The following is a 144,179-nucleotide window of genomic DNA, read 5'->3' on the forward strand; positions in this document are numbered from 1 at the left end:
ATAAATACAGCTAAGCACAAGTTTCACCTATCATACAAAGAAAAGTCCCCAAAAATAACAATATGAAATTTACTACAATAAACCAAAAAAATTACGTACGACTAGACCACGACGTGCCAAAAACAGTAACGGTATTGTAGCTGAAACGGCGCTATAGTTATTGCAGAGATCGTCACACTGGAATACCAGGAATACAATGAGTCGCTACCAAACTACATGTCTGACTCAGCGATCCGACCATATCACGGCGAAACTCCTCGAAAACCTAGAATCAGCGAACATGTATCGTCAAAGGAATGATGGAAGCATAAATAGGGACAGCTATTTAGGTATTCACAACCAAAATGATGACCTCACCGCGTCCTATTATCAGTCAGATCTATCTCTCATATGACAAGCACTTCCGTAGTACAGTTCCATTGGACGACTGATAGGAGTACTATTAACAAAGACAATCTAAAAGGATCGTTATATGCTAACCAATGAATGTGAAATGCATCGAAATAGGAATACGGTAGTTCTAACTGAACCCAAATGTGTTGGTCCATTGTATACAATAAAAACACAAAAATGATCCACTATTACTAAAGCCGATCCAGGAAAATATATAAACATCAAAATACTGTAACACTACTGTTAATACCGAAACCAAAACGGAAGATCAGTAAAACCTAACAATAACACTTCAACTGTCATCTTGTACCATGTGACGGCAGTTGTAGCAATATTGACACGTGTTACATGTAGATAGATTGATCCCTATGAAAAGAGAATGAACGATCCTGTGAGAAATCTAAGCTGTAAGGTAAGACATTAGTAAGATAAAAGCATTTCTTATTTCTTATGCTGATACGCCATTCTTCAGTGATACAATAAGAATATCGAATGTCGCTTGTGGACTACACCCTCTGCTACGATATTATTAATGTGAACTCCCGATCTATTAATTTTCTTCAGATATTGTTGTGCCCTTCGTTTGAGGGTTTACAGTCCGACAGTTAACAGCTTAAATAGTTCGTCACAGCACGACCGGCAGGGGTGTTGCAGTTTCCGCTCCGCGAATATACAGGACGTTGCAGCGGACAGCTCTGGTGACGGTTCTATGTATTACTTTGCTGATTGAAAGCCTGGCATATTACATCTTTAAGTGACAAGTGTATAAAGTGTTCTTTCATTGAAATGAGTCATTTCTCAAAATGAAACAGAGTATAGTGGATTATTTCAGGAAATCTGGTTCCAGGGCTCGTTTGATGTGAAAGAACGTGAAACTGATAACGGCTCATATCTCCCATAAACAAGTATTAGCACCGGAACAGGTATTGTTGAATATAAACTCAATCAGGTAAAGTAATTCGTTACTTTCAATGCTAAAACACATCGAATTATCCTGTTTTTTTTGTGACAAGACATGGAGAAAATTTCAGGCAAAATACAAGTAGCCGGTTGTTGAGAAGGCGAGTTGTGGTGCTCAGTGTGTAAAGATGTTCAGTATACAATAGTCACTAAATCACAAGGAGTAGTCTTTCGGTGGATCCAGTTTGTGAAAGCAGACTAGCTCAGTATACAGATGTGAGAAAAAAGGCTCATAAACAAAGGAATTCTGAAGTCCATTTAACTGCATGCAGACAAGAAAGAGAAGAGGAGACAATGTTCTTGAACACCTTGTAGCCGAACAACAGAAAGATGTTTTTGGAAGTACAAGGAAAGTGTTTTACGCAGCGTATTTTGTAGCAAAGAATAAAAATCCATATTTACATTTTGACAAACTTTTGGATTTGTAAATTAAAAATGATCCCCATATCGGCAAAACACTGCGTAGTGTTTGTTGTGACAACGTCATAGACTACATTGTGGATGCTATGAGTTTACATCTGTGGCTTCACAATAAGTTTTAATAGCGTATTTAAGCTCAGACAACAGTTGCGTAAATAGCTTCCTTCTATATATGAATGAACTTCGAAAGCAGATGCGGAAACAATACAAGGTGAATTTTAAAATATCTGTCGATGCAAGGTTCTTGTGCAAATGTGTGTGAATTCCTAAGGGACCAAACTGCTCAGGTCATCGGTCTCTAGACTTACACACTACTTAAACTAACTTATGCTAAGAACAACACACACACCCATGGCAGAGGGAGGACTCGAACCTCCGGCGGGAGGGGCCGCGCAGTCCGTGGCATGACGCCTCAAACAGCGCGGCCACACCGCGTGGTGCAAAGATTTTCTTCGAGTTATTTAGATGACGACTTGACTGGAGCGTGCAGTGATGGTGATAGTGTGAGGTTACGTGGTAATTCAGGTGATTTAGAATGAATTAATGAGAACGAGTACAAAGAACAATTCAAATATCATTGTTTATGTCACCGAATAGAGTTAGGGGTTGCTGAGGCTGTTGGAGAGTTTCCTTGTCTGTACAGATATCTTTTAAACTCAATACGTTGCACCAGCAATCTCCAGCTGATCAACGTGAACTGTCAGCCATTGCACAAGTGGTACATGCAGAAATTAAGAATATATCTAAAGTATTTTCAGTGCTTTACGAGGTCTGAAGCTTTGTAGCATTGCAAGCAGTATAGAAGTTCTAACAGGCTTCGAATGCTCGTTTCAATAGATGTTCGAAAGACGTGATTAGAAAATCAAATGAAAGGAACAAATTCTACGGACTGTAGAGACCACTGTCAAGCCCCGATTTAGTGTGTAACGTTGCACTGCTCTCTGATGTTTTCGAATAGATTATATGCTCTCAGACTACTTCAAAAATGACAGTGTTAATATTCCCTCATCATATAGGACAATTACGAGGTCAATAAGAGGCACTGAATAATTAAAGGAAAAGCGAGGTGCTTGCGTAAAGGAACCAGAGAAAGCTTTTTTTCAGACAGACGATTCAAAAACGTTGCACTGGTTGCCAGAAGAGAATCGAGCTGAGTGATTACCCAAATTAATAGGAAATAGTGAGAGCTTTACTGAATATTAGAAGCAAAAGGTAATTCCAAATGACAACGAAACATTCAAATCCTTAATGATTGAGACTGAAATTATGGCCTTGCGACGCTGCAAGCCCATGGCCGGAAAGGGGAAAAATGTGGCATAAACGTTTTTTCCAAATATAAGAAAAGGTTACAAAGATTATTGAGACAACAGTGGAGAGAACATTCGTGACACCATGAAACCAGTTTTTGTGTTGTTACATTACCTGTGAGCATATAGGAGAGTGAGAGGCTTCATCACAATGAACATGGTGGCATTAGCTATCTGTTTATAATCTCTTTATCTTTAATGTTTCTTTCAGTCGTGGGACCTCTGCTATTTGAATGGAATTCCGAGGATTAGGTAAAAGTGTGGATCAAAACACATACGTATGCCGAGGACAGCCAATGCAACAAGATTCATCTACTCGTACACGTGTAGCAATCTGAGCGGTCTTCTATATGTTAGCTTCTTTCTTATCTCCCCCACCCCCCCCCCCCCCCACCGCTCTACTCTATTTTTCTTTTAGGAATACAGCACTGCACCGACTTTTCTTTTCCGTTCCTTCAACTGCCTCATGTTGTTGGACCAGCACCGTTTGGCGCTATAGCCATACTGACCTCACGCAGTATGACGTCCAACTTTCTGATTCATTTCAGCTAAGTTATTAGTATGTTACTTTATCTATCTCTTCCTTAAGTTTTGCGGGGTAATGCACTTGTGGCTAGAATCCCATCAATAAGACACAGACCCATGATGTGATTCTGGAACAGTGCGCACCGTGCATTGATAGGTCGAGATCTATGTTTTTCAACTCCTGCCGGCCCAGTGAAGATGTTCAACTAGCCAGATATGCATTTTGTGGAAACTGATTTGGCATGAATTGTAACCCATTTTGAAAGTCATTGTCGTGAAGCTGTTGGCAGAGAGAAACGTGGAAATACAGCATTCGTATAATAGTCCTTTGGCTGATCATACTCGCACTGGCACGCCGCGTCGTCGAGACATGCTGAATGACCGAGTGCGGTGGCGCAGTGGCTAGCACACTGGACTCGGCTTCGGGAGGACGGAAGTTCAATCCCGCGTCAGGGCATCCTGATTCAGGTTTTCCGTGATTTCCCTAAATCGCTCTAGGCAAATGCCGGGATGCTTCCCCTGAAAGGGCACGGCCGACTTCCATGCCCGTCCTTCCCTAATCCGATGAGACCGATAACCACGCTGTATGGTTTTTATAGGATGGGGCCCCTCCACGCCCGCACCAACGTGGTGACCAACGCAAAAGTTCTACTGTCACCTCCGTATGCATGTTAGTTTTGAATCAGGCGTCACAGGATGCAGGCTGTGATGTTATCCATGCGTCTGGGTAAGGCTTCTCATTAACATGGTCCATCAGGAGATAGAAGTGGTCGAAAACGATCGAAGGGTAGCGGTTGTAAGAGCAGAGGAAAAAAAGAGCCAAGGCCAGCGCCAAGGGGAAAAAACCTCTGCGACAGTAGGACGGGTAGTAAGGGCAGTAGCGGCTTGCTAGCTGCGACAGAGCATGCAAGGTGAGGGGTGGTTAGCGTGAGGTATCGTGCAACGTTACCTATGTACTGCGTGGTCGTTAGCTGGGTCAGTCCGGTGCTGCGGCTGGGCTCGCTTGTAGTCTCCTGGGCCGGCCGCAGTGGTTTCCTCCCTGTAACATAAAAGTTCGGCGCGGCAACGCATGCGCTGCTGTTAGGCCCTCTGCTTCATCAGGTCTGGCGCAGAACGACGGCGATCGGCTACTGCACAGCGTCGTCCTCTACTGCACGACGCAGCCCTTCTGCATTGCAGCTGTGAGCTGCTCCGCACTTCCAGTGATCTGCGCCGCTTCAGCGTCGGAGAGATGCACGCCGTTCGCTCGCGCCTGCGCGATGACGGCTGCCTTTCTTTCTTCTCGGTCCCTTGAGGGGTCCACTCCCGCAGCGGGCGGCGTCGCCACCGGCTCCTCTGGGGCGGCGGTTGTCTTCTTTGCGCCTCTCACCTGCGGTGCTGCTGGAACAAAAGCTGGGATAGGCGCGCGAACGTCCTTCTGCGAGGTAGCAGGAGTGTTCACAGGTACGACTGCGCTGAGGCCTTGGGCGAAAACTGCGCGCAGTTGCCTCAAGGCCTCTTCATTCTCTGCAGCCACGGCGGCTGCGAAGGCAGCCCTCTCCGCTGCCATGACGGCTTTGAGGGCTGCTGTGGCCTCCTTCACGGCGGTGCCGAGTTCGAGGTCACATCTCTTCACGGGAGAGCGAGCTGCGTCCTGGCTGCCCGTTTCCGAGCGGCCGTCCCTGCCCCAGGCAGGTGGATCTGCTGCTGCGCCGCCCCTCAGCTGTGCCGGGCTGTTCTGCGCCCTACGCCGTTTCCGACGTCGTCTTCTCTTCTGCTGCTGCGTCGGTGCGGCCGCGGCCGCTTCGCCGCCCCCGGCGCGGCTGCGGCTTGAGAAAGCCGCACAACCGCGCCAACTGGCGACGTGCGGGCCGCCACACCGGACACAAGTCGGCAGAGCGTTGCTGCCGCGGTCGCAGGCGCGGCTGTCGTGCTCACCTGAGCACTTGATGCACCGCGCCGCGTTACGGCAATACTTCGCAACATGGCCCTCGCCCTGGCACCTGTAGCACTGGGGCTGAGGATCCATGGCGGTCGGGAGAGCCTCCGTCGTAACCGGGAAGCCCAGCAACTTCCGCAAGTCGAAGATGTCGCTCCCGCCGTCGACCGTTTGCACGGTCACGGCATAGAGCGGCGCCCTCTTCCTGTTGGTCCGGTTGTGCAACCTTGCGGCTGCGTTACCAAACCCGGCTCGCAGCAGCCCTTCCCGGACCGCTGCCTCATCACAGCACCAAGGCAACCCCCTGAGGAGTGCCTTAGTCGTCTTCATCCTTCCTACGGAAGGTGCCTTCTCACGCGCCGGCGGCGCGTCGACGATGTGGTCGGCCACTGCGACCTTGATCGCCCCGTGGTCGGCCACGTTTGCAGCTCGAACGCAGATCAGCGAGTCTGTATCGACAGACTCGTAGACCACCTCGTTCCGAGCGCAGTTCGTCATGGTGTCGAACAGCGCTGTCCACCCGCCTTTGCACTTGACGTACAAAGGGGGGACAGGCCGGGACTCGTCTTCTCTGGAGTTCCTTGCACGGTCGGCAGACTCAGTGAGTTGCACGACCGAAGGACCCTTCGTAGCGGCAGGTTTCCTCTGCGCACCCTTCTTCCCCATGCTGCGAGGCGCGGAACACGACAATTTGCACGCGCTGTCAAAACAACGCACGACAATTTGCTCTCCGCGGCACCCACAGCACAGAAAACCTCTTCACGAGCTCTCAACGGCCGAGTAAGCGAAGCGCGCAACGGCAGCGATGCGCACGCCTCGCCAGCTCAGGCCGCTGGTCTGCTCCCCCAAAACTACCCAGCGCCAAGCCAACCTGTTGAATGTGTTTTACCGCTGCACAAAAAGTTTGCTCCATTCCTCTCATCAGCTGCTGTTCTTTCTCGTTGGTGTACTTTATTAGTTTCACGTCCAGTTCCCAGAGATAATTTTTTAAATTAATAATACATGTCGTGAAGGTTTGCCACGAGAATTATATATGTCAGTATGCAATTGTACTTAAGGGGAGCCGGAGGTGCCTATGCTGCCCATGTTAAAATCACAAAGTTTGAGGAACATCTATGAATAAACTACCAAATAGAAAAATTTGAATTTTTTTTACATATAGAGTGGTTTAGTATTGCAGTTATGACAGAGGGATTTAGGATTATCTTTTCTAGTTTCCTTCCAATTATTTTTTTAATTAATGACCCAATTTTTTTTACAAATAATAGCTTTATAATTGAACTGAAATGAAACTACTGAACATATTGCCAAATGGCTCTGTTACAATGTAAGTTTGACCACTAGAAGTGCTGTATAAAAATTTCATCTCTCTAGCTTGAGTGGAGTTTGAGAAAATGTTCCTTATATTCGAAAAATTCTAATTTACGGGATATGGCTATCAAAGTTTCTCAATACATTCCTGCACTATAGGATGGATTATCAGGGTCTTCTTCTTCATCCTCCAAAAGCTTCCTCTTCTGTCTTCTTTTCAGGACTGTTATTCCATCATACTTCATATCCCTTTCTCTTCTTTCTGCTCCTCTTATCCTTTCTCTGTCAGTATTTCTTAGTGCTCGTACAGTGTTCACCCCAGCTGTAAAGCCTAATGCCTTCAGAACTTCACGCTTCACACTATTCCCTTAGTTGTAGGTTGCTATTGTATCATAAATGCCAAAGTGCAGTGTTTTTATGTTTACAAACACCCTTTTAGGAATCACTTTCCAAATCAAATTGTTTACGCTCTCATTATGATTCTGCGCCTTTCCGTGTAGACATTTGTGTAACAATTCTGGCTGTGCTAAGTCATGAAAAATTGGTTTTATTGCATTTATCACAGCTGCTGGCAAACCATGTTTGTGATTATAGTCCTTCTTTGCATTATATTTGCACCAGGAATCTTTTGGGCACAGGCTGTCTTGAGGGTATTCATTGGAAGAGGCAGTATGAAGGAACAATGCCCACACTGCTTTTCGCATGTCACTAACATTACCAGTATTTTGCCTTATAGCATACCCATAGTATCTCTGTAGACGTTCAATCGCCTCATCAGTAAGCCTGCCTCTCTCACCTATTGTCTTTCCATCACAGAGCTTACTTGAACCCAAAGTTTGTTTGAGCCTTCGAAGCCGTGCACCCATATGCTTTTGCACATGCCCAATGCATTCCAACTTTTCAACTGCAAATTCATTTCCATATGGTTTCAGTTCCTCTATAGTCTTGAAACCTTTTGAGTCACCATCCCCAAGGTAGTATTTGCTAGAAGATGTCACAGGGCTATGGCCGGCCATGTGTTGCTTAGCAGAAGAACACACTGTTTCAGTAATTGTATTATCGCAACTTGGTATTAGTGTTAATTTTCTTTTCCCTACGTTCTTCCTCTTCTTATATACACGCTTACTAAAACGTGGCATCGTAACCAGAACAATGCTTTACACAAGAAGTATAATACTACCAACAACAGGCGCAACACTGAACTAATTCGAAACAGTAAACAGCAAAGAGACGATGTTCCGCGCTCTTAGCGCTTCATTTGTCACAGAAAAGAATGTAGCCAACCCTTACACACTCGATGTATGCGTAACATAAGGCGCTGTATGCGTAACAGGCCGAGAAAATCCCAGGTAGTTCGCCAGGAAGTCACGAGAGGGTGTTAGATGCATTCGGCGGCCGCCCATTTTCTCTGCAGGCGTGGTGGAAAATGGTAATAACTCCACTTCTAGGACGAGTAGAACAATAATTCGAAGTTTAAATTAAAGAGGAATGTTCCAATTAATTTTCGGTAGCAAAAAAAAAAAATTGTAATTTTTTGGATTTGACCACCTCCGGCTCCCTTTAAGGTTAGGTTAGTGTTTAACATCCCGTCGACAACGAGGTCAATAGAGACGGAGCGCACGCTCGGGTTAGAGAAGGTTGGGGAAGGAAATCGGCCGTGCCCTTTCAAAGGAACCATCCCGGCATTTGCCTGAAGCAATTTAGGGAAATCATGGAAAACCTAAATCAGGATGGCCGGAGACGGGATTGAACCGTCGTCCTCCCGAATGCGAGTCCAGTGTGCTACCACTGCGCCACCTAGCTCGGTCTCCCTTTAAGCTCTGACGGTTTGGCGATATTCGCTATTATTCGTGTCTATTATTACGGTTGTCGTATACATTATGAAAGTCTACATACCTGCACGAAAAAGTTGTTTGACAGCTACAGTACTTACGCATGCATGCTAGCATGTCCGAAGGAACGTTGCATCTTCGTCTTAACAACACAGACACTACAATATCGTATTACACTTCGTCGACTATAGCACGGTGGGCGCTATTTCGACAAGTTTTTTTCCGTTTCTGTTTATTGTAACAGGCGAGACAGTACAATGTGTTATATACGCCCCTGTCAGGCGCCTGGAGTACACTTCTCCGTGCTCGTCGTAGAGCCTGTGCGATCCTTATCTTTATGCCTCTATGACCCCAACATTTGACATGTAGCCCACAACAGATTTTTAATGTGGCTCCAAAGCTCGGTGCAACTCGGCATTTTTCAAATTAATAAGGATTGCCAGAGGTGAAAGGAGTGATAGAGTAAGTTCGGGAGAGCCGGGCCATTGGTCGAGACGGACCACTGGCATGTTTCACAAATGCACCGCTGGAGGGCAACTCCCGCTACTTGCAAGGAAGCTCTTTTGTTGACAAACGTGGTGCAGAACTATTGCTGTAATTTACTTGTTAGTTCTGGATGACAATCATACTCTCTTATCTGTTAAGCCGACAAGTTTTATCGATTAGTTACATAATTTTAGAATCAAGGCTTACTTTCCTCAATACTGATGAACTTTTATTTTACTGCGAGCTTGACAAATGTATAAGCATGAAATTAACTTAAAATAGCCACCGAGATCGCTGCCTCAACACAGAAGTCGTGGTCTTCTCCTTCTCCCAGACAATCGAGAGAGATGGACCGGAGTTATCTGGGGGAGATGGAGCACAATTAAATTTAGCTTCCAGGCATATGCAATAATCTCAATGAAGACGGCCACAGTGTCAGATTATACTTATTTGTCGGAAGATACGTCTATGCCAACAAATGGAAGACAGACTCTTGTCGATGGGCCAACCAACCACTTCAGAGCTCATCAAAAGACCTACTGATACCAAGAACACCAAAACGGCAGAGTTATCTGCCCACGTCAAACTCGTTCACTGACACAACTTTGGCCTTCACTCCGACTCAACATAGACCTTACAAGATAACCGCCTAAAAACTAACTGATCATAAGCCAACACAGACAAAACTTTTGGAAGAAATGTCACCTGTTCTTTCTATTGATGAAACCCCGAGTTCTAAGAGGAAGGCAACAACTGTATCCAAAGAGCTAAACTCTGCCTAGAATATTTAAACAATAAAGGAAAAGATCGATTAGAAAAGAAAGGAAACAGAAAAACTGACTTAAGGAAGTCAATAAGAAAAATACTGCAAGTATCTCACTTTTTTCATGAGGTGCAGAAATTGTAGAAGACTACTAAAATAACTTTGATGTTTGAGATGAGGATTAATGTGTTGATTGCGGTAAAATCTATTACGAAACTTATAAAAATTTACGACTGGATTCAGTGAGTTGCATGTTAACAATGGTCAACATTTGGTTACAGGTGTAATTGCTGAGGTGAGACAAAGACAGGCTTACGCCTTAATAAAACCAACAGCTCATTGAAAATCCAGTGTTCAATCAAGAACTATAGTAAATTGGTAAAATTGTTTTGGGATAAAGTATGTAATATTTCTCTGTGTTTGTTACTACATATTCGAAAGAATAATACGTTATTTTAATTGTCTATTTTCTTCATGTATAGCCATTTTTATATGATCCATCTCACCCCGTACACTGGTACATCTTACCCATAAAGCTAAGGGTGAGAAGGACCACTCAAGTATGTTTTTGTTTTATCGTATCTGTTTTATTTTAAGTAGCAGTGCCTGAGTAATTTATTGCATCTAAGCTTACACGACACACTGTACGAATATGCTGCTAGAAATCACAAAAAGTTGAACAACATACAAATTTTATGCTGAAGACAAAAATGGTCGAACTCTCCCGGACTTACATTAAGTCTATGTGATAATACAACCACTATAGATGTGAGAAATGAATTGTGTACGTGTCAGAAGATTTACCACGTTACCGACCAAAGGTTGCGAGTGCCGCACATGGATGTATTCACTCGTTCTGGATGCATCTCTTTCCGCTGCCTCGTCCTGTATTACTTCAGTTATAGGGTTTATGTTGACTGTATTGTTTTTACGAGGCAAGGATTTAAAGCCTGTCAATGTCGGTCTCATTAGCGTCTGTCGATTTTCTTGAGGCACATTAGGCTCAAAGTTTCATAGCTTAGGTCTACTTATTACAGGTAGCAACCGTCTTTATAAACTTATGTCTCTATCATTAAGTTTAAGAGCAGACGAAGTTTATGCATGGACTTGTGCATTGTCTAAACTGTAGGTACAGTTCTAGATTTATAGAACTGTACCAATTACCTTGGAAATATAATTCATCCTGATGGGTCTGTATAAATACTAGGGTAAGTGTTTTTTGTTTAAATAAACCGACACGCACGTGACGGAAGCAGAAAAACGATTACGTCGAGTGTGTAATTACCGTCTTAGAGGCTACAGTGATGGATGAAGGACCTAACCTCAGATGCTGCCTACGATACTTTGACAGAAATTTGGTATGCTTCTCGGTGCTAAACCGTCGTCGCTTTCAGCGTCTGTGGTGTTTTGACAGGGATGAAGGGAGATGGAAGGATGTGATTGGCTCCCTGGAAGCCGGCCGTCATTAATCACGTCAGTGACGCTGACGTATCGCTGCTGTCATGTCCTGACCGCACGGCACGAAAAATGGACGGTCCGCCGTCGGAGATGCGCATGCGCCCAGGAGATTTTGTGGCATCAGCTGACGCCTTGTCGACCCCCGCCACCTGACGGCTCTCAAGCTGCATGCAGAGTGGAGCAAGTGATATATTAGGTGTGGTTTCTCACTGTGCGTCTATACAACCGCACCTGCAAGCGAAACTTTTACGACAGAACTGCGCTCCTTACTAATGATAATGTGTATCCTACAAATCACCACCATACTAACCCAATCTACAATGACCAAAAAACGTCGAACACAGGGGTGAGGAAAACCGTGTAGACGCCAATATTTGAACAGTAGTAGGAGGGAGTGTCATGAATAACAAAATAAAAATCCCCATTGGTCTGGTGTAAGCGTGGTAGTTACGACAGGGCCAGTGGACAGTGTGTGAGAGGAGAGGGGGGGGGGGACATCTAAAGGTCACATAAGGGTCACATTTTTCTGTTTATCTTGAATAACTCTAAAACTGGCGCCTCGAGCGAATTTGTTTCCCTGGAGAAAATTAAACTACAGCAAAATAGTTCAAATCGCTCTAAGGACTATGGGACTTAACATCTGATGTCATCAGTTCTCTAGACTTAGAACTACTTAAACCTAACTAACCTAAGGACATCATACACATCCACGCCTGAGGCAGCTTTCGAACCTGCGACCGTAGCAGCAGCGTGGTTCCAGACTGAAGCGCCTAGAACCGCTTTACCACAACAGCCGGCTAAACTACAGTAAATTTCCTACATAAAGTCCTGCTCATGTTATCTCTAGAACTAATAGTTACTGCACTGAAGGAGGTGGCATATTCGCGGAATATTATAAATATTGTCTTGACGATATAAAATTAACGTTTTCTGTTGAATGAAACAGGTTAAGAATAAATATTGAATGTGTGTACGACGTCTAAGCGCATTCGAACTGTATTAACATCTTCATTCCTGCGATTACAAAAATTCACCAGAAGTTTTTCATTGCACATCTTCCAACAAATCATTTCACAAGCTTGACACGAATACAGAAGAAATGTGTTGTTGGTGATTCACTATGGTATGAATAGAAGTCGAAGTGAGTGGACACTTAGTCCCTCTTATCATGAGGGCATACTAGACTTTGCTATGTATTTTCTCTTCCCGTTACAGTAAAATATTTATTTTATTTGTGAATATGCTAATTTACGCATAAAATCTATTTCTTAATGATAACATTTTTGAAATCTATATATTCCAATACAGGTGTTTGTTGATGCTCTGAAATAGCTTCATAAATGCAAGGAAACAAGACTCATACAATAATATCAGGCGAATCCTAATTTGCTTCTGTCAGTAAAAAATTTCACTTTTTTGTATAAGTTTAAAAGGAGTTATTTACCACAATACATAAATAAATGTCACATTTTACGCACAAGGCTCTTGCCTTGGAACTGCAGTAGGTTTCCTGCATTCCAAAACATTCTTTGCATCAAGAAATTTTGGTAGGTGCTGAACATTGTCAAACCTAATTACTGCAAAAGAGCTCCTCTTGGACATATATTCATATTTTCCACATCATTTACGTCTTCACTGTCTTGGAAATTCACTTTACATGAATGTCCTTTTCCTAGCAATTAGCATGACATATTCGTAATTAACTATAACATTGAAAACATGTATTTTGTAGTCAGTCACTAGCAGTCTTCTTTGTTTAGCTATGTGACTGATTCAACACTATCTGTGGCACAGCACTCAACCATTGGCAATGGAATGGCCTTTAAAACGATTAAAAATCCACATCGGGGATTTGATTGTGCGAATGTAACATCCGTAATATAATAAAACTCTATCACAAAGATTATCTCCCATGTTTTCATCGTAGAGTTCCACTACCATTGGTCATGTAACATCTGACTTCTTTTCCCCATATCTGCGTTACGATCTAAGATGCACATATGAGGACACCCAGCAGATAATGAACTAAATTTACGCCAATGTGAACTAATTTTCTTCATCTAGAATAGTTAAGTAACTTTACATAAAACACACATATTCTCAATCTAATATTTGGAAAATTAGTTATTCATAAATAATTTCTTGTTTGTAGAAGCAGCCATTTTGAGCATATGGCCAACTCTAAACCAACACACGAATGGTTCTGTCCAATGTGATGAGTTCAGGTGCCAAAACGAAGAAACAGGAGGTACACACTTGTGGATTGTCGTTGCATAAGCCGAAAAATCCTCATTTTTATTGGGAAAAATTGTAAGTAAAGGTCTATATGTCTGGACAGAGAGAACGAATACGTTATGAGGAAAATTGAGTTCTTTGGCTGTAACAGGGTGGAGGGGGCGGGGCGGAGTGTAGAAGAGCAAGGGAAAATAGGTAGCCGGACTGTGGTTTTGCAGTTCCGTCTTTCATAGGTCTGCGAATTAAATAACGAGGAAATGGTTCCGCACTGCCTACCCCACCACGTTTCCAGAAACAGCTGCAGGGTGTTTTGCAAAGCTATACCAAATAAAAAATTGGAATAGGTATTAAAATCCATGGAGAAGGAAGAAAAACTTTAAGGTTCGCCGATGACATTGTAATTCTGTCGGAGACAGCAAAGGACTTGGAAGAGCAGTTGAACGGAATGGATAGCGTCTTGAGAGGAGGATATAAGATGAACATCAACAAAAGCAAAACAAAGATAATGGAATGTAGTCAAATTAAGTCGGGTGATGCTGAGGGAATTAGATTAGGAATTGAGCAACATAAAGTAGTAAAGGAGTTTTGCTATTTGGGGAGCAAAATAACTGATGATGGTCGAAGTAGAGAGGATATAAAATGTAGACTGGCAATAGCAAGGAAAGCGTTTCTGAATAATTGGAATTTGTTAAGATCGAGTATAGTGTCAGGAAGTCATTTCTGAAAGTATTTGTATGGAGTGTACCCATGTATGGAAGTGAAACATGGACGATAAATAGTCTGGACAAGAAGAGAATAGAAGCTTTTGAAATGTGGTTCTACAGAAGAATGCTGAAGATTAGATGGGTAGATCACATAACTAATGAGGAGGTAATGAATAGGATTGGGGAGAAGAGAATTTGTGGCACAGCTTGACTAGGAGAAGGGGTCGGTTGGTAGGACATGTTCTGAGGCATGAAGGGATCACCAACTTACTATTGGAGGGCAGCGTAAGGGAGACCAAGAGATGAATACACTAAGCAGATTCAGAAGGATGTAGGTTGCAGTAGTTACTGCACAGGATAGAGTAGCAAGGAGAGCTGCATCAAACCAGTCTCAGGACTGAAGACCACAACAACAATAATAAACTCTCCACGGCACTCCTTGTAAAACGCTGGTGATGTAGTACGCAGACATGCACAGCTGGCGTTTATTTTCCACTAAGAGCATTAACACTACATGGACTGGAGATATGATTTATCAACAATACTAACGTAAGAAACGCGTGAGGACAGAATCTACGTAATTCTTTGGGCTCTAATCAACAGAGCTAGAAAGAAAATTGATTTTTAATCACCCTGTACGGCAGCTGTAACTTTCTTACGGGATGTCAACCTCCCGCACCACGATCGCTGCTCGGTATTCAGTTCACAGATAGACCAGTCATCCCCGGCATTTCAGTCCAGTTCTCTGATGCGAATAGACAAAATAATTTCAGTGCGCTCTTGCTGATATAGTGGAGTTATTTTCAGTCTATTAAGCGAGCACTTATTTGTAGTTGTTAAGTGAGTTATTACGTATTAAAGGTCAACAACTGGAGCTGTCGACTGTCTACCATGCTCAAGAACCCGTCGCAAGTGTGACATACGACTGGAATACTTTCCACTGCCTGAGCGAATCAGATGCATCACCACAGCCTCACCTTTCCCAACACCTGAAGCGGCTCAGCGGCGTAAACCGCCTCATTCTGCAACAGAACTTGGTCACATAATGGTTATGGAACTCCAGATATTCCACTGTAAGTCAAACAGTGCATTAAACCAGATTACTATTCTGGGTGTGAAGAGCATGATTAATCCCTTTCCGTCAAACGTACCGGGATGCTAGAGTGTTCATGTGTTCCAATGGTTCATATGGCTCTGAGCACTATGGGACTTAACAGCTGTGGGCATCAGTCCCCTAGAACTTAGAACTACTTAAACCTAACTTACCTAAGGACATAACACACATTCATACCCGAGGCAGGATTCGAATCTGCGACCGTAGTGGTCGCCCGGTCCAGACTGTTCATGTGTGGTCCATAGCGGCACTCAGTGCTGACCGCTCTACAAGTGCCGGCCACATCTGAACAGAAGAGATCTGTGCTTTTTACCGGTGACGCAATTAATGATGAGAGAATTGAAGTAACTTTCTGATCATTCAGTACTTCACCACCAAGTGACTACAGCATGGTTACACAGCTTTACAACATGCTGTCAACGATAGACAGCAGCAAGAAGCCATATTTACCAATGCAGTCCGTTTGCCACCAACGCAGAGAGCATGAGACCAACACACCTATCAGTCATGATTTATAGATACGCACTTTATATAAAAGCTCACTTAACAACTACAAGATGAGACTCATTTAATAAACTGAATATAACTTCATGCCATAAACACGAGTTTCTTGAGGTTATTCCGCCTACTATCAACAGAGAACTGAAGTGGAAATACTGGGGAGATTTAATCCGTCTGTAAAAAGAAAAACTAGCAGTGCACTTGGTCGATGCCGTTTCTGGAAGAATTCTACAGATGCCATACAGGACGACTTACAGTCAATTTCACCTGTAGCACTGTAGAACGGCGTGCCTAGATTTAAGTAGATTTCTTGAATAAGTAATTACTTGCAACGGCAATTTGTATTCCCTCGAGTAATAATGCACTTTGTTACAAATAAACGTTCCTAGGCGTGGCTGTACACTGTTTCGCCAGTGATTCGTAAGGGGCATAACAGAAGGATCGGTGTCACTTCCTGAAACACCCTGTAATACTTCTTGTGGTGTGGTGGGGCACAGAGTATACGGACGCAGTTGATCGCTCTTCATCGTGTAGACCTACGAACGGGGGAATTGTATAACCAGAATTTGGTGACCTACCTTCCCAATTGCCTCTACCCCTTCCCGATTCCCCCCTTCTCATACCTTATTACATTACGAAATAAGATCTATGCCAGTAATTTTGTACTGTGAATACCTCCGCCATAAGCTATTGGTCTCGATTTATTCAAGAATATATAAAAAGTGACCTTTAAATGGTCCCAACCATCTCATCCCCATACTCAGTATGTTGTTCATGACGTTTCCCTTTTCATTTCAGCCGGCTGGAGTGTCCCTGCGGTTCTAGGCGCTACAGTCTGGAGCCGAGCGACCGCTACGGTCGCAGGTTCGAATCCTGCCTCGGGCAGAGATGTGTGTGATGTCTTTAGGTTAGCTAGGTTTAAGTATTTCTAAGTTCTAGGGGACTGATGACCTGAGAAGTCAAGTCCTATAGTGCTCAGAGCCATTTGAACCATTTTTTTTTTTATTTCAGGTTTTCATTGTTAAAAAATGGTTCAAATGGCTCTGAGCACTATGGGACTTAACTGCTGAGGTCATCAGTCCCCTAGAACTTAGAACTACTTAAACCTAACTAACCTAAGGACATCACACATATCCATGCCCGAGGCAGGATTCGAACCTGCGACCGTTGCAGTCGCGCGGTTCCAGACTGAAGCGCCTAGAACCGCTCGGCCACCCCGGCCGGCTTTTCATTGTTAGACGGAATGATAGGATAAATTTGATGTATACTATAAGTGATTATTGTAATTTCTATTAACTGAGTATATCGTTGCGTGAGAAAGTGTACGTGAAGCAGTTATGAGAGTTATACGGGGCGGTGAGCAAAAATCTGAAAAGCTTGTGAATTTGTTGTAGGGTAGGTTATTCTGAGAAATGACTGTTCAGGAAAAAAATTCGATACTCTGAGCCGTTTCCTCCATTGGCGTTGAAATTAGCCAATCAGGCCACTGCGCGTGCAGCTTCGGGAGGCCCACCAGAGACTGTGCCGCTAAACGTGCTCTTCGTTTGGTTTCCAAAAGCCGAACAAGAAAGCGATAAAACATCCGGGCTTGGGACAGTAGCCAGGATCTAACCCGAACCGAAGGCTGAGGAGTCTCGTTCGGTCATGTGCTCTATGAGAACAACTGAGACTGATTGTATCTGGCGGGCCGCTTGAATTTGTGTGCGCAACGCTCGGATTGGCTAATTTCAATGCTGAATAACTCAGAACCAGTCAAAGCATGCATGTTTTTCTTAACAATTATTTCTCGGCATGACCTACCATGCAGCATTCTCATAAACTTTTCATACTGTTTCTCACCACCTTGTATACACTGTGGAAAATTTTGATAACTAATACGCTTGTTTATGGTAATGGAGATGTGAGAAAAGTACTTCGATAGTTCAGTTGCATAACGTAGATATTACAATAATATTATTATGTTTCAGTAAATTGTTTATTTAACAAAATGTGGCCGCATGGTAAAAGACGTGGAATAATGAAGTTAAGGTACGGAAGCCCATTAGCTTTGTTGGATCTTAGCCAATCAGAAGACAATATTCGCGCGCGGAGGTGCTTCCTGGAGCATAAAGAGTATTCAGGGGCTCAGACATCATGACGATCCAATGTATTAACCCTGAGCTCTAAAAAGATGTTTTAAATTTGAGCACTTGAGGTCCTAAAAAAATGGCACAGTATTGTAACGTTTTAACAGACTATTTCAGAGACTAATTTGCAAATTCCGGGTTCTCTGTGGGTGCTGTGACTTTCTGAAAAACTTGCATCCGCCTGACGTGTTGTTCGAACCATGGTCTGGAACGGATTGTCAAAGTGACCAACTTATGGAATACTAATCGAGCTTTATCAGACAATCCATGTGTAATTTTTCCAGCAATAGCTTAGGCTGTATACCATATGTTGATTATTGAGTGTGATTGGGGGTTACGTCTGAATGTCATAATGTAACTACAGATTACGTTGTACTGGGTAGCAAACATAGTTTTCAAGGAGTGACAATACCGGAATTTACGTCTGATGACGTTCTCCCATGTACACTACTGGCCATTGAAATTGCTACACCACGATGAAATGCAGATGATAAACGGGTATTCATTGGACAAATATATTATACTAGAACTGACATGTGATTACATTTTCATACAGTTTGGGTGCAGAGATCCTGAGAAATAAGTACCCAGAACAACCACCTCTGGCAGTAATAACGGCCTTGATACGCCTGGGCATTGAGTCAAACAGAGCTTGGATGGCATGTACAGGTACAGCTGCCCATGCAGTTTCAGCAGGATACCACTGTTCATCAAGAGTAGTGACTGACGCATTATAACGAGCCAGTTGCTCGGCCACCATTGACCAGACGTTTTCATTTGGTGAGAGATCTGGAGAAAGTGCTGGCCAGGGCAGCAATCGATCAGTTTATGTATCCAGAAAGACCCATACAGGACCTGCAACATGCAGTCGTGCATTATCCTGCTGAAATGTAGGATTTCGCAGGTATCGAATGAAGGGTAGAGCCACGGGTCGTAACACATCTGAAATGTAACGTCCACTGTTCAGTGCGAACAAGAGGTGACCGAGACGTGTAACCAATGGCACCCCATACCATCACGCAGGGTGATACACCGGTACGGCGATGACGAATACACGGCTCTAATGTGCGTTCACCGCGATGTCGCCAAACATGGATGCGGCCATCATGATGCTGTAAACAGAACCTAGAAGAAGTGGCTGAAGATTGTTATAGCTTATTCCAGACAACACAGAACTATAGATAACAACATCATCTGCGAAAAGTCTGAGGTTACTATTAATATGGCCTTGTTGGGGTCAAATTACGGGTTTTGTTATAATGGTTGCCACGAATAACATTTTTTTTTCGTGATAGATTGCCTTTGAGTTCCTGAAATGTTCCAACATTTTACGAAAGATGGACCTCAATGATATTGGATGGTAGTTTGTGAAACTATCTACGCTTTACCACGGTCGAAATTGGTGCTAATCTCGCTGGAAATTCTGTATAGAATCTGACGTTTACTGTCGGGACCTGGAGCCTTGTTGTATTCTAGTGACTTCAGCTCTTTCTCCACTCTGTTAACACTATTCACATTAGTTATCTTTGCAGTGGTGTGTTAGTTGCATTAAGACAACATACCCGTATCTTCTTCCTTAGAGAAATATGTGGAAACCGAATTCAGCCCTTCAGCTTCGACACGCTTGTGGTGTAAGAATGGCTCGACACGAATTCTGGTACCACTGACAGGCCTTATATGAGATCAGAATAGTACTTTGGGTTTTGTGGGAGGAATACAAAAAACGTGACGAAAAAATTGTTAATATTGAGGAGAGAGATGAGGGACTAACAATACATTACTTTTACATTGGAGCGGCAAAGAAACTACTACAGTCATGCGTGTTCAAATACAGAGGTATGTAAACAGGCAGAATACGACGCTGGGATCGGCAACTCCTACACTCCTGGAAATTGAAATAAGAACACCGTGAATTCATTGTCCCAGGAAGGGGAAACTTTATTGACACATTCCTGGGGTCAGATACATCACATGATCACACTGACAGAACCACAGGCACATAGACACAGGCAACAGAGCATGCACAATGTCGGCACTAGTACAGTGTATATCCACCTTTCGCAGCAATGCAGGCTGCTATTCTCCCATGGAGACGATCGTAGAGATGCTGGATGTAGTCCTGTGGAACGGCTTGCCATGCCATTTCCACCTGGCGCCTCAGTTGGACCAGCGTTCGTGCTGGACGTGCAGTCCCAAACATGCTCAATGGGGGACAGATCCGGAGATCTTGCTGGCCAGGGTAGTTGACTTACACCTTCTAGAGCACGTTGGGTGGCACGGGATACATGCGGACGTGCATTGTCCTGTTGGAACAGCAAGTTCCCTTGTCGGTCTAGGAATGGTAGAACGATGGGTTCGATGACGGTTTGGATGTACCGTGCACTATTCAGTGTCCCCTCGACGATCACCAGTGGTGTACGGCCAGTGTAGGAGATCGCTCCCCACACCATGATGCCGGGTGTTGGCCCTGTGTGCCTCGGTCGTATGCAGTCCTGATTGTGGCGCTCACCTGCACGGCGCCAAATACGCATACGACCATCATTAGCACCAAGGCAGAAGCGACTCTCATCGCTCAAGACGACACGTCTCCATTCGTCCCTCCATTCACGCCTGTCGCGACACCACTGGAGGCGGGCTGCACGATGTTGGGGCGTGAGCGGAAGACGGCCTAACGGTGTGCGGGACCGTAGCCCAGCTTCATGGAGACGGTTGCGAATGGTCCTCGCCGATACCCCAGGAGCAACAGTGTCCCTAATTTGCTGGGAAGTGGCGGTGCGGTCCCCTACGGCACTGCGTAGGATCCTACGGTCTTGGCGTGCATCCGTGCGTCGCTGCGGTCCGGTCCCAGGTCGACGGGCACGTGCACCTTCCGCCGACCACTGGCGACAACATCGATGTACTGTGGAGACCTCACGCCCCACGTGTTGAGCAATTCGGCGGTACATCCACCCGGCCTCCCGCATGCCCACTATACGCCCTCGCTCAAAGTCCGTCAACTGCACATACGGTTCACGTCCACGCTGACGCGGCATGCTACCAGTGTTAAAGACTGCGATGGATCTCCGTATGCCACGGCAAACTGGCTGACACTGACGGCGGCGGTGCACAAATGCTGCGCAGCTAGCGCCATTCGACGGCCAACACCGCGGTTCCTGGTGTGTCTGCTGTGCCGTGTGTGTGATCATTGCTTGCACAGCCCTCTCGCAGTGTCCGGAGCAAGTATGGTGGGTCTGACACACCGGTGTCAATGTGTTCTTTTTTCCATTCCAGGAGTGTATATGACAACAAGTGGCTGGAGCAGTTGTTAGATCGGTTACTGCTGCTTCAGTGACAGGTTATCAAGATGTAAGTGAGTTTGAAGGTGGTGTTATAGACGGCGAACTAGTCATGGGACACAGCATTTCCGGGGCAGCGTTGGAGTAGTGATTTTCACAAACGACCGTGTAACGAGAGTACCGTGAATATCAGGAAGCCGGTAAGAAATCAAATATCCGACATCGCTGCGGCCTGAAAAAGATCCTGGAAGGACGGCACCAACGACGACTGAAGAGAATCGTTCAGCGTGACAGAAGTGCAACCCTTCCGCAAATTTCTGCAGATTTCGTTCATGGGCCATCAACAAGAGTCAGCGTGCGTACCATTCAACGAAACATCACCGATATGGGCTTTCGGAGGCGAAGGCCCATTCCTGTACCCTTGATGACTGCACGACACCAATCTTTATGCTTCGCATGGGCTCGTCAACACCGACATTTGCTGGAAACATATTGCCTGGTCGGACGAGTCTCGTTTCAAATTGTATCAAGCGGATGTATGTGTACGGGTATGAAGACAACCTCATGAATCCACGGACCCCGCATGTCAGCAGAGGACTGTCCAAGCTGGTGGAGGCTCTGTAATGGTGTGGGTTGTGTGCAGTTGGGGTGACGTGGGACCCCTGATACCTCTAGATACGACTCTGACACGTGACACATACGTAAGCGTCCTGTCTGATCACCTGCATCCATTCATGTACATTGTGCATTAAGACCGACTTGGGAAATTCCACCAGGGCAGTGCTACAGAGTGGCTCCAGAACCACTCTTCTGCGTTTAAACACTTCCGCTGGCCACCAGACTCCTTAGACATGGCCACCATTGAGCATATCTGGGATGCTTTACAACGTGCTGTTCAGAAGTGATCTCCAGCCCTTCGTACTCTGCGGGTTTATGGACAGTCCTGCAGGATTTATGGCGCCAGTTCCCTCCAGCACTACTTCACACATTAATCGAGTTCATACCACATCGTGTTGAAGCACCTCTGCTAGCTCGCGGGAAACCTACACGATATTAGGTGTACCAAATTCTTGGGGTCGTCAGTGTAGAAGTCAGTGCAATATTCGAGCTGGAAATTCTTAACAAGTATCTATTAAACACGTTTAAATTTGGCGAGTGCAGAAGTCATCTCTAGGGGAACAGCGACGGTTAGAAATAAAATTGTAGAGTAGTCACAGGTCTCGTAAAACTTCCTTTATTATGTGTTTCACCCATGAGACGCGAGGATTGCAAGTTGGATATAGTTTAGATCTGTTACGTGTTTGACTCACGGGATGCGAGCATTTTCAGAAACTTAGTAAGCTACAGACACACGTATATATCTGGCAGCGTACAGCGTTGACACCATTGGCTACAGAATTTCTCAAGACGTTCGCGTCTGTCTAGTGGAATTTGCAATAAAGGACAATCTTATCCCACTAGTGGCTGCTCCACAGTTTTATTTATACATAGAATTTGTTAAGCTGGAAAGGGAGTTAAGAATGTATCTTCGAACTTTCTGGAAAAAGTCGTATTCACCGAACCGAAAAAAGCATTAATAAATAACATTCATAATCACTGATACCGTTTAAGTTTTAGATAAGGAACAGAAGTTACATCGGATGAGCCACGTGATGCTACAGGATCACCTTCAGAAAGAGAGATATTTCACCGGAATCATCCTCGATTCCCATTACGTCCAGTTAGGGGTGTGACGTGTAAATAACAATTTGAGCTAGTGGATGAGTAATGAGGCGACTATATTTTGAATTGCCGTGGACTCCATGGATGTACTATTGTGGAGCAGAATGAACGCTTTTTAAGCGGAAGATGTGGACAGCTTTGCCTTAGAGTAGAACAAAGAGGTGAAGTTCCCCCTGTTGGCCCTCCGCCTCCCTCACCGCCCCCCCCCCCTCCACCTGCGGCCATGCTTCACCTCATGCCAACATAAAGTATGTGAGTAATAACAATGTTGGCCTCTGTAGCAGGTCTGTTGCTGCTTAGACAAACGGAAACAGGCAAGGACGACAATGAAGAAGAAGAAGAAGAAGAAATCTGAATAATATATTTGTATTTCACAGAATCGATAATGTTGAACTTCTTGCATTTTTTACCTGAGTAACGTATGCCTTGATTCTCAGTTAATTATTGTATAGTATTTCCATGTGTCCTCGCGTTACTTGATTGTCTTCAATTTTTTCACTTTTTTGATGGAGAAATAAACTTGCGAAATATATACATTTCGGCAGTTCATTATCGCTTAAAATCTGTAATAGTGCCGTAATTTTTATTGAAATGTTACTGTCAATAACATATATGAAGAGGTTTTCTGTCGAGTAGTTCATATTATAACGAGAGCAGACTGCCACATTGCGACACGTTTATAAGCGACTAGCTGGAGGGTGTCGGATCATGTTCAGTTTGACGTAATTCATAAAAATTACAGCTCATCTACAGTCCGACAGAATTAATGCGAGGGTACTTTACGAACACTGTTTTGTTGTAAGCGTGTCGTGATATGTTATCGTACGCAAAATAGGTGTAGAACAAAAATCTGAAATTCAGTAATAGTTACTGCAAATATTAAAACAAGCACCAAAATGTTCTCGTCTTCCATTGGTGCTTACAGCTTAGTTGATCTCATGATGGTTTTCCAGAAAGATTGAGAGTGCTGTGACTTTAAAGTGGTGGTAAATGTACTCACCTGCTACATATTTCTTTAAGGTTCTGCGAATTGAAACTGAAGGAAATGCTAAGAATAACCTTTTACTCGATACTGTTGTGCAAGTTCTTCCAACATATTATTCACACATGTGTGTGTGTGTGTGTTTATTACTTTGTGTGAATTATACCAATAATGCTTTCAATGTATGATAATGAACTAATGATACGTAACCACTTTTTCTTTCTTAAGAACTGATCATAATTTTGTTACTAAAATTCTTACTCTCTACAGTATTTGCTAGATGTTATTGACTCAAAAATATCTCCTACTTTCGAGTGAGATGACACAGCGACAAACATTCTGAAGTCATGTTTGGTCGAATCCCCAGGACACCCTGATTTTACTGTCTCCCTAGATCGAGTGAGGATATTACCTGGATGGTATCTCTGGAAACTAAGCGGTCATTTCTCTTTTTCCCAGTTTGTTCCTCATTACATTACCTACTTTTTTGCTATAGTTTTAATGAAAATAAAATTAGTTACTGGAATCAACTGTACCTCGCCACTCACTGTGATTATTACATTTATATACAGACAGCCAAGTCTGTGTACCCAATACTGCACTTCTGGTGGGTGGAAGGTTACGTGTATGTCTTTTATTCAGTAAGGCCCACCAATGAACTCGCAGTTTTGCCAGGGTGAGCCGCGGATTTACCTCTTGTACAGATTCCACTGTACGCAGTCCTTTGGAAATTGCATCTAAATTTACATGTTGGACAGCAGTGCTACAGATTTACATATTTTCGTCCTGACAAGACATTCTAATTGCTGTGTGATTCGTCTTGATCAGTGATTCTCAACGGAGGTTAATTACCAGTGAAGGGCAAAATGAAATACTTTGAGGTGTAAAAACCAAAGGGTTCGACTGTGTTTCGGTTACAATAATTATTACTATCACCATTTCGTATGGCTATAATACTGATTACATAAGTTACTAATAACTAATTCTTTTATTGTTTGAAATAACGCGTGACACAATCTAGTGTATGTTATAGCAGGTGAAACGTAAGTATGAACGTCTTCCATACACTATGTACCGCGCACCTGTGATAGTAAAATCGAGACATGTAAGTCTCATATGCTTAAATATCCCATGAAAATGCTTTCTGCGATTTGTAGGCAGTTCCTACAGTGCGCCAGAAGTTGCAGTATTAAACGAATAAATTGATTAGCATAACTTTCCCTCCTAAGAGACGTTCGCAGATGATATTGTAATATACCGTCTAATAAGGTCATCCAAAGACCAGTATCAGTTGCCAAGCGATTTAGAAAAGATTGCTGTATGGTGTGGCAGGTGGCAGTTGACGCTAAATAACGAAAAGAAATCCGTTGGAATTCGATTACTCGATAAATAGTACAATTCTCAAGGCTGTCAATTCAACTAAGTACCTGTGTGTTAAAATTACGAACAACTTCAGTTGGAAAGACCACAAAGATAATATTGTGGGGAAGGCGAGCTAAAGGTTGCGTTTCATTAGCAGGACACTTAGAAGATACAACAAGTCCACTAAAGAGACAACTTACACTACTCTCGTTCGTCCTCTGTTAGAATATTGCTGCGCGGTGTGGCATCCTTACCAGGTGGGATTGACGGAGGACATCGAAAGAGTGCAAAAAAGGGCAGCTCGTTTTGTATTATCACGTAATAGGGGAGAGAGTGTGGCAGATATGATACGCGAGTTGGGATGGAAGTCATTAAAGTAAAGACGTTTTTCGTCGCGGCGAGATCTATTTACGAAATTTCAGTCACCAACTTTCTCTTCCGAATGCGAAAATATTTTGTTGAGCCCAACCTACATAGGTAGGAATGATCATTAAAATAAAATGAGAGAAATCAGAGCTCGAAAAGAAAGGTTTAGGTGTTCGTTTTTCCCGTGCGCTGTTCGGGAGTGGAATGGTAGAGAGATAGTATGGTTGTGGTTCGATGAACCCTCTGACAAGCACTTAAATGTGAATTGCAGAGTAGTCATGTAGATGTAGATGTAGACGTCAGGCGCCATTTCTCTGGTGTTTTGGCAAACATTTGAAATTTAGTTTCTGCAGTGAGTAGATGAATGCAGCCTAAACAAGTATTGCTCAACACGTCTTTCATGTGACGCCCATTGTCGGTTTGTTTACCGTTACAAGTAAAATGGTTTTTAAAATGGAATTTTAGTTACCCATTCGCTCAAGCGGTCCCGAATCAGTCTAGTGCAGTATTAATTTTATCGTAATGTACTAACAGGGGCAGTAAGTCACATAGAATAACCATTACTCCGGCAGGGTCAGCACCTCCGTGTACCACACTGATTGCTACCACAATGCAGCAGCGCTCCCCACTCGCTGTTAGAGAACTGTCATTCTTGGTGTCCTTGTTGGTACATATCGATCGACAGAACGAATATCGCACTAGACTAATTTGTGAGAGCTGTATCGAACGGACACGCTAAATTCCTCTTTAAAAATCATTTTGTTTGTAATCGGAAACAGACCGGTGCTTTCTGTCTACACTAGGCGTCACATGAAGATGACTGTTATTTGTTTGGGCTGCTTACAGGTACACACGTCAAAAATGAAATAACAAATATCTACCGGAGCACAACAGAAAATGCTCCTGACGACTCTGTATAATGGCTTCTACATTGCTGTAGGACCTGCGCTGTATTATTGTGTTTATGGTTTTTATTATTACTGGTGGAAGTGCTCAGATACAAGCATTGGCAGCCTTAAGTCTTTCAATTTCTGCCAGCTCAAGTGATTTATAAGCAGTAAGTACAGTGTATATATTTTAACTTAGCTGATTTTAAATGAAGGTGCAGGGCGTGGGTGAAGCAAGCGTCGCTAGGTAGAAGAGCGCTGCCAAGGAAGCATGTTTTGTAAGAAGCGTCTACCTTCAATGTCGGTAGTTACGTTTGTTTTCTGAAAAGCTGTAAGAAATGAGAACTTTGAATAAGTGTTTCGAGAAATAGAAAATATCAGTGGTTCCGTTGACTCATTAGTTCAGGGATTAATATCATACCTAGAGAAACTAAATATTATTTAACCTCCTTTATTTTAAAAATAAAAGTATTTGAAGAAATTTTTATTCTTGAATATATTTAGGTTCTTAAGAGAAAGACGGTGGGGGTGAGGGTGCGGGCACTAGCTAATATCTGATTGTTCTCAGCGGTATTGTCTTAGAAAAGCTGGAACCACTGGCTAGAGTTTTGTAAAATATTTCTCCAGTTGGAAATCATAGCTAAACACGACGGCTCGTCCTACTGCAATCTTCTCTACGAGGCATAAAAGCGGAGAAACTCCTCGCTAGGTATTCAGCAGCTACGGAGGAGCGATCGGCTATTGGCCATCACCCAAGATAATGGCATAGAACTAGATTCCACCAAAGATTCGCAGTTCTCTATTTTCGCTGCCGTGGTGACTATGTTGCTCCTGTTCTTATTCCGTGTTCGGCGTGTCTCCTAACAGGTGTGCCTCTATTCCTGCAGTTCAGGCGTTAAATATGTTCTGCTTTTCAGTTCTTTAACTCAAAATACATTAGCAACTGCGAGACTCGACTTTTGTTCGTCTGTATTCGTTTATTTACCACCATTCTTTTTTTATAATCCCGTATGTGGTTCGTTTGTTATGTGAAATACATTTTCACAGGGTGTTTTCAAATGGTATAGAATTTTGCTCTTACTCATAATACTTCAACACCTAAACAATTCATGGCCTGAGTTGTGGAATGCATGTAACAGTACTTGCAGTCAATTTTTACATATCCTGATGATTTCAATCTTTTCTTTTCAGGCGGCCGCCGGCTGCAAGTCGCACTTGTTCCTCTATTATGAAAAATTTTGTCACATATGCGTCGAAATTATTCATTGCCTTGTTTTATTTGTGACTTGTGTACAGAGTTGGGCACAAATATTTCATTGCTGGTATGCCATAGAACACGTTTAATGTGAGAATCGTTGTAGTTTACAATGTGGAAAATGATTATTATAACTTGCATTATTATGAGACATACTTTTGCATTCTAGAGCAGCATCCGAAAATGCTGCAGAGGCAGAGTGGTGCGTGGTGGATTAGAAAGTGGTGAAGAAACTCACCGAGGGATGCTCACATGGATAAACTTGTGGACTTGTCTTCTTTTTTGACTTTACTGGTGTGGCGGCGCATACCAGTGGCAGCGTCATTCATGAATACGATCTATTGGTTGTCATCACAGCAAACACAGGGATCAGGGCAGAACAAAACGTCCGTGGGGAGTTCGACCACATTTAAGTGGTAATATGTGACAAAAATACGCTCACTGCTACTGCAAAAGACACCACACTTACAGTGCTAAAACGGAAATTTGTCTTTATTGAAACAAATGAAACGAAGTGGAAATAGCAGTCTGGCAAACAGTGAGGATGCACTGATGCGTACTTGTAGACGAAGCCGCACAGAGCATACACCAGTGCTGGCAGACACAAAGCAGAAAAAAATTTAGCTCTTGCAGGTTTCACTGCATTCGAGCTGCTGTCTTGCACAATAAGGACATACCACGTCACAACCTTCTACTTCATGCGTCTGTGCAGAATGTTGACACATCATCTCTATCTTTAGTGGAACAGGGTTAGTAAAGAGTGCCTCTCAGACTCTCTGGGTTGTCTCGTACCGTATCACTGGAATAACTGTTTTGATATTCTGAATACATCTGACAGATCCCAAAAGGACTTTTGCACATTGTCCGAAGTCCAGAGTGTCGCCGAACCATACATAAAAAAATGACTCCAGCTTAAAAAATCGCTATTAGATTCACGACAAAAGGAGTTAAATCTCTGCAGGCTGAAGAGTATATCCATCATTCCCCAATATCAAGGAGTTGTTAGAAATAATTTCTGTCAAATTCAGTCCTGAGAAGGAATCCTTTTTAATGGCACACGACCCGTATCCTATATACGGGAACATACGGAATTCAATTAGGAAGGATGTGCCCTTGAGATGGAGGGAAACTCCAGAACAGAAACTGTAAGTTAGACAACAAGTAACAACTGTAAATGGGTCGTTCTTAAAACTATGTGGTTACTTCAATCTGAGCAAAACTCGGTAACTCTGTAAACAAGATCTCCAACGGCTTACTTAGGAAATCGCTCAAAGAATTCGTGTGAATCTACATCTACATTTACATTCATAATCAGCAAGCCACCTAACAGTGTGTAGCGGAGGGCACTTTACGTGCCACTGTCATTACCTCCCTTTCCTGTTCCAGGCGCGTATGGTTAGCGGGAAGAACGACTGCCGGAAAGCCTCCGTGCGGGCTCGAATCTCTCTAATTTTAAATTCCTGATCTCCTCGGGAGGTATAAGTAGGGGGAAGAAATATATTCGGTACCTCATCCTGAAACGCACCCCTCAAAACTTGGACAGCAAGCTACACGGCGATGCAGAGCGCCTCGCTTGCAGAGTCTGCTACTTGGGTTTGCTAAACATCTCCGTAACGCTATCACGCTTACCAAATAACCATGTGACGAAACGCGCCGCTCTTCTTTGGATCTTCTCTATCTCCTCCGTGAACCCGACCTAGTACGGATTCCACACTGATGAGCAATACTCACGTATAGGTCGAACGAGTGTTTTGTAAGCCACCCCCTCTGTTGATGGACTACATATTCTATGGACTCTCCCAATGAATCTCAACCTGGTACCCGCCTTACCAACAATTAATTTTATATGATCATTCCACTTCAAATCGTTCCGCACGCATACTCCCAGATATTTTACAGAAGTAACTGCTACCAGTGTTTGTTTCGCTATCATATAATCATACAATAAAGGATCCTTCTTTCTATGTATTCGCAATACGTTACATTTGTCTATGTTAAGGGTCAGTTGCCACTCCCTGCAACAAGTGCCTATCCGCTGCAGATCGTCGTGCATTTCGCTGCAGTTTTCTAATTCTGCAACTTTTCTGTATACTACAACATCACCCGCGAAAATCAGCATGGAACTTCCGACACTATCTACTGGGTCATTTATATGTATTGTGAAAAGCAATGGTCCCATAGCACTCCCCTGTGGCACGCCAGAGGTTACTTTAACGTCTGTAGACGTCTCTCCATTGAGAACAACATGCTGTGTTCTGTTTGCTAAAAACTCTTCACTCCAGTCACACAGCTGGTCTGATATTCCGTAGGTTCTTACTTAGTTATCAGGCGACAGTGCGGAACTGTATCGAACGCCTTCCGGAAGTCAAGGAAAATCGCATCTACTTGGAAGCCTGTATCTAATATTTTCTGGGTCTCATGAACAAATAAAGGGAGTAGGATCTCACACAATCGCTGTTTCCGGAATCCATATTGATCCCTACAGAGTAGATTCTGGGTTTCCAGAAATGACATGATACGCAAACAAAAAACATGTTCCAAAATTCTACAACAGATCTATGTCAGAGATATAGGCCTATAGTTTTGCGCATCTGCTCGACGTCCCTTCTTGAAAACTGGAAATATCTGTGTCCTTTTCCAATCATTTGGAACCTACGGTTCCTCTAGAGACTTGCGGTACACGGCTGTTAGAAGGGGGCAAGTTCTTTCGCCTACTCTGTGTAGAATCGAATTGTTATCCCGCTAGGTCCAGTGGACTTTCCTCTGTTGAGTGATTTCAGTTGCTTTTCTATTTATTGGACACTTATTTCGATTTCAGCCATTTTGTCGTTTGTGCGAAGATTTAGAGTAGGAACTGCGGTGTGGTCTTCCCCTGTGAAACAGCTTTGGAAAAAGGTGTTTAGTATTTCAGCTTTACGCGTGTCATCCTCTGTTTCAATGCCATCATCATCCCAGAGTGTCTGGATATGCTGTTTCGATCCACTTACTGATTTAACGTAAGACCAGAACTTCCTAGGATTTTCTGTCAAGTCGGTACGCAGAATTTTACTTTCGAATTCAGTGAAGGCTTCATGCATAGCCCTCCTGACGCCAACTTTGACATCGTTAGCTTCTGTTTGTCTGAGAGGTTTTGGCTGCGTTTAAACTTGCAGTGAAGCTCTCTTTGCTTTCGCAGTAGTTTCCTAACTTAGTTGTGGAACTACGCTGGGTTTTTCCCGTCCCTCAGAGTTTTACTCGGCACGTACCTGTCTAAAACGCATTTTACGATTGCCTTGAACTTTTTCCATAAACACTCAACATTGTCAGCGCCGGAACAGAAATTTTCATTTGATCTATTAGGTAGTCTGAAATCTGCCTCCTATTACTGTTGCTAAACTGATAAACCTTCCTCCCTTTCTTGTATATTCCTATTTACTTCCATATTCAGGGACGCTGCAACGGCCTTATGATCACTGATTCCCTGTTCAGTGCTTACACAGTCGAAAAGTTCGGGTCTGTTTATTATCAGTAGGTCCAAGATGTTATCTCCACGATTCGGTTCTCTGTATAATTGCTCGAGGTAATTTTCGGATAATATCACTCGATGCTCTGTCCCTCAATATCTGAGTGTCCCAGTCTATATCTGGTAAATTGAAATCTCCACCTAAGACTATAACATGCTGAGGAAGGTTATGTGAAATGTATTCCAGATTTTCTCTCAATTGTTCTGCCACTAATGCTGATGAGTCGCGAGTTCGGTAAAAGTAGCCAATTATTAACCTAGCTCGGTTGTTGAGTATAACATCCACTCATAATAATTCACAGGAACTATCCACTTCTATTTCACTACAGGATTAACTACTACCAACAGCGACAAACACGACACCACCGGTTGCTTGCAATCTACCCTTTCTAAACACCGTCTGTGCCTTTGTAAAAATTTCGGCATTTATCTCTTGCTTTAGACAGCTTTCCGTGGTGATAGTGAAATAAGATAAAAGAGATGTTCATAAAAACAGTAACACTTATGCTCTGTGAAGAACTGACATGCGCCAAATGATGGCAAATAATGCAGAAACAGAGCACCCACAAATAATCTAATACCGTTAATGATGGTTCTTTCATTTGTGATCTGTGTGATCAGTATGCGTATTTATTACACTTCTTGCACAGAGACAAACAGCTAATATTAGAACTCGCCATGATCAGGAGCGGGAGTACAGAAGTAATACGAACAGTAATACTCAAATAGAGTGATTCGTCCTACAGGTACAAGCAGGGCTTATTATGTTATGGAAGGTCACCAAAGGATACATGCCTGTGTGTCTATTACATAACTGACACCCGTCGGCGAGTGGTTAGGGGACTGTTTCCTCCACTTCCATCTGTATTTTCACTTTATTCTCTCAACTGCAGCCAGCAAGATTCGTCCTTCAACTAGAGAGTTGCAAATAATGTTTCTTTCCTTAAACATCCTTCAGTTTTCTTGTACAACTGGTTATGGAGTTTTCTACATTTACTAGAAAATAGGCTTATTTTTTAATGTGATTGAAATCATCATCGCAGTTGAACTCATTTTGAGCTTCATGTTACACGGGTTGACTCAGCTGCCCCTTCCCCTGTGTTTTATGCAACCTGAAACACTTTCAGACTTTACATGCAGGATTTTCATATTCTCTCACTCGCTACACACAAACTCTTAGACCTACAGAAAACCCGGCCGGGGTGGCCGAGCGGTTCTAGACGCTACAGTCTGAAACCGCGCGACCGCTACGGTCGCAGGTTCGAATCCTGCCTCGTGCATGGACGTGTGTGATGTCCTAAGGTTAGTTAAGTTTAAGTAGTTCTAAGTTCTAGGGAACTGATGACCTCAGAAGTAAAGTCCTATAGTGCTCAGAGCGATTTGAATCAGTTTGAACCTACACAAAAACTGAACAGGATCTTTGTGTAGGAAATTTAATGCATTTAAATTTTGTACTGGAATAAATTTTCGGTAGAGGCCACGGTTTTCGAGTTATTTAGGAAAAAAGTGTTTGAAAGTCACTTTTGTACGTATCTGTTGTTTAAACCTTTCAGACCTTCTAGCGTTGTATACGTTAAGCTTTAATGTGTCTTAGCTGCAGCATTGAAAGTTATCTAAATAGGCCGGCCGAAGTGGCCGTGCGGTTAAAGGCGCTGCAGTCTGGAACCGCAAGACCGCTACGGTCGCAGGTTCGAATCCTGCCTCGGGCATGGATGTTTGTGATGTCCTTAGGTTAGTTAGGTTTAACTAGTTCTAAGTTCTAGGGGACTAATGACCTCAGCAGTTGAGTCCCATAGTGCTCAGAGCCATTTGAACAACTTTTTTATCTAAATAAATAAAAATTATAGCTGAAGTGTACTGTGTCTGGTTGTAAGCCTGAGCTGTGATAATAATACAACTGTTGTAAAGTGACTTGACTGTCGTAAAGTGAAGGCAGACATGCACAGTAATAGTAATTAAATGTCATAATGAAAAGGGAAGTATTTCATATTGTAGAAGTTAGCACTCTGACTACAAGAATTTTGAACAGTATAAACTGCCTGACTAACTTGGACATGAAACCAAGGGTAACTGTTTTTGCAAAATTTGATCACGCCGTCATTGAATAAATACCACAATCAAAATACTTTCCCCTTACCTCTAATCTGCGCAGATCTGGATAACGCGTTGCAGTACTGCTCTGTCTTGTGCGCCGCTATGCTAAAGTTGTAAATTACTGTATTTCCAGAGACACTCAAGAGGTTTAATGAGTTCTCTGTTAATTACAAATCGAACATACTTGGTTGGATCCACCATCAAAAAAGAATTATAAGAGAAAGGTTGGTAAGAAAATGAAATATGCGCATAAATGACAACACTCTTCTTTCTTCGTATATTGAGAAAAAGTGCTCAAGGCAGATATTAAATTTAATGAACTTCTCATCATCCAAACAACACACTTATCTATCTCTCAAATGTAACAACTTTCAGTACAATCACCAAGTTAGTTCGATGGCGCAGCAACAGTGAAAAATAATAACATAAATATTGCGTTTACCTGACATTCCATTAGATTTCTTGCTTCACAAATCAATCTCGTAATCATTTTGGTTGCACAAAAAGATAAGTTTTAATTTGAATCATAATATTGCCATAGCTTCCTCACCAACACTTTCTGTCCCCTGCGCCCTCGCGCAGCTCAAACATGTTAGCTGAACTTCTTTGATACAGCTTGCAACATGGCTGCTCGCTCACAATCGATTCAGATATAAGAAATTCACATACCAAAATTATACATGACACCTATCAGCATACATATATTTCCACAATGAAAATCCTAGGTATGTATTTGTGCATGTTCAACCTTTTCACCATATTCAGGTGCTGTCAACTGTTGGGCATCACTATGAAAACATCGGCAAGTGAATGCAGCAGTGCGCAGCAGCTCGTGACCACCAGAATACACACATGTGGTTGGTTCGTTGTGTTCCACGGTTCAATTAAACAATGTTATCGTTATTTTGCATGGTGGTTATGGAATGATCACATTATGTAATACAATAGAGAATATTTCATAATTAGTTATTTTAGTTCATAAATTGAAGCCAATTATAGAAAATATATTTTAGAATGGGTACATATTTTTGTATAAATATTGTATCTAAAATTATAAAAAAAAGCACGTAAGAGCATGACCACACAAACAAAAATTTTCCGGCGTCCAGAAAAAAATTTAGGTTGAAAGGGTTAATTCGGAAACAATAGTCTCAAGCAAACACATATCCCAGTAAATAAATATATCTGCATTAAATTTCATACAAAAAGTCCAGTTAATTTTTAGTGAAGGACTGGTAAGTTTCACGTAGCGAGTGAGAGAATATAAAAAACTTGCATGTGGTGTTTGAAGGTGTTGCGGATTGCATAAAACCCAGTTTTAGGGGCACATGAAACACCCTGTGTATATACATGTGAGACGACTGTGAGTTCTTGTTTAATAGGTCTTGACACACCTTTGGCTTGTTTAATAGGTCTTGACACACCTTTGGAATGAAGAAAAGCAAGTATTCTACCTGAGATCGATTTGGCAAGTTTTGGAGGTATGGATCGCTAGATGGATACGCACAGGTCACGCAGTTCCTGTGGTGGTTTGTGGGAGTGGTGCTGTGGTCCTATAATGTCCCAGATGTGTTCTATCAGTTTCAGATGAGGTGAATTTGATGCCCAAGAAATCAGCGTGGGTTCTCTATCATACCCCTCATGCCACTGTACTGCTATTGTGGCCTTGAGACACTGACAGTCACCATGCCAGAAGATACCATCAAGTCAAATGGTTCAAATGGCTCTCAGCACTATGGGACTTAACATCTGAAGTCATCAGTCCCCTAGAACTTAGAACTACTTAAACCTAACTAACCTAAGGACGTCACACACATCCATTCCCGAGGCAGGATTCGAACCTATGTGATAATGTACCTTATACAACCATTTCAATTGCTCCGCTGGAGTGTTGGCTAGTTTTCTTAAGGAAACTGCATTTAAAGGTCAGGAGGGGTGTGTACATCCCATATAAGACTTCAGTTTCATTAATGGAAAATTTGTTAATGGTTGGAGGCAGCAATACTCTACTTAAAAAAAAAAGACTGACTGGCAGATTGCAGACAATATTTGTTAACATAGAATCTAACACAGACGACGTAGGTAAAATATTAAAGGTAAGGAAGCGTACTAGTTTCTCTATCAAAGGACTTGTTGAAATGATACACCAAACATTAATATTCTGTACTGAGAGAAATAACAGGTAAATAACCCAATATGTGAGCAGAGTTAAACCACTCACTATTAAGGATTTTGAGTAAATAGAGTATATGTGCTGTTAGACACAAGTGCTGCACTGAAGCTGGTGAAACGTTTTCTCGATCCGGGAAATTTTTCTCCACAAAACAGTCAAATATACACTCCTGGAAATTGAAATAAGAACACCGTGAATTCATTGTCCCAGGAAGGGGAAACTTTATTGACACATTCCTGGGGTCAGATACATCACATGATCACACTGACAGAACCACAGGCACATAGACACAGGCAACAGAGCACGCACAATGTCGGCACTAGTACAGTGTATATCCACCTTTCGCAGCAATGCAGGCTGCTATTCTCCCATGGAGACGATCGTAGAGATGCTGGATGTAGTCCTGTGGAACGGCTTGCCATGCCATTTCCACCTGGCGCCTCAGTTGGACCAGCGTTCGTGCTGGACGTGCAGACCGCGTGAGACGACGCTTCATCCAGTCCCAAACATGCTCAATGGGGGACAGATCCGGAGATCTTGCTGGCCAGGGTAGTTGACTTACACCTTCTAGAGCACAATGGGTGGCACGGGATACATGCGGACGTGCATTGTCCTGTTGGAACAGCAAGTTCCCTTGCCGGTCTAGGAATGGTAGAACGATGGGTTCGATGACGGTTTGGATGTACCGTGCACTATTCAGTGTCCCCTCGACGATCACCAGTGGTGTACGGCCAGTGTAGGAGATCGCTCCCCACACCATGATGCCGGGTGTTAGCCCTGTGTGCCTCGGTCGTATGCAGTCCTGATTGTGGCGCTCACCTGCACGGCGCCAAACACGCATACGACCATCATTGGCACCAAGGCAGAAGCGACTGTCATCGCTGAAGACGACACGTCTCCATTCGTCCCTCCATTCACGCCTGTCGCGACACCACTGGAGGCGGGCTGCACGATGTTGAGGCGTGAGCGGAAGACGGCCTAACGGTGTGCGGGACCGTAGCCCAGCTTCATGGAGACGGTTGCGAATGGTCCTCGCCGATACCCCAGGAGCAACAGTGTCCCTAATTTGCTGGGAAGTGGCGGTGCGGTCCCCTACGGCACTGCGTAGGATCCTACGGTCTTGGCGTGCATCCGTGCGTCGCTGCGGTCCGGTCCCAGGTCGACGGGCACGTGCACCTTCCGCCGACCACTGGCGACAACATTGATGTACTGTGGAGACCTCACGCCCCACGTGTTGAGCAATTCGGCGGTACGTCCACCCGGCCTCCCGCATGCCCACTATACGCCCTCGCTCAAAGTCCGTCAACTGCACATACGGTTCACGTCCACGCTGTCGCGGCATGCTACCAGTGTTAAAGACTGCGATGGAGCTCCGTATGCCATGGCAAACAGGCTGACACTGACGGCGGCGGTGCACAAATGCTGCGCAGCTAGCGCCATTCGACGGCCAACACCGCGGTTCCTGGTGTGTCCGCTGTGCCGTGCGTGTGATCATTGCTTGTACAGCCCTCTCGCAGTGTCCGGAGCAAGTATGGTGGGTCTGACACACCGGTGTCAATGTGTTCTTATTTCCATTTCCAGGAGTGCATATCCAAGGTTAGTTTGTCATGGAGGACGATCCAATTAAAATGTTAGTAAAACCACTAAGACTTAATTCACATGATAAAGCACCACAAGGCACCGGGGAATAACTTTAGGTGAGCGTAGGGTGTATTGGATTCACCATGATATTTTACATGTGCAAGGTTTTCACCCATACAGGAAATAGATTTTACAAGTGTGGATGTTTTTCGTGCTAATAGAGTAAGTTTGATTAAGGGGGATTTTAATTGCTAACTTAACTGCGCTAGAAAGGCCAAGGATGGGCTGTAGCCATAAGCAAACTGTTTGTGCAGCTGCAACGCCTCACTTTCTCCCACATATGTCCTGTGACACGACAGAAACGGAGAAACCAGGAAACTGGTGCCGGTGTACAGGTTTCCTGTCAATCGCTCTTTGGGTCCATAGCTTAGTTTTCCTTGAGCCTGATGAATAATACCATGTTATGAGCATTTGTTTTGGCAGAGCAGTAAACTACATAGAAATAGATTACACAGACTGCAACACTATTTACCGCACGGTAGCCAGGTTCCTAGGGTCAACTCCTTGCTACGTTGTCAATCAAATCAAGACCGGGTAATATCATAATAATGGGAAACATTTCTTTGCGGCGATGCACTGGTAACTGCTCCATAATCCCAGAGGCTTTTCCTTCTCTTGCAGACAATCATCATTAACAAAAAGCGATTGCTGGTTGTAGGCAGTCTGTTCATGTTGCTGTGCTAAATGCGTTCCAAGCATATGAAGATGTACGGACACCCGTAAAGTAGCTGAGACTTTTTCAAGGAGCGTGTATTATGTTGGGGTACGCTTCCCTAAGAACAGTCGGAACCCATCATTAGTTAGTCAATAAGAGATGTGTGTGATCACAATCGTTGAAAACGTTACAGATAGATTCACGCTGCCGGCCGCGGTGGTCTAGCGGTTCTAGGCGCGCAATCCGGAACCGCGCGACTGCTACGGTCGCAGGTTCGAATCCTGCCTCGGGCATGTATGTGTGTGATGTCCTTAGGTTAGTTAGGTTTAAGTAGTTCTAAGTTCTAGGGGACTGATGACCTCAGATGTTAAGTCCCATAGTGCTCAGAGCCATTTTAACTATAGATTCACGCTTTGCAGTAAGTGTCGCTTTACTGCCCAAGGGTGCAATACATCCCTCAAGCTACGATAAAGCCTCACTGGAATACGTTACTCACCTCGAAATTTCCTCACTGGGTGGCAGCCGCTGAATTAGAGGTGTTGTGTGTAACGAAGAGGTTTGCAAAAAGGAGAGGGAGTATGCTGCGGGCAGTACATTACTTTTTTGACACGAGGAACATAGACGATACTGGAAATTAAATTGTAGAATACTCCAAATAGGGTGGATAAAGTTAGAGTTCCGTCCTTACCAGTCGTGTGTGAAGCGGAAGGGTTTCTTTCATGATGCTGTTAATTGGTGGGAAAACGTCTTGATAGCTAGTATCCAGAAACTATTTAAAAATGTTACCTTCAGGCTAAATAACGACTACAGTAAGAGTATCAAATATTACTACCTTCTAGCTCGTGAAATGCAAGTGAATGTGGATGTGGAGGAAGATGGAGAAAGAGTTAAAAAAATTCAAAAAGAAAATTTTAGAGCTGCAGAAAAGCGAACTAGAAGAGAAAACCATCATATGCAATGATTAAAGGCGTCTACCAGATGATAAGTGAACCATTTACCGTCTTAAAGGAGATCAAATGAAAGATCTTAACAGAAATATGTTTTAATATCGTGTCAGAGGGCGGAAACGGATATGTTAGCTGGGAGGGAGAAATGGATAAAAGATCATTTCCAAAGGCTGTAAGGAGCAGAATCACCTGGTGATACAAATAAACAGCACACAAGCTGTTACGAAACTGTGTGTATCTCTGTCACAAGAAAGTGTTACTACTATTTCAGAACCAATATCAGAGAAAAAAGAAATGAAATGATGAAAAGTAATTCCAAACAAGTAAATTCAGGGGGAACGGTATCTCCTGCAAATTTTATATAACTTTCTAGCCATTCTACAAGAAAATCTTCACGGAAGCAGTGATGGACAGACAACACTACGGGCACTTTCACTATCAAAAAGAACTTGGAATAGTCGTACTCGTTCCCAAGGGAAGAAAACAAATTATGAATGGACTCGAAAATCATATCTTGTTCCACAGCAGCGAATTTGGAACAAACGCTTCGAGATATCCTCGGAACAGAACAGACGTGTAGTGTACTCAGAAAAGCCATCTTTTATTTGTAACGTTTATATTTCATGTAACACACTCGCTTTAGCCTTCGCCCTGATATGCTTGTCATGTTTTTTTCCCTCTTGTCATCATTTTACGAATGTTCTGCTTCTTTATTTATGATGCCATTTTTTTCTGTTTTTTATCTTGACTCCTTGATATTTACATACAGGTTGATTATAATTTTTAGATATTATTTACAAAGTTTTATTCATCATGTACTCGTGCTTTGTAATGACTTCATGAAGCTCCCATTCTTTTACTAGTGGTATTTATTATATTTATTCTAACAACCACGATTTGCAGACGGACGGACCACTCCGCTCTATCTATTTTTCGTGACACTTCTTTGCACCATCCGCGTTTCCTATTGGTTTAGACGCACATCGTATGGACCGACGCACTCTCCTAGGCCTTGGAATGTCGAACCACACAGTTCCTTCGTAGTATCTGTGCCGTGATCCACAGGCTGCACGTAGGATAAATGGTTTTTATACAAGCTGTTCGAAAATCCCTGTTACAAATGTCTAGGTCTTGTAGAGGGGAGCGAGTACATAATTCAGGGTGTACCAAAAAGAATCATTAGATTTTGTATGTCTATTTCTGAAACTGACAGACATATACAATGAGTTTTGTTTTTTGATGAACGGTAAACCGAGAAAGAAATTTTTCATGCTTTTTTAAAGGTGTTATATATGACCCCTTTTAAATGCACGGAATATGTCAAACTGGTATTCAAATTGTTCCCACGTTGCAGCGAGCATGTATTGAGTCACAGCTTCCACAGCTGTTGTTATGCGATATGTCAGTTCATTCATTGTTGCTGATAACGGAGGCACATAAACAGAGTTTTTTATAAGCCCCTACAAGTAATAATCACATAAGTCAGGTCCGGTGATCTAGGAGGCCAATGATGTAAGGCTGAATCATTTGGTTCAGTGGGATCTTTTCATTTAAAAGTTCCCGCACTTCCAGATGCCAGTATGGCGGTGCCTCTTCCTGTTGGTAAATGGAGTCGTTCGAAGCAGTCTCTCACTGTGGGAAAAGAAAGTTCTCAAGCATATCGAGATATGTTCTTCCTGTAACAGTGTTCTCGGCAAAGAAAAATGGAGCATACACATTCTAACGCGAAACAACGCAAAACCAATTTTGGAGAGTCCCTCTCGTGTTGTACAACTTCATGTGGTTATTCCGTACCCCATATTCTCACATTATGACGATTCACTCTTCCATTTAAATAGAATATTGCCTCGTCACCAAACACGAATCGTAGAAGAAATTTGTCATCCTACATCTTACCATGAACGAAATTGCAGAACTCCACACGTTGTTCTTTGTCACCTTCACTAAGAGTATGCAGTAGCAGAATTTTGTATGGTTTCATGTGTAAACGTCGACGCAACTCACGCCAGACGGTCATGTTGAGCATGAACTGTCGAACTACCTGGCAAACGGATTTCTGCGGACTCCTTGAGAAACGGTGGCGGATGCGTTCGACGTGTGTTTCAGACACTCGGGGATAGTCCGGTGATTTGCCTTTACACAAACAACCTGTTTCTCAGAATTGTTCATGCCATTGTCTAACGCTCTGTAGGAGGATCCCCGCCACACCTAGTACGAAAGTCACGCTGAACAGTTACTACTGACCCGCATTGCGCAAAACGTAGAACACAATACGCTTGCTGGTGTACTGACCCCATTACTACTAGAACTGTAGTGGGCGCACACTGCTGTTTCCTAGCGGGAACTATGTAAGACTCGAGGGTTTGCTCTTTCCAAAAGTACGTTGTCCACTCACGTGTCTCAGACAACATGGTAGCTACGATTCTTTTTAAATCGGGTGATTATTTTTGATACACCCTGTATTTTGAATTCGAAATCGTGTAGACGGTTTCAGTTGCGATATTAACGCATCCACATTTCTTGAGTGGAAGAGAAAAGTCTCACAGTTGCTTGTCCTGGTATGTGATAGGATAGACAGGATGCCACGTACCACATTAGACGGTCACCTGACGTCCCGTAAGTGGCCGCTGCACTAGAAATTGAGGAGACACGGGGTGGGATGCAGAGTGTGTACCCGAACGTGCTTCGTTGTAGCAACGTGTGCAACAACGTTGGAGATCATCACATTGTGTAGGTTCTTTAAATGGCCTACTCATAGAAATAAATATTCGCACCGTCTCCGTACGGCAAAGATATCGTAGGGGTGTATGATTATATCTACACTGACAGAAAATAGATTGTACCGATTTCACTGTCTGTCGATCTTCTGAGGTGGTGCGAGAAATACCTACGTATTAGCGCTGTCTCAGTATATGGTAAAAGTTCTAACATGGAGAATCGCAAGTTTTTCGTTCTACTACCGAGCTACGTCCTAATTTCCGTCTCCCGAAGAGACGAGGATTCGCATTTTAAAATTCAGCTCTTAGGAGAGAAAGTCTACTCGAAGGAAAAAATAGCCGTCGCAGCCATGCCACCATTGGGAAGAAAAGGTAATAAATTATAGGAACTAATAGTCAAGTAATGTTTCAGTATCGCCACACGCACGCATCTATACCTGCATGCGTTTCTGGGAAGACAATTTTTGGTGCTGCTTCCCAATAATTGATGCATATATCTCTCTTCCCAACCAATACATCTGGCGACCTACAGAAGGGCGTCACCATCGGGAGAGAGTGAGCACGCTTGTAATAATTTAAAATAATTACACAATTTAGTAAATTTTCTATTACACTAATCGTTGTCTTTCTCTGTTTCATAAATTGGATACTTTGTTAGAGCAACGAGAAACGAAAAGGAAACCACACGACGTGCAAAAGATTCAACATAATCAATTGGAGAATTATTTCCAGAAGGAGCGAGAAAGCCAACGAGAAGGTAGGAAAATTCATGGTCCATCGTGTGCATGACTGCGCTTAGTAGCGTCTCTGCCAATAATGATCGTTGTACCTTTCATAATCCAATATCTAAACTGAAGAATTCTCGTAAAATTCGCATACATTTGGACAGAAAATTTATTTTAGGGAGAGAAAAGTGTGCCTATTATTGAGTTATCCCGACAATGTATTTTGATAAATGTTAGCGAGACACCACTGAATAGGTTTCGTAGTGGTATTTTCACAATTACGAACAGAATATTTTATTTCAAAAGTACTCATTTATTTTCTCATTTTGTAAAAGTATCAAAAAATGAGCACACACAACAGACCCATTTTTGCCATTCTATTGCCGGATAGCTAGGCAGAATTTGTCGCCGAAAAGGACGTGGCAACAAATGAGATCTGAACCAAAAATGTCAGTGGCAGTGACGAGAACCAATTACATTGTTGAGTTAACATGGACACAGATGATAGTAACATTATCATTCGGAGTGATACAATGATGACAGTAGATGTGACAGGGTCACAGTATTTTCCAGGGATTATTTTTTCCCCTGGTGAAAATGTAACGCGCAACAACGCAGATTTATTAAGTAATTCGTCGTCTGCCACACTTACGCCTAATGCAAAGTGGTTTGGAGGGGGTACATTGCGCACATCGGAAACCCCGATCACGATAAACATGTTACAACAGTTATTTAAACAAAGCTCCAATGATTTTTCAAAACAATAAAGCGAAAAATTTAATAAAATGAGCAAAATGAAACATTTAAGCAAAGTATTAGTGAAAAATTTAATCGGTTTTCTAAACAACAGACACATACCAAAGCAAACTCCTGATACTTTCAAAACCGACATAACACCATAGTTCAAGTACTTGGAAATATTTGCATGCTTGTCTTTCAAATGAATTATCGGATAAATTTGTAAGTATGGACAAAGACTTAAAAACACAATTGCTCAATGATTTGTCACAATATATGTATAATTTAAGCCAAAAAGTGTCATCATTAGGCAAGACACAAAAGCAGTTCGCGGAAAAGGTGAAGGAAGTATCTGAGGCTCAGACAAAAACGCAGCAGGAGCAGTCACAATGTGCCAGAATATGAACACACTCGCAGGTACCATTGATGGGTTTCATGCAGCGTACAAAGGTCTACCTGAACAGGTGCAAGACTTACCATTGCAACTAAGTAATATAAGCTTAAATACTCATTTCACGAGAAAGGAGCAAGAAAGAACAGATAAAGACATTAAAGAAATGAACGTTAAGGCAGAGGCTGGTATCCTAGACAAAGGCAGCAGCCTGGCGCAGAAGATAGTCCAGGAACGGTTATGTGATTGTATTCGAGGAAGCAATAAAGGTATAGAAGGCACAACTAACAGCTGAAATAGGTCATAGGTTGAAAGCAGTGGAGGAAAAATCGCGGATTAACATAGTAACATTGAAAAGGAAAAGGAATATTCAACCCCAAGCTATCAGGTGTCAACTGACAGGACAGATAATGAGAACAACTATCCGCTCTTGAACCATAACCGATTAGGCGAAACAGATCGCAGTTACATCATGCAACACATGCTGATGACTTCTGTGCCTGTCACGCAGAGGTATTCGGAATACGATCCACTGCATCAAGACAATGCCACGCCAGCAACGTATAGTGCTGCATGCTTTTCTACTTTGCTCGCTGATGAAGGCCTATTACGACACAGGCATTTTCCGATTTTTTCTTCCGAAGGTAAGCAAGCAAACTCAGCGGTGTTCATAAGAGCCTTCAGGAACATCTTCCTAAGGAACTGGAAGCATAGAAGATACGCTTTGTGGTAGGTTACATACACGTTGATGTCTTGCTATAGGTCACTGACATGGCCGAAAAACGTCACAAGTTCTGGTCCACTGCAGTACAACTGTTTAACCCAGCGTCATTCAGCGTTAAGCACGGAGGGTTCAGAAGATACTTCGAGAAGTACCTAAATAAAACCCTTTACTGGACAAACCCAACATCACACGTAGATGTCCTAAAAACTTGAAAAGCAGACTACCGGCTAACATACATGAGAAATTAATCACCACTCCTGAGCGCGGTATAGAGAATTTTCTCTCAGATCTGGATTCCATTGACCTTATTTACGAAGAGAGACACCACATCGTGGTAGCGCGGATGCACAATCCACACTAGCGCACAATCAACACTAGCTAACGCACAACACGGTGGGAATGGCAATAATAACCACCACGGTTGGTAGCCGTATCCCCCTCGCAACAATAACAACAGGAACCAGTTTGGTAATGGAAAGGGCCAAAAACTGCTGCTGTGCTATAAATATAACCAAGAACAGAATCTCAGTTGGACAGGATTTAATGGCCAGAGGGGTTACAGCCAGCAGGCGTGCAATGCTCCGCCGACAGGGGGCAATGACCCGAACAGCCACTGGCAAGCGCAGAACGTAAACGGGCGACAAAATAATCCGTCGCTGCCGGGCTATCAGTACAATCAAAATTACGTTTCGAATAGCGGCCAGGGACAACGAAATTTAGAATCTACAGCAGCGCAAGGTACTAAGTGGCGAAACCAGACGCATAATGTGCACTTAATTGAGGTTACCTCTAACGAACATGTCAGTGTTCAGAGCAATTCGGAAAACTTTAACTGGTCTCGATGGCCCCCTGTTCGATGACCAGTAGTAGGGGTGGGGACATGGAATTACTTAAAAAGGGTTTTTCTTACCAACAACTGTGGTGATATCAAAGATGACCTGTGTCAGGAGGATATTTCCAGCGGTGTACATGGAAATGTAGACAGGGCACAGGCAGTAATCAGTGCACAAATATTTGGTTTAAGTACTGGACACTGGAGCTAACACGAATGTAATTTCACAGAGTCTGTTTAACCAATTACAAAACAGGACATATATTGACGCTTTCAGTCTAAAACTGTAAAATCCAATCAGCTCTAGGAGGTAAGTCTAAAGTCATAAAACTGCAGGCATGGATTCCTTTTCAGATTCAGAGATTCACTTCACAATGCATTTTTCTTATGGTTGAAAGGCTAATAGTTAACTGCCTTATCGGCATGGACACCTTTAGGAAGTACTAAGCACAAATCGATACTGGTAAGGGGAAGTGTCATTTCGTTGTGGACGACCGACAATATTCAGTAGACCTAGTCAAGTCAAACGCCCGAGTAAGGAAACCGAAACACACCGCTGACATTCGAATACAACTTTTCTAACTAGCATCATGTTCCTAAACACACAGGGAATTGAGCAATCACAGGAAGAGGAAATAGGCCCTTGAGATCGTGCACGCAAAGGTAAGTGAGTTAGCTTGTGTTACACAAGAAAGAAGGGAAAAAAGATGCTGGAGCTTTTAAAGCATTTCTCTCATGTTTCTGAACGACGCTCTGGCATAATCAAAGAATACAAATACAAAATGACAGCGTTCCCACACGAAACCTGCTTTCCGGCTTACCCAATATCATGGGCCAACAAGGAGGCTGTAAGGGCAAAGATCAATAGAATGTTAAACTGTGAAATAGAATAACCGTCCTTATCTCCATACTGTAGGTTTAAATGTCAGTGCAGGTGCATATATTTCTGCTTTAGATCGAGTCTTAGGACCTGAATTGTTGAGTCACTGTGTGTGTTGTTGATTTTCTGATTGCCACCCCCACGTGGTCAGAACAGTTAAGGCTCTTGGCTCAAGTCTTGTATCGGTTTTCAGAATACGTAGTCACAGCCAACCTAATGAAGTCACATTTCGGTAAGGAATTCCTTGAACATTTTGGCCCTTAGGAACTCACAAAGTAGTGTCTGTCTCATTCGCGAAGCACGATGAATAAATGAAGTTGTTTTGCCTGTAAGGACAAGGCCTGACAACCTGGAAGAATAACTTCCAAAATTCCATAGTGTTAAGGACCACAACATAGTAGATCTTTGACTCTCATACTGGGAAATTGCACTACATGAAGTAGCTGAAAAGTACACTGCGTTTGTAGGTGGGGGAAGAAGCTATGAGTTCTGAGTTCTCCGTTTAGGTTTAAATATCAGGGCAGGTGCATATATTTCTGCTTTAGATCGAGTCTTAGGACCTGAATTGTTGAGTCACTGTGTGTGTTGTTGATTTTCTGATTGCCACCCCCACGTGGTCAGAACAGTTAAGGCTCTTGGCTCAAGTCTTGTATCGGTTTTCAGAATACGTAGTCACAGCCAACCTAATGAAGTCACATTTCGGTAAGGAATTCCTTGAGCATATAATATCACCTAAAGGCATACTTCCTGAGTCTAAGAAGCTCGATGCTATCACTGCCCTGTACCTCAAAATAAGAAATGAGTCGAAGGGATATCTTAGTATTTTTCTTCAGAAAATTTATACCACAGCATCTTTTAAATAGTGATGCCCTGTTGAATCTTCTATGGAAGAAACATCCTTGGTTATGGACCAAGCAATGTCAAACTGATTTTGACGACATTATAGAAGCTCTTTTGAATGCCAACATCTTATATCATCCTAACATGACCCAGGATTTTTGTTTGTGTACAGACGCGTCTCCGCAAGGACTGTGGACTCGTTTACCCCAAATCACTGACACGAATAAGGAGCGTAGCCGCAAGGTAATTAGTTTTGCTAGTAGGAGACTATCTGAAGCTGAACGAGCATATTCTGTAACCAAATATGAAGCTCTCACAGTAATATGGGTGTTCGAAAATTTCGAATATTACCTGTGGGGAAAGCATATCAAGGTGTATTGCGACCATTAGTCTTTGTCTTTCCTTCTCACCTGTAAACTCTTATACAGGAGGATCGTTAGGTGGTGTTTGATTTTGAAACTGTGTATATAAACGGTAATCAAACCGTAATTACTGATGCCTTGTCGAGGCTTCCATAAGGTCTAGACGAATTCCTGGAATTCGTGGAGATCAATTCAGAAATCAGGGTTCTGTCGGTGAAAGGTAAAACAACAGCCATACTTTGTAAGGAAGTGTAAAAGCAAGGAGCAACTACAGCAGAAGGATCCCAGGTGGCAAGAGATAAGGTTAAAACTGATGTAGAACAATGACGACAGCTTGACTTTTTTTAAAGATTTACCAATGTGTATTGTTTCACCGACACCAGCCAGAGCAGAGCCAATTGAGTGTCTGTTTGCCAGAATGTTAACGAGTTTATATTATACACTCACAATGTTTGGGAAAACTGTGGCGTCTCCAAATGTCTTAATAAGATTGACACTTATTGTCACTATCTAATTACAAGACGAAAAGTTCCGCAGAAAACACCCTTGGAAATATATTCCTAGGACGCGACTCGACCGTATCCGCAAGTGAAAGGAAATGTGCGATATGCTGTTGCGCGCTATACAACGTTTTCTCCACTTATGCTAAATTGTATACTGTGCGGTTAGTGACAGACAGCTCCATCGTCAGAAGAATTAGAATGGATTATCCATCCAGAGTGAGCAAGCCGGAAATACTGTTGACGGATAACGCGTCATACTTCACAGGCAACCGTTGGAAAGAGTTCGTGAACACTCACGACATCAAACATGTACTTTTATCCACGTTTCACACCGAAACAAGCCCCAAAGAGAGGATATTTAAGGAATTTAACAGATTTATCCGGACTCACACCCCTCACAAACACACAAGGTGGATCGGATACGTTACTCTATTCTAGCAAGTTTTTAATAATGTCCACATAGCTCAACTGGATTTACACGTACGGAATTACTGTTTGACAAAAGACAAGAAGGCGATTGGGGAAAACCTCTACCCAAGGTCCCTTGGAAGAAAATCTCGCATGAGGAGAAAGTACGTCGGGCACTGGTTGGCATTGAAGGAAAGGCTGAGTACAGAAAACAACAGTGCACCCAGGGGCTCAGCATTCATTTGCTGGGTACGGGCTTGGCGACCCCGGGGTTCCTGAGCTGGGGACTGGTAAGCGCCGCCAGTCCCCTGTCACCGTAAGCTCTGGGCATACTTCAGCGACCACCGCGCGGCGCGGCGGTGGAACGTTGTACGTCTCGGGGAATGGGGATCTTGGCCTGACCGCCCGGATAGCGAGGATGGAATAAACCTCTATAAAAAAAACCTCAATCTCAAGGTGTGCTGCGCGCTGATGAGATGCATGGCTGTTGAGGTGGAACTGTCGTTAGCGGGCAACCTCTGGGGAACCTGCCGCACCTCAGTTGTATAAGGCTTACCTAGTCACGCGGGGCTCTGTCTAGGTGGACTTCTAGTTCCCTAGCTGCTCGTGGGATCGAGATGGAACCCTCGAACTTTTCTTCTTTTCCTCCCAGCGGAAAGGGTGGGCCGCTGGTAGGTTCTAACACCCAATCTAACAAGAGGGCTCGTGTAGCCAGTCCTCCTGATTCAGGTACTAGTAACAGAACGCATGCTGCTTCCCAGAATGTGTTTCTCATAATTAAAAGAAATGATGGGAGTTTTGAAAAAGTTTCGCCATTTTATATACAGAAGGGCTTAGAGTGTATTGCTGGCACGTTAAAGTCTGTAAAGCGCTTGCGCAATGGCACCTTGCTGGTTGAAACATCTAGCTTCCAACAAGTCCAGAACCTTCAGAAGGCACAATTTCTTGGGGAGTTTGCGATAGAGACTGAATTTCACAACACCTTGAACTACAGCAAGGGTCTTGTGACTTGCAAAGATCTCGTTGACATTCCCCAAGACGAACTGAAGTCTGAATGGTCCCAGGAAGGAATTGTCGACGTGCAACACGTTATGAAACGGGTGGATGGTGCTCTCATAAAAATTGACTCATTTATCCTTACGTTCAACAGCACTAAATTGCCAGAGCATGTGAAGGCAGGTTTCCTACGTCTCAGTGTACGTCCTTATTACCCCAGCCCCATGTGGTGTTTTAAATGCCAACACTTTGGCCACACTACTCTCGGCTGTAAAGGGGAAGCCACTTGCGGGAAATGTGGTAAAGCCGCCCATGAGGGAGTTGGTTGCTCCTCTCCTCCCAAGTGTGTCAACTGCTCTGGGGATCACCCTGTGTGGAGTAGGGAATGCAGAGTTTTCCTTGAGGAACGGAAGCTCCAGGAACTTAAAACCACTAAACGCATCCCGTATGGTGAGGCAAAGAAAATCTACAAGTCCATGCAGCCGCCCACGTCCGCTGCCTCCTTTTCTTCCGTTCTGAAACAGCCTGTCTTGAAAACCGATGCCGCTACACAAACGGAGGTTGCTACTGTCAGCACTAGCACCTGCGTTTGTCAGTGTACATGTGCTGCTGCCATTCCTGTGAAGCCTGCTGCTCCCCCCCGGCCTTCTGACCAGATCGTGGTAGGTGACATCGTGGAACTTCCTGCCCCTTCCCGGGTCCAGTCTTGTGCACTGCCCAGCGCTGTTACACTCCCTACTGTTTCTGAGGTTTTGGCTCCAATGCCACCTCAGGCCAGAAAATCTAAGCCAAAGCCAAAGGTAAAAACTCGCCCACTGAAGGAGACTGAAGTTCTACAGTCTGCTGATGTTGATGTCATTCTCTCTGACGTCTCTCTCGACTCCTCTTCAGAGGCGATGGAGGTTGATGTCAGATTGGGGCAATCATCTCGCCCCAAAACTGAGCCTCCACCTGTTGTGGGCTCTCCTCCCCGACAGAAAGTGAAAGAAGGTACTCCCACCCTGATAGATGGCTCCCATTATACAGTGGAACATGAATGGATTCCGGGCACATGTGGAGGAACTTAACCTCCTAGCACGGCAACGTCCCCTATGCTTGTGTTTACAGGAAACGCATTTCAAACCTTCTGATGGTCCTGTACTACGGGGCTATGCGTTATATCGCAAAGATGACCTGACTGGAGAAAGGGCCAAAGGTGGAGTCGCTGTGTTTGTCAATAATGACCACCACTCCTCTGCTCTCCCCCTGGATACTGACCTACAAGCAGTTGCAGTTGAAATTCATTCACGTCGGAGGCTTACCGTTTGCTCCCTTTATTTACCCCCTCTGGATGCAGTGAACTTAGAGGCTCTCACAGATCTTATCGACCAACTCCCCCGCCCATTTCTCCTCCTGGGAGACTTCAATGCCCATCATGTCCTGTGGGGCTCCACTTCTCTTTGCGCTCGAGGTCGCATTTTGGAGAGCCTCCTGACTTCTCACGTGTTGTGCATCCTCAACATCGGTACTCCGACTCATTTCTCTACTGCTACTCGGACATTCTCATCCATTGACCTATCTTTCTGCTCTCCAACCCTCACCGACTCTGTTCACTGGGAGGTCATTGACGACCTTCATTCCAGCGATCACTTCCCCATCCGCATTAATCTCCTGGATGGTGTATTGCTGGTGCAGAGGCCGCCATCGTGGATGATTGGCAGAGCAAACTGGCCACTGTTCTCTCGGTTGGCTGTCTTTGAACGCCAAAACAGTGTACAGGAATGGGTGGATCAGATCACCCTTGTCATCCATCATGCTGCTGACCTGTCCATACCACGGTCTTCTGGTCCTCTTAAGCGGCGCCTTGTGCCTTGGTGGACCGAAGAGTGCCATTCAGCCATACGGGACAGGCGTGCGGCTCTTCGACGATTTAAATGCCGCCCAACAGCGGCCAATCTTACCGCCTTTCGAATCGCGAGAGCCAGGGCAAGCCGTGTCATTAAAGAGAGCAAGAACAGATCATGGCAGGAGTTCCTGGACTCCATCAACCGTTCCACTTGTTCCACAAAAGTATGGGAAGCCATCCGGAGGATTTCCGGTAAACACAGCCGTTTACCAATAGCTGCAGTGCTGAACCAGGGATACTTCCAAACGACACCCACAGCCATTGCTCAGACGCTGGCAGAGCAAAGTACTGCCACTGCAACCCAGGATCAAGCGTTTCGTCGCTACCGTGCGACTGTCGAAAGAGCGAACTTGGACTTTCGGTCGAACGGTTCTGAGGCCTGCAACTCCCCTTTCTCCATGTGGGAACTTGAATCGGCACTTAATGAGACTTCTGACACTGCACCAGGTTACGACCGCATCCGGTACTCCATGCTGCGACATCTGCCAGCGACGTCATAGGAAATCCTCCTTGAATGTTTTAATCTCATATGGCAGACAGGAGTGTTTCCTACCTCGTGGAGGGAGGCAATCCTCATCCCTCTCCTCAAACCGGGAAAGGACCGCACATGTCCCAGTAGTTATCGTAGTATCGCCTTGACGAGCTGTGTCGGAAAGACCCTGGAACGGATGGTTAACCGTCGTCTGGTCTGGCTGTTAGAGACCAGACAGCTCCTTAGCCGCTTTCAGTGTGGATTCCGAAAATTTCGGTCCACGGTCGACAACCTGACCTTCCTGGAGGCGGCTATTCAGCAGGCTTTCCTCCGTCAGCATCACTGTATCGGTATCTTATTTGATATCAGTAAGGCATATGATACTACTTGGAGACACTGTATTCTTGCACAACTGCATCAATGGGGCTTTCGTGGCCGCCTCCCCATTTTCATTCGGTCTTTCCTGCCTCAGCGTTTTTTTCGGACCCGCGTTGGTAACACACTGTCTGATCGCTTCGAGCAAGAGAACGGTGTCCCCCAGGGCGTTACCCTCTTTGCCATAGCCATCAACAGTATAACGTCTACAGTGAGGAGTCCAGTACAGTGCTCCATGTCTGTGGACGACTTTGCTGTTTTCTGTTCCTCTTCTAGTGTTGCAACCGCGAGCCGTCAGTTGCAGCTAACAGTGCGGCGGTTAGAGGAGTGGGCTGAAAACACGGGTTTTCGGTTTTCTGCCGATAAGTGTGTTTGCGTCCATTTTAATCGTTCTCGTCGTCTTTTTACTTTGCCTGCCTTGCGTATGGGGGACACTGTCTGGGCCTAATTCTTGACTCCAGGTTGTCATGGCTGCCACACCTACGTGACTTGAAAGCCAAAACTCTGAAGGCACTGATCATCCTCAAGTGCCTCAGCCACAGGTCTTGGGGAGCGGACAGGGCGCGTCTCCTTCAGTTTTATCGCGCTTTTGTGCGTTCACGGTCGGACTACGGGTGCACAGTATATGGGTCAGCAAGGCCGTCTTATTTGGAGGTCCTTGACGCTGTTCACCATGCTGGGATTCGACTGGCCACGGGTGCTTATCGGACCAGTCCCATACCCAGCCTCTGTGCTGAGGCTGGCGAACCGCCACTTACCATCCGGTGGCAGCTCCTGCTGGTGCGCCAGGCATGTAAGTTTCTTGCAGCTCCCAGTTCGCCTGCTCACCATCTTGTTGCCCATCCAACTCTGGACCGCTTTTTTTCCCGCCGTCCCCGGGGTACGTTGCCGTTTGGGATCCGTGTGCAACGTGTGCTAAGAGTCCCTCGGTGTGGAATCTGTACAGCCCCAACTCCTGGGTTTTAACAGCCTGCCACCCTAGTTACTGAAGAGGCCTGGAGTGGTTCTAGATTTATTGCAGTACAAGAGAGATTGCACTCCTGCCACCGTTTTTAATGCAGCATTTTCTGCCATTTTATCTGAGCACCACGACTATGTAGCTGTTTTTACGGATGCATCGAAACAACTGGATTCCGTTGGTTGCTCAGTTGTTTTTCCGGATCGTGTCCTCAAGGTCCGACTGCCTCAGACTTTTACTGTCTTTGATGCAGAATTGTCTGCGATCTTGCGGGCACTGGAGCAGATGAGGCTTTCTTCCTCTCCTAAATTTCTTGTCTGTTCCGATTCACTCAGCGCCCTTCACTCATTGCAACGTTTGTATCCGGCAGCCAAAATAGTCCAGACCATCCAGGATGCCCTCCTCCGACTGCAGCGACTGGGGAAGGTTGTAGCTTTCTGCTGGGTTCCGGGGCATGTCGGCATTGCTGGGAATGAAAGGGCAGATCTCGCAGCCAAGGAGGCGTGTCTCGATCCACAAGTATCTCAGTGTGCTATACCCTTTCAAGCACTCACCTTGCTGTTGAGCTCACGAGTCATGCGTCGGTGGGAGGATGAGTGGCTGGAAGTGACTGACAATAAGCTCCAGATAGTCAAGCCCACAACGCGTGTGTGGTGTACTTCCTTTCAGCCCCGGCGACGGGACGAGGTTCTCCTCACGCGGCTTCGAATAGGCCACAGCCCTATGACGCATGGCTTCCTGCTCCAGCGGGAGGACCCTCCAATTAGTGGTGCTTGTGGCGTTCAGGTCACTGTGCGGCACGTTTTATTGGATTGTGTTTTACTTTCTGACCAGCGGGCTGCGGCTGACTTGCCAGCGGACCTGCCATCTCTTTTAGGCAATACTCGGACGAATGTGGTTAAAGTTTTGAAGTTCTGTGCCATGTCAAATGTTTTTACACAGTTTTTAGGGAGAGGATTTTAATTTGCTCACTGTGTGACAAGCTCGCCCATATTTTATGTAAGTGGCCAGCCAATGACAATTTTGTGTGGCATTCTTGTTGCTATGTTTTCCCTTTCCTTCGGTTTTACTTTCATATGTAGCATTTTCCTTCTTTTCTTGCTTTCTTTGAGAGTGTTTTTCTGTTTTATTAGGTCTCTTCACTTTCGTTCCTTTTCATGTGTGTCAGGGCGCTGATGACCTCAATGTTGAGCGCCCATAAGCCCCAACCCACACACCTATACAGTACCACGTGGGACAGCAAGTACTCGTTAGGACCCATCCAAACCCGACAAAATATGGAAAGTTGAATCGCAAGTGACAACTGTTGTACATAGGGCCATTTGTTATATCAAAAATCTCTCAACCAGGAATCTACAAGTTAGTATACTTTAACAGTGGTAACGAAAAAAGGGGTCTAACCACACAAAGATTTACGTGAATTTATACACTAAACAGAATTTGACACTGATCCAGCACGGCTTGGAAGAATGTATATAAGTGTATATAAGAGATGACCTACCGTCCACTTGAATATGCTAATTTCGACTGATGTTTAGTATTAAGGAAAGGTTTCATTTTTGCCTGTTTCATGTGTGTTCCCTTATTAGGATGTAAGTTTTAGCTATGTATACTTATGCGCCAGAGTAGCTCAGAAGACATTTCCTTTGTCGAGCGCAAGAGATTCTTTAATTTGACACTATACTCTTTAAAAACACTGTAGACATGCGATCGAGACACATTGCACGTAAGTAGCGAAAGGGGCTGAGGACATAACTGCGCACTCACAGTACCTAGCTTTAAGGTTGACAGCCGGCCGGGGTGGCCGAGCGGTTCCAGGCGCTACAGTCTGGAACCGCGCGACGGCTACGGTCGCAGGTTTGAATCCTGCCTCGGGCATAGATGTGTGTGATGTCCTTAGGTTAGTTAGGTTTAAGTACTTATAAGTTCTAGGGGACTGATGACCTCAGCAGTTAAGTCCCATAGTGCTCAGAGCCATTTTTTAAGGTTGACAAGTTCCCCGAATGCGCACAGCACGGTGTAAGCCGACGGGTCGCCGTCAGACGACCATCGTAGCTTAGCAAAGAAACGTCAAGTTATCTGCATTTAGAGAAACATTATAATATGAGTTGAATAATAAAGAAATAAAGGTCCACACTACAGAACGAAACTACGATTAAGGAAATTCGGAAGAACTAAGCTAAGGAATATATATGTACAGTGGACGAAGTAAACACTATCTACAGAAAATCAGCTTCACACTATGATACGATGTACAGAGTTATTTTGATTTATACGAGGGGCTATTTATACACTACACGAAAGGTGATATCTCCAAGAGGAGTGAATGAATATAAATGAAGTCTTGAGTATACAACGAGAAATACGATTGATCCCCGCCTAAGACAACACTTTTCTTTCCAGGTGCAGAAAATAAGTCAAAACAACAGCATTACTAACACGCTCCCTCTTACAACTCATAAAAAAATTTATGAAGAATGGACTGTGTACTGATCAAAATTTAAAATAAGAATATTGGAAGCGTGATGCATTAGTAACCAGCGAGCAATTATGCACTTAGTCTTACGTTCGTATTTAAGTGACCTCCCAGCGAACGATGCAGATTCACGTCCTGGGTAAAATGGATAACATAATAGTCATGTGTTTGGTACCAAACGATAAGTGCCGCACCGAAAATAAATAACTGTATGTATAAACATATGTGAGAGTGTGATGGTGTGAACGCATGTATGCAAAAGCTACAGTAAGCTAGAGTTATAGAAAGCTTGAACTTAGGTCTTGTGCTACAGAATCCAAAGGGGTCAGGCCACGCATTTTAAGTCCATGTGAATGCGAAGACCTCCAAGCAGGACTTATTACAGTACATTTACACACGAACACCAGTTGTCTCAAATTGTTTTACACTTTCCATGGGCGTGTTTCAGAAATGTCACAACGTTCTTACCACGCAAGCGTCTATACCTGCGTTCATTTCTCGGAAGACAATTTTTGGTGCGGCTTTCCGATAACTGATGCATATCTCTCCCTCCCCAACCAATATAACATCGAGCCGCTGTTGTAATGAATCAGTACTGTTCTGTATGTACTGTACGCTGGGTTCTTTTTATTTTGGAACAATGTAAACACGTAACGTTTATGTGTCAGTACAAACAATTGTGCCTAAGTGATAAATGGATGTCTCGCTATATTCCCCTTGGAATTGTTACCTAATAACTGTACAGCGCCACGCATAGCTATTTCTCAAACAGAAGTGGATGAAACATCCTGGTAGATTATAACTGTGTGCTAGACCTAGACTCGAACTCGGGAACTTTACCTTTCGCGGACAAGTGGTCTACGGACTAAGCTACCCACGCCCGACTCACGACCCGTCCTCAGAGGCTTATTACCAACAGTACCTCATCTCCTAGCTTCCAAACTTCACAGAAATTCTGCAATACTTACAATCATTCCTAGAAGAAACGGTGCTGCGGAGACATAGCGTAGCCACAGCCTGGGAGATGTTTCCAGAATGAAATTTTCTCTCTGCAGTGGAGTGTGCGCTGACACGAAACTTCCTGGTAGATTAAAATGGTGTGATGGATCAAGCCTCGAACTCGCGAACTTTGCCTTTCACAGTTTAAAGGCACATTTGTAGGATGGACGTGGAAATATAGCAAAAACATAGATATAAGTTCAGAATATAAATAAAGAATTACATAAGATATTAATTAGTGAGAGCGGTTTATCGACTTGGCGCGCAACCGCTGAAACATCTGAATAATTACGCAGTTCAGTTGTCCTGCCGAGAAGACGGCACCTTTTTGTTCTGGAAGCCGACTTGATGGGACACGTATCTGCCATTGCTGCAGATAATTATTTGGCACTCCGCTGTTATTACATATAACCGATGATGATGACTGTGGTTTACTGTATAAGCAGTGATGTCTTGGTACTCCTTTACTGTCACACCTGGTTCGGTATGGCAATTTGATGATGTGCTAGGGAGAATACTGTTCATTTTACTGAATCTGTTTCTAGATAATGTTAGTTGGTACTACTTAACATTCCGTTTGCCGTTCGCTTGTATTTGTTTGACGATTCAAGGTTTACTTTTGGAGAGGTGGTTGTGGTAGTTGCCATGCCTCAAAGTTCATGGAAAGACGTTTGTAGCGATTTGCTTTGTAGGATAGGAGAGTAAGGTATCTTGCTGTCTTCTGCCCTTCTTCATCTTGCATCTTCTGTTCTACTATTCTTTCTTGCATTCTTCTGTTCTCCTTGGGCTAGGAATACGTGAATTTTAGTGTAGGAGTGATATAGGATTTGTGGGATCTGACTGCCTTTCCAACTGTTACTTGATGAGTTTGTAGATCTTAGTAATTTTTTTGTACCTTCATTGTCGTCTCGTCGTATTATGATTCTCTCCACGCTCCTCTGTTGTGTAGCAGCGTCGTGACATATGAAATGTCCGTGCTGCGCCTTGTCCTCCCGAAGTTCAACCTGGTTGCAACCTGCATTTCCAGTGTGACGTTGGTCTTCATGTTGTTGTTATTGCCCTAAGTGTTTTCTCAACATGTCTGAACCCTCTCCGTCGCTATCTCGAAGCATCTGGTGTTAAGGGAGCTGGTGATTGGTGTTGGTGGCGATGTCCCTCTGATGCGCAGAAATATTTACAATTTTTGTTTTACATATATTTGTTATTTACAAAAAAATCTTTAATTTTATATACTGCAAAAATTTTCTGATTGTGGCAAAAATTATTGTATATATATGATTTCTTTTCTTTATTCTAATTAAGTCCTACCACTTCTTCATTCTTTTAATTGTTGTGTACCATTCATTGTTTGTATGCATATTGCAGTATACTTGATACTACTTAATGTGTATTGTGTCTCTTTTTCTTTTAATTAATGTGTTATTTTGTTGTTTCTTAATTTATTTTTATGATTTAGTGGTTAGTATAAGAGAGGGTGGATGTTAGTTTGCCTAACCTCTTCCGAATTTTTCAATTCAATCTTTACGTTTTGCAGTGTCTGATGGCCTAATTTCTACTTCTGGTTTCCCTATGCTGTGTTGTTTCTGACTTTGTGGACCATAATTTCCTCGGTAATTATTCGCGCCCTGGTCTCGCCAGTTGCTGTTTCTAACATCGTGACCTCTTTCAAAGTACCCTTGAACGTTGGCATTTTGATTCCTAAATCCATAGCCGCCACTGTGTGAATGTCCATTACCGTTCCTATTTCGGTACCAATTATTATGGTCATCGTTTCATGCCAGTTGCCTTCATTGTGCCACTGTCCTTGTCTGTTAAATTGCCTGAAATTATTGGTGTTAGGATTACGGCTATTATTATTGAAATATTCGTTCCTAGTCTTCTCCTTTTGCTGTTCCCTTTCCTTTCTTTTTTCTTTCACCACGTCTTCTTTAAACATAAATTCAAGTTCCCTTAAAACTTCTTTTAATTCTTCAGTATTTTCATTTTTTCCTACTGAAACCTGTTGATACCTTACCGGTAATTTCATTCTAGACAGACGTATCAGCTCTCCGTTACTGTATGGTTTGTCTAGGCATTGATTCTTTTTGTCCATTGTACCAAAGAATTTTACCACGCTTTTCTCTCCTGAGTTTTCATATGGTGTCATTTGAGGTAACTCGTATTTAATTTTGTTTTGCGCCTCCTTGGACCAATATCTTTCGAGATATGCTGTTCTGAACTGTAAGTAAGACGTACAGGTAGCCGCGATCTTATGCATTACCTCTGCTTCTGTCTCTGACATGTGTGCACAAATGAAATCAAGTTTGTGAGCTACGCTCCAGTGGTTTGGTAAGACTACTTGAAACTAATCAGTGAATGTGCGTGCATGCTAGCTACCACCGTTTTCCTTGAAATGTTGAAATTTTCTAACTGTAAGGCGGTGGTCTGTATCATATCTACTCATAAATCCGGTTTGTGGCTGATTCATGGACTGAAATAATCTGCCACTGCTTGTGCCGTCGTGTTTATTCTCTGGTAATCTACTGCCTGTCTGCCTATTCTCAATTTCCTGACTCATATCCGCGTCATATCGTATCATATCCGCGTCATATCGTATCATTGGTGAGCAAAAGTGTTGTTCGTGTGTTTTTACTCTCGTCGTTCGTGGTATAGTACCTGTGCTGCTATTATGTTGTGTCATTGGATTTACTGGTTCAGTTGCCTGTCTTTCGATTGGTATCGACTGAATGTATGTGTTCCGTTTTTCTAGGTACTGTGCCTGGTCCTGTGACATGTCATGTATTACTTGAATCGGGGATTTCTGTTTCGATTTATGTGCTATTGTTACGTCCAGCCTTGGTTCTACTTGAACTTTCTTAGACGGTGCGTGTTCGTGGACTGAATTAATGCTTGACGCGTCAGTTGTTTCGCTGCAGGTGTAATCGGTCTCGATCTTTTCTTCGATAGTTTGTATCAACTCTGTTCGAAGCTTTTCAAACTGATCTTTGTTTTTAAGTTCTATTTCATTGATCCGCAGATCATATTTGTTCAGTGCAACCTTTGCGACCTTGCTTTGAACTGCTTGTTCTTCCGAAATTTGTATTGCTGTTCGAGTGGCTTTTTTCGTATAACGTTCCACCTTTTTGTCAACGTTTACGAAGTCCAATTGGACCTTGTCCACGTCAGTGCGAAATTGCTGCTAACCTTGTGTTAGTACCGGAATTATTTCTCGAGATTCTTTCACGTCATTGTTTATCTGAGTGATCAGACTATCAATTCTGGCGATTCCTTCTTCCATCTGGATTTTAACCTGTTGGATCTGTGTCTTAATCTCTTGTCTCAAGTTCTGATTATCCTGTTTCAATTCCTGATTCTGTTTCGTCATACTAGCGTTCATTTTTTGTCACATGTATTCTCGATCCATTGTTTTCCACTCGGCCAGTTACGTCGTTTACTGGGCTGTGCTGTGGCGTTTCTAAGTTTGATAACTGCAATAACCCGTGCTGTCTGTGTTGAGGACTAGTTGCTTTTGTCATTGAACCATTACGTGGCACAAACAACTCTTCATTCTGCCCTCTCTGTTGTGTATGTCTTGTGTTTGCAGGTACAGTTGCGTCTGTTACGGAACCTTTTCGTAGCGCTCGTAACTCCGCCAAATTTTGTGTCTGCTGTTGTGGCATATTTAGAATGTGTGCGATAGGTTCGACGTATTCTAAATGTTCCCCATCTTCATCACTGTCTACTTGTCTTTGAACGTTAGCTAACTGCCCGTTCATTGACTGTATTGACGCGTATTCTGTCCCTGAATATTCGGCAAACAAACGCGTTTCCTGAGCTCGTTTCGCTTCTAATCTTTGCCATTTCCTACGTGGGCTGTCTATTTCTGGCTCAGAATGTGCCCAACCTGGAATTTCATATTCTGGAAATGCGATGTTCTCATCCCTTCGATTCCCATCTGTCTGATCTGTCTCAATTTTATCCCAGTCTAACAGAGCCTGCTGATTCTGCAGCTCCCCGACTGTCCTATTCTCTGGTTCACCGTCTGTCCTATTTTCAGGTTCACCTTCTGTCCTATTCTCAATAAGCTCTTTTACTTGCTGTCTATCTGGTTGATTCTCCCCCATCTAGTCTGGTCTCTTTAATTCCACAAACCAACCAATCTCCCCCAATCTTGTCTACTTACTGTCTCATACGTAAGCTTTTGGCTTGTGCTCTCGTTAACATGGAAATTCTTTCAACACACCACAACCCTATCTACAAAACTATACGACCACTTACCAGTTGGTTGAACCAACAACAAGAACAACGCCGTCGTGAATTCTCGGCTGATGTTCTGTCTGCTCTGCTACAGTCTCCAATCTCTACCTGTGCGCCTGCAAAGGGAGAAAAACGTTATTTCTTAATTCTAACTTATATGATGCTGCGTCACACTGCGTCTCTGCGTCACTCTGCGTCTGTGCCCTAACAGCTACACAAAACTAGTAAAAAAAATGCAAGATTTTCCAACACAATGACACACGCCTTTTTCCATAGAATTGTGTTTTCTTCACTACCTGTATCTATTCTGATCCCAATCTTTGCAAATAGCTATATAATACATGAAAGAAAGTTCTTCAAAGTGCTACTGCTGCGACCTGCCGTACCTAACTATCCTAACACTTTCCTATCTTGGTAGCTTACCTATTTTACCTATCCTCTTAGGGTCGCCATTTTCTGTGAGCGTGGGGTTGATCTGAGATTCTGTTATTCTGCACAACGGATTAATCTGAGGTGTACCCTTTACCCTGTGGCTTCTGCAAGATGTAATTTCCACCCCCACACTACTACAGAAGTCAGACAGCCGCTCCTAACGTTCTAAAGAGAAATGCCTGAATAACTTTCAGCAATAAATATCTTCTGGAGTCGTCCGCTGTAAGGAAATGACACAAAAATTCACAAAATTTCTTATGCAACTAGTGGGATACTTGGGCACTGGAGTAGTGATAGTTAATGTACGAAAAACATGAAACTAACGAAAGTTATTATTTATTTTGCAAAAATTCTGAGAAATCACAATGGAACTTTTAGTTATGAATTGAACAAGTTACATCCTGGTTCTTTTCGTAATGTGAAGTTACCTCTCAAGGATAGGATTCGCTAACGATATTTCTATACAAGTTTAAGATGGTTGTTGACTTGGCAGAATGGCTGAGAGGCGCGCCTTCTCAATTTGAATAATTATCCTTTAGAATGTTGCTAGGTACGGTCGAGGCTGTCGCGTGTGAAATGCAGTGAAGTGTACAGTTGTGGAGGAAATATGGGGCTCGCAATAGCTGTAGCGCACAATACCATAAGCTGGGATGACTGCTGTCTGCACCGCTCGCTGCTGACAAATAAGATAACTCTCATTCTATCTGGATTGACCTTCGCCAATCAAACTCTCCCTAGCCTTGATGAAGTCAAGGACTCCTATTCGCCCCTAGTCTAACTATTGGCGTGGTACACCGGTCAGATAACCAGTCCACCACGATGCCACTCAAAAATTCGCTCGCAGGCGTTTAACTATAACTCCGTCCGTTCACGTCGCACAATAAGTGTGTCGGCCAACATAGTGAACAACGCTTAATCGCAAGGACTCAATATAGAGAGTCGCACTTCGATTTGCTCTCGACAGAGCTGCTCTCCCAGTGAAGTACTGAGGAGACACTTATTCCTCACTCCAAGAGTGACAACGGAACGGCGCCTCTCCACGCCAGACGTGAATGGGTATACCTTTCGGTCTCTTCCATTACTCCTTCAGCTCAAGGCGTCAGAAATATCGTATGCCAATCAGCATTGCTCTTCTAAAACGGGAGAATGACGTTTCGTTTAAGGCAACCAATCCGGAAATCTGTAGTATCGTCGCTTGGCTTTTGCTGTCTCCCTGTGAAAATCTCTGAAACTGCGTACTATGTGTAAAGAATGCGTAGGCTGGCCGCTCCCACACGATGTAGTGGAATTTTCTTTTAAGTCGAACATGGGGTCGTTCCTCCTTTGCGTCAGGCGAACGCCGTATACTTCACGGGCGGCCACCGGCCGACGTAGATGGGCTGGGACTCGCCTCCTGGCGTGCGGTTGCCTCTCTCGAACTAAAAGCTCCTGTGACCGTCGTGTCTGGAATGTATGTGTGTACGCAGGCCTCAGGTATTTCAACCACGGTGCGCACTTGCGATTTATTAGTTATTTGCATATCATTCTCGCACCGACTCTGACGCCTTCCAATTGCACTGCAGTGACGGAGCAGGAAGGATCTGATGCTTTTCGTGGCCTGTTGGCGGTATGACGACGGCGGTTGCGTTGTCAGTTCCCCCAATACCGCGTAATAAATTCTGAAGTCGTCCGTTCCGAGACAGCCTTCTCTGCCATAATCGATAAATTCCCTGCGTATGGCAGGTATGACGCAACTAACGCACCACAGAAATTTGGAAATATAAGCTCGTTTGTGCCATTGGCATCAGGGCAAGTATCATCAGTCTCAAGGCGACAGGCCCCTTCGCGGAGGCAGGAAATGTTCAGTTTCCATGGGCGCTTACTACGTTTGTTAGCGAGGCAAGGCAACGGCGCTAATATGATTTTGGTAGTCACTAAAAGCCGTCGGCCATATCTCAACGCTAACTGCCTCCGCTAGTAGCCCTCGAGCTAGGTACGAGGGCAGTTCAATAAGTAATGCAACACTTTTTTTTCTGAAACAGGGGTTGTTTTATTCAGCAGTGAAATACACCAGGTTATCCCCCAATCTTTTAGCTACACAACACTATTTTGCAACGTAATCTCCATTCAATGCTACGGCCTTACGCCACCTTGAAATGAGGGCCTGTATGCCTGCACGGTACCATTCCACTGGTCGATGTCGGAGCCAACGTCGTACTGCATCAATAACTTCTTCATCATCCGCGTAGTGCCTCCCAAGGATTGCGTCCTTCATTGGGCCAAACATATGGAAATCCGACGGTGCGAGATCGGGGCTGTAGGGTGCATGAGGAAGAACAGTCCACTGAAGTTTTGTGAGCTCCTCTCGGGTGCGAAGACTTGTGTGAGGTCTTGCGTTGTCATGAAGAAGGAGAAGTTCGTTCAGATTTTTGTGCCTACGAACACGCTGAATTCGTTTCTTCAATTTCTCAAGAGTAGCACAATACACTTCAGAGTTGATCGTTTGACCATGGGGAAGGACATCGAACAGAATAACCCCTTCAGCGTCCCAGAAGACTGAAACCATTACTTTACTGGCTGAGGGTATGGCTTTAAACTTTTTCTTGGTAGGGGAGTGGGTGTGACGCCACTCCATTGATTGCCGTTTTGTTTCAGGTTCGAAGTGATGAACCCATGTTTCATCGCCTGTAAGAATCTTTGACAAGAAATTGTCACCCTCAGCCACATGACGAGCAAGCAATTCCGCACAGATGGTTCTCCTTTGCTCTTTATGGTGTTCGGATAGACAACGAGGGACCCAGGGGGAACAAACCTTTGAATATCCCAACTGGTGAACAATTGTGACAGCACTACCAACAGAGATGTCAAGTTGAGCACTGAGTTGTTTTATGGTGATCCGTCGATCATCTCGAACGAGTGTGTTCGCACGCTCCGCCATTGCAGGAGTCACAGCTATGCACGGCCGGCCCGCACGCGGGAGATCAGTCAGTCTTGCTTGACCTTGCGGCGATGATGACACACGCTTTGCCCAACGACTCACCGTGCTTTTGTCCACTGCCAGATCACCGTAGACATTCTGCAAGCGCCTATGAATATCTGAGATGCCCTGGTTTTCCGCCAAAAGAAACTCGATCACTGCCCGTTGTTTGCAACGCACATCCGTTACAGACGCCATTTTAACAGCTCCGTACAGCGCTGCCACCTGTCGGAAGTCAATGAAACTATATGAGACGAAGCGGGAATGTTTGAAAATATTCCACAAGAAATTTCCGGTTTTTTCAACCAAAATTGGCCGAGAGAAAAAGTGTGTTGCATTACTTATTGAACTGCCCTCGTACAACCTGTCTAAGCGGCTTTCCGGGAGGCTGGTAAGGCACGTGTACCTGCGATTGTCGCCGTGTTGTAGGATCTAGGTACCTTGCAGCGCGAAGTCCGGTACCATTATGTGTAACGCTTGGCAGGGGACGAGGTGCAAGAATTGATCCTCGGGCCCCATAATACAGTTGAAATGGCCGCCCAGCAAGTTATGCTCGGCATTCCCTTGAAACAACGAGGTCACCCGCTTGGAGTAAAAGATGTTATTTTCTCGGCGTGCCGACGAGACTGATGGCACATTAATTTTCACCAAACGGGCTGTACCCACCGTCAGCACGATATCGCGCGCCGACGGAAGGTGAGTCAAATCAGATGCCTCAGTCCTTTACATTTATATTATAGCCATGCCATCACTATCTTCGCCAGCTGGTAATGTAACCTGTGATAACCGTGAAAGCCCAGTCTTATGTCACGTCGCATCTCTCTCGAAGGAAAACGACATCTGTGTCCACCTCTCGTGCCGTACCCCTTAACATTTGTGTTATCGGGGTGCGAAGACTACAAACTCGCCACTTTCATGAATGATGCTGAAATGATGGGGACAACACAAACATCCAGTCATCTCGAGGCAGGTGAAAATTCCTGACCTCGCCGGGAATCGAACCCGGGACCCCGTGATCGAGAAGCGAGAACGCTACCGTGAGACCACGAGCTGCGTACGCAGAAGACTGTTGATGTTAACGGTACATATGCGGTATACTTGTGACATTGCAATTAATGAAGTGGGCTGGAATTGGTCACAGCATCTCTGTGACCGTGGACTGATCGTTGTCGGGTCACCGGAGCGTCCGGCATGCAAGTTGTCACCTTGTATGCAGGGCCCTCCCGACACAGCGTCAGCGAGGGTCATCTGTCGATTGCCTGTCTCCTGTGTCATATCGTTCAGTTCTACGTCGTTAGCCCAGTCTCCCAATGACTAGTGAGGCACGGGTTCCGTAGGCTGGCGTACACCAGTGCCTGCTATCGTGGGGTCATCCTGCTGCACAGACGCCTCAATCTCAACGCCAAGCGTTGTGTGCTCCAGGTCGGCCTGTGGCAGCTGTGTGACGGGAGTGGCTGCATCTAATCCAGCTGGCAGCGACATGTTGGGGTTATCCTAGTCCTCCGGTTGCCCAACTCCCTCGTGCAGCCCTTCTTTTGTGGACGGCCGTTCGACTGAGCTACCCAAGCACGACTCGCGACCCGTCCTCACAGCTTTACTTCCGCCAGTACCTCGTCTCCTACGATCCAAACTTCATAGAAGTTCTCCAACAATACTTGTAGGACTGGCACTCCTGGAGGAAGGATATTGCGGAAATATGGCTTAGCCAAAGCCTAGGCAGTGGCTAAGCCATGTCTCCGCAGTATTTTCCTTCCAGGGGTGATGTTTGAAACGTAGCAGCCGATACAGCTGTGAAGACGCGTCATTATTCGTGTGGGAGGTAGCTCAGTCGGTAGAGCACTTGAATGTGAAAGAAAAATGTCCCTGGTTCGAGTATAGGTCAGGCACATATTTTTAAACTGCCAGGAAATTTCATATCAGCGCACATTCCACTATAGGGGGAAAATTTCACTCTAGAAGTGGATGAGTTAAACATGTGCCCCGGAGCTCGTAGAATGGAAACGGTACATTTCCAGACAGTGGTCCCTGTTCAAAATATTAAGTACTCATCTCTCTCAACAAGTCCTAGAAGTTTGTAACGGGAATATCCTAACACCCTGTACGTGCTCATTATATGGAATTTTGAGTGTCTAGTCTCTACTGGTTACTGAATGCATTGTGGTTTTCAGTCCCCCACACATGGGGCATCGGAGGGAGTGAGCTTCGCTTTCCGTACCGATTGTCGTGACAGCAATACCTTTATGATTCTTTATAATTGAGTTTGACAACGTTTTACTGATTACCCCATTTCTCGTAACTCCTGCACTGATTGCCTTTCCTTCTTGTATTTGCCATTGTTAGCTTCTGAGAATGGATACCTAGAAATTATTCATGCAGTTAATAAATAAATCCTCATTACAATAGTAGTGGATTGTTAGCTCCGTAAGGTACATACCTTAGGGCAACTGAATTTCAATGAGAGAAAGCATTCGATGATGTCATCTGAGTCTTACTGGCTCTTATCGATTTTGTGTGTGGTTACACTCTTTGAAGGTTACCCGCAACGGCTTCACACGTGGCGCCCCAGAAGACGTGCGCAGCGACTTCTGAGAAGTCTACATGCGCACTGGGCTTGCATTAGTGGTCTCCGTGTGGCGGACGAGAAAGAAGGCTTCGGCTTGCAAGAAGAGCGCCGTCCACCCTCCGAGTCTAGGGTGCTTTCATAGCAGTGCGTGGGCAACTTTGTCGTTGGGGCCTATGCAAGTGTGTGACCAGAAGGCGAAGTTGTCAGCTGTACATCGCATGAAGAATTGTAGCCGCCTGGTGCCCGCTAAAGGAAGACTGGCGCATAACATACCGAACTGTTTCTTTAGTTATATGAAGATGGTATCTATTCACGAAAGAAGAGATACCATTGATGACCGTGCAGCTTCTCTATAATGAAGTGATAATTAAATCGAAATCCTTAGCTGCCGACAGGTGTTGTTAATACATTGATCGGGACAGGTGAAAATGTGTGCTCTGTCCGGGACTCGAACCCGGGATCTCCTGCTTACGTGGCACACGCTCTATCCATCTGAGCCACCGAGAGCACAGAGGATAGTGCGACTGCCGGGACTTATCTCTTACACGCTTCCCGTCCCCACCTGCAGGCAGCTAAGGGTTTCGATTTTATCATCATCTCTCTTTGGTGCTATTTGCCAGAATTTTCTCGCCGTTGAGTTGCCGTTGATTGTTTTACTTGGCGTTTGTGATTGGTTCTGACAAACTACGGAGGAGTGGACTAGTTTTTGTTTCAAGTTAAATGGCTTCCAATCGTTCATTTGTTCTTCTCATCATGGGTTGGTATTAATTCCGTTGTGTCTTAAATTGCTGCTTTGTTTGTCAGAAGGCTAAATGGACGCGGAGAGTAGATTTGAGTCGTACAGCTGGTCTGGTCTAGCTCAATGAATACATCGGATGTAAGATTTTTACCATGCGAATCAATAACTAGTCCTACTTATCCTGTACCTTTCCTTTGTTAATTTGATTAGCCTTCCTTCATCAGTACTATTTGTTGCTAGTTTCAACCAAGCTGTATTAAGCTTTTACTGGGTTTCCCATGAGTTGTTGTTGGTTTACTGTTGAAGAGTTAATAGCTATTGCTGTGAGATATAATTGTTATTGTTTTAACGTGTTCATATTCTTGTTAATGGGGTTTAGATTGTTTATTAGTGTCATGAAAGACTATTTTAGATACGTTTCTGGGGGTGGACAATGTCTGTAATTTAGGGAATTTCGACCTGCTGCCCTCTTTGTTAACTGGTAATTGTGTGTTTGTTAAATAAATTCTGTTTATGTGTTTTAGAGCTACCAGTAACTGAGCTATGATGCCAGATCCTGTGGAACGTCGCGTTCAGTACTGTGAACTGGAGGAGGGTTTAAGTCCAGCCCACGTTCCGTTGATTGTAAAAGCAAGCTAATTGGACCTCTGATGCCACTTATGATTGTGCTGTAAGCCTCTGGGAAATCTTTTGTGTTTTGTTATTTATGAGCACAGTTCTGGTTTATTTTAATACAGTTGCTATTGTGCGAATGATGTTTATTTGGTGGTCTAGCCCTACGGCGTGCGAAGCACCTTGCTCATTGGCCATATCACCAACCATCATCACCTAAGCAGTGTGTTACAGCATTTCATATTTACGGAAGCAACAACAGATTAACTTGTACGTAATGGTTCCCAAAGTGCAAACAAGCGAACATTTTACAGAAGCATTCCCAATCCGACCCTCTACCAGATATAGCTGCGCTTTATCGATGATACTCGTCGTCATCTCTTTAGATCCGTGGTATGCTTTCTGTAAAATATTATATGCATGAGAGAAAACTGAATCTACTGACTTCAAAAACTTTCTTAACCTTAACGTGTACTTCAGGTGTCCTATTAAATTGCTGAGCAAAACTCACTGTTGGTTGGCCCCTGCGTTGCACATGTGAACAGTGTCGTGAAGTAAAACTTTAATCTTCACGAAATGCAAAATTTGAAATAAAGAAAATGAATCTAATTAAATGCCAAAAGAACGTAATTGCGTGCTCATTGAAAATTGTGAAACTAAAACTGACTACCGAAGTACATTAGGAACGTTGCCTGGTAGGAGGTGCAACGTTCGATTTGGAATATCAAAAAAATTAACTACTACACTACTTAGAAGAAAATAGCCGTTTGAAATCACCAGTACTATTCGTTGAAAATTAATCTGCTTGCTCGCACGCACTTGAAAATTCTGTCAACGCACTGTTCTCAAGAACGCAAGGTGAGATATGACCTGAAATAAAAGTGAATTAACTCTTGCTCAACATGCCTTTTTTGTGTAGCGAGTACTGACGTTCTCAAAAGCAAATACAAATCAGCAGATGCAACAGCTGAGGATAAATAATCTGCTCTAAATTTTCTTCTGCTTGTCAGAAGTAATCTGTTGCTGTGTGTGGCGTAAGACACGATGCACACACGACAGAATATTTAAAACCTTACTATGAATCATGAGGTGTGCTTTCGTTTCAATTGAATTGTTTTTAAGAAATCAAACAGATTAACAAAAAATACTGCTCAGCATAAGACTCTTAATAATTACAAACTTCTTTCATTACGAAGAAACTGCAAACACACCTTCAAAATTTCTTCAAAATCTTCTCCACCAGTATAAAGAACAAGAAAGTATTATAAATGAGTTTTCATCTCCATAATAAAGTATTCCAGATAGCTTCTCCCTGATTAAGAGAAAACAGATTTCATTCCCTGAAATCTCAACTGCACGCTACTGAGCTCAGACAAGAACGTCCCAGCACTGCACAACTGACTGACTAGAATATCAACCACAGATAAAACTAACCACAGAGTCAAAAATCTTATTTACTGCTCATGCAGTGCGCTCAATCATCTTTGTCCCAATGCAGTACATGTGAATTATTTACAAGAGCAGAAGACATATGAGAAGTTTAGACCATTGATCCGTACAGTCAGCTGGACTACATGTTGGTGCACGTCAATACACCACCAGTGCCTTCGCTGACGACGATACCATAATTGTAAACACTGAACCCCAAGACATCGCGAAAATCTCAGATATAACACATATGTACAAAAAAGCAGGGGGGAGGTGGCAGTAACTATGTGAACTATGATGAAACACACAACGTGTGGCTCAGTGGCAGCTCAGTCCCTTTACAGGATAGTTGCAATGGAAGTATTAGATGTGAAACTAAAGAAAAACCATAGACTACCCAACTGACTTTAGTTTCAAAGAAATTTTAAGAATGGTAAGAAATGCTCTGATACTGAATAGTTCAAGGAAATCGAATATAATTCAAAGGATTGAACACGTTGAAAGAATCCATGCATCGTTAACTGGTCTGTGTACCATATTGGTGATCCAACATTCCTTTACAGCGGATTGACAACACTGCCGGGAGACACTGAATTGTCGAATATGTGTTTTATTTCGTTTTGATCATTAGCACCTCTGCTCCGTGTATTTTAAGTACCTTCCATGAAATTCATGTTAATACCTGTGCAGTGTCCTGGGACAGTATCTGCGGAAGGTACTGCTGGAGGAGGCTTGAAAAAAGTTCCTGTTAGCGTTCGTGCGACAATACCAGAACAGCCCTACAAAAAATAAAATGGTCAGAAGAACATCTGCTCATAAGCGACTGGTCAAAGTAACTCGCAGGGCAAATGAGAGTTGAAAAGTGAGGTTTCGCGCCGATTTTTCAGGCGAGACGTTCCATTGGCTCTTCTAAATTCGCCGTGTAAGCTTCTAGACTGTTCGGAAACACTTCTCTGTCCTCGAATGCGCCAAGAACGTCGCCTTCTCTCGTTTACTCGCAGGCTCTAATCGGGCGCCGGCCGTGGTGGCCGAGCGGTTCTATGCGCTTCAGTCCGGAACCGCGCGACCACTACGGTCGCAGGTTCGAATCCTGCCTCGGGCATGGCTGTGTGTGATGTCCTTAGGTTACTTAGGTTTAAGTAGTTCTAAGTTCTAGGGGACTGATGACCTCAGATGTTAAGTCCCATAGTGCTCAGAACCATTTGAACCACTTTGTTTTCTAATCGGGCCAGTGCTTCGCTCCTTTATTATTGTGTGGCAAGTGGATTGGCCAGATAGCACTCTCCAAAACAAACGCGGGCTCAGAATAGTACTTTGGGGGTAGGTTAGACGGTGGACGGTTAACAGGAGACAATGGAGAGTGAGTAGTCGGTAGGCAGCCAGGAGAGAGGAGAAGAATATGCCATGCAAAGTGGACGTTCAGTGTTGCTCCATCTGCTAGATGAGTGTGTGAGCTGAAATGTAATTGCAAGATGGTTTTGGTAGCAGTTTAGGACGTGAAGGAACCTGACAGAATCAGAGAATGTTCATAATCTTCCAGACTATTTCTCGTGATGAAAAGGTAGTCACAGCGAGTCAACGATAATGCGATGATTACAGTCGGCGAATTCTGTCTGGCAACACATGTGGAAAAGTGCGGACCTACAGTAACACGTCCTGCTACCATGAAACAAAACTTTATTTAATTGACCTCTAGTCTTGCTCCTCCTATTAAAATTTGTACTCGACTGATAGAACGTTTCGTTAATGCACCTACATTTGCCACCATGGCTCATTCTTTTGTGAACAGCACGTCTTTCTAATATGGCTATTTGGTGATATTGGCCCCAGTGGTATGAGACGAGTTAAAAGATTGTGAGACAAAATATTCACCCCTGCTCACGAAAAATACCTGCTTGAATAAAGACTGCGAGAAGTATGGTAGCAGAACAAACATAGGTTTGCAGACAGATGTCAACAACTGTACAGACCGCTACATATCTATTGAAGAAGGTGCCTAATAAAAGGCATTATACGACAAAGAAAATAATCGGAAACATTCAGACTAAAACTCCATGCCATATCAAATACAATGTTTTAAACTGGAAGATGGTGTAGGCGAATCTGTCAGTTCACAGACATGCTCAGAGGTATATATGTTTATAATGTTTGTCCGCTGGCTGCTTCTGTTAGCACGCAGGTCTAATCTCAGTAACGCAGGCGCTACTGGCCGGCGGTCGTCGTGAAATGAAGCAACCTTGGAATGCTGCGCGACTGATGTCAGGAGGGTGCACTTGCGAGTTCCGCGAGCTGCGCCAGTATTACCTCAAATGCGTGGGAAGCTCTTTGGCCTTTAGCAGGAGCGACACAGGATGGATCTTACCGACTATCAGGTATGGTTCGGCCGTCTCCCTCCCTGCCCCCATCCCCTCTCTCTGTGTGTGTGTCTGTCTGTCTGTCTGTATCTCTCTCTGTCTCTCTCTAGCTATCTATCTATCCAGTGCGTGCGTGGAATGCTGTTCAAGTTGCTAGCGGTTAAGGCATGCTTCAGTTCTCTCTGTTCCAGACAGAGGTGTGTCGGTACTTGCCGTGCCTTCAAGCTGGAGCGAGGTTGTTTGGCTGGATCTGGCAGCCAAGAGCATAGCACCAGTGAGCTCAGAGCTGTTTGCAGAACATTACACATACAATATTTGTAGTTCGTTTTTAAAACAGTGCTCGTATATGCCGTCTCCATCCTAAGCCTGTGGGGGTAAATTCTTGTACAGTATAAATTTAGAGACGTATTGTGAGAGAACTTTTTAAAAATCTTATTTACCAGTCTGCTATAAGAAATCTTAAAGTGACTTCATTCTTTCAACATGCTGGGACGTCAGTTTTGAAAACCAGTGGCATTAATTGATTGCAGTGTATATTTAGCTATGTGGTATGAGCGAACTAGGGTATTTCTGTATTTATTAACACGTCTTCCTGGGGCAGTCTTACAGTTATATCACACGTTAGTCGTTTAGGGATAGTGTACACTTGGAGGTCAGCAAGACGGCATCTTTAGCAAATAATGCCTTCTGGAAACTCTTTCACTTGGATGTACTTCTTAAAGTTCACGTTGTGCTAATTGTTTAACATGTGACATCAGTGTATTTTGTTAGATTAGATTAGATAATGTTAAAATAATACACTGGAATTACAGTTCCCGGCGGGGTCAGGGATTTTCTCTGCCTCGTGATGGCTGGCTGTTGTGTGCTGTCCTTAGGTTAGTTAGGTTTAAGTAGTTCTAAGTTCTAGGGGACTTATGACCATAGATGTTGAATCCCATAGTGCTCAGAGCCATTTGAACCATTTGAATTACAGTAAATGTGAAACATTTAAAGTTATGTATTTGTATGTATCTTAGAACGGGTTGTTGCGGAAAAGGGGTCAAATAGTGAAACAAATTTTAATTAGCATTGGGGTCCGGCCCGGGTAGCTGAGTGGTCAGCGAGACAGAATGTCCATTCTAAGTACCCGGGTTCGATTCCCAGCTGGGTCGGAGATTCTATGCGTTCAGGGACTGGGTGTTGTGTTGTCCAAATCATCATCATTTCACCGCCATCGACGAGTAAGTCGCCAAAGTGGCGTCAATTCGAAATACTTGCACCCTGCCAACGGTCTACCCGACGGGAGGCCCAAGTCGCACGACTATTACATTTCATTAGCAGTGGGAAGTGGTTATAAGATGGAGTGCTTACAGAGAATGTTATGTTATCATTAAATTATAGTAATTCCACAGATCACCGGCCACGCACTGTAATGTCATAATGTCCTAGCTCGTAAATTACTGCAAATAGCGGAATTTACGCCATCTTCTAAGCTGTATAACTCTGCTGCTCATGGGCCTCTCACTATGGTGCACAGAATACAAATGAGGAATCTCGCGTAATTGGAATAGTGATAAATAATGGGGAGCGGGTGAATGGAACATACTACTAAGGCATACTACTAATCCAGAGAGAAAAGTGGGGGGATGGGGGAGAGATGTTTCCCTCCTTTTTAAGACTCCCTACTTGCACAGATTAGTGAAGGGAAGGTGGTCTCACATTTGATCAATATCTAGACCAAAAGTATTACCTTTATTTTAGCACCAACTTTTAGCTATGCAGTTGCCCAAGATGCGTGGGTGATCTTAGAGGGGAGGAGCTTATCTTGAAAAGACATGTGTCAGGTTACACGTTCACCTTCAAGGTATCTTACAGAAGTGCCCGACAGGCATGGGAGGGTTGTCAGTTACGCCATTCTCTTATCTTGAGTGATGTGCTGCATAATTTTCGTTGGTACCAGAACTAGCTGTGACACTCTATGACCGTTGACGCCATTATGCCAGTATGTTTCGCACCGTAGACCGAACTGGATGTTTTACCAATACACTTGCAGTCTTCAACGCTTGCAGAAACAATGTTTTCTACGAATTAAGGTTCGCGACATTAAAATTATGCTATTTTATCGTGAGCAGCGTAATGTGTTTCTTTCAAGTTGTCGGTAAAGCCGTCAGATCATCTCACCTACTTAAACGTAATGACACAGCGCAGTACTCGGGACAGATCTTGCAGGACATCCGGATATGAAGACAAGTGGTTGCAAGCAAATGGAGCATCATAATAGCTATTTTCATCATTTTGTGTGCTGAGAAATTGTCCTGTTCATTAGCAAAGGTCAATTCGACGTCCGTTTACAAACATTTTCTAAGTACTTTTTTTTTGCTCATCCTGTAATTATGTATATCACATCAAAGCCTTGTTTCCCAAAAACTCTCAGCACGGATTTTTTTTATACTGAGAAAAAAGCCTTAGTTAAAAGTCTGTGCCTTATCCAAAGTGGTATTTCGTACTCATTTTTCAGTTGCATTATTTTGTTCACGACTTGCTAACAGACCTCTTCTGACTGATGAAAATAATTTATTTGCAGTGACTGGTGACGTTTAGCGCACGTGATCTGCTACACCATACGTGGTGACACGTGAGACCACATTTCCAAGAGTGGTTACCACATGGGCCTACCCGATCGTCTCCAAGAAGGCATAAGACAAAATACGGATATCATCATTTACAATGGCTTCCTTACCTACTACGCGATGACTTTATGCTCACAACTCACTGTCCCGTCTCTTGGAGCACTAGAGTCCTAGAATCCTTCACAAGGGCTTCGACACTGCAAACGAAAACGTCCACCCTTTCACAGCCAGTCTGCTTCACATGCGCTTGTGTGTGTGTGTGTGTGTGTGTGTGTGTGTGTGTGTGTGTGTGTGTGCGTGTGTGTGTGTGTTTGTGTGTGCTGACAGATGTCAGAAAATAAACATTCAAGACGACAGAAGTGACTGTACATCACTCATACCACCCCGATGACAGGAGGACACACTGAAAATGATATGCGAAGTATAACGGAGTCGTTTCTTATCCATGCAGATATCCGCACAGTTTCATGCCGCATGACACTGCAACAAAGAAATTTTTGGTTAGGTGAAGAGGTACCTTTCAATGAGAGTTGAAAGCTGTTCATAGGAGGACAAAAGAAATATGGTGATTTTTAACTATTGGAGCGAATATCGCACGGTGATATGAGGAAGAATCGGACCTATATACACTACTGGCCGTTAAAATTGCTACACCAAGAATAAATGCAGATGATAAACGGGTATTCATTGGACAAATATATTATACTAGAACTGACATGTGATCACAAGTTCACCCAATTTGGGTGCGTAGATCCTGAGAAATCAGTACCCAGAACAACCACTTCTGGCCGTAATAACGGCCTTGATATGCCTGGGCATTGAGTCAAACTGAGCTTGGATGGCTTTTACAGGTACAGCTGCCCATGCAGCTTCAACACGATACCACAGTTTATCAAGAGTAGTGACTGGCGTATTGTGACGAGCCAGTTGCTCGGCCACCATTGACCAGACGTTTCCAGTTGGTGAGAGAATTGGAGAATGTGCTGATCAGGGCAGCAGTGGAACATTTTCTGTATCCAGAAAGGCCGGTACAGGACCTGCAACATGCGGTCGTGCATTATCCTGCTGAAATGTAGGGTTTCGCAGGGATCGAATGAAGGGTAGAGCCAAGGGTCGTAACACATCTGAAATGTAACGTCCACGGTTCAAAGTGCCGTCAATGCGAACAAGAGGTGACCAAGACGTGTAACCAATGGCACCCCATGCCAACACGCCGGGTGATATGCCAGTATGGCGATGACGAGTACACGCTTCCAATGTGCGTTCACCGCGATGTTGCCAAACACGGATGGGACCATCACGATACTGTGAACAGAAGCTGGATTCATCCGGAAAAATGACGTTTTGCCATTCGCGCACACAGGTTCGTCGTTGAGTACACCATCGCAGGCGCTCCTGTGTGTGATGCAGAGTCAAGGGTAATAGCAGCCATGGTCTTCGAGCTGATAGTCCATGCTGCTGCAAACGTCGTCGAACTGTTCATACAGATGGTTGTTTTCTTGCTATCGTCCTTATCTGTTGACTCAGGGATCGAGACCTGGCTTCACGATACGCTACAGCCATGCGGATAAGATGCCTGTCATCTAGACTGCTAGTTATACGAGGTGATTCGCAACCAGCATCACGTTCCGTATTACCCTCCTGAACCCACCGACTCCATACTCTGCTAACAGTCATTGGATCTCGACCAACGCGAGCAGCAACGTCGCGATACGATAAACCGTAATGGCTATAGGCTAGAATCCGATCTTTATCAAAGTCGGAAACGTGATGGCACGCATTTGTCCTCCTTACACGAGGCATCACAACAACGTTTCACCGGGCAACGCCGGTCAACTGCTGTTTGTGTATGAGAAATCGGTTGGAAACTTGCCTCATGTCAGCACGTTGTAGGTGTCGCTACCGCCACCAACCTTGTGTGAATGCTCTGAAAAGCGAATCATTTGCAAGTCACAGCATGTTCTTCCTGTCGGTTAAATTTCACGTCTGTAGCACGTCAGCTTCGTCGTGTAGCAATGTTAATGGCCAGTAGTGTAATTTCCATACTACTCAGTATACTTCATAACTCCGTTAAGTGAGCCGTCCGATCGCCTTGCAGTGGACGAAATTTATCTTGATGGGACCTCGGGCTGTATTCCGCTCCGCCTCGTGAGGAGCTCTGCCTTCGCGTTTGAAAGCCGACATTTGTAGAAGGGAAATCAGAGCGCTCGTTTTTTGGTCCTCAAATACTTTAGCCCATTACGTCTAAGGCGGACCATGAATTAGTCTTTGGTAGATAAATGCCATACAAAATGTAGGCGCGTCACGGTATAATTTCGAGAGTATCCCCTTAACAATCGACAAATGGGCGAAACAGCACTCATCCGTTATACTTTTCCTTTTTCCTCGATTAAAATATTTCCTCGCTCTTTTTTCAGTGTTCTCGTTGTAGCAATTTCAAAGCATCATATTCAGTTCACTACACATATTACTGGCTTTAAAGCCCAGTGAAACAGATCGTATCAAAATATTTCAAGAGTGTGGATATTGCGTCGATCGTCTGTTTCCGGCAACAGTAATAATTAACGGTTTTGAGGTTACCTACCAACAAGAAGACAAATAACACAGAAATATGCACAAGCATCTAAACTATACACACTACCAGAATTCAGTGAGCAGTAGCGAACCAGAGAAGCCCCAACAAATCAAGAGACACGAACCTGAAGAACATGTAAGAATAGTAGATGTGTCGCTCTCGTAATTAATACAATCATTGCACACAGAAAACATTTACAAACTGACTACGAAAACAGATGTTTCGAATATAAATATACCGCTCATAATACCATAAAACGTCAACACAAAACCAACAACCGTAGTCACTTACCAGTACGCTTACTTGATACTAGAGTAGAATTACTTTTTGGTGAAGAATATGATGACTGGCTATGAAATCCTACATATATAGATATAGTAGTAGTTTTTTCATAAATTACATAGAAGATCGTAAATGTAAAAGAACAGTCACACATCTGAGAATTAACGATGTATACCTGCACAGATTTTTAGACGACATAAAAGAAAAGACAGAATAGACATTTTACACAGAAATAAACAAGGCAACGTAAACACAAAATTAGCTCTAGAAAAAATAAAACAGAGAAATTTTACTCACTTTGGTAGATTTCAATAACAGATATCATTACTGTTGAAAATTGTTAATCATAGTTTCAGTAATTGAAGTAATGCGCTGCTCTTTTATGTAATTTATGTAATTTAGGGAAGAGTTGCTAGAAGTAATTGTAGTGAATGCTGTAGTTATTTAGCAATCATGTGGATGATAGACATGCTCGCCAAAATTGGACTGGCAAGTGTTTGCTAAATTACTGCAATTTACAAGAGTGATGTTGTTTTGTTTGATTTAAGCATTTTATACTCACAGCCTGCTGTGTTCACGTATGTATTGCAGTTCAAATCACTTAGATAGCATTGTGACAACAAATGGAATTGGGTATCCCTTGTAGCTGATTGATCGTATGTGAATAACTCTGATAAGAGGGGTATTACGTGCTGTTCTGACTCTTGGATATAGAGTTGGACATAGAACAGCTTGACTAACATGCGCAAATCTGATGCATCAACATCCATTGCACTAAGGCAAAAACAGGCGGAAGTGTTTATAAACTTAAAGTACAATAACAGAATATGTAAAATGAAAGATATTACATTCGGATGTAAATTTATATCTTTCAGGTTGCTGAATATACTTATTAATAAATTTAGGCACAACAGATGTAACAAAATGTAAATTACATTTATTCAGTTGCACACAAATATGACCTCAAGAATATTATGAATAATCTACACAGAAAATTAGTAACACTTTCTATACTGCCACTCAACATGAACATGATTCCGACATCCTAAATTATCTTTGAAATGCTGTAAGTGGTATGTTAGTGAAGGTACATTGCTTAACTACCTTAGCAGCATCGTATGTAGAAGATGAAATGTAGATATTGGCACACTTTTTAAGCAACCTCAGTTTTAGAAATGCAATGAAATTTTTGTCGGAAAAATATAGTATATGTAATGTTAATGGTCAACGTTAAACATTCCTAAGAGAACAGATTATCAGAGACCCTGGACAAAGTAAAAAAAATGGAAATACATAATTTTCAAAACAGCAACCTCGGAATACAGTGAAGGATGAAACATTAGCAATGATAGCATGTTTCTGTTACATTGCTTTGAAACCAGCAAAAAAGAAAGAAATTAAATTGTTATTGGGTGCCCCTGCCATGTCACTTCCGGTAGAAATTCTTACGTGTAGGCAGCGCATAATTATCAGCATGGTCCAACATTCATCGACACAGTAAAATCTCATGACAATAATTCTGGATGGAGCGCAGGGCCATGGGTGTGGAGCACCGGTACCTTGGTGGCCATGGAATCACGAATGCAAATCATAAACATCATACTTCGTTTAGCAAGAACTCGTATAGTAGCAGCTGACGTGCGTTGACCCCGTGTACAATAGAACATGTCAGCATAACCCCAAAGTGATCCGTTAGCACGGCACGGACACCAGTAGCAGTAAAGATGTCCGCAGACGTGTCGTTGTATCAGTTGCCTTCCGAGAACGTGGCAATGCTGGGCATCCCGTTGACAACAAGGAGGGGAAGCGCCATATAGGAATCAGCCACCAGAAGTGAATTAGGTTTGGGATGCACAGTGGCACGGACTACGAACAAGGTATTTCTTGGAGACGTCCAGGAGTTGATGGTTCAAATGGTTCTGAGCACTATGGGACTTAACATCTATGGTCATCAGTCCCCTAGAACTTAGAACTACTTAAACCTAACTAACCTAAGGACATCACACAACACCCAGCCATCACGAGGCAGAGAAAATCCCTGACCCCGCCGGGAATCGAACCCGGGAACCCGGGCGTGGGAAGCGAGAACGCTACCGCACGACCACGAGCTTCGGGCTCCAGGAGTTAATTTACATAGCTGGCAGGAGACTCTAGCCGGATGGAATCCGTACAGGCACTGCCAGCATTATGCATGAGAGTAGCCTATAGACCAACAGATGGTGTCTATTGGCCGACGAAGCTAGGTGATTCATTTAGGGTCATTGGATACCTTGGAGTGGTTCTTGGCGTGGACGGCAGTCGGTGATTGACACTGCAAGGTTGGAGTGGCCCGTGTTTATACTCGTTCAGTCCTGTATTATTACAAAGTACTGCTTCTGGCGTGGAGGAGCCGAGACAGCACACCATGAGTAAATCCACTCGCGACTGTTCCGGGCAAGAGTCTCGCATCATTCCGCCTTGGCGGTATTTCGGCCTTGGCATTGGACATTCCCAGGTAGGAACCGGGCTCGCCAACCCCACAGGTTGTCACGTCTGGATGGAGAGATTTCTGTGCAACACTACTAGTTTCCGTAAAACGAAGGTGCTACAATAATTTTATAAGTAGCACTAGTTACCTACCGCCGACCGTTACAAAGATACCTAAATATATCCGATGATGGCTCCCACAGAAATTTGTTTGAACTAGAGTGCGTGTAAGCTACTACAAACAGCATAGTGAACATATTTTTGTGGCCAAGATAGACACGAAGCCCACGCCTACTGCAGCAGTACAAATTTATATGCCAACTAGCTCTGCAGATGATGAAGAAGTCGATGAAATGTATGATAAGATAAAAGAAATTATTCAGCTAGTAAAGGGAGACGAAAATTTTATAGTCATGGGTGACAGGAATTCGAGAGTAGGACAAGGGAGAGAAGGAAACATAGTAGGTGAATATGGATTGGGGGGTAAGAAATGAGACAGGAAGCCGTCTGGTAGAATTTGGCACAGATCATAACTTAATCATAGCTAACATTTGGTTCAAGAATCATAAAAGAAGGTGTATACAAGGAAGAATCCTGGAGATACTAAAAGGTATCAGATAGATTATATAATGGTAGGACAGAGATTTAGGAACAGGGTTTTAAATTGTAAGACATTTCCAGAGGCAGATGTAGACTCTGACCACAATCTATTGGTTATGAACTGTAAATTAAAACTGAAGAAACTGCAAAAAGTGGGAATTTAAGGAGGTGGGACCTGGATAAATTGACTAAACCAGAGGTTTTACAGAGTTTCAGGGAGAGCATAAGAGAACACTTGACACGCATGGGAGAAAGAAATACAGGAGAAGAAGTATGGGTATCTCTAAGGGATGAAGTAGTGAATGCAGCAGAGGATGAAGTAGGTAAAAAGACGAAGGCTAGTAGAAATCTTTGGGTAACAGAAGAAATGCTGAATTTAATTGATGGAAGGAGAAAATATAAAAATGCAGTAAATGAAGCAGGCAAAAACGAATACAAACGTCTCAAAAATGAGATCGACAGGAAATGCAAAATTGCTAAGCGGGGATGGCTAGAGGACAAATGTAAGGATGTAGAGGCTTATCTCACTAGGGGTAAGATAGATACTGCCTACAGGAAAATTAATGAGATTTTTGGTGAAAAGAGAACCACTTGTATGAATATCAAGAGCACAGATGGAAACCCAGTTCTAAGGAAACAAGGGAAAGCAGAAAGGTGGAAGGAGTATATAGAGGGTCTATACAAGGGCGATGTACCTGAGAACAATATTACGGAAACGGAACAGGATGGAGATGAAGATGAAATGGGAGATAGGATACTGCGTGAGGAGTTTGACAGAGCACTGAAAGAGCTGAGTCGAAACAAGGCCCCGGGAATAGACAAAAATCCATTAGACCTACTGACGGCCTTGGGAGAGCCAGTCCTGATAAAACTCTACCATCTGGTGAGCAAGATGTATGAGAGACGTCAAGAAGAATATAATAATTCCAATCCCATAGAAAGCAGATGTTGACAGATATGAAAATTACCGAACTACCAGTTTAATAAGTCACAGCTTCGAAATACCAACGCGAATTCTTTACAGACGAATGGAAGAACTGGCAGAAGCCGACCTCGAGGAAGTTCAGTTTGGATTCCGTAGAAATGTTGGAACACGTGAGGCAATACTGACCTTACGACTTATCTTAGAAGAAAGATTAAGGAGAGGCAAACCTACGTTTCTAGCATTTGTAGACTTAGAGAAAGCTTTTGACAGTAAGGACTGGAATACTCTCTTCCAAATTCTAAAGGTGTCGGGGTAAAATACAGTGAGCGAAAGGCTATTTGCAATTTGTACACAACCAGCTGGCAGTTATAAGAGTCGAGGGGCATGAAAGGGAAGCAGTGATTGGGAAGGGAGTGAGACAGGGTTGTAGTCTCTCTCCGATGTTATTCAATCTGTATATTGAGCAAACAGTAAAGGAAACGAAAGAAATATTCGGAGTAGGTATTAAAATCAATGGAGAAGAAATAAAGACTTTGAGGTTCGCCGATAACATTGTAATTCTGTCAGAGACAGCAAAGTACTTGGAACAGCAGTTGAACGGAGTAGACAGTGTCTTGAAAGAAGGATATAAGATGAACATCAACGAAAGCAAAACGAGGATAATGGAATGTAGTCTAACGAAGTCGGATGATGCTGAGGGAATCAGACTAGGAAATGAGACACTTAAAGTAGTAAAGGAGTTTAGCTATTTGGGGAGGAAAATAACTGATGATGGTCGAAGTAGAGGTGATATAAAATGTAAACTGGCAATGGCAAGGAAAGCGTCTCTGGAGAAGAGAAATTTGTTAACATCGAATATAGATTTAAGTGTCAGGAAGTCGTTTCTGAAAGTATTTGTATGGAGTGTAACCACGTATGGAAGTGAAACATGTATGATAAATAGTTTTGTCAAGAAGAGAACAGAAGCTTTCGAAATGTGGTGTTACAGAAGAATGCTGAAGATTAGGCGGGTAGATCACATAATTAGTGAGGAGGTATTGAATAGAATTGGGAAGAAGGGAAGTTTGTGGCAAAAGTTGACTAGAAGAAGGGACCGGTTGGTAGGACATGTTCTGAGGCACATCACAAATTTAGTATTGGAGAGCAGCGTGGAGGGATAAAAATCGTAGAGGGAGACCAAGAGATGAATACACTAAGCAGATTCAGAAGGATGAAGGTTGCAGTAAGTACTGGGATATGAAGAAGCTGGCACAGGATAGAGTAGCATGGAGAGCTGAATCAAACCAGTCTCAGGACTGAAGACCACAACAACAACAACAAAGAGATGCCGAAACTTCGTCTTGTAGACCAGACCAATCTTTTTTGTTTTTGATAGATACCTGCCTTTCAAATTCATCAATTTCGAATTTGTTTTTGTTAACTGATATAGTGCTATCCACATTGACCGGCTTACCTGTAGAAGCAAAGAATCAAAAGCTTCCATACATTTGTTACTGTCAGGTACTCAAAATCCAAATGTAGAAAAATCAATACTAATGTTTTAATGTGGGCGATGAACATGGTTATTGTAGCAAATTCCCTGGCTTCATTTTATGTAGGTTTGACTTTAAATCTTCGTAGTGAGTGATTTTCAATCAGATTTGATTATTTCATATATTGGCAACCGCACTTAAATCCATTCCACTATTTACGAAGACGCAATAGCTACCAAGAACTTTCCTGTGATAGTCTACAATACAAGATAAATAACAGGTATGTCTGTTTGAAGCCAAAATTGCAGATATATTTTCCTAAATTGTATCTCAGTATCTTGGTTAGTAGCACTTATTATGATCACTACTAAGTTAAAACATTATCTGACCTAGTTTAAACCTCTACCTGAAGGACTTTTAAAAGGTGAACGTAGGTTGAAAAGTCATTCTCCGAGGAGTTTATCTGTGACAAATTGAGAAACCTGGAAAATTCGCACTGTCCACTATTACGCTTCATTTGTTTAATTTCAGGAGGGAACACTAAAATGATGGACTTCGCTTTTATAAAAAGTAGTTTTGTATGCGGACGTCTTTTTTTATGAAAAGCAGTTTTCTATCTCGTAACTGCAAGATAACCTTATTAAATTTAGTGAATAACCACGAGTTCAATGTGTTTTTAGTATGTTGTTTACTGCGTTGATGGCAAACTTGACGGCTGACTCAGTCAACGACTCAGACTTGAGCAGCTAAATGTTGTCGTCGGATGGTTCAAATAGCTCTAAACACTATGGGACTTAACATCTGAGGTCATCAGTCACCTAGAACTTAGTACTACTTAAACCTAACTAACCTAAGGACATCACAAACATCCATGCCCGAGGCAGGATTCGAACCCGTTACTGAAGCAGTCGCGCGGTTCCAGACTGTAGCGCCAAGAACCGCTCGGCCACCCCGGCCGGTTGTCGTCGGATGACGCAGTATATTCCGGACCGACCGGATACATTTTGTTTCAAACGGGTTATACCCTGAGGCGACAGACGTAATGGGGTACCTCCTAATATCGTGTTTGATCTTTTTTTTCCGACGTAGTGCAGCAACTCGACTTAGCATAGACTCAAGAGGTTTTTGGTAGTTTGGTAGTTCCCTGCAGAAACACTGAACCTTGCTGCTTCTGTAGCCAGCCGTCCTTAATTGCGAAAGCGTTGCCGGTGCAGGATTTTGTCCACGAACTGATCTCTCAATTTGTCCCACAAATATTCTGTGGGGTTCTCGTCGGGCTATGTGGGTGGTTAAATCATCCACTCCAGCTGTCCAGAATGTTCTTCAAACCAATCACAAACAACTGAGGCCCTGTGACATAGTCCAATGTAATCCATGAAGAATTCATCGTTGTTTGGATACGAAGTCCATGAACGGCTGCTAATAGTCTGCAAGTAACGGAAAACAACATTTTCAGTCAACGATCTGTTCCGATGGACCAGAGGACACGGCCCAATCCATGTAAACACAGCCCACACCATTGTGGAGCCACCACCAGCTTACGCAGTTACTTGTTGACAGCTTGAAACCTTGGCTTCCTGGAGTCCGCACCACACTCTAACCCTACCATGAGCTCGTACCAACTGAAATCGGGTCTCGTGTGATCAGCTCACGGCTTCGGTCGTCTAGGTACTTCCGATATAGTCAAGAGCCCATAACAGGCGTTGCAGGCGGTGTCGTGCTGTTGGCAAAGGATCTTTCATCGAACTTCTGCTCCCGAAGTCCATTAACGGCAAATTTTACCGCCCTGTCCTAACGAATATCTTCGTCGTACGTCACACACTAATTTCTGCTCTTATTTTACGCAGTGTTGCTTGTATGTTATCACTGGCAACTATGCGCAAACGCCGCGGCAGGTAATGCCTGAAAGTTGGTATTCTCGGCACACTCTTCACACGGTTGTTCTTGGAATATGGAATTCCTAACGATTTACAAAGTGGAATGTCCCATGGTTCTAGCTCCAACTGGCTCTGTTGATTTCTGTCGAGCGACCATAATCACGTCGTAAATCTTTTCACATGAATCACCTGAGTAAAAATGAGAGCTCCACCAAACCAGTACCCATTTATACCTTGTGTACTCGATACTGTGGCCATCTGCATTTGTACATATGGTTGTCCCATGAATTTTGTCACATCAGTGTAAATCTGTCACAGCCGCCAAAAATGGCAGGTGCTCCATATTATGCCTCTGATTTTATAGCCTACTTGATAAATGATTAAGTCCCATGCTTCTTGATAGACTGTAGGGGAACGATGCGGTAGACCAGCACAGCCGTACTAGGGAAGGTCGTAATGGAGGTGCTTTGCTGTTGCCTTCATCCGACCGTAATGGAGATGAATGATGGAGATGAAGACAACACAACAACACCCAGTCATCTCGGGTCAGGTGAACATCCCTGACCCCTCTGGGAATCGAACCAGGGACCGCGTGCTTGGAAAGCGAGAACGCTACCGCGAGACCACGAGCAGCGAACCTGTTTGATGAAGGGATGATAATATTTCAACACATAAAATTTTGATTCACCTTTAGTATCTGTTGTCGCAGATCTCGCGATGAAGGAATTCTTGGTCCGCAACAAAACTAACATATGCTAATAGTCCAGCTTCATTACCATTTGAGTACCGCAGATGCAAAATCCGGTAACTGCACGATAAGCGAAACTGAAGTAATAGCGAAAAACTCGTCGCATCAAAAGCATTACAGTTATGGACTTCATTTCCTCTTTAACATAAGTAAAAAAATTATTACTCGCCATTAATGGCTAAAATCTGCGAGTTAGAGGGATTTGCAAACATATTGATCCAATTACGAAACAAACACTCGGTTGCAAAACTAGATATTCGGTGATATGTTAGGAATGACAGTAGAATGGAAGTTATTTATTGCGAATATAACAGCATACGTTTTATTTCAAAGATAAGTCTGAAAACTATGCAAAATTGTCATAAAAATACGAAACTGACATAATTTTATCAGGAAAAACCGAAAAATGTGTCGTCAACATTTTTTTTTTTTAAATACAATATCGTGCTTTACACAAGATATTGCAGAAAATAACATACGGTCCTAACTGCATCTTAGTAAGACATTGACAAAATTTTAGAAAATAGTCAGACTGGTGGAAAGTTGTATCTTAGTGAGAACAGCGACAAAAAATTCTATAAAAATTGGATGAAAATTGCTTTTATGTGACATCGATCTCGACACTGTGCATCAATTCAAACAGCTTTCGGCTTCTTCGTCGTTCAGAGGGCTGGCTGCGACAGGAGCAACTCTAGGAGCTTTTCCTGCTCGTCGAGAACTATCTGCGTTTGTCGTTGGACGCCAGGCTTCACCACAGTGAAGATCGAAAAGCTTTTTGACGCCTCCTAGTTTGGCTTCTGAATGTTCTGCAACTGTTGTGAGGTGTTGGACCGGTTGTTTAGCTGAAAAATTTCACCCCCCCCCCCCCCTTTCAGGATGCTCATCCCCCAGCTTTAAAACTGAATAAGGGCTCTCCACGAACCATACAAATCTGCATGTTTTAACTTTTCGAAAAGACTTTTGTTTTTGCCTTTCTGAATCTGGAAATTCCAGTAACCAGTACTTTTTACTGAGCCTTTCACGTATTTTTCCCAGTCTTGGACATTCATGTTGTCCTAGACACACTATCGTTGGGAATTTCTCACTGTGTTGAATATATACAGGAGGGTTTCCAGTTACGCTCTATGATACCAAATACCGTATTGGGAGTCATAGTTCTATTTCTTTTAGATTGTCGGTAGGTTCGAGAAGAAAACAGTTACACATCATGCTGATCAGTGTCCTGTTTTCATTCTGATGCAATCGAAGGTTTGTCACCCCTTCGAAGTTCAGGTAAGTTAGTCGGTGGTGATCCATAGACACTGTTTAGATAGATCCTTTGGCGTATTCAAGTTCCAAACAAATGTACGAAACCACCATTTCGGTGTCCTGGGGAGGACTCCGAGAAGCCCTGGAAGATTGTAAAATTGTAAAGGTACATTTGACGGGAATAAGAGGCCATTTGGTCTGTCATTTGTGATAGTACTAGATTCTTTCGATAGTCGGAACTGAGTGTTATTTCTCACTCGTTGTTTCCTTTCATCTCAGTATAGATTACGACCGTTCTCATTTTGTGGACTTTGAATTGGGTATGCCCCCTCTTATTTTCGGCGCTTCGGTGTTCCGCTTCAAAACGATTTTCCAGCGATGGCAGTGTCGTGTAGGCATCAACATATAGGGCACGAAAGCTAATATTGATATCTTGGCAAAAAAGCTCCTGTAGCAATCGTATTTAACAACACATTCAGGGTTCTCTCCACACAACATGGTCAACCTCTATCTTACGCTCAGTTCGCTAGTAAATAAATAACGTGTACCGTAGCCAACACAATCAACCCCGTTAACCGGTAGCCATGATCGGCTAGTGTCTACGCAGTCGAAGGAACTACATGAAGAAACATTGACAAAAAATTGTGTAGGCTGCTTACTGTTCTCCAGCACTGCCAAACAACGTGACATTGTTTCGCATTAACTTTTATGTAACGTAGCTGCAGTCTGTCCACAAAGATATGAACGAGGGCTACGTAGATCAGGTTGGACAGAAGTCGGCAGAAGCCAAACTTCGGCCCTTTCGTGTATTGCGTATGATCGCTACCAAACTCAGTGACAAAACACAGAACATTGGGTATGTAGTCACTGCGGAATAATTTTTCTGCGTGTTGCGCTCTGTCGAAAATTAATGCAAGTTTTGATGAGTGACGAAATGGTTCCTGGCCAATCATGGCAGCGACAGATATTCTTCCCATTCCATGGAGAAGGGCAAGAGGTAGTACTTTAGTGAGTGGAGCTAGAAAAATGATTCAAAATGTCACTAAAAGTTGCGCGTAGTAGAGCAAAAAATAAGAGTTAATCAACCTCCTGTCTTAGCCAAGGACCCAAGCAGTAATGTACTCTTTGAGAAGAATTCGGAATATTGTTTGATACTTGCCCAAATGGGATCCACTCTAGAGAACACCCATTTACATCTGAAGGACACTTAATAACACAATGTGATTAAAAGTTTCCGGACACCCCCAGAAACGTACGTTTTTCATATTAGGTGCATTTTGCTGTCACCTACTGGCGGGTACTCCATATCTGCGACCTCAATAGTCATTAGACATCGTGAGAGAGCAGAATGGAGCGCTCCGCGGAACTCACGGACTTCGAACGTGGTCGGGTGATAGGGTGTCACTTGTGTCATACGTATATACGCGAGATTTCCACACTCCTAAACAACTCTAGGTCCACTGTTTCCGATGTGATAGTGAAGTGGAAGCGTGAAGGGACACGTACAGCACAAAAGCGTACATTCCGATCTCGTCTGATGACTGACAGAGACCTCTGACTGTTGAAGAGGGTCGTAATGTGTAATAGGCAGACATCTCACCATACCATCACATAGGAATTCCGAACTGCATCAGGATCCACTGCAAGTACTATGAAAGTTAGGCGGGAGGTGAGAAAACATGGATTTCATGGTCGAGCGGCTGCTCATAAGCCACACATCACGCCGGTAAATGCCAAATGATGCCTCGCTTGGTTTAAGGTGCGTAAACATTGTACAATTGAACAGTGGAAAAACGTTGTGTGGAGTGACGAATCACAGTACACAACGTGACGATCCGATGGCATGGTGTGGGTATGACGCATGCCGAGTGAACGTCATCTGCAGCGTGTGAAGTGGCAACTGTAAAATTCGGAGGCGGTGGCGTTATGGTCTGGTCGTGTTTTTTATGGAAGGGTCTTGCAGCCCTTGTCGTTTTGCGTGGCACTATCACAGCACAGGCGTACATAGATGTTTTAAGCACCTTCTTGCTTCCCATTGTTAAAGAGCAATTTGGGGATGGTGATTGCATCTTTCAACACGATCGAACACCTGTTCATAATGCACGGCCTGTGGCGGAGCGCTTAGAACGACAATTACACTCCTGCAATGGACTGGTCTGCACAGAGTCCTGACCTGAATCTTATAGAACACCTTTGGGATGTTTTGGAACGCCGACTTCATGACAGGCCTCACCGACCGACATCGATACCTCTCCTCGGTGCAGCACTCCGTGAAGAATGGTCTGCCACTCCGCAAGAAACCTTCCAGCATCTGACTGAAGGTGTGCCTGCGAGAGTAGAAGCTGTTATCAAGGCTAAGGGTGGACCAACACCATATTGAATTCAAACATTACCGATGGATGGTGCCACGAACTTATAAGTCATATTCAACCAGGTGTCCGTATTCTTTTGATCACGTAGTGTATGTATGTTCCTCACATCGGCCCCTTTCAGGTTAGAATAGATGCTTTGGAGGCGATACTCACGGTGCCAGAAACAACCTGAAAAGCTTGTATGAGTGTTGAAGGGTAGATTGTGCTGAGAAATAATTATGAAAAAACTCGATACGTTTAAGAGTTAATTACCACTGATGTTAGCGAATCAGTTGCGCGTAGAAATTCAAGAGACTCATCAGGTACAATCAGTCATTTGACCTCTTAGCTTAGATAAAAGCTCAAGAGACGTCTCAGACAATGGCTCCTGTTCCATCCTTACTACCGTCCCACGTCCAGTTTCTGTAGCACTCTCTTGTTCGATTTTAGGAAAACCAACGAAGATCACGTTTGACAACATCATCTCTGTCGAATCGCTTGAATTCCCATGCGCAACAGTCTGATTGGCTAATTTCAGTGATAATTAACACGTAAACGGGGTAACGTATCGAATTTTTTGTTAACTATTAACCCTAACAATACCAAGGCATTTTCCAGAACACGCATTACCAAGAGAGTAATACTCTGCAGCTACTCTAAATAAACTGAGAAATTAACAAAATTCTGTAACAGTTGTTTAAACATGTTAACAACATTCCTTTTAAACAGCTACTGATGTGTGCTTAGGTTCCAGAACCTGCACACTCTTACAATACCGACTTTATGAACATCACAAAAAAGTATAAGAAATGCAAATTTTTGGGTTACGTTTAACTGAAAAATTTAGAACTTATTTGCAGTCGCAAAGAAGAGTACACTAAAAACAATAAATGTCTTTTTCAATGTTTTAAAATACAAAAGAAGTAATTAGATTACAATACATTAAAAAGGTGAGGGTAAAGTACCCCCCTCCCCGCCCCACGTTGGTAACGCGAGGATTAATTCTCAGCACAACCTGTCTCGCAACAACACTACAAGCTTTTCAGAGTGCTTCTTACCAGCCTGTAGAGCATCTGGGAAATTACTGGTTTAATGGTCTTCCGGTAAAGCTTGAAATGATGCAGGCACAAACACCTTGAACCACTCGTTCTGTCAAAACATTCTAAGGCAAGCGACCATCGTTCGAGTGCACACCTAAATTCCTTATTTAACCGAAGATTGTAAGCATATTTCTGATATCTCTTCAGAAACAGTACAGGGTGAGGCGAATAATAGTGGCCCGGACGAGTTGATACGACTGCGTGTGATATAACCACACCCCGCGACTCGCGCACCATGAGTACGAAACGTGTTCCACACCGGTTCAGAGTGTAGTGCGGGCTGTGTCGGTGTGTGTAGACGAGTGCTAAGGCGATGATGGTACTCGCAGTGGAGCAGCAGGCGTTCACTGTGGAAAGCTACGTGACAACAATGTCGTGGTAACGGTGTGATCGTTTTCTGAGATGTTTAATGGTGTCAGAGAGCCAGAAAAGAGTGCCAAACAACGCTTAGTCCGAAAATGGCGTTAGAAAGGATCTGTTTTGAACAAATCAAAAAAACTTCAAGAAACGCGCCCGCACATCAAAAAAGTGTGGCTGCAGTTCACCAGAAAATGCTTCAGAGTCCTACCAAATCAACCCGACGCCTGTTGCAAGAGACCGGAATGTCACGTCGATCATGCGGACGAATAGTCGTAAATGCATTAGAACCAGCAGCCTCTAGTTTTGTGAGTGACTGTTCATTGAGGTAACTATGAATGGCTGTTCTTTACGTCTGATTAAATATGGTTTCACAGAATCACAGGTTCTGAGCATCTGGGATCTGCGTATCTTCCAAGAAACTCCACTACATGACCAGAAGATTGGGGTTTGGTGTGCAGTGTCTTCACGCTACATTATTGACCCCATCTTCTTTCATCAGACGCTGACTTCGGCGCGTTACACTGCCAGCGTTTTGAAATCATTTGTGGCAATATTAACGGAGGAGAAAAGACCTACAGTTTCTTCCAACAGGGTGGAGCAACTGTCCATATAGCCGACCCAACCGTATTGCACATTATCAGAATATTCACTCCTGACAGTTATTAGCGTAGGTCAGTCTGGTCACAGGTCCAGGTGGCCACCCAGTTCACGTCACGTGTAATTGTGCGACTACTTTGTGTGGGAATTCTGAAGTGTATCGAGTCTAAGGTGTATCGCAAAAACTTCCATGGTTTTCAAGAACTGCAGCAGAACATTTCAGATGGGACTGCAGCAATTCGAGCAGTCCAGCTTCAATCCGCCTTCTGCAACTTGCTGACCAGGGCCAAAAAGTGGCAACAGATAAATGTTGGTCACTTTTAAAATCTACTATATTCAGTTTGGCACAATATTTCCTTTGCTCTGCTGTGTTTCTTTGTTTCCCGGTACTCTGTTTTCTGAGGCACTTTTATTTGTCCCTATAGGTGAAGTACAGACTGAAGTTTGGGTATGCTAGTTTAGAAAATCCGCCTATCTTTCTTCAGAACTCATGAATGGTGTGTTTGGTGTTTGGAAGCGAACAGCAACATGCTGGTAGAGTCACCAACACCTGTGTTCATTATGCACTCAACCAGATTCATCGGCGAGAATATATGAAGAGGGAACTAGCCGTTTCACACCAGTACACATAGATTGAATGTCACTGTCACCATAGCTCACATCTGAACATCACGGCCTGCACTATACACCCAGATAAGTAGCTGATAACTAAATAAAACTTCGCAAGCGAAGATCGCTAAAAAATAATTTTGATGGATAACCGAGTAGTTTGAACAGCGTGGGAATTACGCCATCGTTTCTCAAACTTCTTTCATTCTGTTTACAGCTATCTTCAAACAGTTGGTCATGTTTGGAAAGCTTACAAGACCACTCCGGTGTAGCTTGACGGAATTCGTCTCTGTAACATTAAATGTGAGAGTATCTAAAAATATGCTTGGCATAATACTGAACTTTAAAATGTTTGAGCACAACGTACGACTGTTCAAAAGGATTGTTGTTGTTGTTGTTGTTGTTTGTATGTGTATGTGTGTGTGTGTGTGTGTGTGTGTGTGTGCGTGTGTGTGTTGCCATCGCGTATTTTAAGACAGAAGGAATGTTTTCTTGTGAAACGTTAGCAACTTGCGTCTTAATTTTGATAAATGCCAGCTCGCAATATCACGTCGCATGAATATTTTATTTCGTCTCAGAAAGCAAAGGAAATGAAAAGCTGCGCAGATTTGTTTTCATTTTACACCGGAGATTCTTTTTGTTCTGCTGGAAATAAGTTATGAATCTTCGCAGCACCCGGTGGCATAACTCCTGCACCTAAAACATTTTCACGAGTCGGAATCAATTTAAATACATCTCTGTGATTTGAAATAATGAGACACGCTAGAAACAGCACGGAAAGTGGGAAGTGATGGAAGGTTTTGTAAAACCGTAAGTAAAAAGATCCTCTGAGTGCTGATAACTTTGATGCAATTATTTACATTTTTACGTGATCATAAACTAACACAAAAAGTACCAAAAGTTCTTCAGCCGAATTCGAATGAGGAACACAACAACTTTCTGGCGAGAAGTCGGATGAAGTGAGGCTTATTACCACTCCAGTCATATAATTAGTCGTAGTAGATCGATTTTCACATGTTAAACTGCTGAATATTTGTAAATCAATGAACACATAAGTTACACCTGTGGAGGCTTAAATCGTGTAATAATAACTAAATAAATGATTTCAAAAGTCCACGCAGAAGTTGTGAAGCATCTACATGACAAATTATACTGAGAGATGCAGGAAAAGTGAACGAGAGTTTCGTAATTTCTTCGTAATATCTATGTGATGTGAACATAGACTATTGTTTTAAACTGATACTCAAAATGTCTACGGAAAAAGGATCAAAACGAAACTTAAAATATTTCCAACACTATGAAGAGTCACATGAATAATTCTTTTATGGGACAGGTAAACACATGGATATAGTGTTCTCATTTGGAGGTGAAGGACCACACCGCAGATTTTAGAGCAGCGAGATGAAAAGTAATGCCTCCTATTTTTTTTTTTGTGAAAACTCTTCAAGCTTCTTGAATATATCTGCATCTTTAGTCTTGATTTCTACAGATTTGCAGCCAACTGCCGGTAGCACGCACCAAATTGTAGCGTTTAACGAAGCGGTTTTTAATGTAACTACACCGATGTGTGAGAAACAGCGTATTGTAATCGAATTTCGAATTCAGAGTGTTAGTCCACACTTGGAGCACCCTCTCCTTTAGAACGACAGTGCCAGACCAAACACGAACTCTGCGAGACCTGCAGTAATCCGACGCCTTTGTTTCACTGACATTTAAGGGTTCACTGTCATATAACAACCGTACAGTCCCGACATGCCCCATCTGATTTTCATCTGTTTCGAAAACTTAAAGAACACATTCGAAAAGTTCACTTCCATACCGATTAAGCGGAACAAGCACAGTTGAGACTGTGGCTCCGTCAACGCAGTCAGACGTTCTACAGCGACGGTATCAAATGGTTCAAATGGCTCTGAGCACTATGGGACTTAACATCTATGGTCATCAGTCCCCTAGAACTTAGAACTACTTAAACCTAACTAACCTAAGGACATCACACAACACCCAGTCATCACGAGGCAGAGAAAATCCCTGACCCCGCCGGGAATCGAACCCGGGAACCCGGGCGTGCGAAGCGAGAACGCTACCGCACGACCACGAGCTGCGGACTGCGACGGTATCAACCAACTGGTTTATAATTGGGAGGAATGTGTTCGTCGGCGGGGTGACTACGTTGAAAAATAAACATGTAGACATTATGAACAAATATGTAGAAATTTAATGACGTTCGTTTTTATTTAAAAAAGATTTAGAGGTTTTAACATTAAAAATTCAGAAGCATTATTTTTACCATTACCTCTCACAATTACAGAAATAAGTATTGTGACATAGAACTCCGGAATTGTGTGGATAATATTTTTCCAGTCAGACGGTGTGTTGCTGACTCTTACATTCTAAACAGCAACGTAAATAGTCGCTTTGTTGCCACTTCTCCTAAATATTTTTGAAATTCTGATGGAATGTTATTGATCCCTTCTGCTTTATTTGATCTTATGTCCTCCAAATCTCTCTTAAATTCTAACTCTAATACTGGATCCCCTATCTCTTCTACATCGACTCCTGTTTCTTCTTCTATTACATCAGACTAATGTTTCCCCTCATAGAGGCCTTCGATGTACTTTTTCCACCAACCCGCTCTCTCTTCTGCATTTAATAGTGGAATTCAGGTTGCACTCTTAATGTTACCGCCCTCGCTTATGATTTCATCCATTAATTTGACTTTCCTATATACTGAGACAATCCTTCTCACAATCATTTCCTTTTAGATTACTTCACACTTTTCATGCAGACATTTCGTCTTAGTTTCCTTGCACTTCCTATTTATTTCATTCCTCTGCGACCAGTATTTCTGTATTGCTGAATTCCCCCGAATATTTTCGTACTTCCTCCTTTCATCATCCAGCTGAAATATTTCTTCTCTTATCGATGGTTTGTTTGCAGTTATCTTCTTTGTACCTATGTTTTGCTTTCTGGCTTCTGTGATTGCCCTTCTTATATACGTCCATCTATTCAACTGTTCTACCTACTGGAATATTCATCAATGCTATATCTATAGCCTTAGGGAATTTCAAGTGTATCTCGTCATTCCTTAGTACTTCCGTATTCCGCTTCTCTGCGTATTGATTCTTCATGACTAATGTCTCAAACTTAAGCCTACTCTTCATCACTACTACGTTGTGATGTGAGTCTATATTTGCTCCTGTGTAAGTCATACAATTCAGAATTTGATTTCAGAATCTCTGTCTGACGATGATGTATTCTAATTGAAATCGTCCCGTATCACCCGACCTCTCCCAAGTATATCTCTTTCTCTTATGATTCTTGGACAGAGTATTCGCTATTACTAGCTGAAATTTATCACAGAATTCAGTTTGTCTTTCTCCTCTCTCATTCCTCGTTCCAAGCCCATGCCATTCATTAACATTTTCTTCTACTCCTTCCCTTACAATTTAATTCCAGTCCCCCATGATTATTAGATTTTCATTTACCTTTGCGTATTGTATTATCCTTTCAATATCCTCATACACTTTCTCTCTCTTCATCTTCAGCTCGCGACGTCGGCGTGTATTCCTGAATTATAGTTGTCGATGTTGGTTTGCTGTCGATTCTGATAAGAATAACCGTATCATTCAACTGTATCGAATTACATACTGAAGTCAGTGAACGCCGCATCTGCCTGGGTGTCGGTATTTACTGCTTTCTGGGTCTCCTGGAATAGGAAAGCGAGCTGGATTTCACGCGAGCGTTGTTTTCGGAGCCCATGTCGGATCCTACAGAGCAGAGTTTCAGTCTCCAGAAATGTCATGGTATGCTAGCATAACATGTGTTCCAAAACTCTAAAACAGACTGATGTCAGGGATGAAGCACTATAGTTTTGTGCGTCTATTTGACAATGTTTCTCCAAAACAGGAATAACCTGTGCATTTTTTTCCTATCATTAGGAACGAATCGCTTCTCTTGAGGTCTACGGTACACGACGTTCTTTCGCATACTCCGTATAAACACGAACTGTAGAATCAAACTGGTAACCTGTCAGCTCCAGTAGCCTTTCCTCATTTTGGAGATTTGTGTTGTTTTCCCATCCCTTTGTCACTTATTTTGATATTTGTCAGTTTGTCATTTGTGCGAGTATTTAAAGGAGAATCTATAGTGCGACATTAGTTTAGAATTTCAGCCTTTCCGTCGTGATATTCTGCTTCAGTGCCATTATAGTCACGGAGTGTCGTGGTAGATAGCTTTGTCCCGTTTAATGATTAAACCTAAGACCGTTTTAGGATTTTCTCCTAAATCCGTAGACAGAATTTTTGTTTTCGAATTCGCTGATCGCTTCACGCACAGCCCTCCATACGCTATTGCTTGGGTCTTGTTTGTCTGTGAGGCTTTGGCTACGTTTAAATTTATAGTGAAGCTCTCTATGCTTTCGTAGCAGCTTTCTAACACGGTGGGTCTTTTCCATCCCTCATATTTTTTCCCACTGCATACTTGTCTAAAGCGTATTGGGCGATGCTCTTGACGTTTGTCTTTTGATGCTCGACATTGTCAGTGCTGTAGACGAAATTTTCATGTTGACTAGTCAGGTAATCTGAAATCCGTCTCCTGTGTCTCTTATTGAACAGAAATATCTTCCTATCTTTCGTCCTATTACTGTTTACAGGCACGGTAACTGCCTTATTATCACTGATTTCCTGTTCTACACTGACAAGAGGACCATTAGACCTGTTAAAAAATGGTTTAAATGGCTCTGAGCACTATGGGACTTAACACATGGGATCATGAGTCGCCTAGGACTTAGAACTAGTTAAACCTAACTAACCTAAGGACATCACACACATCAATGCCCGAGGCAAGATTCGAACCTGCGACCGTAGCGGTCGTGCGGTTTCCGACTGAAGCGCCTAGAACCGCACGGCCACTCCGACCGGCAGACCTGTTAACAACGTATTTTGAGGAGTCTAAGGTGTATTGTAGAAGAATCTGTCATGAATGCCTTGCTAGCGGCGTTTCAAGCGACGGCCCTAGTTTCGGAGAAAATCAGTCTCTAAGTTTTATGCATACCACCTACATTGTAACATTAGCTACGTGGCGATTAGGTCAGCACAGCGCTGGGGCTAGGATCGAGGCCTACCACGCTGATGGAACAAGTTCCAACCCAGTCCTTGAACTTCCCTTTTTTCAGTTTCATCGAGAGGATATCATAAATTAGTGGTTCACTTGAAAAATTATTAAAATTACGATAGTCATTTTCACCGTTGAAATTTCATTACTAATCAACCATTACAGCAAACGTTCTTCAAATCTGAATTCCATTTGTGAGACAAAAGATTACAGAATCGTCGTATTCCCTATCGCTTGCTGTGCTCGAACTGAATTCCGGGTGCTACTTGTCGTAGAAGTAACCGGTGCACAAAATCCCGGATTGTTCTTGGGTACTTTAGAAAACGTAAGGAAGTGTCTTCCATTACGCACTTACAGCACACTGTGCTGTGAAGAGATGACTAATCCTGGTCAGATCAGTTTAACCCCTTGTTGCACAAGGGATATATTATACGTCGATTGCTACTGACAGCCTGTTCGATCAGTATAAATTACATAGCCGAGGTCAAAATTAGGGATGAATACTCTCGTCTGTAGCTAGAATTCTTCCGCAGCATGGACCATCGATGAGAACTCTGTAAAAATATTTTGAATTTTAACTACGACCCAAAAACGGATTACACAATTAAAGAATGTGTGCTTTAATGATTGATACTTACTTACTTTACTTTACGTGATCAGGCCCAGAGGACCGCATGCTCCTCTACGGGGCCGGCTGCAGTGGCTGAGGGGTTCTAGGCGCTTCAGTCTGGAACCGCGCGACCGCTACGGTCTCAGGTTCGAATCCTGCCTCGGGCATGGATGTGTGTGATGTCCTTAGGTTAGTTGGGTTGAAGTAGTTCTAAGTTCTAGGGGACTGATAACCTCATAAGTTACGTCCCATAGTGCTCAGAGCCATTTGAACCGTTTTTCCTCTACTGGGTTCTGTTTTGTGCCTCCTGGTGCCAGTCATTCTCTATTCCAATATGCACTAAGTCCTCATGGATTCCATCCCTCCAAATGTTCTCTGGTCTTCTTAGTGGGCGTCTTCCATAGAGAGTAAATCCATAGCTTTCAAAGGCCGTCTACATTTATCTATCTGACTGACATGTCCTGCTCATACAAAGCGCTTGGTTCTCATCAATCCTACAGTGTTTGGGCTATTGTACATTTCGTCTCGTTCACAGTTATGTCTGACCCTCCATTCTCCAGTGATCCCATCTTGTACTGGACCAAAGATCTTCCTTAAGATTTTCCGCTCAAAACCAACAAGTTTGTTCAAGTCTTTTTTCCGGACTGAGCCATATGCAGCTCGTGTTCATCCCGTTTATTCTTTGTCATCTTCTCTTACGATACTGCGGCCTCATTTTCTCATTCCATTTATTGGCGTCACTAACTACCTGCCTTATCAAATGGCTCTGAGCACTATGGGACTCAACTTCTGAGGTCATTAGTCCCCTACGACTTAGAACTAGTTAAACCTAACTAACCTAAGAACATCATACACATCCATGCCCGAGGCAGGATTCGAACCTCCGACCGTAGTGGTCCCGCGGTTCCAGACTGCAGCGCCTATAACCGCACTGTCACTTCGGCCGGCTACCTGCCTTATCTGCCCGTGAGTGGCAGCAGAAGTGCTTATCGATAAGTGCACTGTCATATCATCTCTACAGTGACTGATGGTATTTACGGGTCGTCGTGTGTCTGGAGTTCAGTCGGGAGCTCAGTTGGAGACGGACCAGGAGTGCAGTTGGGGACGGAGCAGCGGTCGGCGACGAAGGAGCGTCAGCAACGGAGTACCAGTGAGGTGTGGACAGCCAGTACTTGCCGACCGATGGCGACACACATATACTGTTTGACAGCAGGAGACTGGAGCGGGAACGACCGTTGGTTGGTTGTTCAGTCGGTCGTCCCATCAGCCGACGTCTGTTTGGTCCTTTGACCGATTCCGGGTGGTGACAGTCGGTCGGTTGGCGTAGAGCAGCGAGGAGATCCCCGTTGCGTGGAGTCGGGCCGGAGCCGCTGATGGCGTGCACGTGCGGTTGGACTTGTGAGGCGCTTCTTGCGAGAGTTACGAAGTTCGTCGCCCACCGATCCTGGACTCTTAAAGTTGAGTGCTCACTTAACCTACTGTCGAGCCTCAACTGCTATCACGTCTCTTCGTTTGATCCTGATTGTTGCTTTCTGCGAGATTCCCGCGAGGAACAACGTGTGTGCACTGAAGTCAGCTAGAATTGCTGCCGTTTCCTTGGATACGGTTTAACTTAATTTGATTCACTCCTTCATTAATGAAGTGCACCGTCGGTATCTTCTGTCTTGTGGCCGTTAACGTTCCGGTTACCTGCCCTGGGCGCTGCCATAGTTTTTGGCAGTGTCGATTCCTCGTCATGCTGTTGCTGTCAAGCATGGCGTGTAGTTCGACAGCTGAGGTGTGTTGGTAGTTTTGGGCGTTTATTCTGACTTTGCTGGATTGGGCACCAGTATCCAGAACGTTGAGCTGTTGACGCCTTGTCGTCGTTTTGTTCGTCGGATGGAGCAGAACTAATTTTGTTGGTTGGTTTGTCGGCTGGCCTTCTGTTCTGCGTCCTTCCGATTAAGAGGTTGTTCGTCTGGCTACCTGTCTCACCTAAACGTGCGTTGGTGTTACTTCCCAGGCCGACCCTGAGCCCTGATCCTTGTGTTTTACATAGTGATTTCCTTTTAGTCTTAAGTACTCTGTGTGGCCTTCAGGAAGGTTTCAGCCTATTTAGAATTAATATTGAAAATCTTTGTCTTGGCCTAAAGCCGCAACACTGTTCTTGCTGAATGTGTGGCCTTCAGCCTATTTTTATTGAAGTAAAAAAAGAAAAAAAAATTGAAAGAAGTGAAGCTTCCACAAGAACTTCTGTGCCTCAGTTCCTTGCTTAGGCCTTGATTTACGTATGGGGCTTTCAGGTGATTTAAATGAAATGAAAGGCGCTCTTTCGTTAATACCTTGAGAGTTTTTAAATCTTGCTTATGTTATTGTGTGTTTTAATTAACAAAATTTATATATTGAGTGTAACTGACCGCAACTTATTTTGGCCCCTTTTCACAAATATAACCTCACCCGCTCTGTCCTGCTAGTCCAGGCATTTCACGTACATTCCAAGTTTCACAGCCATGCAGTACTACGGGTTGATGGTTGGTTGGTTGTTTCGGGGAAGGAGACCAGACAGCGAGGTCATCGGTCTCACCGGATTAGGGAAGGACGGGGAAGGAAGTCGGCCGTGCCCTTTGAAAGGAACCATCCCGGCATTTGCCTGGAGCGATTTAGGGAAATCACGGAAAACCTAAATCAGGATGGCCGGACGCGGGATTGAACCGTCGTCCCCCCGAATGCGAGTCCAGTGTCCAACCACTGCGCCACCTCGCTCGGTCTACGGGTTGAATCATTGCTTTTATACAGCTGGAGTTTGAAGTTCCTCGAGATACCACACGTTGTAAGAAGTTTAATGAGACCAAACATATAATGATTGACATATTAATGAAATTACTACGGCCTATTTTTTAATAAATTGGCACGTTATTTACTATTTAATTATGCTCTGTACGATAGAATTGAAAGAAAATGAAGTACACGGACAGGGTTTGAACCCTATCCCTTGTGCTACTTTCGCTCTGTCGCCACGTGGTTAACGTTACAAATTTACGAGGTACACACAAAACGTCGCCACAGATTTTCTCAGAACCTATTGGCCGTCGCGTGAAAAGCCGCTAACCATGTCCAGGACAAATCTCTCTCACTAAAATCCGTGATCAAGAGGGTTGATGGTCCCCTTGTCAATTGAAAACGTCCGGTCTGTTTGTCACCAGCAGGTCTCAGATGCTATGATCCCGAGTTGCTTCTCTGTTCATGGTCATTTTCGGATAAGACAATTAAGAGTAAATTTACAAGATTCTCTGTCCTTACTACCCGTCTTAACAACTTCAGTGTCCCAGTCTATAGCTGGTAAGTTAAAATTTCCACATAAAACAATAGTATGTACATGAAACGTGCTCCTCCACTGCAGTAGCTACTGTGGTACTCACCATTGTACTACCTACAGCATGTGAGTTGTATGCCACTCCTGCCTCACGGTACGTCATAAAATCCACAATCAGATTTAGAAAAGTGTACCTCGCCATAATGTAATCCAGCTGGTATCAATGCATAGCCCGTGGTTGTTTCGAATTGCCATTGGATTGTTTTTAATTCGAACCCGGGAATGATTGAGTAATCTTTAGGACTTGAAAGTGATAAATTGAAACCTCTTTTCGGGATAAGGTAAGTTTTGGTTTCATTTGGTCTGATAATCATCAATTATTCACACAGTACTTTTTTCCCTTTAAAGGTTTAGGAAGGTGGAAGTTGGGAGACCTACAGATTAACTCTGAATCTACATGTCATTCAGGTGCAAAATTCCACATTAGTATTGGTAACATACTGCCACCAATACTAAAATATTGTGCTGTCTTAGTAGTACCCGCTTGAATTACCTTCTTAACCAGTTGATAACTCAAAGTATATTATTTGAATGACTGAAGTATGCGATAGCAACAACCCTGTGGAAATAAGCAGTTGAATACGTAACAACGTATTTATATTTCCTACCTTCTCAAAAATCTTTGAGATGGTTGATTATAACGAATGTTAAACATCTTCTTGGGAAAAATCATGCAAGAACACCTCAGTTTCAGATAATACGGGTTACGTAAAAAATAGATCCTCTGTACAGAGTGTTTAAAAAAATGACACAATATCATGTACGTATCCCCCCCCCCCCTCTCCCCAGATGTATAGAATGAAAATGTTCATGAATTCATTACAACATGTGTACAGATATTCTTGGTTTGTTAGTTATGGCCTTATAAACAGTAACCTTCACTGCAACGGTTTTGTTCCCGCAGGTACCTACCATAACAGAAGATGTTCATAGGATAGTTGATTGTGGAGTGTTGTTTTCGTTGTGCTTTAGTAAGAATCTGGCAGAAGTGTATTTCATGTACGGTAAGGCAGACGGAAGTGCGGCGATTGCTCGTCATTTTCACCAGTAGAGGTACCCATAGTGGAAGTATTCGTATTAGCAAACATTTGAAGGACTTCATCGCCATTTGTACGCTCATGAGAAGTTTACATCTCCTGATTTGCAGAGGGGACGACCAAAATTTACGGATCCAGATGCAGAGTGGAGAGGTTCTGGAGTCTATCAGCACACGAATGTTAGCATTGCAAGAGAATGTCTGGAGACTGCTTTTAGAACAATAGTTTTGTCTATATCATCTGCAACGTGTACAGGCCCTGTCACCAGCAGATAATCCTGCACGAGATACGTAGCTCTCACAGCCATGTGCTATAAATTAGAACTTTCTGGTCTTCGTATTACTCACAAATGAAGAACTGTGCACACAAGACGACACTGGAAACTTCCAGCAGTCGGCAGGTATGGGCATATGTGAAACCATTTGGACCATCTGATGACCAATTGTAGATCTCCCTCAGCTTGTGGCCCAGCATCATTGTCAATCGATTAGTTGGGCCCCATGAATTTTAAACAGATTTACGGGACAGCCGTGTAAAAAAAGGAATTCCTCGAATGCACCACATCTCATGTCTTGGAAGGCACTCCACCGATCATCCAGCAACAAGTTTATTTCTTGCATAATGAAGCCCCTACGTTCTTACTGTTCAGTGGTACATGGATCGACTGTTTCTTGATCGGTGGACAAATATAGGTGGTATCCGTGCTCACCTGATTTGAAGGCTATTGATCTACTTGTGAGGACATTTAAAATAATTGGTGTATTGTGTATTCGTCTCCATTGACTGACATGGTATCCCTTCGGAATCTAACTGTGACAGCTTGTGGGGAGATACGCAGTGTGAAATATGGAAGCGGAAATTTCAACCGGCCCAGGTCGCTATATCCAACTTCATTTTGACGAATTTATTTGAAGTTTTAGTTCTGTATTTCATATTATCCTAGATCATAGCCATGCTTAAATAAGGCTACGCATATAAAATACGCAGTACTCTTGAAATTTCGGATTGTGTTCACAGTGCCGTGAGACACCGATGTGAGGCCTGTGCTGATGAACATAATCTGTAAAGGCAACTATATGCAGCAAGAAAATCGTTCCTGAGAATATGACTATTTTCATGGCCATAACTAAGATACGAAGCTTCTGCGGACCCATATTATAAATAATTTTTTTATTGTCTACGTATTTTCGAAATACCGTGCCCTGCATAGTTGCTAAATGCCATTTTCTCTTTCTTCTGGTGTGAACTAAGTTAAGGATCTGCCTGATAGCTTCCCTGTCCTAACCGTGATTGCCGGCCGGAGTGGCCGAGCGGTTCTAGGCGCTACAGTCTGGAACCGCGCGACCGATACGGTCGCAGGTTCGAATCCTGCCTCGGGCATGGATGTGTGTGATGTCCTTAGGTTAGTGAGGTTTAAGTATTTCTGAGTTCTAGGGGACTGATGACGTCAGAAGTTAAGTCGCATAGTGCTCAGAGCCATTTGAACCATTTGACCGTGATCTAGGCGTCAGCTAAAATGTCCGTCTACGAATTTTCCTCAGTAGCAACATATTTAAAACTGTTACTAGAAACGAAGGACAAGTTGGGGTCTGTAACACTACCCAAATAAAGGTCGTTTTCAGACTTAAATTAACAGAAAAAACTCTTCAACAACAGGCGAAAAGAAGCTTGCTGGGTACAGGAGTCGTCTGCTTAGGGGGAATTGAGGCATTGTGACAGACTAAGGTATTACCAGTAACTAGAGTATCACCCCGACCAGTTACCCCAGTGGAACCACTCTGGGAGAAACCATACATTGTTAAAACAGTACGAACCTCCCCCTCCCCACCCCCACCCCCCACACCCCACGATCTTGACCATTATACACGCTACATTTCTAAAAATTCTTATGCATGATGTGACTGGGAGCAGGCTCCTGCCTTAAGTAATAGTGCTTTGAGCCTTTATTCTCCAAGAATTCAGGACACACAAGATATGGCTGGTGTCCACATAGTTTTCTATCTGGCCACAACAGTACCGCTCTTTCCTTTTCCTTTTCTGGCCTTTCCTGACACCTGTTATCTTTTCCTCTTTCGCTTGGCGTTGTTTCAGTAGGGATATCCGTTTTGGATGTATGATTCCGTAACTGACTAACTAGTTTTGTTTTGAGTAACTTTTGCGACATGTCTACAGATTCTTTACACTCATATGAACGACTATTCTTCCATATGCTCCACTGCCACATCCTTAGCTGCCAGGCGCAGCCTCTTGCCCTTCTTTTTACAAGAATGGGTCAGTGTGACACTATCAAATGTCTTGAGTCATCATGCTGTGCCGTACCACTCGGCTGTAGGAAATGGACTGCTTGGCAAAGAAAGTGGGGAATCTGCTCTTAACATATGAATGCATGCAGTTTTGAGGTACTAGACCCTTGTATAACGAATGTTATGTTATACTGCTTTTAGTTCCTGGTTATAATGTTCTTTCTATCTGCACCATAATGAAAGTCCCCCTCCTCCAAGTAACTATTAACGTACGTTATTTTCACTCCTTCAAGTAACAAGTATGCTTTCACACAGATATGATATCAAGTTATTTGGAGACCTATACAACATTACTGTGTCTCTGCAATAGAAGTTATGGACAGCTCACCAGTAGTCTCCATAGAATGACACTTGCCAACCATGACAGATGGTTTGCATCACATTGCTACGTAGAACGGCTTGGTGTACACGACTGTGAGTCTGAAGTGAAATTCAGTGGCCACATACTATTGCAATCTGCATTTTATGCTCTGGGGCAGTTGTGGTTTCTATTTAACACTTAGAGGAGGTCTAGTTTTATGCCCTATATGTATATCACATTCTCAAGTGTACCTGATACACTGTTGGCAATTGAATATACAAGTTTAAGACCTCTTCACACTGCATACTCTGTAGCACGTTATCCATAGCTAAGTTCAACCCCTCAGATATTGCCCAGTGCATTTACACAGAAGGGAAGACGTACCAAATGGTTCGCCTCCTCTCATAGAAAAGGTACGCTTGCGGCATCCTGTAGAGTCGAGGGTGACAGTTGTAACTCTCGTAGAGATTAATGGGCCCAATCCCACTACTTCCTGAAAGAAACTGCCGATGGAATCGGCCTCCGGGCATTTTTCTTGCATACTGGTCATTTGCCATGGGATAAACAAGCAGACTGTGTTTTGGGTGCTGTGAAGAGACATCTCGAGTAGCATGGGCCTAGGATACAAGGATAATGTCATTGGGCAGCCGTCCGCAATAACCGCGACTATGCAACCGCGCAAACACAGGTAATAGGTCAACAAATTGACCTTTAAAACAGCACAAATAACATTAAATACCTATATACTTCATCCCCCCACAGTGAGAGAGAGGAAACAATAAATGAAGAATTAACAATAAGAACCCCGTTTTCCCATATATGACAAAGCCTACTGCCACAATACTCAATTCGATATTGATCCAAATGAGGCTCATTTTTTCTTGATCAACCATGAGCATGTTATCCATTAAGGTCTGCACCTGCTCGTAGTGCTAGACGAATCCTGATCATAATGTGTCATGTAATACTTATTACGTTTCCACTCAGATCTAAATAACCACCGCTCTCTCACGACGCGAAGAGACGCCCATACCACATATAATATTATAGGCATGTATTCCGTTTGCTTCTACTGAATTTAATTTCGTGATTATTTGCTTTTAGACCTGGGCACGCTATACGCTCTCTTGAAAAGCTGAACACAGATCAGGCATGAAAACAGGAAGAAGGTCTACTGAACTGTGAAAAAGAAAGCAAAATAGAGACAGTGAACGGTCGAAGAGCAAAAAGTGTAATGAAGAGCTGCGTCAATCAGCAACGAAGTCGTGGGTAGATAAGTGGTCGTGGTGTTGGATTGCCAAGCGATCCAGCTGTGTTCAAAATTCTCTAGTGCCTTTTCTTCACAACATTACGAACTGTCATTGGAATGTCTGTCCTCTTTCTGTATTCTTGGAAGTGGTCATACTGTATATTGGCTATGGAATATGAGTCATTTGGTAAGAATAAGTTACCTTCGCGAGTAACTGTGATGAATAATGAGAACATGCGAGATACCACAAATTTGTCGCACAGGAATGCAAAACAACTAATGAACTACTATGAACTATGTTACAACAAAGGAATTGAAGAGTCAATACTTCCGTAAAAGGAACTCAACTCCAAAAATGTTAAAAACGTATGCTTTAACAGAGCAGCGAGAAACTGTGTGATTGTGAAACTGTGGTCTTCATTTTTTTCAGCTTCTGTAAAGTTTTCATCATTCCCTTGGGAGTGATGACATTCAGATTCACATTCGTCCGAACACTAACATCAGGCAAGGAGGCATATTTCACTCACTTACCAGTCGTACAAATTAGGTGCGTCGATAGGAGATTCCTGCCGTATGACACACGTACTGTCGTAATGCCGTGTATGGCAGCACCAGACGTGTTTTCCGGTGGAGGATTCGATTGTCTTGTCACCTTGTCATGATACATTTACGGTTCCCATTCGAAAACCAATTCCTTTCGGCTCCTAGTAGAGTAGTTGTGCAGAATCAACTGTCATTATAGGTTTTGAACACGACTCATTTACACTGCATTCCAACACCATAACCACTAAAACACGACGCCAATTCTTCTGACGGTTGATCAATTTTGCACTTCTTGTTCTTGGACCGTCCACAGTTTCTATTTTGATTTATTTCCACAGTCAAGTACACCTTCTTCCTGTTTTCATGCTTGATCTGTATTCAGTTTTTGGCGGGCTGTCCATTGGGGCCTCTTACCACAAAATCTGAGGGGCGTGCGATGGGGAGTTACTCTCGTCAGCAGAGCTGTTACGCCAGCCAGACTCTGATCCAAGCCATTGGAAATCCCCGAGTCAACTGCTGTATGGTCGCATCCGTGTTTGGCGACATCGCGGTGAACGCACATTGGAAGCGTGTGTTCGTCATCGCCATACTGGCATATCACCAGGCGTGCTGGTATGGGGTGCCATTTGTTACAGGTCTCGGTCACCTCTTGTTCGCATTGACGGCACTTTGAACAGAGGACGTTACATTTCAGGTGTGGTACGACCCTTGGCTCTACCCTTCACTCGATCCCTGCGAAACCCTACATTTCAGCAGGATAATGAACGACCGCATGCTGCAGGTCCTGTACGTGCCTTTCTGGATACAGAAAATGGTCAACTGCTGCCCTCGCCAGCACGTTCTCCAGATCTCTCACCAATTGAAAATGTCTGGTCAATGGTGGCCGAGCAACTGACTCGTCACAATACGCCAGTCACTACTCTTGATGAACTGAGGTATCGTGTTGAAGCTGTATGGGCAGCTGTACCTGTACACGCCAACCAAGCTCTGTTTGACTCAATGCCCAGGCGTATCAAGGCCATTATTAGGACCGGAGTTGGTTGTTCTGGATAATGATTTCTCAGGATCTGTGCACCCAAATTGCGTGAAAATGTAATCACATGTCAGTTCTAGTTCTGCATTTATTGGTGTAGCAATTTTAATGGCCAGTACTGTATATTGCAGGTCTGTCAGTGCAGTCCGTAAGGCGCTGGCTGCATAGTCTGTATCTGAAACGTCTGAAGTAATTAGTCGTTCGTAAAAAAATAATGTAAGGGATGTAAATTTTAAGTTGACAAACTAGAATAACTCGAAAAATAAGCTTCACACGAAAAAATGTGTAGGATTTGAAGTTCATTATTTTCGAGGGGGCATGTGCTGGTCCTGAAATTAGCCCGCCACCTCAGCGCCTGGGGGTGGGGCGGGCGGCAACTTTAAAATTTCAAATGGAAACCCCCTTTTTTGTTGAAAAATCAGATTCTACATAAAAAGCTACGTACATTTTGTCTTAAACATCTGTTTTGATTCTTGGTAGTTGGCACTGTAATTCAAGAAAATCGATGTCCTCATTTTTGCGTTGAAAATGGTTACGGATAAATAAAAATTACTTATTGATTTCGTTAATTTTGATTCACTAAAACTCTCCCTCTCTAAAAAAACAATATTTGCGTCAACATTTGTAAATCTCTAATTCCTCTCTCTCAAACCCAATTCTATGGGGAGAGAGGGAGAGTTTTAGTTTTAGTGAATCATTTTAATACATATGCATTCCATACTGAGCTCGAAATGTAATTTGTATAAAACGAATAGACAGTCATCCACATGCTTTGTAGCTTGAGTAATATGTTTCCGCATTATATAATTAAAACTAAAGACTTACTGCCCATAGTTTAGTAACCAGTCACTGGAGTGCTTTTGGTTGTTATATTTTCTAATATGGTAGTAACTGCAATCCAGTTACACGTCTTTTTGTTTGCTGTGATATGCATGGAGTGGTTAGGGAGAGGATCCGGCAACAACATGCAAAATGCAACATACTATTCTTTTTGTAACCATAGTGTTCGTCTGTACACACCAAACTGCATACTTAGCTGCACATGTTTATAAAAATATTAGGCAACTTGTAAAATTATTTGGAATTCGTTATTTATGCAGAGGGTGAGGTCTAAATTTGTGACAGAGGCAATCCATCGTGATTCTAAAAGGACTTTGTAACTTTAGTTAGGTACACAATTTTGTTGGGAAGACGTATACAGGTAGTGGAGGTGTCAAGTTGTAACAAAATACTGTAAATTTCATGCAAAAATTCAGTTTCACTTTAACTTTCAATTTTGGTGAATATGCCTGCCATTTTCCATACAGAAAAAGTCCCATCTGAAGTCGATTTCTCGCCAAACTTGATTCAGTAAAGTATAGTCGGTCCTTTTGATTTTTAACACTGTCGTTTCTAGTGTTGGAAATCGGTACTGAAATGAAAGTTTTGCTAAATTTGGCACCCTAACTACATGATTTTTAATTTTCCGCCGTTCCTAGTGGTGGAATTCGGAACGACACATGAACTACTTTTCTACAAAAAGATACCTTAAGCATATGCCTAAGACGTCTCAATAAAATTCTATATGTAAGTGAAGTTGTAAAGTCCTTTTAGAATCACCCTATATTTATAGAAGAGACGTGTCACACATACACTTAGAAATAAAAAACAATTATACTGTTGGAATAATAGGAATTTGTGGCAGAGGGGATCCGCCGGTTCTTAAGGTAATAACTAAGTATAAGAGAGGGAATGGCACTGCATATGCTTTAATAGTGGAAGGCACATGGTGAATAAAATCTTAAGCACTGGCTGTTAAAATACTTCTATTTAAGTGACGACCCGTTACGCATCAGTGTAGATGCATCGTCAAGTGATCTGTACAAGAAACAAAAACATTATAGAATTACAGTGATTTTAAAACAGATGTATCCTACAAAGCGCCGTATACCAATGAGAGCTGAGTACTCACAAGCTTACTTTAAATTCTTTTGAACAGTCATGACGCATTAAAGTGAATGTTTACAGCCAAGTTACATCGTTCATCGTTAAAATTAAGCTAATAGCACCGTAAAAGCGGGTATCTAAACTGACTGGGATCACTCCATGCCTACAAGTGATAGGAAATCAGATAAACCTATTAAATTTTGGACTCACGTTTAATTATGGGAACTAACTAAGAACTCCACATTAATATGCCTTAAATTCGACACAGAAGTATAATAGAGGCTTCAATGTCTTACCACGCCGTAGACATCACAGGCGCCACCGTAAACTGCGCTGATTGACCGGTATTACGAACCACGTGGGCGATGTGGCGCTAGCTAGAGTCCCGGACCGAACTGATACTGTTGTCACGAGAATTGTGGGGTTGGCATTATATGGTCATCAGGAACTTAAAAAAAAGGAAATAAAACATTCATGCTTTAAACTGTTAAATAATAGTGGAAAGATGGTGAATTTAGAGAGACATTGTAAGTAGGCTGTTTATGTTTTCTTATTGGCAACGTTACGTAGCGCTCTGTATGAAAATCACTGGCTGTGCTGTGTACAGTCTGTGCCCAGTTTGCATTGTTCTCTGCCATTGTAGTGTTGGGCAGCTGGATGTGAACAGCGCGTAGCGTTGCGCAGTTGGAGGTGAGCCACCAGCAGTGGTGGATGTGGGGAGAGAAATGGCAGAGTTTTGAAATTTGTAAGACTGGATGTCACAAACTGATGTATATATTATGACTTTTGATGACTATTAAGGTAAATACATTGTTTGTTCTCTATTAAAATCTTTCATTTGCTAACTATACCTATTAGTAGGTAGTGCCTTCCGTAGTTTGAATCTTTTATTTAGCTGGCAGTAGTGGCGCTCGCTGTATTGCAGTAGTTCGAGTAATCAAGATTTTCGTTGAGGTAAGTGATTTGTGAAACGTATAGGCTAATGTTAGTCAGGGCCATTCTTTTGTTGGGATTTTTGAAAGTCAGACTGCGTTACGCTAAAAATATTGTGTGTCAGTTAAAGCACAGTCATGTACAATTTTTCTAAGGGGAAGTTTCATATGTCGACCCTTAGCTGAGGGTACCTCACTGGAATCTTCTTATTTTATTCTTGTAGTTTGTGTAATTAGTGTAGCTACTGTTTATTGCTAGCGCATAATCATAGAGAGAATTTCCTTTGTAGTTGTAGTTTTCATTATTGTACAGTAAAACAGTTGTGGCATGCATGTAGATTTGCACCAAGTATTTCGCAGCTGCGCTTGCAATTAACGAGATATTATTTTCAATGCAGTGTTAATGTGTGTTCTTATTTTGCTCTTCAAATTGAGCTCTTCAAATTGAGCTCTTCTGTGTTGTCGTGTGAAATTTTATGACAATAATGGCGTGTGAAAAACTTAATACTAGGCTCCAAAGTAAACTGAGAAATGACAGTGAAGACGAAAGTAGTGTGTTAGCGCCACCATGTAATGAATTAACTAATGTTCAAAGTAGTAATTTGGTAACTGTGCATAGGGAAATGGAGCGGGCTGCAAATAATGGTGTAGGCCGTGAAAGAATTAGTGAACAGGGAAGCATTATCGATCGATCGGTCGGCAACAGCTCGCATCAGGATTCCGAAATGACAGGACACAATTTTGCAAATACTGTAGATTCAGGTTTTGCGTCCTCACAGTTTTCTCAAATAAATCAAGACACATTTTCTGCTTTTCAAAATGCTCATATTGCCAGTTCAAACGCACTGCGGAATAGCACTGAGGAACATGTTTCAGACACCAGTGCACTGTTATTACAGTTAATTCAACAAATGGGACACAGGCTACAAAAGTTAGACACAACGCTTGAACAAAATCAGAAACAAATGGGACAAAATCTTCAAAAGTTAGACACAATGGAACAAAATCTTCAAAAGTTAGACACAATGGAATAACACTAGAGACAAACACAGTAACAGTTAGACACAATGGAACAAAATCAGAGTCAACACAGCAAAAGCTTCAAAACTTAGACGTCACACTTGAACAAACACGTGAATATTTAACTACTGAGTTACATAACATTGAATCGAAATGCCAAAAAGTCTGTAATGACGTAAAAACACAAATTTGTGAGAATTTCCAACCTATTTTTTCGCGTCATGAAAATGCATTACCGAATCACGAAGCAGCCATAAAAGAACTGCAAACTATTGTTCATGAAAATCATGAGACCTTGGAAGCTAAAATTGACTCACTTGCATCTACCGATTCAGTTACACTACTTGCAAAAACTCAGGAAAACTTAAAGAACACAGTAGATATGATTTCAACACAAATTGACACTCTGAAACTTGGTTCAGAAAAACACACAGAGGAAATAATTTCACTATCGGATAAAGTAGCCGAACTTTCAGATCAGTTCACTAACTTATCTACAAAGGTAGATGATGATGTGAATGACACAAGACCTGTAGCCTTCACTGACACTGAAGAATATGAACAAATTAGAAAATTCAAACAAAATCAAAATCAAATCAATACACTGTACAAAAGAGGAATCTGGGAAGTACAAGATCAGTTGACACAAGTAATACAAGAATTACACATTTCAGAGGACACTCGCGCTCCAGTACAGGCAGAGGGACATAGAAATACGGAACAATCACAAAATAATAACACAGGACACTTCGGAAATTATGAAAGAAATTGGCAACGCGCATTGAATTTAGAAATGGAACCGCCGAAACGACGTAACAATGAGCGATCTGCTACTCGCCGTCACGATGATTTTGACTATAAGCTGTTCATTACTACACGTGAACCAAAAACATTTAAGAATTCTAGCAACGACATTCATCCACAAGCGTGGCTCCATCAATTCTCTCATTGTTTTCCTCCCAACTGGTCATTAGAGCACAGATTAGAATTTATGTGTGGCTATTTAGAGAATGAACCAGCTGTAAGAATGCGATCGGTCATTCACGATTGCCACAGTGAAGGAGAATTTTATCATGGCTTCCTCTCAGCATATTGGTCACAAGCTACACAAGACCGAGTAAAGCATAGCATTATAATGATGAAACATGTCGAACAATCTGAATTTTCCAGTCTTGTGAAATATTTTGAAGACATGTTGCACAAGAACCAGTACCTGTCAAACCCATACACCCCCTCAGAACTCACTCACATTTGCTTAATCAAACTGCCTGAACATTTACGACATATTATTTTTGCAGAACGTTGCAAAGACGACATTCAAGGTTTTCAAGGACTGTTACAAGAACTGGAAATTGTCACTGACAATCGCGAAACGCAAAAACAGGAACACAACAATTACAGGTCACATCTGTCACAATTCCGCAATACAGAAATAATACACGACAAGGGTATTCTTACAACGCAAATCGTGACCAAAACAGACACCACCCATATGCCAACCATTGGCAGAACAGTAGTTACAGAGAAAAATCGCATTTCCATAGTGACGAATATGACAGAGATAAACATAGAAACAGACAATGTGGGAACCAAAACAATTATTATCAAGGGAGACAGAATAACTTTAGACGTAACGGTCCAGCGCGCAGTTACAATTCAGGGAGAAATCCTCCACCACGTGACCGACAAGAAAGAGACTATGGAATCTACCGACATGACGACAGACGAGAAGATCGAAACGACAAACCTGAATTGCATCAGAACTGGCGAGATTCAAACAGGGCAGGGCACTCTCGACAAGGTGAATTTGTAGAAGTTAGGTCTCCTAATCCCAATAATGACGCGCGCCAACAAAGGAACAGACAATGACTCGCACCGCAGGCAGCCGCGTGCGCCGGCTGGCTCAGAGAAAAATAACATAGACGCTAACCTTGAGAAAAATTTTAGCATTCCTCACCGACGTCTACCGCATGATAATTCCGTACCTCTGCATACTAGGAAGAGTAAAAGATTGCACCACATTTCACATGTAAAACCGTTTATTGAAAGATAATCAACTTTTTTACTTTGTCTTTGCCATATAACTTTTCACTTTACATCGCTAGTATGCTTTGTCAGACTTAGAATCTGTTAACATTCAACAATGTTTGAAGTTAAATATCCAGTCAAGAACCTGGGCAACTTATTTAGACAGTAATTACGAATGCATTGTTATAGTGAACAGACGACACAGTGTTGTTATTTGCACAGTCTTGCTTGTTAGTTGCATGATCACGTAACGACTATAAGGCTCACGTACTTAGAACATTTACCAGTACTGCTAATGAGATTTTAATGCAACATTTTGGTTTACTTGAAAATACATTCTGGATTTAAAGTACTTTCTGTGAGATACCAGACGACACAGTGGTTAGTTTATGTGACAGCTACACGATTTTATCACAACGCCACTAATGAGTGACAATTTACAATGTTGCTTTTGTGGTGTTTCTGTTTTATATCTGCACAGTTTTTCTGAATTATTCTGGAAAGTAAAACATGTTTTAGTAGTAACTTTTGTGGTATAGCTACAATGAGACAGCCTTTTCCATAGCACAACAATACGTTACAGCACAGTACTTTCTACATCACAGCAATAAGCGTAATAACTAAGATATCTATATGTGAAGCATTTCTCTTTTGTTTATCATGAGGTAAGTACATTGACTTCTGCAGAACTTAGCTTACGGAGGACTATAACTACGACACTTCCACAGAGATTATCTTACAACAAAACACAGTTTAGCGCTGCAGTACACGTATTTGTTTGATTAATTTTGTACTTAAACTTTTATTTTTAAAGATACTTGAAGTACAATGATACAAAGGTTTTCCGTGATACATTTCATTCCATTGCTGTAATCTGTAACACCTCAGGGCATAGTTACATTAATCCTCAGGGGGGTACACGCTTACTTTGTGTACCATGTGTCTGGCAAGCACAAGGAGCCCTAGCTAATGTGGTATTTGCTTATACAACTTTACACATCGGTACCATATTTCTCTAACACACAAATTACACAGCTATCTGATCATTTAACTGAGAGAGACAAATATTTATTTTACTACATCAGTGACATGTTTACGCAATTACACAGTTGGATAACTTCACACTTACGAAACTGTATTTTGTCTGTACTTTGTGAACTCTTCATATTTTTTCAGAACTATTGTGATACTATGAGGGCTTTGAATGATGTATCTGGTATGAGATCATGATTTATAAACTACGTTCGAGGTAGATGACACTGTTGATATGAGCAGAGAATATTTTTTTATGGTTTGAAATTATTGCAGAAAGCTACAATGATTTTAAGATTTGACTGAGTTTTTATGATGTTATTATTATGATGACAATGTGTATTATGCTGTTGAGGTATGTTTATGATCAATAAGCTGATGCTATATGAGGAATGTGATTATGTGTTTATATGTATATGAATAATGAATAGAAGTTAGGGACTTTGGTTTGTCAAAAAGGATGTTGGAAACCAAGAATCGTACTTTAAGAGTTATGAAATGTGTGTAAATGCGCGGATGTATCACAATGCCGACGAAAACTTCTTGAACACTGTTATATTCATAGGATTTTGTTTCTACACATTTGCAACGCAAATTTTCGACCTATGAAATTTTTTTATATGAGACTGTCACTGTAGCGCAAACTGCTGTCGTAAATATTTCGGTAGGAGATTGAAGTGACCTTCACATAATGCGTGTTGGGCACCCAGCTGTGCGATAGTCGCCTGGGAAAAAGCCATTAGTGTGCGCCTTTCAGAGGCACAGGTGGAGAAAAAAAAGGGGCCATTATCCTCGCTATTGACATTCCCTTGTAGAAAGCATCACAAATATGACACGCTCAAACTTGAAAATATATGATTACACTGTGGAGCTCTTAATTTATGATATTTAATAAAATGCCTAATGAAATGAAGAGAAACATTTTTCATCTGTTGTCTTTCTAGCTGAGAGAATTTTTTTGCCTTTGGAGACGCCATTTGCCTAGTGAATGACGTTTCGTATGTTGCTTTATATACATATTTGCTCATTTTCTTTAATATCTAGTTTCTAGCTGCACTGCAGCATTAGTTATTATAAAATTTAATAGATGTACTAATATCACTATTTTCTGTCAACAGACCCAGTAAAGAATACGTTTATGATATACTTTCTTAGAAAAGAGAGCACAAATAGATATTTCCCTTCACAGGAACTGCATAAATAATTTTTTTGCGATTTGGTAACTTGTCTGCTAGAGTAAATTCTCGTGATGCATCACTCTAGTGTTAAGATGTGACATAGGTATTAAACATGGCCATCTTTACTGTAATATATTTTCTGCTTGAGCTTTGTCATATTTAGGTATAAGTTATTGCATTTGCTGCTGCTGTTTGCCAGGCATAGTGCTACTGAATTTTACTTTGTATTACTCTGTTAACCCAGTTTTACTACTAATTTATTTTTCTTGTTTGCTGCACATTGCTTTATATTAGTTGTAATATTGCAATTGCTTTGCTAATTACTATAATGCTGCTTGCTTTGCAAATCTGCATTTTTTTGTCATTGCTGTTTGTGTTAATTGTTTTGTGCTGCTGCATTGCCTCGTCCCTTAGTTTAGCATCTGAGCTCTGTAGATTTAAGTTAGCTTAAGAGGGGGTAGCCTATATAAGAAACTAACTATGATGGATTGGAAGAAATGCATTGAGAAGCTATAAGAAAATGGTTTGGCCAAAAAAGTAGTGTACAGTGAAGAAAAGCTATTTTTGAAAGAGGATGTGAACAGAATACAGATAGCATGCTTGGATAGGATTTTTTTTTGTTGGCTGGAACAAATGTTGAAATAAGAGAGACGATCTATGGAATGAAGTTTAGGGTTGGACTGCAGTACCAAATGTTACACTGAAAATCAACCCTGTCCTGTATTTTTGTGTTATTACACTATGTGAATTTGTGTTTTTCCTGTCTGTATATGCTTAGCTAATAAGATTTATGTTGTAGAATTTTTCTGATAATATGTTATTTACCTTGTAAAGATGCTAAGACATTATTTATTCTGTTTTGTTTCAATGCACATGTGTAAAGTTGATGTTTCAAAAGTTGTTCTGATCTTTTATGTATTTACTTATGTCATAATTCCTATAACACTGATGTATATGTTAGTTCGATTCTTTTGAAAAGCTCAGATTACTACAAATATTATCTGTATTGATATGTTCTTTAATGATATATTTTGTACCTTTGTCATTGTATTCTCATGTTATAATATTGTAATTGACACCAGTTCAGCAAATTAAGTAATTTGTAAGCATTCATTTCACTGCACACGTTTCTGTTGGTCATAGTATATGGACAATATGTGAGAAGTAGGGACTGATAGTGTTTGCATGTGTGTTGATAATTCAGCAAGGGCCTGGTTGACAGCATTGCTGATTCTAAGGACAGTTCCCAAAACTTCGTGAGTACACAAGTGGTGGTTTGTGGACTTGCTATATTCTCCGCAAGACTCTTCGATGGTGATTGTGCACCTGCACAGTCGCAACAGTTGGCTGCTGGCCGTCTCTACAAGGACTACAGTGGGTCTGCATCCTTGATGACTCACCAATAGCATTATTTCTACAAGGACTGCACTGGGTCTGCACCTTTGATGACTCACCAATACCAACTCTCTACCAGAACTACTGTGTGTTTGCTCTTTGATGACCTACCTACCAATATTCTTCCAAACTTCGACTGACTCTGCTGTGGGTTTGCTCTGTTGTGGCCCATTACCTGTCTGCATGTCGAGAGCCAGCACTGTCTTTCCGTTGGAAGGACAACACTACTTCAAGACTGCATGGAAATCCACTACTTCTGTGTGCATTTTCTTTTACTGCTCAGACTGAGAAAAACACTGCAATTTTACTGTGATGAATGATGAGGACTGTCTTTATGGACTGTGAGAAACTTTTAGCTTTTGACCAACATTGCATCAATAAGTGTGTGCATTTGGTATCTTTGTTATTGTAATTATGAAAAATTTTATCAAATCATTATTGGCCTCTGTCCAAAACAATTTGTAAAACTTTTTGTGGGGAGCATGGAGGCTATGTAAGTAGGCTGTTTATGTTTTCTTATTGTATGAAAATCACTGGCTGTGCTGTGTGCAGTCTGTGACTAGTTTGCATTGTTGTCTGCCATTGTAGTGTTGGGCAGCTGGATGTGAACAGTGCGTAGCGTTGCGCAGTTGGAGGTGAGCCAACAGCAGTGGTGGATGTGGGGAGAGAAATGGCGGAGTTTTGAAATTTGTAAGACTGGATGTCATGAACTGATATATATATTATGACTTTTGATGACTATTACGGTAAATACATTGATTGTTCTCTATTAAAATCTTTCATTTGCTAACTATGCTTATCAGTAGTTAGTACCTTCTGTAGATTGAATGTTTTATTTAGCTGGCAGTAATGGCGCTCAATGTATTGCAGTAGTTCGAGTAACCAAGATTTTTGTATGGTAAGTGATTTGTGAAACGTATAGGTTAATGTTAGTCAGGGCCATTATTTTGTTGGGATTTTTGAAAGTCAGATTGCGTTGCGCTAAAAATATTGTGCGTCAGTTTAAGCACAGTCATGTACAATTTTTCTAAGGGGACGTTTCATAACATGATGGCAGGACGAAATTGTTGTACTCCCACTATCCCTTTATGAGTGAGGAAATTGTTATGTAATTTTTTCAGATTCTGAATGCTGTGGTATTCTCTCCCAACATTTTTTTGAGAAGTGAAATATTTAGATACAATGTAAAGTGGTGTGACTCCATAAGCAAAAAAATCGGTACATGTGGATCACATATTAACGCTACTACAGATAAATCACGAGAAAGGCATGGAAATTTCTTAAAAATATCAATAATGACCCCCCAACTCAATATACATATAAGGTCACATCAAAGCAAACAGCACATCAGCTCCTACTCGAGGGCAAAACCAACAGCAAACGTGCAAGAAAGAATCTTCAGGGATTCACTCAAGAAAAAGGCCGGCTAGGCACTCCCTTTCAGCCTGGAAGAATTGGAATACTCCATCTCTCTGATGAAGAACAGTAAACCTGCTGGATTTGATGATCTACGCCCAGAGCAAATAAAAATGTTCGGAGCCGCTACTACACGCGGGTACTAACGATGATGAACAAATGCGTTCTTGAAAATGAAGACCACAAAGACCTGGCGATATGCAAAGATAGTAGCTATACCAAAATGTGGAAAAAGCCCCACAGATCGCAAAAATTTTCGGCCAATCTCCCTTCTCTGCTAAGTCCTAGAAAGAATGATCCTCAACCGCATCTCCGCACACGAAGACCAGAATATTATTAAAGAGCAAGCAGAATTCCGCCCTGGGAGGTCATGCTGTGGACAAATGTTGAACCTAAACAGCACATAGAAGATCGCTACGAAGGGATACAAATCAAAGGTGCAGCTTTTATCGACCTCACAGCCGCGTACGACTCCCTTAACCATAATAAGTTCATATCAAAAATGTATAACACCATGAAGGATTACCGACTAGCGAAATTCAACCAGTTCCTGCTGCCAAACAGACGCTACTTTGTTACGCCGCAGATAAAGAAGTACCGATGGCAGACCCAGAGAAATGACCTAATCAAGGTAGCATCCTTGCCCACTGATGTACAGCATCTACACCAATGATCAGCCGGTTAGCGCAGATGCTCGCTCTTCGTGATACAGTCATTACTGCTCAGGACAAAACATTTGAAGAGTTGGAAAGAAAAATCACAAAAATGCCTGAGAATGTAGCTGACTACTATGAATATAGATACCGCAAGCCAAAGAGAGCAAAAAACCAGGTCGGCACTTTTCTTCTGCGCTGTAGAGAGGCCAGAAGAAAACATAGCCTGGACAGGACAGCGTCTCTATCACTGCGACACACCAAACTATCTCTGAGTCAAACTAGACCGCGCTCTCACCTTCAAGCATCACTGTTTGGACCCAAAGATGAAAGTGAATGTCAGGAATAACATCATCCTCAAGGTTACAAATAGTAGATGGGTAGCACAACCCATATTTCTCCGTATATCAGTTCTAGCGTTATGTTTCTCCGCTGCGAAGTAATTGGTACCTTCACGGCAAAAAAAGTAAATACAGCTCTGAATGAGATAGGACGCATCATAACAGGCTACCTCCGCACAAACCAGCTGCACCCTCTTATGGGCGTAACCCCTCCAGACACTGCCCCTCTCCCCCCCCCCCCAACCTAAAAGACTTAAATCAAGGAAGAGTTTTCAACAAACAACTGATCCATCCCCTGTACCGCCTAAAACACGACGAGAAGAACTGTGGCGAAACTCGGAACCATGGAGACCAGGGAACATCTACAGGCAAGAACCTACAGCCGGCTTCGAACTTCCATATACGATATGGAAAGCCTTGAATAGATTAAGATCGTGTGCATAATGATGCAAAGTAAACCTGAAGAAATGGGGCTGTATCAGTACAGAAGAGCTCTGCGAACGTGGAGAACTTCAACACCCACAGCACCCACTAGTCTGCAGGAAATTGGACGAACCTTGCACGATACGGGGCTTTCCAACAGCAAATGGCAAGGCGTTACAAGTTCAATCGTACTGGGCTTCAAATGAGACATAAAGAATGTAACCGCGGACAGAATCACACCACCTCTTTCAAATCAACGTTTTCTGTGTTTTTGTATTTTATTTGATTTAATCTTCTCTTCTCCAACTACCATGTATTGTACGAGTATTGCTTCATGATTTATGTTTATTTATTGCAAAGTTTTTCTAAAAATTGATATCTTGGATGCGAAAAATAAGATAAATAACTCACTAGAAGTTCGGCGATAGAGGATGAAAGTGGTCTGTGCGCAATACAGTAGCATACATTTTATCGACATGACTTACAAGGGGACCTTACAGTCTTGAAAATTCAGTTCAGAATGAGGCTTCGTATGTTCTTAGTATATCTCATGGTGACCACTCATAAAAATTGTAAAGTGCACGACCCAGAAGATTCCGAGAGAAAGAAGAGTGCCATGAGGCACTGTGCAGACTGTGGGCGATGACGGCTTATCTACCGACTGCATACGAATGTTGATGTCCCTCTCTATCGTACAGCAGTAAGGGTGCCTTGACCTCCGAGAAATGATCACTTGTCATACATAAATCGTTTTCGTAAACATTTTTGGAAAGCAGTGATCAGTTAATTGTTATATTTTGACTAAAGTTCAGTCTTGATCACATCATGTATGTTTTAATGATATAGGTAACCGGTTTCGGTTCTTTCTACAAAACTATCATCAGACCTGTGGATAAATTTTAAGAAATACTAGATACCAATCTTTAAATCAAATGAAAGTGTCTAATGATGTCAAAATTTAACAAGATAAAATAAAATTAATTATACCCATGGCTCCCTTAGGATGGTAGGCAGAGCTCTCCTCGCTGCTACACAGTCAACTGATGGTTATGAGTGCTGAGCACGAGCTTAAGTATGCAGAGGCTCGGCCTACTTCCTGTCACACTACTTCACAACTGCCAATCAGCGTTCATAATATGACGCCATCGTCAAAGTATAAAAGTAGGAAATACACTAATAACATAAAACTGATTCATTTAAATGTCTGATTAACAGATAGTTAGTATGTCTACAGCTTATTTATATTATGGATAAAAACAGTGAACTACGATGTGTAATAGTTGTGCCCACTATAGGCAACCTTAATACTATTACAGTGCCAGTTACATCAAAGATGTGAAAGTCCTCGGCGCTGTGGTAGATACTGATTATACCGAGTCGCCTACATCACAATTGTATCTTTGTTGGATGCTGCAGAATCGTCTTATTTTAACTGTAGTTTTTATAGCAATATTCTTTATAGCAGTAGGGTAGCAGCCAAGACTACGTTGCGCATTATGCATATCTGAATAACTGATGAGGCTGCTGATCAAATTTTTTAAAATCATCGATCTAATAGTTTTTATAATAATCAATGTCAATTTAATGATTTTTTTATGTTGTGCACAGCATATTTTACATACATTGCTTTTGCGATGGGTATAACTAGTCTTATATTTTTAAAAAACAAAAGAGTAGATGCTTTTATTAAAAAACTTCGTCAAAAAGGTCATAATATTTCTCGCGAAAATCTAATTGTTCATTGAGCAGCATTGATGATTTGGTTTTCAAATGAGCATATATCTCGATTTCTTCCTGGATATTCATCAGTAAGCCTTTATTTGCATAATCAAGAACTTGTAAATTCTGTTGTACTGTCCCCTCAGCATGATTATTGAATGCTATATGGTGGCCAAATACAGACTTTATCGTGAGGTACCCGACGTATGATCTTTGTACCTTACTGCAAAATTTCGACCTGTTTGGCCGATATATATTTTCTCACAGTCTCTACATTGGATCTTGTACACTCCTGATCTGGTAGATTTTCCATTATCTTTATTTACGGTATGTCTTAATTTTTGTTGTAAAGTATTGTCAGTTGTAAATGCTATTGTTATTCCAGAATTTTTGAATAAATTAGTAATTCTATCTGATATGTTTCCCATATGTCATCTTCATATACACTCCTGGAAATGGAAAAAAGAACACATTGACACCGGTGTGTCAGACCCACCATACTTGCTCCGGACACTGCGAGAGGGCTGTACAAGCAATGATCACACGCACGGCACAGCGGACACACCAGGAACCGCGGTGTTGGCCGTCGAATGGCGCTAGCTGCGCAGCATTTGTGCACCGCCACCGTCAGTGTCAGCCAGTTTGCCGTGGCATACGGAGCTCCATCGCAGTCTATAACACTGGTAGCATGCCGCGACAGCGTGGACGTGAACCGTATGTGCAGTTGACGGACTTTGAGCGAGGGCGTATAGTGGGCATGCGGGAGGCCGGGTGGACGTACCGCCGAATTGCTCAACACGTGGGGCGTGAGGTCTCCACAGTACATCGATGTTGTCGCCAGTGGTCGGCGGAAGGTGCACGTGCCCGTCGACCTGGGACCAGACCGCAGTGACGCACGCATGCACCCCTAGACCATAGGATCCTACGCAGTGCCGTAGGGGACCGCACAGCCACTTCCCAGCAAATTAGGGACACTGTTGCTCCTGGGGTATCGGCGAGGACCATTCGCAACCGTCTCCATGAAGCTGGGCTACGGTCCCGCACACCGTTAGGCCGTCTTCCGCTCACGCCTCAACATCGTGCAGCCCGCCTCCAGTGGTGTCGCGACAGGCGTGAATGGAGCGACGAATGGAGACGTGTCGTCTTCAGCGAAGAGAGTCGCTTCTGCCTTGGTGCCAATGATGGTCGTATGCGTGTTTAGCGCCGTGCAGGTGAGCGCCACAATCAGGACTGCATATGACCGAGGCACACAGGGCCAACACCCGGCATCATTTTGTGGGGAGCGATCTCCTACACTGGCCGTACACCACTGGTGATCGTCGAGGGGACACTGAATAGTGCATGGTACATCCAAACCGTCATCGAACCCATCGTTCTACCATTCCTAGACCGGCAAGGGAACTTGCTGTTCCAACAGGACAGTGCACGTCCGCATGTATCCCGTGCCACCCAACGTGCTCTAGAAGGTGTAAGTCAACTACCCTGGCCAGCAAGATCTTCGGATCTGTCCCCCATTGGTCATGTTTGGGACTGGATGAAGCGTCGTCTCACGCGGTCTGCACGTCCAGCACGAACGCTGGTCCAACTGAGGCGCCAGGTGGAAATGGCATGGCAAGCCGTTCCACAGGACTACATCCAGAAATCTCTACGATCGTCTCCATGGGAGAATAGCAGCCTGCATTGCTGCGAAAGATGGATATACACTGTACTAGTGCCGACATTGTGCATGCTCTGTTGCCTGTGTCTATGTGCCTGTGGTTCTGTCAGTGTGATCATGTGATGTATCTGACCCCAGGAATGTGTCAATAAAGTTTCCCCTTCCTGGGACAATGAATTCATGGTGTTCTTATTTCAATTTCCAGGAGTGTATTTTGGATTACCTATTAGTGGAGTACTTTGTGATTGTTGTACTTTATTAAAAATGATATCTACCTGTCGTGTGTCGAGAGAGTTGGTTTTTGCGATTTGTTTTAAGATGTTCATTTCCTTTTTGATCTCATTAGCTTCTAGCGGTAATTTTAGTATTTGGTGTATCATAGACTTAAAAACTGCTTTTTTATACTTGTCATGATGACATGATGTGGCATTAATAATAACATCAGTGGTTGTAGGTTTCCTGTATATGGTGAATAAATGTCTCCCATTGTTATTAGTCATTATATTACAAGCAAGATGTAGACGATACATTATTGCTTTATAATGCTTCAAAAAATGAAATTGAGAAACTTGCTATAAAATTAAACTCTACGCATCTGAAGTTACAATTTACAGTTGAGCATGAAAATCGAAAATCTATTAACTACCTAGATCTCACTATAACTAATAACAATGGGAAACATTTATTCACCATATACAGGAAACCTACAACCACTGATGTTATTATTAATGCCACATCATGTCATCCTGACAAGTATAAAAAAGCATTTTTTAAGTCTATGATACACCAAATACTAAAATTACCGCTAGAAGCTAATGAGATCAAAAAGGAAATGAACATCTTAAATCAAATTGCAAAAACCAACTCTTTTGACACATGACAGGTAGATATCAATTTTAATAAAGTACAACAATCACAAAGTACTCCACTAATAGGTAATCCAAAATATATGAAGATGACATACATGGTAAACTTATCAGATAGAATTACTAATTTATACAAAAATTCTGGAATAACAATAGCATTTACAACTGACAATACTTTACAACAAAAATTAAGACATACCGTAAGTAAAGATAATGGAAAATCTACCAGATCAGGAGTGTACAAGATCCAATGTAGAGACTGTGAGAAAATATATATCGGCCAAACAGGTCGAAATTTTGCAGTAAGGAACAAAGAAAATATGTCGGGTACCTCACGAACGAAGTCTGTATTTGGCCATCACATAGCATTCATAATCATGCTGAGGGGACAGTACAACAGAATTTACAAGTTCTTGATTACGCAAATAAAGGCTTACTGATGAATATCCAGGAAGAAATCGAGATATATGCTCATTTGAAAACCAAATCATCAATGCTGCTCAATGAACAATTAGATTTTCGCGAGAAATATTATGACCTTTTTGACGAAATTTTTTAATAAAAGCATCTACTCTTTTGTTTTTTAAAAATATAAGACTAGTTATACCCATGGCAAAAGCAATGTATGTAAAATACGCTGTGCACAACATAAAAAAATTATTAAATTGACATTGATTATAATAAAAACTATTAGATCGATGATTTTAAAAAATTTAATCACCAGTCTCATCAGTTATTCAGATATACATAATGTGCAACGTACTCTTGGCTGCTGCCCTACTGCTATAAAGAATATTGCTATAAAATCTACAGTTAAAATAAGACGATTCTGCAGCATCCAACAAAGATGCAATTGTGATGTAGGCGACTCGGTATAATCGATATATACCACAACGCCAAGGACTTTCACATCTTTGATGTAACTGGAACTGTAATAGTATTAAGGTTGCCCATAGAGGGCACAACTATTACACATCGCAGTTCACTGTTTTTATCCATAATATAAATAAGCTGTAGACATACTAACTATCTGTTAATCAGACATTTAAATGAATCAATTTTATGTTATTAGTGTATTTCCTACTTTTATACTTTGACGATGGCGTCATATTATGAACGCTGATTGGCAGTTGTGAAGTAGTGTGACAGGAAGTAGGCCGAGCCTCTGCATACTTAAGCTCGTGCTCAGCACTCATAACCATCAGTTGACTGTGTAGCAGCGAGGAGAGCTCTGCCTACCATCCTAAGGGAGCCATGGGTATAATTAATTTTATTTTATCTTGTTAAATTTTGACATCATTAGACACTTTCATTTGATTTAAAGATTGGTATCTAGTATTTCTTAAAATTTATCCACAGGTCTAATGATGGTTTTGTAGAAAGAACCGAAACCGGTTACCTATATCATTAAAACATACATGATGTGATCAAGACTGAACTTAAGTCAAAATATAATAAGTAGTTTATTTCTGGTGCACTATGACTAATACTCAGTCTCATTAGTGTGGTTGGGACATGCATATGCTTCAGTTTTTTCCGTCGTTATTTATGAGGACATTAGTCGCTAATAACAAAAGCATTATTTCTTTAACATATTATGTTGTGGTAGGTTAATTGTACTGTTACTCTTTTTTATTCTATGTGAGACCACTGGCTGACCAAGAGCGACGTCACCCACGTAGTTTCTTTGTTATTAAAGGCTGGATGGTTGAGGGAACTTGTTTCTTATTTGTCCAGATAGAAAGTGTCGAGCGGATGGCACCTATCTGATAAGCCGCCCACATATTTCCGCTGGCGTTTCACGACCTGTTTGTCAGTATTCACATGTGTCGGATGTGCCTGCATGGGTGCTTTTGTACCAGTGACCCTGCTGGGCAGACAGGTGGTGCCATCTAGTTCGCGCCCTGAGGTTGATGGCGGCGACGGTGGCAGCTATAACTGCTCGATTTGTTATCTACCCCACTGGCAACTCACTAGGCGCTTTTTTTCCTTTTTTTTGGGGGGGGGGCGGTTTAAGGGCGCTCAACTACTGTGGTCATTAGCGCCCAGTCACAATTGTTAGAGCATATAGAATCTAGTAAAACTCAAGGAGGGGGGGGGGCACCAGAAAGTTCTTACAAAGATGGAGATAAAATAAATGAAAGAGTTAGATGTCTTTGGATAAGCCAGTCAAAGTAATAAAACGAAGAACACGAGCAGCTGCTCGAGCGTCGTCAGTTAAAATATCCTGTAAAGTAGATGGCAGAGACAGGACAACACGAGATTGACTAAAATGGGGACGCGACAATAAAACAAGGCGCACTGTTAATGCATGACCACAAGGGCACTGCGGGGCTGGGTCACTGGAGAGCAGGTACCGGTGGCTAAGCCGGCAATGCCCAATCCGCAACCTGGTCAGAAGGACCTCTTCTCGCCGAGATGGTCGGGAGGAGGTTGTCCAAGCAGTTGGGAACGGTTTTACTGCCCGGAGCTTGTTTCCTTGAAGTGAGGACCAAGCATCCCCCACAACGACACAAGCCTCTTACAAACTACCCCACAAACATCAGATGACGGGACACAATGGGAGGCTGGCCGAGGCAGGAGGACTGCAACCGTGGCTGCAGCATCAGCAGCCTCATTCCCAGGCACTCCTACATGGCCAGGAACTCACAGCAAGCTGACAGGAGAGCCACCATCAGCAGAAGAATGGAGGGACTGCTGGATCCGTTGCACCAAGTGATGGACCAGATATGGAGCTCCAAGGCTCTGAAGAGCACTGAGTGAATCAGAGCAGAGTACATACGATGAATGGCGGTGGCGGCGGGCATACTGAACGTCCTGATGGAGAGCAAAAAGCTGTGCCATAAAGCTGGAACATTGGTTGAGGAGCCGGTATTTAAAGGTGACGGCCCCGACGACAAAGACACAGCCGACACCATCGTCAGTTTTGGAGCCATCAGTGTAAATAAAGGTGTGACTGGCAAGTGGCGCACGAAGTTCGACAAACCATGAGCAATACACTGCAGCCGGAGTACCCTCCTTCGGGAGCGAGCTGAGGTCGAGATAAATATGAACCAGAGCCTGGAGCCAAGGTGGAGTAGGGCTCTCATCTCTGAAGGTGATAGGGAGGGCAAAATCCAATTGTCGAAGCAGGCGACGAAAGCGGACTCCAGGGGGCAGCAGGCAGACACATACAACCCCTACTGACGGTCGAGAGAATCGGCGAAGAAGGACTGATAAGAGGGGTGGTCGGGCATTGACAACAGCCGACAGGTATACCGACAAAGCAGTACGTCGCGCCGGTAGGTCAATGGTAATTCGGCAGCTTCAGCATAAAGACTCTCGACGGGACTAGTGTAGAAGGCTCCGGTTGCAAGACGTAACCCCCTATGGTGGATGGAGTTGCGACAGCGTAAGAAGGGTGGCCGAGCAGACGAATAGACGAGGCTCTTATAATCCAGCTTCAATCGGACTATGCACCGTTACAAGCGAAGCAGGACAGTGCCATCCGCTCCCCAAGATGAACCACTAAGAACTCCGAGGACATTAAGGGAACGTGTACAACGGGCAGCCAAATAAGAGATGTGCAGAGACCAACAAAGTTTCCTGTCCAGTGTGAGCCCTAGAAACTTAGTTGTTTCCACAAATGGGAGAACAACGGGACCGAGATGTAAGGATGGCGGAAGGAACGCTTTATATCGCCAAAAGTTGATGCAAACCGTCTTCTCTTCAGAGAACCGGAAGCCATTTGCCACACTCCATGAGTATAGGCTGTCTAGACAACGCTGAAGGCAGCGCTCCAGAAGGCATGTTCTTTGGGCATTGCAGTAGATCGCGAAGTCATCGACAAAAAGAGAGCCTGAGACATTAGGTGGAATGCAATCCATAATAGGATTGATCGCTATGGCATAAAGGGCTACGTTCAAGACGGAGCCCTGAGGCACTCAGTTCTCCTAGAGGAAGACGTCGGACAAGGCGGAACCCACACGTACCCTAAACTTTCGTTCTGTTAAAAAGGAATCAATAAAAAGGGGCAGGCGACTGCGTAGACCCCACCTGTGCATAGTGTGGAGGATACCTCCTCTCCAACAGGTATCATAAGCCTTCTCCAAATCGAAGAACATGGCTACCGTTTGGCGCTTTCGAAAAAAGTTGTTCTTGATGAATGTCGACAAGGTCACAAGGTGGTCAACAGCGGAGCGGCGGCGACGAAAGCCGCATTAAATATTGGTAAGTAGCCGTCGAGATTCAAGAATCCAAACTAACCGAGCGTTAACCATGCGCTCCATCACCTTAGAGACACAGCTTGTAAGAGAAATGGGGCAGTAACTAGAAGGAAGGTGTCTATCCTTCCCAGGTTTGGGTATAGGAACAACGATGGCATCACGCCAACGCATGGGGACTTGACCTTCAGTCCAGACGCGATTGTAGGTACGAAGAAGTAAGCATTTGCCCGCCGGAGAAAGGTGTGCCAGCATCTGAACGCGAATGGCATCTGGCCCCGGAGCAGAGGACCGGGACAGTGCAAGCACACGTTCGAGTTCCCGCATAGTAAAGGGGGCATTATAAGTTTCCAGATTCAGCGAGTGGAAGGAAGGTCGCCGAGCCTCTTCTGCCTCTTTCCTGGGAAGGAAGGCAGGGTGGTAATGGGCGGAGCTTGAAACCGCCGCGAGAAACCGGCCGAAGGCGTTGGAGACATGCACAGGATCAACAAGGACCTCATTACCGGAAGTCAGGCCAGGTACCGAGGAGTGGGCCTTAATGCCCGACAGCCGGCGAAGGCCACCCCAGACGACAGAAGAGGGAGTAAAACTGTTAATGGAGCTGGTGAAAGGGGCCCAACAAGCTTTTTTTGGTGTCTTCGATGACTCTACAGCATTGCGCGCGGACTCGTTTGTATCCAATACAATTCGCCAACGTAGGATGGCGGCGAAAGGTGCGTAAAGCACGTCGTCGAGCACGGGTAGCGTCTCTACAAGCCTCATTCCACCAGGGGACGGAAACGCGACGTGAAGAATAGTACAAGGAATGGAACGTTCGGCAGCATTGATGATAACAGCCGTGAGGTATTCGACCTGACCGTCACAACTGAGAAAATCGTGGTCTGGAAAGGTCGCCAGGGAGGAGTAAAGTCCCCAGTCAGCTTTTGGTATGTTCCAGCTCGAAGGACGTGGGGATGGGGTGTGGTGTAGGAGACGAACGACACAGGGGATGTGGTCGCTCGAATAGGTGTCAGAAAGGACATACCACTCGAACCGATGGGCAAGAGTGGTAGAACAGAACGAGAGGTCCAAGTGGGAGTAGGTATGAGTGGAGTCCGAGAGGAAAGTCGGGGCGCCAGTATTGAGGCAGACAAGATTGAGATGGTTGAAGACATCCGCCAAGAGGGAGCCTCTCTGACAGGATGCAGGAGAGCCCCAAAGAGGATGATGAGCATTGAAGTCGCCAAACATTAAAAACGGCGTAGGAAGCTGAACAATCAGGTGCATCATGTCAGCCCGACTAACTGCGGAAGACGATGGAGTGTAGACGGTACAAACAGAAAAAGTAAAGGCAGAAAGTGTAATACGGACAGATATTGCTTGGAGTGGGTGGTCAATGGGATGGGATGGTAATAGACATCGTCCCGAATGAGCAACAATACCCCACCATGAGCTGGAATACCGTCCGCAGGGGTGAGGTCAGACCGCTCCGAGGTATAGTGGGTAAAAGTAATACGGTGAATAGGGCGCAACTTGGTTTCCTGGAGACCAAGGACGAGCTGACAGTGAAGGCGGAGGAGCAGTTGTAATTCCTCCCAATTAGATCGAATACCTCTGAACTCGCCGGACGAAATGCACGTATCGGCGCTCCAGGTTGGCCCTGAGCTCGTCATCAGACTGCAGCAGGAGGTCCTGATGAAAAATAACCCCCTGCATCCTATTCAGTGCGAGGTGCGGGACAATGGACACTGGGATGTCCCCTAGTTGGTCGCACGCCTGGAGCGCCGCCGACTGTGTGGCGGAGGCGGTCTTTATAAAAACGGACCTCGAACGCATTTTACTGAGAGCCTCAATTTCCCCGAAGATGTCCTCGATGTGCTGGACAAAGAACATGGGCTTTGGAGGTGGCGAACGTCCCCCCATCGGTCTGACGACAGACTAAATAGCGGGGGAAGTACTTCGCTCCAAGCTGGCGGGCCTGTCCTTCCTCCCAGGGAGTAGCCAAGGGGGAAATGGCAGGAGAACCAGAACCAGAGACAGTACCTTTCTTTTTAAAAGACTCGGCCGCAGAGCGACCTGATACATGTCAACATTTCATCTGCGAAACGTCCGCCCCAGTACCACCCACTCCGACCAGGGGCTCTCCACATGGGCGCCACCCAGCCTCAGCAAGGGCAACCTGGCATGATGACCGTTGCCGGGAGTCCTGATGCCCCAAGGAGACGGCCATCTACTCCTTGGCCGACGTGGGGAGGGTGCAGCTCTGGTATCAGCAGTACGATCCCTGTGTTGTCAGGGGGCTACAACCTAGAGGGTACATGACGACCACACCACAATGGGCTCTCTACCATGCTGGATTTCGGGTGCCATGGAAAGTCCATCATGATTGCAAGTGCAGATGGGGAAGCACTATGGGCGTAATGTGTGCAACCCATCAGGCGTTTAGGCCCAATTGGAGGAATAGTGGGTGTGGTTGCAACGCCATTACAATGCTGAGTGCCAAGGTCTTAGTGCACTGAGGACCAGTGATACACCACGTAAGGCGGTCTTCCCCCAAAGGCTCGTACTTCTGTGGAATTTTGAAAAAAGAAGGTGAAACCCCAAGGGGGACCATCACATGGAATGCCGAAACGGTTGAAACTCCTTTTAGTCGCCTCTAACGACAGGCAGGAATACCTCGGGCCTATTCTTACCCTTGACCCGCAGGGGGCTCACTAGGCGTGTTCACCTAACATATATCTCGCAAGTTCCTCGTAATCTGGATATGTATTCGTAGCAGGGTAGTATATGGTACGCACTCCGTGTTTACATGCGCAATGGAAATTAGTAAACCTCAGAGTTTTTACTATGACAACATCAACTTACCTATTGCCGTTATGTCATTATTTCTAACAACGCGCTCGTTTTAACACAAATACCATGACAACAAACGCATCACTAATAACGCAGAGATGACGTATCAAGAGTTTGTTTTGTTCGTCTACTGTGCTGTGTTAATATTTTATCTTTAAGGCCCCTGAAGCAGAATATTTGTTGTCACATATTTGTTGCAGGTATTTGCAGTATGGGCATAAATATTCTTGTACATTTACGTATAGTCTTTGGAAAAATATGGAATTATACGTAGAAAATTTGGAAAAATACGGGAAATGTGGACAAATTTGCAAAATTGTGGGAAATATGAAAAATGTATGGAAAAATTTCTACCTCAGTTGCATAGTCAGTTTCTGGAAAGACAAACATTGCCATGAAGAATTTTCCTTCTCAGAAATGTCATTTGATTGGTGTCATTAGAGATACTTTCAATTTTACCTACAGAAAAATCTGAACCTTTTTTTCGTAGGATATTTTAGAATGGTGAAATCATTTTCTTTAAATTAATGTCAATCTTTATCCTTCTCCTTTTCCATTTCTTCATTTTCATTTGACTCGTGCTGACCATAAATTTCAATGAAGTCCTTGATAACAATTCCTCTTCCTGTAGTTAATGCTGAACGCTTTGCTTGGCATGACTTTCCTTTTGTTTCACTAGAGTGAACCTGCTTCAATTGCATGTCGATGGCTACTTCCCAAGAAACTTCTGATGAGCTGGTGCAATGTGCATTGTTATTGGTTGCTTCCGGAATCTGAGAAACAACTTTATCCGGACACAAAAGAAAAAATCCTGCTTTTCTGAATCCAGATGTTACATCTGATTTGGACGCAATAGCTATAATTTCAAACGCTTTTTTTCAGCAACCTAGGCAATTCGGATTATGTCACCACTCTTCTATTCTACCTTTTCCAATCATCTAGCACATTTCGCCAAGCAAGTTTTAAAGGTCTAAAAAAGGTCACATCCGGTGGCTGACAAAAATGAGTAGAATTATTAATCACATTATATGACAGATGACTCGAGAGATTGCTACCTATAATCACTTTAGGTCCCTCTAATTGCTGGGCTAAAAACAAGACAATTTCAACAAACCATGATTCAAACATTGTTAGGTCAAACCATTCACTATGATAACCTGCACCAGTTATGCCCCCTTCGGTCCAAGTATCGTAGAGGCGTTTTGCCCTTAAACTGTGTATGGTGGTAGTACTGAGCCATCGGCAGCTGCTGCTGTCATCACACTCATACTTGACTTGAAACTATCCACTGTCCTCTCAGTATGTCTTGTGTCTCACTTCACTATCACCTGTCCAGTATCGTCACAGAAGTTTGTCTCGTCATAGCTTATAACTTTGGAGGGGGGGGGGGGGTGACGCCACTCAAGGTCACTTCAAGGTTTTTAAAATAATCAATAACTGTTCCTTGGGTAACTGCTCCCTTTGCCTTCTTCACATTTTCACTTATTCTAACCAGTAGTTCTTTATTTCTTTTCAGAAAACATTTTACCCAATTGTGCCTGGGTCGTTTGTCACGAAATCTTTTTTCAATTCTCCCTGCTCGACTGAGATTTTTGCCTGTACAGTGGCCCTAACATCGTTATTCCTCAACGGAAACCCCCATTTCGCACAACACAATAATCCTTCAAACAGGCGTTTGTCCTCACTATTGGTTAACGCTGGTTGGCCGCCTATCTTGTATTTGCACCTTTCCTTGAGATTGTCATTTAACGTGGTCTATGGCACCGTGTATTGCTCTACAGCCTTCCTGGTCCTTAATTTTCCTAATTTGAAGCTTTCTGGTTTGTAGTTACACTTCCGTGTTGGTTCCAGAACCTTTTGGTATACTCGTGTATCGGATTCACCCTACAAAAATGCAGTTTTGTGATTAGGCCTGCATAGTGTAAAGCAGTATTAACAGTGAACAAAAAAAAACGAAACTGTATCACTTAAGACGTTAATATGCAAGCAATAATATCGCAAGTTACCAGTTACACTTCGGAAGTAACAGGCGCCAGCAGAAGTTTACACAGCGTTGTGTTGACTACACGGGAGTGTAGCGCAAGAATCCCACACCTACTGACAATGCTATTTTCTGGTTGTGCGCACTCCAACAGGCCACTGTTGTTGATAGATTAGTCAATATTTCACGACAATGTTCAGCTGCAATGTAACTGTCAAAACACTACGCTCAGTTATCCAAATGTAGAAAATCCGATGAATGATCGGAGTGTCACCACCTGATAAGATTCACCTCTTTTTATGGTATTAATAAATACCCTGACCCTGGACCTAAAGAGCTGTGACTTCGTAATCATAATAATACCAAAATTAATTTATAACAAATATCTGTGCCTTAATTCTCTAGACATGAAATGGAGTAACTTAAATAATTGTAAGAAATTTCATTCACCATTACTTGCAACAAATACTGATATCCTGACACTAAAAGACATGGTGGTCCTCTCCCTGTGTTACACAGCTAAGGACTGGAGCCCTAGTTAAGAATGTGGTACAAAGGAGACGGGCTTTACTCCAATGGTCCTGGGGAATGATTGTGTAACATGATACTCAAGGTCATCGACACCTAGTAGTATCTTAGGTTTGTTGGCAGGCTTGGAGGGAGGGTGTGCAGTAGTTGTTCATAGGCAGGATGTGTAACATGATGCATCATCTCAATGTCATTTGTATGTTATCTGCCCAAGTTCATCCACATTTTATATCTTAGGGTCAAGTGTTCCATGAGCCTGGAAATTCTTATTAGGTGTGTGGGTAGGGCGGAGGTTCTCCTGGGAGACCTCAATATAATTCACTCAATGTTGTAACACGAGAAGTGACAACTACTTCAATGTCATTTGTATCTTGTTCTGTTACTGCCCCACTACTTACATTACCCTTATTATCATAGAGTCCTTTTGGTACTGCTATTAGCGTGGCTAATTGGTTATACCTAGAGTCATGGCCATCTCTCTCTTTTGCCGCAGCTCCTGAAATGGAAAGCCTTGAAGTTATGATAGATTGTATTCCATGCAGTGGAAACCTTACATAAACATACACTCCTGGAAATGGAAAAAAGAACACATTGACACCGGTGTGTCAGACCCACCATACTTGCTCCGGACACTGCGAGAGGGCTGTACAAGCAATGATCACACGCACAGCACAGCGGACACACCAGGAACCGCGGTGTTGGCCGTCGAATGGCGCTAGCTGCGCAGCATTTGTGCACCGCCGCCGTCAGTGTCAGCCAGTTTGCCGTGGCATACGGAGCTCCATCGCAGTCTTTAACACTGGTAGCATGCCGCGACAGCGTGGACGTAAACCGTATGTGCAGTTGACGGACTTTGAGCGAGGGCGTATAGTGGGCATGCGGGAGGCCGGGTGGACGTACCGCCGAATTGCTCAACACGTGGGGCGTGAGGTCTCCACAGTACATCGATGTTGTCGCCAGTGGACGGCGGAAGGTGCACGTGCCCGTCGACCAGGGACCGGACCGCAGCGACGCACGGATGCACGCCAAGACCGTAGGATCCTACGCAGTGCCGTAGGGGACCGCACCGCCACTTCCCAGCGAATTAGGGACACTGTTGCTCCTGGGGTATCGGCGAGGACCATTCGCAACCGTCTCCATGAAGCTGGGCTACGGTCCCGCACACCGTTAGGCCGTCTTCCGCTCACGCCCCAACATCGTGCAGCCCGCCTCCAGTGGTGTCGCGACAGGCGTGAATGGAGGGACGAATGGAGACGTGTCGTCTTCAGCGATGAGAGCCGCTTCTGCCTTGGTGCCAATGATGGTCGTATGCGTGTTTGGCGCCGTGCAGGTGAGCGCCACAATCAGGACTGCATACGACCGAGGCACACAGGGCCAACACCCGGCATCATGGTGTGGGGAGCGATCTCCTACACTGGCCGTACACCACTGGTGATCGTCGAGGGGACACTGAATAGTGCACGGTACATCCAAACCGTCATCGAACCCATTGTTCTACCATTCCTAGACCGTCAAGGGAACTTGCTGTTCCAACAGGACAATGCACGTCCGCATGTATCCCGTGCCACCCAACGTGCTCTAGGAGGTGTAAGTCAACTACCCTGGCCAGCAAGATCTCCGGATCTGTCCCCCATTGAGCATGTTTGGGACTGGATGAAGCGTCGTCTCACACGGTCTGCACGTCCAGCACGAACGCTGGTCCAACTGAGGCGCCAGGTGGAAATGGCATGGCAAGCCGTTCCACAGGACTACATCCAGCATCTCTACGATCGTCTCCATGGGAGAATAGCAGCCTGCATTGCTGCGAAAGGTGGATATACACTGTACTAGTGCCGACATTGTGCATGCTCTGTTGCCTGTGTCTATGTGCCTGTGGTTCTGTCGGTGTGATCATGTGATGTATCTGACCCCAGGAATGTGTCAATAAAGTTTCTCCTTCCTGGGACAATGAATTCACGGTGTTCTTATTTCAATTTCCAGGAGTGTATATCTCTTATCATTTCTCTTCCATGTTGACGTTCAGCTAACCTTACACAGTAAGATTATGAAGCCTCAGACAGGACAGCTACATTACAGAGTCTTGTGAACTCTGGAGGCACCAATACCCCTGCTTAGCTGTGGCACCTCACCTATTACCTATCTATACCTGAATCCAAAATAAAAAGTAACCCATCACGTGGAATCATTCCTCCCCTGTGAATTCCTGTTTCCAGTCTGTTGCTAGGCCAGGAATATTAAGCAGTGCATGACGAAATCTTAAGTAGTACTATGGGTTGGACGGGGAATCACTCATCTGAATCCTATTCAACAGAAAGAAGTGTGTAATCATTTTATCTGTAACATTCTCCACATGTAAATTTGTAACTTTGCAATTTACCTTGCCCTGAGCGCAACACCAAAGGGTCACCATTAAGGGGGTTGATGAAAAACACACACTCTTTCAAAAATGCACGAAATGTACAGTTTTGGACATATGGCAATGAAATTTTGTACTACGCTTTATATGAAAGTAACATATAAGATCCATTGATTATATACAACTTTTTTCGAATGAATTTAGAAGCTTTATTTTCAAAAAATAATGTATGTTCCTTTTTCTCAGAAAGTATTCAAGAGACTTCTACAAAAATTTCTTTGTTTCCTATCTTTATATGTTGTAAGCCTCTCTCATGATGTTTTTGGAATTGGTCAAATAGGAGAATGTTCATAATTTTTTGACTATAATTCCGAAAGTGAATTTTAAATTCATGCAAAGTTCCAAACACTTCTCCCCATATCTCAGCTTGCGATCAGAATTTCAAAATTTGCTCTTGAGATAATGTTTATTAGATTTACAGAAATATGTGTACATAATGTCATAATTCTAGCATTCATAGAATCTGAGGGAAAGGTACATAAAATTTAAAAAACAAACTTTTTACGAACGCAATTTAAAGTTCAACCTAACATTTTCCCTTATGTCACTTCTTCAGAAGGCTCCACATCTGTACTCTGGGTCGTCTTTCACTTCAATGCTTCTCTTCTGGTTTCTTGTTGTCTGTCTTCTTTCCTATGCCAGGTCTTCAACTGACTTTTCAGCTGCAGAGACGTGCTGTAAATCTATTTTTCTCAGGCTGTCTTGAGTAAAATTTCCTGAAGCCCACTCTTTCTAATACCTTCATCCTCCCAACTTTCCCATCATTAAATACAATAACTGCATCTTAAGTTGCAATTCTGACATCTGTAGCAAATGCAAATGTGTTTTAGGGCATCGGTTCCATATGAGTGAATTTAGAGACTCATTTCGATTTTGGGTTTCGCTATGAACACATTTTTGCGAAGTGCAGGATCGGCCAGAAACCTGCAAGTGACCTTGACAAGATCCAGAATACAATTTGAAAGCATCTCCTTGTTAATGTAAGGGTTGTTATCCATTTGAGCTTGTAGATATTTACACCAGCTAATGTGGCACAGAATATGAATAGGATGTTCATCTGTTGACAACATGTGGAAATATGTAGCTCATACTGCACTTTTCATGTCATTTACACTGGATAGGTTATATCTGATAGCCTTGCTATAATACGCTTGAAGAGAGTCTACAATCATCTTTGTGAATCTGTTGCGTCCACCAGTGCCCTTTCCATTTTCAAACTTTTTGCACTCCATGTCACTGACAAGCTTCCTCACTCTTGAGCCAATTCTCTTCTGGATGTGACCTATGCATTCAAGTTTCTCAATTGAAACTTCTCCATAAGGCTTTCTCTCATTCACAGACTTGAATGCATTGGAGTCACTATCCCCAAGATATTTCATACTTCTGACACCACGTTCCTTGACAGATCTCTCAAAAACAATTTGCGTACCAGCTCCTTGCATTCCACCACTAGAACCAGTAAATGTTTTGCTGCAGTTATATCCTTCTACATCTTCTTCATATTCTCCACTAAGTGCACAGTTATGGCAGAATAAATAGTACCTCCCTGTGTCAATACTTATGACACTTTACACGCCATATAAAGATGTATGCCCTCTTTTGATGAATGTACTATCACATGACACAACAAAATCTGTTGTAATATGACCAGAATCGTTCTCATCTAATACGTCATTGTCTGCAATAGCTTCTACTTTAGCTGCTGTCATACTGTCCTCACACGCGTCGGAAACTGTTATCCAGTACACAGTTTACTTGTGTAAATCTCAGACATGGCGCTGACATATTCATTATTCCACACAAGAAATTTCTCCCTTTTCTCCCAACTCCAATGCACCTCAATCCGTAGGTATACCTTATATTAGCTTGATAGTACCAGTTTTTACATTTAGAAGTTTTGAATGAGCTATCAGCATCGCATTTTTTACACACGCTATGCAGATTTGATGCTAAACCTACTCCCTTACCTTCATCTATAATCTGAATGTGATCACTATCACACGTTTTACAAATACAAGAAAATTTCACTTCTGCAGTCAATAATTCAAGGTAAATTAATCTAATCCAGTGTACCGAGATTCATATCACCAATTTTTCGCTTGGAGCTGCTAGGAGATGAGTTCATATTTTCAGCAGATGTCTTTACTTGGGACGTCGCCTCATTGCTGGTTTGCCGTTGTTTCTCACCTCTTCCATTCACCAACTTATTCAAAAGCAGTTTATCCAGTTTTTTATACACTCTTTGTTATCTTGGCATAACTGAATGAAGAAAGAATCAAACGCTTGTATAAATCTCCATCAGTACCACAAGACAAAAAAAAGAATTGCTTCGTCATAAACGATTCAGGTAGTTTGTTATTGTTTATAAGATACGGAACAGAGTCAAAGATGCTCTATAAAACCAGAGAGTATGTATCACGGCCTTCTAGATAAATCCCGCATACGTTTGGTTAAAAGTAGAACACACAATCGTTGTTCACTGAGCTCATATTGAAGTGCTGCTTCGAAACGTGGCAGAGAGACCACGTCACACTTTTAATTAATATTCAGGCACTTCGGATGCGATTTCAACATTGGAACTTTGGGAACTCATTGTCCATGAGTTGTACTAACAAATAAAAAATAAATCGAAAATTGACAATTTCATCAAGGTCCCCCTTAACCATCAGCCAAAGTTCGTTGCAGAAACTAGCTTCATATCTCTCTTCCTTTCATACTAGCCAGTAGTGTTGAAAATTTAGCTCCGCCTTGTAACTCTCTCGAATTTCGAACACCGATTCTCTATTCTCACTAAAACCAGACCGTTACGCTTTCACGAGACTCGTGTCTCTCTGAAACTGAGTGTCCTCTTACACTCGACTCCCCACGGGAGAACCTTCGAGTTAGCTCTCGTCTGCTGTTTCAATCTGACGACTGTGGCGCTCGCTGTGTTATTCAGTGGTTTGGTATTTAACTAATTTGTAAATGGAAATGATAATCTTATTTTATTACATTGAGTAATTACTAAATAATTTTTCTCCCGGCTAAAGATTTGATCAAGTTGCTAAAGAACTCAAAGTTAACGACATTTTAAAGTGTTGTCTGTAAGTTGTGTAAGTGTCACTAAATCACAGTTCATACAACGGATTCTGTAAAACTATGGATTATGATGGAAACTGTTATCTTCAGCAAAATGATCATTAAAACCACCGAATATCAGCCGCGCACAACACTGACGTATGTTACCTGAAACAATATTTTTCGCAACTCGTGCGTAATTAATTTCGGCTCCGTACATCAGCTACAAAAGTTTGTTATAACGATCGTGCTATGAGCACTGTTTGTAAAGAACCAATCTGATTCGAATCATTTTCATTAAAATGAGTTCGGGACCACCGGTGCACGTTTATTTTTACACATTTGTATTACGTTCGGCATTTATGTCTGCAGAGTTGCGTAATTTGAATCTGCCGCTGAGACAATTGTTAAGATGGCGGCAGACAATTGATAGAGACATTCTATTGTTAGAGCAAATAAGTATTTTAAATGCTTATTAAACTTTACAGAAACTCTAATTTCGTATTGTGCACTATTTAGACTTCATCAAGCAAACATTTGATTTGAAACTTCCTGGCAGATTAAAACTGTGTGCCCGACCGAGACTCGAACTCGGGACCTTTGCCTTTCGCGGGCAAGTGCTCTACCAACTGAGGTACCGAAGCACGACTCACGCCCGGTACTCACAGCTTTACTTCTGCCAGTACCTCGTCTCCTACCTTCCAAACTTTACAGAAGCTCTCCTGCTCAGTTGGTAGAGCACTTGCCCGAGAAAGGCAAAGGTCCCGAGTACGAGTCTCGGTCGGGCACACAGTTTTAATGTGCCAGGAAGTTTCATATCAGCGCACACTCCGCTGCAGAGTGAAAATCTCATACTGGAAGCATCCCCCAGGCTGTGGCTAAGCCATGTCTCCGCAATATCCTTCCTTTCAGGAGTGCTAGTTCTGCAGGTTCGCAGGAGAGCTTCTGTAAAGTTTGGAAGGTAGAAGACCTGGTACTGGCAGAAGTAAAGCTGTGAGTACCGGGCGTGAGTCGTGCTTCGGTAGCTCAGTTGGGCACAGTCGGCGTTCAGCCGTGTTACCGTGCGGACGGGCTTGGCGCGCCGGGCGGTGCTCCGCAGGTGTTGTTGTTTACCCGCTAGAGCGCGGTCGCGTCGTTGTCTTGCCGTATAGTACCTGTACCGACCCGACATGGCGTTCTCATATCGAAAAGCGACAATCAAACTAACGTTCAACGCATCGTACACGAGACCGAAGGCCCATGAAATTGAACGGTTTCTGCGAAATATCATGCACATCGAACCACAAGAACTGATAGGAATTCATCTGTCTATTGTAACCAGCACAGTGTACCTCAAACTGATTGACGAAGTGGCCTGCGACAGATTACTCCAACGATCTACAAACGGCTTTCGCTTCTGTCACGCAGACGGTAACGTGAGCGTGGTAGGAGTTGACCATGCTGGTCTGGGGGTGCGTACCGTCCGCATCTTTGAACTACCGTTCGAAGTTCCTGCCAACCTAGTCGTTGATGCTCTGCGGCCATATGGCACAGTTCTGAGCCACACAGAGGAGAAATGGAACACGTTCGAAACGTACCCTGTCCTTAACGGGGTACGACAAGTGCGCATAGAACTTAAGAAGCACGTTCCATCGTATGTTTTCGTTGGTGGCTGCCGCGCAATTGTTATATATGATGGACAACCGAGGACCTGCTCGGGGTGCGGCCAGGAGGGCCATGTTAGAACTGAGTGTCTGCAGCGCCGCCTCGTTCAGGTGCCCCGCAATGAACTTCCCCAACGATCCACTATGACCTCTTTCCCGCTAACATATGTGGAGGCGGAACGACATGATGTGATGGATGATCCAAACCTGCTACCTCCTCAAGCCGTTGCCAGCTCCGTTGGAGAGTCAGCGCCGTCGACGACGCCGCAGCCCAACGGTGCAGAGGTTCCTACAGCCTCCGCCCACCGCAGCGACGTGGGCACCCAGCCACCGTCACTGTCGGGATCAGACACAGGGGTTCCTAGGGACCGAGACTGTGTCGAGCCCCGCCCTCCAATGGATGTCGAATCACGGACCCGAAAGCAAAAATCACCCAAGCGACACAAGAAGAGGCGATTGTCAGCTGACGAACAGGACAGGAATGTGAAGCCGGCGGAAGACATCGACTTCGTTGACTCGCCCACAGTTGCAACGGACTCCAGTGGCATCATTCACCAGAAGGTGCCTGAAGACAAGGAACACTCTCCCAAATCTGGTGGCCCAGAAAACGGGGCGCACTGCGTCGACTCCCAAAATGTGGGCTCCTGTGAAAGCGTCCAGCCCCCAATGACATCACAATCGTCTCTTGGTGATTGGGCAGACGATATGGAGGCAGATGATGCACAGCAAACATCGATATCTCCACCAGAGCCCTTGGCTGACATTGAGCCCAGAGGGCTCTGCCAGTCAGGGACTCCTACGGCACAGTAATGCACAGCATGCAGATGGATGGCTGTGTGGTGTGTGGTGTGTGAGATCACTGTGGGATTGCACCGGCACACTGCCTCCGCCGCTTGATATGTATCAGTCATACCGTGTGGGAACAGTCAACGTAAATGGTGTCCACTCCACTGTCAAGACCCGCATGTTACACGACATGATCAGAGCGGCAGACTTGGACATTGCCCTTCTCCAGGAGGTCCGTCCCGAGCTGTGTTTAGACCTATATGGCTACACCACGTACAGCCTAGCCGTAGGTGATTGCGCAGGAGGAACGGCCATCCTTCTCCGAGATGGCATAGACGCGACGGACGCGACGTACTTGCCGAACGGGCGAGGCATCGCACTCACACTTGGCGCAGTCCGCCTCATTAACGTCTACGCTCCCTCCGGTAATTCGCACCGTGGTGACAGGCATGTCTTCTATTCGGAGGAGTTGGCCCCACTTTTGCAAGGAAATATGGACCATTACATAGTGGGCGGCGATTTTAACAGTGTTCTGCGGCTCGAGGACCAGATACCGCATTACGTCCCATGCCCGGCTCTACAAGCATTGATACGTGACCTCGCGCTCCACGACACATGGCTCTTACATCATGGGACCCAGAGTGGATATACGCACTTTACCAGCCATTCTGCCAGTCGTCTGGACCGGATATACGTCTCGCGTGCCCTCCGCACAGCAACCCGTGATGCAGAACTCTGGCCGACGGCCTTCACGGACCATCTCGCGTACATCTGCACTGTCACCTTGCCCCGACAACTCACAAGGCGCAGCAGGGGCCCGTGGACGCTGAACGTCTCCCTCCTTCGAGAGGAAGCGTGTCGGCGAGCAGTCACTGACACGTGGCGTCGATGTATCAGGCGCCTGCCTATGTATGCTCCCACGTTGCTGTGGTGGCTGGGATGTGTCAAACCTGCCCTCCGAAAGAGCTTGATGGCCTACGGGCGTGACAGATCGAACTGGCAAAGGGCAACATCGGAATTTTACTATACAGCGTTACGTGAGCTGGCGACGCAACCGCCGTCTCCCGAACGTCAGATGTCCGTACAACGCATCAAAGCTCGTCTACTTCGCATCAGGACAGAGCAGCTCGACGGTGTCCGCATCCGTGCGCGAGTGCAAGACTGTATCCCCAACGAAACAGCGTCAGTGTATCACATTGTGCGCCAGAGGCGCCACCGCAAACGTCAGCTCATTACGGCGGTAAACACGGAGGACGGCGGGCGCGCAGTGACACAAACTGACATCGCGCACACGTTCGCCAGACACTATGGGACCTTGTACATGGAAGATCCGCGACATGTATGTGATTATGACGAGCTGTTGCACGATTTTCCCGCCCCTCGGGGCGTGGCACCCGATGCTAGTCTGCTGTTGCCCATTACACCCGACGAGCTAACATCGGCCTTGGCACGTGCAGCACCGAGCAAGTCGCCTGGACCGGACGGTTTACCCCTGGAATTCTACCGCACTTTTTACCACCTTATGGGTGACAAGTGGCTCCAAATGTTTCAAGACCTTATCCGCCCTGATTTCACTGTCCCCACAGAATTCACATAAGGCATCTTGATCCCAGTTCCGAAACCGAATGGTGGTTTTAGGTGGCAGGATTTTCGCCCACTCACACTCCTCAACAACGACTACAAGATCATCGCCCGTATCCTCCGCGCGCGTCTCCACACCGCTATCGGGAAAGCCATCCACACCGATCAGACATGTTTAGGTGGTGTCAGCAACATTCATACGGCGTTAGGAGCATACCGCGACGTAACTGCTTTGACGGCGGCCTGCAAAATACGAGGTGCCCTTGTCGCCGTAGATTTTGACCACGCGTTCGACCGCGTCGATCACTGCTTCTTACGCGCAGTTTTGCAACACACGGGCCTCTCTTCGGAGTCTGCACAGGTGGTCCTTCGACTGGTCCACGGAGCGCGCTCCCGCATGATGGTCAACGGTTATCAGTCTGATCACATTGTTGTTGGACGGTCAGTGCGACAAGGGTGCCCCCTGTCGGGCATATTAATTGCTGCAGCGCTTGAACCAGCTTTACATGGTCTACGGCAGCGATTAACTGGTATCTCCTTGCGGGACGTGAACTTTTGTTGTGGTGCATTCGCCGATGACGTGGTGTTCCTGGCCAGATCAGAGGATGAAATGCATATGGCGCTACAGTGGCTACGCCAGTACGGGGCGGTCGCTGGGAGCGTCATCAACGTGAAGAAGACGAAATACATGGATGTCGGAGGGGTGCTTTCCCACACAACGGCGGTGCCCTTTGACAAGGTGCCCGTACTCAAGTGTTTAGGAGTGCAATTCTATAGCAATGTCCGCCGCACGGCGGCGGCTACGTACCGCCGGCCCCTACACCAGACACGTGCTCTGCTGCAGGACAACAAACTGCGTCGCTTGGATATGCTCCTCAGAACACGTTATGTCAACACCTATCTTGTCTCAAAACTGAACTATTTTGCACATATCCTTCCCTTGACAGCTACGATGGCCGACAGATTTCAAGCAGCATATGGACATTTCGTAAGCACCGGTCTGGTTTTTGAAGTCCGATACGCCACCCTGACACTGCCGCAGCGGGCGGGCGGTATCGGTTAAATTCGCGTATATAACCGTGCGCGATCGCTTTATCTCAACACTATGCGTCGCACGTGGACCTCTGCCCACGCCACTCTGACGGGCACCCTGATAGCGGAAGTGGCACCACACTCTCTGCATCCCCCGGTTTCTGTAGGACACATTTCACCGGCACTCACCCACATCAGAGACTTCTTTATTGACTTCAGCTACTTACAGTCAGAACTTCCGACGACACGGAAGCCCAGCACAAAAGACTATTATCGCCTCTATCAGCAGCGGCAACCTGTAAATACGGTCACCCACAGACATCCTGAAGTTGCCTGGAACACGGTGTGGCGAGCGGTACACACGCCTTTTCTACCTACGACGGTGCGTTCATTGTGGTACGTGGTTGTGAATGGGAAGTTCGCTACTCGTCAGAGGTTACATTCCATACATCTGACGGACGACCCCTTGTGTCCGACATGCTCAGTCGCTGACTCGGATGCACACCGTCTGACGTGTGCCGCGACCAGCGAGTGCTGGCTACTGACGCAGCGCATGCTGGCATTACTCTTGCGTCGATTGCCGGAGTCTATCTCCCCAGATGACGTATTGCGCTCCGACGTCGTATACTTTCCATCAACCAGAACGAACGCCGTTAACTGG

General features: G+C 43.5%; 1 non-coding gene across 1 annotated transcript; it reads right to left on the reverse strand.

Moving 5' to 3' along the window:
- Positions 1–8,565: 8,565 nt before the first annotated feature.
- Trnaa-cgc (transfer RNA alanine (anticodon CGC)) lies at positions 8,566–8,637 on the reverse strand. Its single transcript has one exon. It is a non-coding gene; the product is annotated as a tRNA-Ala (tRNA).
- Between the last annotated feature and the right edge of the window lie 135,542 nt (positions 8,638–144,179).

Source organism: Schistocerca serialis, chromosome 4 (assembly GCF_023864345.2).
Source record: "Schistocerca serialis cubense isolate TAMUIC-IGC-003099 chromosome 4, iqSchSeri2.2, whole genome shotgun sequence".
In the NCBI taxonomy this organism is placed as follows: domain Eukaryota; kingdom Metazoa; phylum Arthropoda; class Insecta; order Orthoptera; family Acrididae; genus Schistocerca; species Schistocerca serialis.